Genomic DNA, 135,087 nt, shown 5'->3' with positions numbered 1-135,087 from the left:
ACGGCTGCCACGCTCACAGCCTGCCACAAAGGGCTTTTATTCCTTAACAAGAGTCTTTTTGACCTTACCGTCCACCTTCAGACAATTTTTAATTGTAAACGTCGCTCGTCGGGAGACGGATCGGGGGCAGGCAGAGGAGGCACCCCTTCTTCCTCTTCCAGGTGCGTGTCGGGGCGCTCCCTCCCTCACACCCCGCAGTTGGGGCCCCCCCAGCCCTCACCCTTCCCACAAGCGGCCCCGAGCCCCGCTGCAGGCTCCGGGCAGCGCCTCGCCCCCCCCAGCCCCGTTTCTCCACGGGGTGAGGCCGGGACACGCCCGCTGCCCCCCGCCCCCACCCCGCGGTGCCCGAGCGGCCTCGCCCCGAGCCGGGAGCGGGGCTCAGCCCCCAGAGCCCCCGGGGCGGCCCCGCTCCCCCCATATGGGCCCCGCTCCCCCCCCACCGCCGCCTCCCGGCCCCATTGTCCGCACCTCGGAGCCGATCATGTAGAACTCGCCGTCCTCCTCCAGCTGGAACTTGACGGGCTTCTGCCCGAACGTTTTGCTCAGCGCCATCATCATCATCGCGGCGGCGGCGGGGGCTGAGGGGCTGAGAGGGGCCGGCGGCGGAGCGCAGCGAGCGGGGGCAGCGCCGCGGCCTAGCGGGGCTCGGCTCCGCGCATGCTCCCGCTCGGCGGCCCCCAGCGGCGGCAGCGCCCGGAGCGGAGCGGGGCGGGCCCGGCCCTGCCCGGCCCTGCCCGGCCCCCTCACGCCCTGCCCGGCCCTGCCCGGTCCCTGCCCGCCCCGGTGCCCCGCTCCCTGCCCGCCCCCAGCCGGCCCTGCCCGCCCCTGGGCTCCCCGCCGCCCGCCCAAGGCCGTTAACGGCCGCGCTGAGGCGAAGGCGAAGGCGGGAGGTAGAAAAGAGGCGGTTTATTGGTACATAAATATATACACAGTATATATCGCAGGGTTTATACACGTCGTACAAACATTTACACCCGCGGCCCGCTGCTGCCGCCTTTGCTCTGCCTGCGTGAGCGCCAGGGCAGCGTCCAGCGCTGGGACCCGGCGCCACGCGTGGTCCGCACCCAGGTTCATGGGGAGCTCGTGTGGGCTCCCCACAGCCCCCAGAGCTGCCCGAGCTCCTCCACGGGCACTCGGTGTCCTCACGGCTCCCCGGCTCACGCTGGGGACACTGCCTCAGCATAAGGTGTCTTCCAAGGCTGGAACAGCCCAAGGGCTGCCCTACGTAAACATAGGAAATGCCATCAAGGCAGCTCTGCGTGATGGGGTCCGGGTTAATAGGAGAGTGTGATCCCTTTCCAGGCTGGCTTGATGGCTTGTGGGATGCTATTGCTGGAAGAGCCTGGCCCTGTTAAGGGTTTAGGGCTCTCGTCTGTGAAGAACACGGCGGACGCTTTTGTATTGATAGCAACTGAAGCTGGGGCTGCTGGAAGAGGAGAGGGGCAAACTTTGCCGCTTGCTGTGACGGACACCCGCTGTGTCAGACACTGGGCCTGCGAGGAAGCCAGGAATGGCAGAGGGAGCCCTCTGCGTGGCTGCAGGAGGTCGGGGTGATGGAAGGGAAATGGGGGGCCGCAAGCACCCCCCTCATCTGAAGGAGTTGGAGGAGGGTGTGCAGCTGAAGAAGTCCTGGCTGATGTGGCGTGGGTAGCCCTCCAGCACCTTCACCTGGACGGGATCGAACTTCCAGTAGTCTCGGCCTCTCAGGAAATAGGCAAAACCTGGGGTGAGAGAGGAAGGGTCAGGAGAGACAGGGTTGGCACAGCTCAGCTCTTTCCTAGCATTTTGTCTTTTTGACTCCCCAGAGGATTTTTAATACCAAAAGAAAGCCTGGAGGATGCAGGAAACGCTGCTAGATTAATTTCACCTGAATCCAGATTTGGGCTTACACTGCTCTTTCACACTGTTTCAGTGCTGACAGGAGAGTAAACAGGATGGAGTTTATTTTATATATCTAGTGGTTTAAATATACTGTACCTATGCAGCGGCCTGGCCTTACCAGAGCAGAAGGTGCCTAGGACCCCATCAGGGCCTGTGGCAGGAAGGTTGTGAAGAACTGCTGCGGAACATCCTGCTTGGAGGAAACTGCTCTGGGATGCAGGCTCTGGAAGCACTGCGGAGCCACTCCACACCAGGAGGGAGCAGAGAGGGAGTCGCTGCACCCATCATCCCCAGCACCCGCCTGTCCCAGGTATTTCTGCGGCACCGCAGCTGCGTGCAGCGTGGGGCACGTCTGGGGGACAGTGACACTGAAAGCAGCCTGCTCATTCAGCACAGCTGCCTCGGCTGAAACTCTGTGGACAGAGTTTCTGCTGTCCTCCCATCACTGCCTGTGTTGGGAGCAGTAACAGCAAAGTGGGACTCTGTTTCTTTGTCAGAAGTTTGACTTTTTTCTATCAGGTGCTTAACTGTTGATTGTTCCAATTAATAATTACAAAGCTTCTCACTTTCATGAAAAGCTTCAGTTCCCTGCCTACTGGAGGGAGCTGCCTCGCTCTCTGTGCACTACATGGCACGTGCTAGGCTGGGAGGTGTCCACAACTACTGACTGTCTCAATGTTCAAGCTGGGAGTCGGCATCAGGCCGAGCGCCCACCCCGGAGCAGGCCCTGTCCCTGCTGGCACTGACCAAACTCATCCTGAAAAGCAGCATCAATCTCCTGAGGGACCCCGCGCCAGTCAGCCATGGTCCGAGGGTAGATGTTGTCCACCTGGCGGGTGTGAGGGTTGAAACGCCAGTAGTTGCCTCCACTGAAGATGTAGATCTTGTTCTTCTCAGCCCCCCAGACCAGAGCTGCCTGCACAGGGGAAGCAGGGAGGCCCAGCTCCGTGATCGGGGTGGGACCGGAGACCCGCCTCTCGCCGTCGTAAATCCAGTACTGAGAATCTGGTGAGGAGGCAGAAAAGGGGAGAGACAGGTTCAGAAGCTCTTTGATGTCAGCTAATTTGGCAGTGAATTGCAGACGTGGAGCTGGTGCCCTGGCAGAGCTCCCAGGGAGAGCTGTCGGTGAGAGGCGCGCTGTTGCTGATAGTGCCTGCAGTGCCACGAGGGCAAGGGGTTGAATTCCCCCTTCAGTCCGACCCAGAGCTGTCAATGCTGGGATGAGGAGGGCTCTTTTAGCAGCTGCCTCGTCTATATTTGTGGATGTTATAATGAAAGATTTGGCTTTCCTTATGAGCTGCCCAGCTGCCCTGCCTGGCTTCTCAGAGGCTCATTGTCGTGGTGCTGGAGAGCCCTGTGTGCGTGCAGAAGGATGTTTCTCTCCGTCTGCTCCACTCCGATGGGACTGGCTGCAGTCCTTTTGGCAGTTGAATCAGCCCTGGCCTTTGAGTTTGCTCTGGGCATGCTGAAGGAAGAGCAGAACCCGTTGCTGGATAAAGAAACGTACAAAGCTGTGGAGTTTGACAGGGCAAAGGCAGATTCCTGCAACGCCTCTGTGGTGAAGCCTGGGGCTGCCAAGTGGGGGCAGAGAAGCAAAATGGGTCATGGCCTGACTGGGGGGGACACGTTCCTTGTGTGCCACATTTCTGTGTAGGACAGAGCGCAGGGACCAGCCCCTACCCTGCCAGCTCAGCTCTTGGGGATCGTACCTGGGCATGCACGGGCACAAGGGGGGCATGTGGTGTAAAGAAGGAAGCTACAGAAACCAGGAAGAAGTTGCCAAGCTGAAGCAGACTGGGAGCATATTTCCAGTTTAGATTAAAACGGGAGTCTCTAATTACCCTACGGTGTGTAATACTTTCCCCTTATCTCATTTTAGCTCACGGTGGGAGCCTGCCAATTTTCACACTGTAAACCCTCATCTGCAGGTGAGGTGCTGAGCAACCTGGTTATGCAGGAACACTGCCTGCAGAGCTGCTTGGTGCTTTTTGGTGCTCATCTCACGGTGTGCAGACAGGGCACGCGCACCCAGGGCAGCTGGGTAGCTACATTCTGCATCCCTGCTGTTACCTTCATGCTTGGAAAGAGCACTAGAGGAAACAGTGGAGCTGAAACAGGGGTCGTTGCAGGTCTTGAACTCCAAAGGTGGCCACGAGGAGGTCTGGCCCCACCGTGGGTGACTGGTTTTTAATCCCTGCAGTGGCTGGAGGCTGCCTGGATGTGGGCTCACTCAGTCTTGGGGGACTGCAGGAGCTCTGCACCCAGGACAGCTGCTGGGAGGTTTTAGAGTGTCTAATAGTGGTGCTTGCTCCCATTCCCACCTTTCCTCAACTGGGGCTGCTGGAAGCACAGTGGCCTCCACTTATCTTGCCGATGGCTCTGTTGCAGGGAAGACTTTTCTTTTTGTCCTCCTGTTTCCATCCCCAAGGAAGATGGAGCAAGTGTTTCTTTCCTCCTCTTCTGCCAGCAGCATTGCCAGGGCAGAAGCTCAAAACAAACATTTGTGTTTCAGAGGAGGAGAATGGGATCCTTTGGCTGTGTCTAAACTAAAAGCAACCCTTCCTTCTCCCTTTCCCCCTCAATATCTGCTAAAAAGTTTGAACTAAACAGAGAAAGGAACAGCCAGGATCACTGATTTACTGAGGATGTCTGGAAGGTTTGTGTTCCCAGGGACTTGTTGGGTCCTGAATACCCCTCAGTAAAGAAGGCGCACTTCTGAGCCGTCTGATCCCAGTCCAGCTCTTACCTTGGAAAAACCAGATATTGCCCAGGGGGTCCTCGAAGGTGGCATCCACAGAGCTCGGGATCCCCTGCCAGTGACGAGAGGCCAGAGCTGGGTAGCCGGCCTGCAGCTTTCCAGCTCGGAGCCGCCACACGTAGCGGGACGTGAAGAAGAACAGCTCGCCCCGGATGGTGGCCGCGGCGTCGAAAGCCGTGTCGCAGGCGTCGGGCTGCACAGACTGCCAAAGCACGGCCTGGTCAGCGGCTGGCACCCGCGGGAGCCCCCCTCGCCCACCCTGGGCTCATCTGATGGGACATCCCTCCTGGAGAAGGCAGTCCCAGCAGCTGGGAGCAAGCCGCGGTGTTAGAGGAGGCAGAGTTCACTCACCTCCACGTTGGTGATCTCGTTCGTTTCAAGGTCTGGCTGGGGCAGCTCTGCTGGCTGCGTCGGGGTTGGCTCGGGATCCAGCTTGGGTTTCCCGTAGAGGTACTGGATGCCTTGCTTGTCGTCCTCGCTCAGGCTCAGCGGGTAGCGGAAGATGTAGAACGGAGACATCAGAGACTTGGAGACAGCCGTGTGCTGCAAGCCCAGCACGTGGCCGAACTCGTGGGCAGCCACCTGGAGGAGGTCAGTGCCTGCAAGGGGGAGACGGGAGATGCTTTTGCCTAGCTGAGGGAGGTGGGCAAGCTGTGCCCGCAGAGGGGGTGCCTGCCCCTGAGGCTCATTCCTGCTGCTCATCAGCTCCTGGCGATGCAGAGGCATGCTGCAGGGGTCTAACATGTGGCGAGATAAATCTGCCTTGGCTACTGGGCTCACGGGTTGTTTGGGCATTTTCACATGTAGCTCTACATCTTGTTTGTATTTTTAAGGAATCAAAGGGCATAATTAAAGGGATCCACTAATTCTGGGGCACTGCGAGGGAACTCAGACACTCAGGTATTAGCCTGGGCATGTTGGTAATTTGTAACTGTCTCCGGGGGCTTCTGCACTCCTTAGCTATCAGGAAAGAAAATGTTTTCCACGTGCTTTTGGACAGGAGAATTTAGCAGAGAGAAGGAATCTGGCCCATACAAGCAGGTGGTGGGGTGGGAAGGCTGATTTTTGTCCACCCAGGCTTGCAGTGGTGCTTGTCTAAGGCTGTAACACAACAGGTTGTGTTTAGATCGTGTCCGTGTCCGCTGTGGCAGCTGGCGGTGTCAATGGGGAACCCTGCAGGATTACAGCCACACAGGCAGCAGAGGGAGCTCACTTATTGCTTGGCTGTGGCAAGAAGGTGACATTTAAAAACCAGCACATCAAAATTCCTGCAGCGCCAAGGCCTGGCCCTTCTTTGCTGGAGGTAAGGGAGGTTGTACTTTAGGAATACGACTTAACAGCAGCTACAAAAGGAGAGGGGGGGGAAAGCAGATTTCAGTCTGCAAAAACATGTCAGTTGGCTGGCAGGTGTTATTTCCAATGGATCCTTTTTGAAGCAGATAAATTGTACAGAAAGTTGTAAGAGAGGCATTGGGCTTGTGAGCAGAGGCCGTTTGTTGACAAGTCCCAGCGCATTCATTCGCAGCCAGAAATCCTCCGAGCTGCAGCCCAAGTGATGGGAAAGGCAGGGCCGTGAGTCAGCTGGTCTCCAGGCTCCAAGAGGGATTTCCCTGCTGGCCCAGGGGAGCAGGGCACTGGGGGTGCAGCTGGGAGGACGCCTGGGAAGGGCAGAGGGGAAGGTGAGCCCCTGCCCTCCTCTGCAGGTCAGCTTCGTGTTGAAGCCGTGGATTTTTGCAGCACCGACACAATTAAATCGACACATCTAGGGCAGCTGAGAAAGCGGGATCTCTGCGTCAGTGATTAATTACAAACTTTCAGACATTTCTGTTTAGCTTGGCAGGCTCCTTGCTTGATGCTTTCCAGTGTTGGCAGATCTGCTGCACCACTGTCAGATGCTCCGGGGGAGGTGAACGACAGCACGCCTGCAGGAGCTGTGCTGGGAGCATCACCGTCCCTCGCAGAAGGTCCTCGGCGTGGGCTTCTGCCTCCCGCACGGCTCCGGGCTGCCCCCAGGGCACACCTTCCCCTCCTCGTAGCTCTGCTCTCCCATCTGTATCAGGAGGCTAAGGATTTCCCCATCTCCGAGAGCTCAGGCAAGGATTAAACCATGTTTATATCGTAAAGCCCTTTTCGGTATATCAAATGGCAATTAGCTGCAACGAGCTCCTACAACATTTATTTATGGAAGGCACAGAGGGAAAAAGGCCACGGAACAGGGCTGGATTCTGATGGGAACTGGCATCTCTTCTGACAGTTCCTGGTTTGCCTCCAATGCTGTCTGTGGGAGAATGGAGGAAATTCTTCAACAACACAGGCAGCCCTGACAGAGGCTGCAAAGGGGCAGGGCCCACCCATCCCTAGGTAGCAGAAGGGCTTCTGCAGCAAGACCTGGTGCTCTGTCGTCCTTGTTTTGGGGCAGCATGGAGGGTCCTGACCCCCCCCCAGAGCCAACCTGCTGACTTGGGGCACCCATCTGAGCCCTGAACACTGACAAAATGTTTGGGAAACCCCAGGGAGGCAGGGGTTGAACTCAGGCTTTGTGATTGTTTCTTTGTCCCTGCACTAATTTTGGTGGGTCTTGTGGAAATGGATGGTCTGGGCACTGCTCCAGCAGGCCCCAGGCAGCCCTGCGGTATCGCACGGGTCCTGACGCCAGGCCCCGAGTGCCCGAGCGGGGAGCTACCAGCGTGGATCTATTATTAGCAAAAAAAAAAAAAAAAAAAAAAAAGTCTTGACTTGCTGTGGTGTTGTTCATGGTCAGAACATTCCCAGGCCACGGGGACAGAGCTGGAGCCTGGGTGGCTTCCCTTTATGGACTTGTTCAAAGAGAAATTACTCTGTGGGCAGGCAGGACTGGCTGCTATGCTGTCCTCTGGAGGACGGCGCTGTTTTTGTGTCAGCTGGTGTGTCACCCGCTGCTGGAGCCTCTGTCCTCACCGGGACCACAGCGTCCTGCTGGGCTCGGGCTTTGATGTGGCTGGAAGGTGATGAGAAAAGACCCGAACGCTACCTGCCAGCAGGCTTGTACGTGGTGGGAGGTGACAATATCCACCGCAAAAAGGGTGGCTGCCTCTCAGTTTCACAGGGGCCCTGCTCGCAGCACAATTAAATCACTTCTAGGTGTGCTGACAGGCATCCCGGAGCCCCCAGGGCTCCCCTAAAACCTGTACCCAGGGGTACCCGTGCCGTACCCAGGTTGTTCCCAATCGTCCAGGTCTCGTCGTAGTCGAAGTGGACGTCCCCCTCCCGGTGCGTCTTGGGGAAGAACGCGTGTGCCAGGATCCCGCCGGGCCCATCAAAGGGCAAGTTGTCTCCGTGCCAGTACCTGGGGGGAAAGCACAGCACAGCTCAGGCAAACGGCCGTGGAGCTCGGGTGCACGGCCGGAGGTGGGGAGCGGCTGCGAAGGGACAGCAGCTCTCACCAGCTCTCACCAGCCCTCACTGCCACCGCAGGCATCCTGCGATCTGCTGGGAGCCCTCTGGATTGCAGACCGGGTTCTGCGTCGGGGCACCGAGGAGGTAGAGCCCGGTCGCACCAAGCCCTGGGGAATTTTGAATGGGTTTCTCAGGATGTTTCTCTCCTCCCCCCTGCTCGGCTTTCAGCACCAAGCTGAGGATGGAGCCCGAAGAATTAAGGAGGTGGCTGCCAGAACCAAGATCAAGCCGAGGCAGCTGAACGGTGGGGGGATGCGGAGGAGCCGCCTGCAGAGAACCCAGCCAAACCCTCAGGTCCTCGCTCAAGCCAAGCCCACTGGTGACACATGAAGGAAACCCACGAGAGATGTGGCCACTTCAGAGAGCGGAGGGAGGCACAGGCAGATACACAGAACACGAATCACATCACTGCTTGGACAGCCTCCACCGCTGTTACTAGTTTTGTGCAAACAGGCAGCAGAGGGAAGTCTTTGCCCCCGTGCGTCGTTTGCCAAAAGCGAATTTCAGGCCAAGAGCCAAGGTTCGTTTAACCAAGGAGCTATATTTGTCTTCGGGCAGACAGTTACGTTTTCAGTCAAGGGACAGGATGGAGGACCTGAAGATGTAACATCAAAACAAACACTTGGGAAAACAGCCTGTGGGCAGAGGAACGTAAATGTACCCGGAAAATTAATGAAGGATCGGTGACGGTGCTGCGCACAGCCAGCACGGAACAGCTGCGCTCACACCAAGCAGCCCACATCTGACAGCAAACGAAAACATCCCCGCGTCTGGAGGCAGAAATGTGAGTGTTCCAGTGCCTGTGCTGGGTGCTGGCAGCTCTGCGCCCCGGCTGCAGCCTGGGGTCTCGCACAGGGTGCTGCTCCGGCTGCCCACTGTGCTCACCTCGTGAAATCGATGACGATGTCAGCCCGGCCCTCCTGCACCTCGGTGAAGGTCAGCGGTGTCACATCGCTCCAGACTTTCAGAGCTTCCTCGATGGTCCTTCTCACCTTGGCTTTTACAAGTTGCCACGGGAACCTGATAATTCTGAAGGGCAACAGACACCAGGTGAAGAGAGCATCAGCTGCTGTCCCGTGGACGCTGCTGTCACGAAGACACTAGCTGTAGGGTCAGTGGCATTCGGGCTGGCACTCCCTCCTCTCTGTCGCACCAGAGCACCTCCAATCCACAGAGGCGCTGCTCTGACACCCTCTTCCAAGCAACAAACCCCACCAGGGCCAAAACCCTTGGGCTGTGAGCCCAGAGGTGAGCTCCCTGCAGAGCTTTGCAGAGCTGTGTTTTTTCAGAGCGAAGGGCTGCAGCGTTTTCCAGGTCTGTCCTGTGTGTCCACCCCCACAGAGGTGCCTGGCAGTGGTGGGATGGGATGGCAGCTCCCCAACCTCTGCACTTTTTGCCCCTGGAACCCTGGGCTTGCTCAGAGCAGCTGCTGCCTCTTCTGCCCCCCTACAACATAACCCTGTCAGGCCTGTCGCAGGGGGAGCCTTCTCTCCCTTCCATTAACAATACTGGTGTGTGTTCATCTCAGCTGTGTTCCTTTCTTTAACACTCTCGACCAAAGAAAAAAAAAGGAAGGAGCCTTTCTGTTATCTGTAGCCTCCTCACAGCATGAGGAACAGAGTCTCCCGCACTCAATTAAACACAGCACGATGTGCACGCTGTCAACGTCCATACGGGTGTGCTCACTCCTTCACTTGTGCCCCTGTGGGCAGCTGGGCAGGAAGCACAACCCTCCCTGAAGCCTGCTCAGCAGATCTGCAATTGAGAAGGTGTGGGCTGATTTGGGCAAAACTTTACCCTGAAGTCCTGTTTACGGGAACATCAATAACAGCAGCATGAAAGGGGCTTTTTAAAATAAACTGTGAGCTGATCCCTCGGAAAGGTGGCTGGGGGCGGGGAGGGGGGGACAAAAGCACAGCAGGAGCGGGCTGGTGGCGGAGGCTGCGCTCGGCGTGAGGTGGGATTTGATGTTGGGAAGCGACCGCACGTGTGGGGGATGATGCTGGGGCTGCACAAATGTTTGGACAGGGGTGGGTGAGCAGCTGTGTTTAGAGGAACGTGTGTGAGGGGACGGGGAGGCGCTGGGTACGAGCCTGCTGGCGGCTCTTGGTGCGTGGCTGCCCTGCCTGGCTGCCTGTACCCGGGTGAGGGCAGCCCTGTGTGAGCTGCAGGCAGCAAACACCAGCTGGAGGGGCTCGGGGAGGGAGCAGCAGGCCGTCCTCAGCCCCGTTTCGCATCTTCCTTACTTGTAGGTGAGGTCGGTCTTGTCCCAGCGCCCCCCCGAGAGGACGAATCGCTTCTGCCGGTTGCGCCCGTTCTGGCCGTCGGGCAGCGCGGGCAGGTCGGGCACGCCGCAGCGGGGCGGGTTCCAGCGAGCTGCCTGCTCACCCGCCCCCATGGGGAAGCCCTTGGTGGGCACGCCGGTCCCCAGGGTGTTCAGCAGCAGCCAGGGACTCTGCTCCTTCCAGGGGTGATGTTTCCGAGCCGCATCCTAGAGGAGAAAAGCAAAGCCATGACTCGGGTCTGGGAAGAGAGGTCGCGAGGCAGTGGTGGATGTCTGCACACACCTGCACTGGTGAGTTCCACCTCTCCCTCGGCTGTTCCCCTGCTGCTAGGGCACGTCCTGCTCCCTACAAATATCCCCCGTTCATTCCCTGGTCACACCTGGGAGCAGCCTGATGCCACGGCACCCCCTAAGCACCGGCCTATTTTTGTCCAGCTTTTCCTTGGCTGCTGGCCTGCAGGAAATGCTTTTGCAAACTGTGGATGAGAACCAGACCCTCCAACAACGAACCAACTCGCTAGGGAGTCAGTTCTCCCCCTCTGCCCCACATCCCTTTAGCCTGTATTCCCCCCTGGGCCTGGCAGGGGTGATGTGAATGGGAGGAAGCCTTTAGTCCAACAGTTGTGCTCCCTGCTCTCCCCGCTGTGGTGTCCTGGTGTGGTGAGCATGGCTTGGGGACAGCACAAGCTGGAGGGGGAGCAGGACACACAGATCCGGGGTGACTCCGAGCCCGCACAGAGCAGCAGTGACTGTCCCTCCTGCTCCTGTCACCGCCTGAGGTCACCGACTCTCCCACCTCCCCTTGCCTCACTGTGCCTGTGGCACTGCTTGGGGGATAAGGTCACCTTCGCTCTCCCACACTTAATTAGAAAAGTATTTATCCCCTTGGCAGCATTAATTAGTGCTAATGAGCTGACTTCCATTGGTTTCTCACCTAACAGTAGGATTATGGGGCACAGAGCCACCTCGATACACAACCCCAGGTTAATCTCCAACCTGCTGTGAGGCCTGACGGGTCGGGGGGTGCTTGGTCCCTGCGTATCCACACCGCACCGGCCCCAGGTCCAAATGCTGATTTTTTTTTTGTGTAGTCAAATTTAAAGAGCAAACAGCACCCACATGGCTCAAGGTGCAGCAGTGACACAGCTCTGCTCAGGCAGGCTCCGTGCCACAGGGCTCGGGCAGGGTTTCGGGGTCCCCTCGTTCCCCCACAGCACGCTGCCTTCTCGCAGCCCAGCCGGGGACACGGGGGGCGGGCTGGCGGGACGCCAGCACTGCCCTGGTGCCGTGTAATCGGCGTGCTGCCGGCGCTCTGCTCCCCTACAATGAGCCCATTCATGCGGGCAGAAATGAAGTGTGAAGCCCTCGGCATTAATTCCACCACTGGGCCCCGGCCCCGTGCCTCGGAGCGATGCTCAGACGGGCGCAGGAGCCGGGGAGGTGGCAGGAGGTGCAGCTCAGGTGTCCTGCCCTTGGTACGTCTGTAACCACTCCAGCTTTGTCCTCTGCTTTGTCCTCTCCTGCAGCCAGCCTGCGGCTCAGCACCTGCCACCTTGCGCTGCCCCCATCCTGGTGTCCCTCTGCACTTTGACACACAGGGAGCTGCTCCACTAACAAGTGCAAAAAAAGCCATTTTACTTCCTGGATGGCAAAGCCTGCCCAGCCCACCAGCTGTGGCACGGGGCTCTCGGCTCCTCACGCTGCTCAGGCTCGCTCTGCTACCACGGGTGAGGAATGGCTGCATTCCCAGGGAGCAGGAGGCACAGGGCAGCTGCTCTGAGGCACGTGGGGAGCAGCAGGGGAGAGGGACCCTGGGGAAAGTCCTCACTGTGGAGCTGGGACAGGCGTGCAGGTAGGCAAGCTGGCTGAAGCTGATCCAGATGGGCTTTATCCAGATTTATCGCCCTCTCCCGAGCAGGGGCACAAAGGAGGAATTGCCTGGTTCCTGCTTGCCCCGAGGGAGCCCTGTGCAGGGGCAGAGAGGAGGTTGTTTGTGTCTCTCTGGTCAACTTAAGGCCACTGGCTCCAGCTCCAGCTCCCAGCCACCCAGAGCTGCCTGCAGCTGCGTGACCAACCCAGGGAGGGGACACCAGGCCCAGGGAGGGGACACCAGGCCGGGGAGGGGACGCTGCAGGTGCCCTGTCCGGAGGCAGGAGGTCAGACCTGCCCTGCTGCCCCCTCACCCCCAGACAAACAGAGGCAGGGCAGCGAGTCGCTCTCTGCCGTCACTGCACCGACACTAATGCGATGGCAGGAAAGGGCTGGAAAATGCCACTGCGGGCGCAGCCGGCAAGGGGAAATGTTACGGGCAGAAAGCGCTCGCCAAACAATGCTCAGGAGACGTGTCAGGCTGGAGATTTCGGCCTCCTTGTCGGGACACACCTCGCTGCAGTCACTTCCCAGGGCTTCGATAAGACATCCTCTCGCTTGGGGCTGCATCCTTCCCACCGAGCGCGGCAGCCACCCCTCTGTGGGACGGGTGGGAATTTCGGGGAGCTCCTGCTTTGTTCTCCCAGGCTGTGGCATGCCCCAGCTGAACGCCTGGGGGTTTGCTTAGGGCTGTGCTGCTGCTGAAGGGAGGACGAACCTGTTGAGGGGGGGCTGAGGAAGGTGCTGGGTAACCATCAGGGCACCCCCACTTCCCCCATCCCAACCCGGGAGGGGAAAGGATTACCGGAGACCAGAAGTAAAGGGAGGGCCCTGCAAGCCAGGGAAGGCATTCAGAGCGCAGAGCTGGATCAGAGCACTGGGACAACGCCTGCAGGGAAGACGGGAAACCAGACAGGAGGAGAGCCTGCCTCACCCTCCAGCAATCCCCCTCCTCCAGCCGGGGGAGCTGAGGGCTGCAGGGAAGGGAGCCTGCCCCCGGCCCCCCCAAAACCCTCCCAAGCACGGGCCTGCCTCTGAGCCTGCAGCTCAGGCTGTGTGCAGCCACTTGCACCCCCTTCACGGGACAGCCCAGAGCCAGGGATGGCTGCCTGAGTACAACAAAAGCACTGGGGGGCTGCCAGGCCCGAAACCAAGGGAAGAAGGCAGTGAGGACAGCAGAACAAAGCTGTGGGCAGAGAGGGCTGCGCAAAGAAAGCGCCTCTTCCTAGCAGCCTTGTGACCAAAAGGCTGAGGGGGAACAGGAGGGAAAGGACAGATCCCATGGGAGAGCAGAAACCACTGTGGAGGTGCAGACTGCCCACTCGGTTCCTTCCAGCTGTATCAGCCCTCGAGTGCTGTGACACAACAGACATCACTCGGGCTCTGCCGGGGCCAGATGAACACCAGCCAAGCTTCCCAGGAAGTGTCCCAGCCATCCCGAGGAGCCAGGAGCATCTTTAACCTCAGTGTGTTGGGCAGCACTCGCCCCCCAGAGCCTCCCAGGAGAAGCAGCTGGAGCAGCACAGCTTAAATGGGTATATAAAAAACTCCAGAGCGAGACTGCTGCCTGATACTGACAGGCTTGGGTCCATCCCCTGCTGCCTGCCCTGGATGTAAACTTGCCTTCTGTCGTGCAGCTCATCACCTCCCCGACTGGGCTCCTGCCTGCTCCTGCAGCAGGGACATGAAAGGAGCCCCCCTCCCGTCACATCGGGGGGACTGGGCAAGTTGCAGCACGAATCCCAGCAGTCTCGGATACTTCCCCTGTCGCTGGGGGCTGTTTCCCATTCTGCTGGGAGATGAGCTGATGGGTTTTCTCCCACCTCCCTGCCCCTTCTGCTGCTGCCTTTCCATTTCTCCCTGCACTCTCCTGTCACTCAGGCTGTTTGGCAAGGCCCTGGTGCCACTGTCCCTTTGGCTAGCAGGATTATCCTCCTCCCACCTCTGAGTCTGCACCTTGGAGCACTCCGTCCCGTAGCTCAGTGTGTGGGGAAGGAAAGCAGAGAGGTTTTCTCCTGTGACTCCCATGCAGGACAGTTCCAGCACCCTGCTGCTGACCTCTGTCGGGTGGCCCTGCACCCCCTGAGCAGCCTGCAGCAATGTTCTTGCCTGACCTCAGCACTGGTTTCCTCATGCCCAGAGTATTTTGGCCAGCCTGCCTCCCAGCCCAGCATGGATTTGCAGGGGTTGGATTTGAAAGCGTGGCTACAGCTGCTAATAAGTGGTAAAGCTGGACCTACGCCACTCCAGAGCGGAGAACAGGGACAGGCTATGTCCCAGAAGTGTGGTGCTGGATGCCTGCAAAGGTGTGAACGCCACAGCTGAAAGCTCACGGCAAAGAAAGTTTCTTTTGTGGTCTGGTCAGCTCCTGGTCAAGAAGCAGTGTTAATGGAGACAGTGGCAACTCACTGGAAATAACGCGTAGGCAAAGCCACCAGGCTTATTGATCCTGCCCCCAGAACGAGGCGGTCTCCCCATGCCTCTAACTGGGAATTCTTCACTTGCACGAAATACATCTGTAGCAGGACTGGCTCCTCCATGCTGGGCTGCAGCCCTGTGCTGCTGCCGAGCAGAGGGAACACAAAGGGTGAGGCCAAACCTTGGCCAAAAGGGAGGTGCTGCAGTGCCTGGCCTCATGCACGCAGCTGGAGGCTCCCCTGCGCTCGCTCCCGTTCCCCGTGGCACCACCAGGCATCACCTCCCGGGGCCTGACAGTTTGTTTCCGGATGATTTGGTGATAGTTGTTGTTGGCAACGAAAAAGGGAAAATGTTTATTTTTCCTAAGCAACGTGGAACATGAAACATTATGGACTGCAAATGTTTATGGCCACAGTCACAATGAAAAGGCCCGGGCTCCAATGTAATAAGAGAAAGCAAATGAATAAACACTGCGGGACTATTTTTATTATCAGACACTTTAATTACGTGACAGTTTGTGAGTCTAGTCCATCAATAACACCGCGACCACACTGCTGGTGTCACCCAAGCAACAGTTTGCCAGAAACAGGAGTACTTACAAGGAAACAAGCCCCAGGATGCCAGGACAGCAAAAGGTCCTGGGAGCCCTTAGGCTGATGACCTAGAAATACCCTTGGAACCAAGAAACCACTCTGGGATGCGACACACTGCAGCCAGAGGAGGAACAGGGTTGAGATTCTTTGTTCATTGTGCTTTTACATCCAGGTTAAGGTGAGCAACAAGCTACTGGTGCTCAGCCCAAGGATGGCAGCCAGGACATCTCCCACTGGTACAGCCGCCGGGCACGGTGCAGCCCTCTCCCAAGCTATGGGAGATGTTCTGCCCTCAGGGAGCGCGTCCTGCTCGAGTGTGCAGGCTGGGAAACTTCCAAACCCACAAACACTGTCTCCCTGCCAAATCTGCTGAAGATATCTGGTGGGTTTTTCCCCTCTGCTAATTTTCAGAGCCACTTGTGAGATGACGACGGCTCCGCTGCTTAAATCCCACTGTGAGGAGAGCAGCTAGAAGCAGATCCAGAAGTGCTTCCACTTGTGGCACAGGCTGAATGGCAGCACAGCATAAGAACACCCAGGAACCCTCCAGTTACCCGTCTGCCATACTTGGATTACCATGAACGAGCATCTCTGGTGTGAGAAGTCACTGCAGGACAGTTTTGCCACAGAAGACCCTTTCTAAACAGACCTACACCTGCACCCTGCCTCTGCAAACCCCCCAAGCTATGCAACCAGGCAGGATGTGCACAGGGGAGCGAGTAAAGTGCACGGGGGTCTGCTCCTCTCCCAAGTGCTCCTCTCCTCCTGCCCTTTTCCCCCTTTCCAGCCCGCCCGAATCTGCCACACCGCAGGGTGTGCGTGTGTTGCATGTGAACGCACAAACACAACAAGCCCGCTGGAGAGTAACTGCTTACATGTGTCTTGAGTCTCTCCCAGAGCAGAGGATAAACATGCCTAAAATTACCCCAACGCTCACTGTGGTATTTAAATAGCCAAACCAAACAGTGCAAATCAAACCCTTCCTGCAGGAGCTGCCTCGCCGCCTCGCTCCCCCCCGGCGCCTGCAGGGAGGGCAGCACAGGGCACCCCGGGGACCCGCGGGCTGCAGGGGGACAGTCACAGGGAACGGCTCCGAGCGAGGATGCTGGCAGCTGGGGAGGTGCCACCGCTTCTCCACCGAGAGCGAGCTTCCCAGCGAGGGGACTGGCTTGGATTTCCCAGGGGAGACGGAAGCAAGGCAGGAATTCGGCGAGCGCGCGTGCACTGCCCCAGGACTGCAGCTCTTTTGTTCTCGAGTTTTGCAGTGGACACCAGGCACCGCCTGTGTTTTGCTCTCAGCTTTCTCTTTCTCTAGGTGTTAATGTAAAAGTGAAGGAGGGCTGTGATGTTTGCTACAAAGAGCACAGCTTCTTCTGCAGTTTGCCCTGTGCAGCTGGGTCTTACAATGAATCTTAACCCTTGTTTGCCCTCTGTCCCCAAACTACCGCTGTTGTGACGTGGTGCTGGAGCACCTAACAGCCCCAGTCGTGGTGCAAGGCACTGGCAGCATGGTCCGTGCCCGCCCCTTCTACTAGCACAGCTCGAGGAAGTCACCTTCTGTCTCCTAGGAGTGAGTCTCTTCCCTGCTCAGCCCTTTGGCTCCTTTCTCATTCATCACCCGCGAGCACAAGGTGCACAGGGAGGAAGATAGCTGCAGTTAGCCACGGGGAAACATCTCCTTGTGCAGAGGGACTGCACATAGCCAGGAGAACGTGCGATGGCATGGCAGAGCTCTCTGTGAGAGGGCAGAGAAGGGGTGAGGCCAGAAACTCGTGTTCAGGCTACTGCCAACCCCACAGTGCCCCTTCAGCTGTTCCACGCTCTGTGCCCTGGCTTGGGTGCTGGGAGAGGGACAAGGTGTGTTGCTGTCACCTTACTTGTATGTGAGAGCAACCGCTGGCTGTACATCAGAGGCACCAGAATGACTTTCAGAAGCCTTGACACCAGCTAAAGAACATGTACCCAAAGAGGAATTTATCTGGTATGGAGAGGACATCTATATGAAAGGATGGGAAGACATCTGGCCATTTCAAACCCCAAAGCAACATAGCCCTATCTCCACAAGGAGCGAATGAAACACCGATTTCCAACCCGGAGCTCCACGTGGCTGGTCAAACACACCGGCACGAGATGTTCCCTAACAAAACATATTTGTAGGAGCATCACGTGGAGTTACTGCAGCCAAGACAAAAGTATGAGCACTGGGGATGGAGAGCACTGTCCCAGGGCGAGGAGGAAACAAGCTCAGGGCAGCCAGCTACCAACTGGGGGGCCCAACCAACCTCTGCAGGCAGTCGGCAGCTGCACACACATCGGAAGGACACAAGAATGAGAGTCACAGACAGAGCAGACCGAAGGTGTGAAATCCACGGCTGGTTTCCCCATCCCCTGGGATCCCCACGGGTCCTGGCTGGCAGCAGGAGCAGGACCAGAGGCTGCGCGGGTGCCTCCAGGAGCCGCAGCGTCTCAGTGTGCGCACGGCCGAGCGTGAGGCACCCCGCCAGCCCGGCACACGTCCCGCACGAACCAGCCGGCGGTGGCTGCACGCCGGCAGAGCCCTGCCCTCCCCACACAGCACCCAGCTCACTGCTTGCTGTGCTCGGTCTGGGTGAAACGAGCGTGCAGAGCGCTGCCATCGCTGCAGGGGCACCCGGCTCCCCTTCCTCAGGGGCACAGCCGGTGACACTGTTGGCAATGCCACCAGCACGCTGGGGGCCGAGGCTGAGCTGTGCCAGGTCCCAGCCCACAGGCTATTTAGCAGCCAAGTCCGAAAGCGCTCGGATGCCAGAGCTGATAACAAACCCCCAGCCTCAGCTAACCCCCGGCTGCTGCCGCCCGCTGTCACCGCGCTCCGGCACGGCGATAACCCGGCTGCCAGCACAAGGAGCCCTCCGTCTGCCCCCATCCCAGTCCCTCACAGACACAGCTCGTGGCTCGGGTGCCTGGCAGGAGCAAGAAGAAACCCCAGAGCCCCCCAAAACCCCAGAAACCCCCCCAAAAAAACAAACTCCACAGAGCCCCAGAGCCCCCCCAAGTCCCATCGCCCAGTCTCCTCACCCCCCCCTTCTCTCCCGTCCCCAGCGAGCTCTCCTCTTCCTACAACCCCTGCGGGACCCCCAACCCCCGAGGGACCCCCTAAGCCCCTAGGGACCCCCAAAGCCCCGAGGGACCCCCCCAAACTCACCGCCTTGTGCGGGCGGCGGGCGGGCGCTGCGGGGGCGCAGTGCAGGAGGGCGGCAGCGAGCAGGGCGGCGGCGGGCAGCGGCGGCCGGGCCATGCCGGGCGGCGGCCGGGCTCGGACATGGGCCGGGGCTGAGGGGCGGGCTGGGGGTGCGCTGTGTGGCGGCGATGGGGGTGTCCCGCAGCGCCTTTTATCTCCCCCCCCCCCCCCTCCCTTCACCGCCCGCCCGCCCTTTTGTTCTCCCCTCGCCGGGCCGCGGCGCTGCGGGGCTGAGGGGACGCGGCCGCCGGCCCCCGGGCGGAGCCGGGCAGGGATAAGGCCGCCCTCCTCCTCCTCCTCCTCCTCCTCCTCCTCCTCCTCCTCCTCCTCCTCCTCCTCCTTCTCCTTCTTCTCTTCTTCCAGCCCTGGGGGTTCACAAAGGGGCCGACCCCAAGGGCAGCTCCCCACGGGTTCTGCACCTAGGGGCAGGCTCCCAGCCCCCGGGGTTTCTGGTCTGAGTTTTGGGGCGGACCTGGGACTCGGGCTCGGTCCTTGTGGGTCCCTCCCCAGCCCGGGACATTCCCTGATTGTGCTGCTGCAAGCAGGGCTGGGTGGGAGGGTGGTGGAGGTGTTTTCCAGCTCCCCCGGCCCTTGGGACCTCCTAGGGACAAAGCCCAATCCTTCTACATCCCTTAGTGCCTGCTTGGGCCTCGCAGTGCCCACGGGGAAGATGTGACCTCTGGATATAATGCAAGAAACGTGTCCGCATCGCTGCTTTGCCTGTCAAGGGCTTGTCTGGAGCCAGCCGTGTGTGCCCAGCCCTCCGCTGCCCACCTGCCCAAAGGCTCTCCCTGTGCAGGGTGCTAAGGAAGGGGGCACCCCGTCCCGGAGATGCCAAAGCCCCCGTTCACACAGCCTGGAGTCGCAGGCAGGCAGCGCACAGCTCTGGTTTCTTGGTTCCTGTTTCTGTGGGAGAAGCCCTGGACTGTGTCAGCATCCCCTCAGCAGACAGAGTTGAACTGCAAATTGGTTCAAGAAATGTATGTAAATAAGGAGGCTTTGATCTCCAGCTGCCTGGGCTGGTGCGCGGGGAGTTGGTAAGGCTGCCTGACATCCCGGACCGTGTGACGGCTTTATTTGTCTGCGATCAATTGTTCGTGTTCTGCTTTATGGGAACCATATTTAGGGTGTAAATACTGAGCACGATAAGCAGATGCAGGAAGAACGAGCCTGGTGGTGGCTGGGCTTGGATGGCGCCGCAGTGATGAGCAACGGGAGAGGAGGCAGAAAAGTGAAATCCTGGCCGGCAGTCGCACGGCATCACATGGCAGGCAGGGGGGAGCTGTACCCTGACCTGGCCCCACCAGCAGCAGGGCACAGATCAAATGAAGTGCCACCACCACAAGCACTGGGACTGGCAGGAGTCATCCCGGCGTCGGAGCAGTGTGTCAGGAGCTGCCAGGAGGGAAGAAGTAGGGAGGCAGTGCTGTGCTCGCAGGGCTCGGGCTGCACGCTGCGCAGGGAGCGCTCCTGCTGGTCCAGCTGTGCACGGGAACGCCGAGTAGTTCCCACTTTCTTGCCTTGCTCTGAGCCAGACAGCTGGGGCTTAGCAAGGGAAGCTTTGTGTCTCTTTTCTTGAGTGCCTTTCATTTGAATGGCTGGTGTCTCTGGGAGCTCGGTGCCTTCAGCCCATGCCAGGGGAGTCTGTCGGTGCCCTGGGGAAGCAGGGAGAGGCGTGGGAGCAGCCTGCGAGGCAGCGACAGGCAGTTTGGCTCTTGTTAAAAAAGGGAGACTTTCGAAGGGGGTGTTCTGGGAAACACAGCCCTTCCAGAGATGGGGCCGTGCGTGAGAACGGCCGGCTCCTGCCAAGACACTGAACACAAAAGAAAGTGCATGGTGTGTTTGGGTTTCCCGACATTTCCCAGCAGAACAGGGACGTGGTTAGCAGCAGGACGACGGCCCGTTGGGTGGGTTGGGAGCTCACCTTCTGCACAGGGCCAGCCCGGGCCCTTTTGCTAACCTCCTCTGCTGGGAGCTCTCTGTTCATGCCTCGTCCCTGCCTCAGTTTGCCACTTGCTGTACCGGGGCTGCTGGCAGATGAGCACAGGCTTCCACCCCAGCCCCAGAGCACCGACAGCCTGACATCTCTGTGTAGGCGCTGCCTGCTTGCTTTCCTGCAGCCCCTGCCGGGCTGGAGCCAAATCTGGGGTTCAGCGAGCTCATGGTGGCTGCAGGTGGTCCGTGGAAGCCTTCGTGATCGGGAGGATAGATTTTGAGAAAAGTGCGGGGGTCTCCCTGCACCTCTGGAAGGTGCCAATGGGACCAGGGATGGGGAAAGAAGTCAATGGGACTGGGGATGACAGCACACAGGGAAACCTCTCCTCAGTCCTGTTGTGCTGTCACACGCACAGTGAGCTCTGTGGTCTCATGAATGCTGTGCATGGGTGGCTGGAGGATCCCCTGCCCTTTTGCTCACAGCTAGCTCCCTCTGCTCACTTTTCCCAGCTCTCTGGGGAATCCCCATTTGCCTGGGTTTGGGGGACGGTTCGCAGGGTCTTAGCTTTTGGCTGGGTGTAGTCCCAGGGCATTTAATTCCTTCAATGCTGATCACAACACGAGCCTCAAAATGCACCAAGGCACCAACCTGCGTGCAAGAGGAAGGAAAGCAAGGGCAGGTCCAACTCTCCTCCACTGTGAGTAGCAAAGAGGTGGCATAACTCTGCCGGTCAGTGGGGCCAATTCACTGCAAAACTGCTGTGAGACACTGCTGAGGCACTTCGGACTGAGAGCAGGGGGGAAGAGGTCTCTGAGCGAAGGGGAAGGGGGAGGTGAGGGAGAAACTGAATTTAAATGGATTAAGGCTGTCTGTCCAAAGTCCTTTTGTTTCCTGCCACCTCCCTGGTGTGACTTTCACAGCTGTGCTCTGTGTGGCTCAGGGCCTGGCTTCAGGCTCCCTGCAAAGCCAGCACAGAGCTTTGCACCCCCAGGGCATTTCCCAGAGCAGCTGGAGGAGGGCCCGGGAGCCAGCGCCCTAGGGCAGAGAAACCCTTTTGATTTTTCTAACGTCTTTCCTGTTCTCTCTGCAGGTGACGGCCTCATGAATTGATGTCTCCAGCATCAGTCCAGTGGGTGACAAATAGGAACGCATCCCCATCAGGCAAGTCTCTGTTCTCCCCCTCCTGCTTTCGGGGCTTCCCCTTTGCTTTGGCCCTGGCACCTCGTTCCCTGGGGCAGCCAGAGTGGGTGTTTGTGCAGGTGGTGGTAGGTGCAAGCAGGGCTGGGGGCCACGCACTGTGAGCTGCCCTTGTAAACACCAGGGCTGGGGAAGATTTCCCACCCGAACAGGCCTTGAATTACCTGGTTCTCTTCCTCAGCTGGCAGCCCAAAGCATGGGCATGGGGAAGGGGCAAGAAGAGGACTTGGGGTCCCTGGAAATTTGGCCTTTGGGCCTGGACTCACCAATGGAAAAGTGGTATCTAAAGAAATAAGTACAAATGCCTGTTGGTTGACAAAATCCTTTGCTTCAAAACCCTTTTTAGATTTTATTTATTTTTGAATGTAATGGCTTGTGCAGGCTGTCCTGAATCCAAACCATGAACCTTCAAAATTCCAAAATAAAATGTTTGATTTTTTTTTTTCTGCATTTCAGCTTCACTGGGCTGATACAGCAGCCTCGGTATGAATTTCCAGAAAGTTTTGCTCGGTCCAGAAAGTTTTGCTTAGGCCACTACTACTTATTCTGTATTTATTTGGTTTTGTCTTTTTAAAAAAACCTTGTTTGACCTTCATTCTGGGTTTGCCGTGGAGTCTGTTGAGGTTGGGACCTGCTGTGTGTCTGTCAGGGGCTTGGACCAGGAGTGGGTCCATGGGGGAGCAGCTAAAGCAGCTGCAGCCCCCTCGTTTCCCCGTTAGCTCCCCCTGTGTAGCACACCCGGCAGCTCTCCCCCTCTCCTCCCGCAGCCCTGTTGCAGCTGCGTCCAGCCCTGGGATTCAGCCCCAGCAAGCAGCTCCCTGCTCCGCCGTGGTCGGCGCGGGCACCGGCGGGCTCCAGGCTCGGGGAGAGGTAGCCCACGGTGTTTGTTGTCTCACCAGCTCCTAGCCCGTGCCAGGAGCGGAGCGCACACAAACAGCACGGGGCTCCGCTGGGAAGCGCTGCCTGCGAGATAAGCCGGGCAAGGAAAACACATCCATCTTCACGTCTCTTGGCCTGAGACGGAGTTTCAGCTGCCGGCATTTTCCTGGCGCAGGCTCAGCGCACAACACAATTCACCTCAGGAGCCAGACGCCTGGGAGCCAGCTCCCATTTCGGGCAAGAGGTGTCAGCCCCGGCTTGCACAGAGGGCGAATGCGGTGAGAAGCTGGCGGCTGAGCGCACAGGAGCAGGGTGCCGGCCCGGCCAAACCCCCGTGGCAGCAGGGGCCTGGCTGCATGCTGCACCCAGCGGTGCTCATCCCGGAGCAAAAGGACAAACCCCGGCAGCAGAGCCGTGCTGAGCAGCCCCCGGCCCAGGTGAAGGGCTCTGAGCCCACGGTGTGGGCACGGCACAAAGAACCGGCCCTAGGGAGGCACTGGGATGTAGTGTGAGCACGGAGCAGAGCTGGCTCCAGCCCGCGGCTCCTGATAAGGAGGTTGCTAGTGCCGTCTTGCAGCGCGCTCGGCCTGCCAGATTTCCACAGATGAGCCCTGGTGAAACACCCCCACCTTTGCCTCCCTCTGATCCCCTCCGAAACAGAGCCGAGATTGGAATGTCTCCTGGGTTATGATTCCCTCTAGCCTCAGGGGGACTGCGTTAATAAAATGCAGTGCGAGATGTGAAGGCGATGGGGGAGGGAGGCAGGCAGGGCTGCGGGGATGAGGCTGTTACAAACACGCCGTGGGTCTGCTGGAAATGTCCCGTCCTGTCCTCCCTCCCCTTGTCCCCGGCACTGAGCTGTGGAATTCAGGGTGTGGGCTGAGGCGCTCTGCACACTCATTTCTGCTCAGAACAAACTCCCCGTCTCCCTCCTGCTCCCCCCCTCCTCAGCAAACCCCACTGACCTAACAGGCACCGCTCCTGCCCCCTGCACTGCTCAGGCACCACCCCAGCCCGTGCTAAGCAGAAAGCACCTGTCCCTGGGATGTGCCCGCCAGCTCAGCAAGCCATCACTACCCAGGAGAGAGCTTTCCCCTCATCCCTGCAGGACCGAGCGCTCGGGACACAGCTGGACTGGCCAGGTGTTAGCCTCTGTGCAAAGAAAAGACACCATCAGCTTCTTCTAAAGAGGAAGGAAAAGGAAAGGAAGAAACTTCCAACCAAGAGCAGATGTTGGGAGCTGCTGGGCTGGACAGCATCAGTGGGGCAGGGGAGCGCGATGTGGTGCTGAGACATTTCGGAGAGCTGAGACAAAGGGCCCTGAGCCACAGGTGGCCGTGGGCTGTGCGTGCAGAGGCTGCACCATTGCTCGGGATCTTTCAGGCCGCCATACAGGCATTGTGTCCTTGCTTGGGAAGGGGAAACGGGGGCAGGCAGCTGCTAGTGTAATGTTCTAGTTCAAAGCAGTAGCTGTTCGTGAGTCGGTGCTAACAGCCTCCTAAAAGGTCACAGATGCCTCTGCCTGACACACAGCCTCCGTCCTCGCTCCTGAATTTGCTCACCTGTTGTTTTACTGCAGACTCCTCTGAGCCCCAGGTCCCCACGCAGCGCTCGGCTTGGGAAAGCAGCTGAGAGCAGCTCCCCGGAGATGTTTGCTGTGTCTGCAGCGGAGGGGAGGGAAGTGAGACCAGACAGGGAGCAGAATGGAGGGGAATGGCCTCTGGGTAGACATGTGGATGAGGAGGAAATGCCAAGCCCCAAGCCCATCAGCTAGGACAGCGCAGGTAAGACAGGGAGCCTGTGAAGGTGTGAGATCGCCCCAGGGCTGCTCAGCACGGGGATCTTCTGCGAGAGCGTGTGAGCTCGCAGCTGTGCACTCCGTGTAACAGCCTGGCAGATCCTGTCTGGAGAAAAGGCAGCAAACTGCAGCCTTACCGCTCAGATCCTTCAGCTACACACGAAACAAATGTGCCCTGACTTTTTTGTTGTATTGCTTATGGGTACTCTGGTGTGGTGAAGGAAACAAAACAGGGCTCAAGTTTGCCATCTTGTCTCAGCAGGTGAATTCACATTGCTCCCAGTGATTCCTGTCCTCATGGTCCGAGTAGATGCTGGAGGTGATTTGGAAGAGGTGATTTCTTGGCTAGGACTAATGGAGGAACTCAGGGACACGCAGGCCCTTTTTAAGTCGCAACTAACGGCATCAGCCCTTGACTGGGATCAGCACACGGCTCCTCTTTCCGCACCAGGAGACCAGGGGAATCCCTCGTGCAAGGTTTGGAGTTCACGACTCAGCAGTCTGTGCAGCAGCTGGGAGGCCACAGCCCCCTGGAAAAATGAATCCAGCTTCCCCGCTGGGTGCCTTTCTGCACAAGCAGGTTACTGGGGGGGGGTAGGGGGATGGGTAAATGCAGAAATGTACTTACACCTCTCAGGATCCATGGGCATGGCTGAGAAAAACCTCTTCTGATGGGGAAGGGCTCTCTGAAAACCCTGAGCAGAGCAATCTAGCTGGTAGCTCAGGTGTGCTCCAGCAGCCAGGCCCCGGGTTTCAAACGGGGAGCACTCGTGACATGAATGGATTCAAGTCAGGAAGAGCCTTCGCACCGACAGTGGGCTTACAGGAATGAGTTAAAATCATTTTGTTTGCTTTGTGAAATTTATTAAAAACTACATTGTTCATCTGCTGAAACTTCACAGCTGTTGAGATTGCCCTCAGGGCAAACCACATCCAAGAAATGGCATGTAGATCTTGGGAGCACAAGACTTGAAAGCTGAAACTGCGCTCTGCAGCGCTGCCTTCGCTTCCCGTGCAGTCCTGTCGAGCCATCTGTGGCTCCTCCAGTTCGACACCACAATTCTTAATTCCTCCCTGTTCTTGTCTCTGACTCTCACAGTGGAGTCAACCCTGCAGTGCAAGCACTTCATTTCAAAGCCTTGTGTTTTGGCTAAAAAGGGACAGAGGAAAGATGCAGGTGGCAAGAGATCTGTGTGGGAAGTGGGTGCTCAGAGCCCGTGGCGTTCAGTGCGAGGTGCAACCACGCGCCATGCTGCAGCAGATGTGCCATCGGGTATCACCTCCCTCTGATGTTACTGTTTAATTGTCCCTCAGAGGAGCCAGCAGAGAGGCAGCACTGCAGAAAATGAGCCCATGTGCTCATGAAAAATTTGTGAATTCCTTGTAGTGGCAGCAGCTTGCTCGATTTTGTATTGTCAGTTGCAACTTGTTTGCAAAAAACTTCACAGGATAAAAAAAGTGGGGCTTGCATATTTAGGTCTGACTTGAAAGCTCTGTACAGACTTGGGAGTCTGAAATCAACCACTCAGCACAAACCAAATTAGGGCCAGCCAGGGCTCAAAGATACAAATACAAACAGGACATGAGAAACCCACTGACTGCAATCTATTCAGTCATAAATGATTCACGGAGTAATTTTGAGTAACAAACACATTGGTAAGAACTGGAGGTTTTGTTTCTTTTTTTTGGGATGGCCCACAAACAAAAACATTGGCTAATTCATCAGACGCTTTCTTTTTTCTTTGAATAGTTTGCCCAGATCCCTGAGCAACCACCCCGTGCAATTTGCTGTTAACCTAAATAACTCGAATTCAGGTACACCCATAGCACTGCCCAGATCTGCCCATGCACGCAGTAATTAGGGCACTCCAAGCGCCAACCTGTAGCTGGGGAGGCAGGAGGCTCTGCAGGCATCTCCCGGTGGCTACCTGCTGGTGGAAGGGATGCGCCGCGCCGCCGCGTCCCTCCCTGCAGCCGCCTGGAGAAGGCTTTGTGGGAACCTGGGGGTGGCACCGTGCCCTCAGCAGCCGCCCTGCGAGACTGGGAAAGAAAGGGCGGCCGTCTGTCGCCCCGATGGAGGGGAAGGAGACGTGTGAGACCCGTGGAGGCAGAGCGTTGCATTCCTTACCTGTGAAATAACCCCGTGAAGTCCAAATGCTCGGGGAATTCCTAGATCGCTGTAGCAACATCTCAGCGGTGACAGTGTGAGGATTTAAGTGAGGCTGGCTCCGAAGGGGGAGATTGTTATCTGCTTTCAGACCAAGAGGGAAAGCAGTGGGAAAAACGAGACCCACTTTTTACAAACCTTGTCCTCCCTGATCCTGCTGCTAACAGGAGGGGGCCTGCCAGCGTGCTGAGTTACTGGGAAAGGACCATTTTTGGCTGAATCGTTCCAGAACTAGTCAGGAATTAAGTTAACTGCTGACTTTCAGATTTATGGGTCCCTTAATCCTAAATTACCTTTTAAGTGTAAGCAAGCCCTAATACCTGTTATGTGAGGAGGGATCTTCTGGAGCAGAAGAGGGAGGCAGAAACAAGTTACCTGATGACCCAAAGATCGCATTTAGCCTGAAAAATAGAGGGAATTAGCAAGTTTGGGCCCTGTTGTGGGGATGCTCAGCTGCAGACGGGCCGTGTGAAACAACCCCCAGAGGAGAGGCGCTGCCAGCACGGCTGTGCTGAGGGACTGGGTGCTGCTGGAGCGGGACCTGGGCACAGGGGCTGGGGGCACAGGGCTGCGAGTGGGGCTGTGCCTGCAGAGCCTCGTCAAGCAGACACACGGAATTACCTCATTAGCAAAGTGTCGGTGGCCAGGCTGCTCAGCACCTAGCCTTCCTCACAGCACGCAACGACTTTAATTAACCAAAGCGAGGGGTCCCAGAGGAGCAGCTTAAAGGGACGCCCTCAGCTTGAAGCCCAGGCACCCTCAGCAAGTTGTTGTGTGCGTGGTGGGACCAGGCACCCTTCATTTCCCAGGGCTGGATGTCTCGCGTTCCCTACACCCCCCAAATCCCCTCCAGCACATGCCCAGCTTCTTTTTGGGGCCGTGGACGCTGGCGCAGGGAACAGGACGCGGTGCGGTACCTCCACACTGCTGTGTGGAGCTGGGTCCCTTCGGGGGGCTTCCTCCCAGCAGGGTGCTCTCTGAGTTTGTCCTTTTCTCCCCTCCTCCCCTTTTTTTTTTCCTCAGCTCCTGTCCCCCTCTGCTGGGGCGGCCGTGCCTTGCAGGGCCGGGCTGGCTGCAGGAGCTGTGAACGCCCTTCCCCCGGGGACTGGGGCTCGGAGGGGGCACAGGGGCAGCTGCTGCCACCCCGGGGCTCGTCACGGGCACTTTGCCAGTCTGGCAAAACGTATCTCCTGTTCGTTAGTGGGGGAAAGGCAAACGCCGAGTGTAACAGGCGGCTGCTCCCCCTGAGCCCGCCGTGCCCTCAGCTGAGGCGCGGCCCCGCGCGCCCCCTGGCGGCCCCGAGCGCGCGCGGGCACGGGGCCGCCCCCCCCGTGTGGCAGGGCAGCCCCTCCTGCCCTCAGCAGGGCGAGGGCGGGTGCGGCTTCGGGAGCGGCGGGCGCGCATGCGCGCGGCGTCACGTGGCGGCGGGGCCGCCTTTTAAAGCGGCGCGCGGGGCGGGCGCGGGGCGTTGTGAGGCGATGGCGCGCGGCGGGAGGAGCGCGGCCCGGCCCGCGGCGGCACCGGCACCGGCCAGGTACGGGCGGGGGGGGCCCGGGGGGTCCCGGCGGGGCTCCGCTGCCGCCCCCCAGCCCTCCCTGACCCACTCCTCTCCCGCAGCCCGGCCCCGGCCGCCCCGGTGCCGGCGGCGCAGCCGGCGCAGCCCGGGCTGATGGCGCAGATGGCCAGCACGGCGGCCGGCGTGGCCGTGGGCTCCGCCGTGGGGCACGTCGTGGGCAGCGCCCTCACCGGAGCCTTCGGCGGCTCCTCCGAGCCCAGCAAGGCGGCCCCGGCGCAGGTAGGAGCCTGAATGTCCTTGCGGGGCTGTGCCGCTGGGCCCCGGCCGCGCCCTTGACCCCGTCCCCGCCCGCAGGAGCCCCGGCAGCAGCCCCCGTACCAGCAGCAGCCGCCCTTCGGGCCCTGCCACTACGAGGTGAAGCAGTTCCTGGAGTGCGCCACCACCCAGAGGGACCTGACCTTGTGCGAGGGCTTCAACGAGGCGCTGAAGCAGTGCAAGTACAGTAACGGTGAGTGGGGGTGAAGGGGGAGGGAGCTGCGGCTGGGAGAACGCCAGAGGGGTTAAAGGCTGTGCAAACAGGCTGCCGGGTGAGCCGTGCCCTGTAAGGCTGCATGTAGGAAGTGGTTCTGCCCGTGTGAGTGCCTCTTGTGTCACCTGGAATGCCGAAGGGAACCGGAAAGGGCAGGACAAGTGGCCCTGGCTGTGTCTGTAAAGGTGACAGGATTGTAGATAATTCCACAGAGCTTCCTTTTTGCTGCCCTGAGAAGTCTGCTGCTTTCACCACTTGCTTTCCTAGTTCCTGCTGCACCTGTTAATAGCAGATTTCAGTCCTTATGTCTTAGTCTTAAGGTGATCACCTTAAGTAGGAGAGTTTTTATTTAACTGCAGCTGCTGGAATGTGCACCTAATGCTGACCTTGTTTTCTCCCATGCAGGTGTTTCCTCTCTCCTGTGAGGAATCTGCCCACTTGTATGGAGAAGAAGAGCCTGGTGTAGAGCCCTGATGCCTGCAAGGAGTGAAAGGAAGGATGGACAGGTGATGTGCTGGAGGGAACAGGCTGACCAGATCGGAGTCTTCTAGGGGTAACTTACTTCTGGAGTAGTAGGGAAGTAAAGGAATGGTTGGATTTATGATTCTGGAGTTCAGGTAGTGCTGTATTTACTACAGAGAAATAAAGAAGCTTATTTGGAACTATCACCTGTGCTTTTTCTTTATTTAATACTTGAGCGTGAATTAAGCTACCCAAATATTACCCATATGATCCCCTTTCAGGGCCAGGCATGTCTTTGTGTATTTCTGCAAGCAGGAGGTGCAGCCCAGCAGCAAGAACTGTGCCTGCGTGGCTTGGCAAAAGCAGATCCACAACTGAGCTGAGACCGGAGTGTCAGCACTCCAGCCAGAGCAGGGGCTGGAGAGAGGTAATCTGAGATATCCGACAGTATTTTCAGTAACATTCTTCTTGCATTGATAATCTCTTCCTGAAGAGCTGTTCTGACCCAGGAGCTAGGAAAGCGTGACCTATCTGTCTGCATGACTCGGATACAGCCAGCTGATCTTCCTTAGGGAGTTATGCAATGTTCCCAAGGTCACCAGCTGAAGGTGAAGCTCAGGGCTGCTTTCTATTTCTGCCATTATGGCAGATCAGCCTCGTTATGGCTGCCTGCGGGCTCTTCTCAGGAGACCCTGCTTGGCAGCAGATCTTAGGGGCTGCTCTTGAAGGTCCTGTTCCTTTCAAATGTCAAAACCTAAATGCTTGATGGAATTTTGGTGTTCTGAGCTGTGCCTGTCCCTAGCTGGGGTGCCTTGTGCTCTCCTGAGCGGTGGCCATGTTAGAAAGGTGCCAGAGACTCATGGCCAAGCGCTGTTGTGTGCTGAGCTGCTCCAGTGTGAGCAGGGAGGAACCACTGTAAGGAAGTCTCACCTTGCTGCCTTCAGCACACACCAAATTAAACATTTGGTCTGCATGGATAGGCTATTAGGGAAGGTTATCAAGCATACTTGCAGTGAGTGTGTGCTGTCTTCTGACCCATCCTGGCAAGTTCAAGCAATTGTTCTGCAGCTGACACCCTGGCTATCCCTTGAGCGACTTTTCCTGCTGACTGCAGGGGATGTGAGCCCCTAGGAGTCCCCTGCTGGTGTGGTGGTGTTCAGGGCAGGCTTACCCAGTGGGCTGAGGCAGGAGGTGTGGTTCCTTGCTGCTCAGTGCAGGTGGTGGTGTGGGAATGTGAATGACACCTTGAAGCAGGAGGCAGCTGCTTGTGCCTGGCCAGGGTGCTGTCTGCTGCCAGTGCAGCTTTAGTTGTAGAACATCTGAAGAGAGTGGGGGTCCTGGTGGGGCTGGGGGCTCAGGCAGCACCATGGTGAGTCCTGGCGGTGGTCACTGCACTTGTGCTTGTTCCCATCAGGCCCTTTCCTCATCTGGGGGTGCTCTTCGGCTCTGAGCTCTTCTTGGGCTGAGCCCTCCTCTGCAAGGGGCCTTTCCTCCACTGCTCTCTCATCGGGGTGTTTGCTGAGAGCTTCTGCAGCCGATCTGTGGAGCAATCCCCAAGAGTTGGGTGCTTTCCTGCTGTGTCAGCTGCCTGCTGGTGCGTTAAGTGAGGAGATGCTGAGCTGGGAGGTGGGCATCAGAGTCCCCCCGGTTCATGTTGTCCCTCCCTGCCTGTCCCCAGGAGCTGACTCCTTGCCCCACACCCCTCCCAGCTGTGGGGCTGTGCCCTGTACAGCTTGGTGTGGGGAGGGCGGGCAGTGGTGCTGCTGTTGTGACAGCCAGGAGGGGCTCTGCAGAGCAGCTCAGCCTGCTGCTTGTCTCTGATTTCACCTGGGGATACCCACAGGTGACAATAATGCTGCCACAGCAGTACCAGCCCCAAAGCTGTGCTCTGAGGGGGCATGGTGATGTGGAGGAGCTCTGTCCCCTGGATGGTGTACAGGGGGAGTCAGGCCTGCACCCTCAGCTGCTCTGGAGACACCTTGGGTGCCTGACTCTTACCTGCGAGGTCAGGGTGGTGTTTCCCCAGGTTCTCCAGTAAGGATTCGTAGCAGGTAGCTTCAGTGCTTTGTTCTCCTAGCAGCAGAATGGGAAAAGTGGGTCAGTCCCTATCTTGGCTGAAAACTGGGATCAAGACTTGGAATTGGGGCAGGTGGCTCTGTTGTGAGAAGCTCCTCCTCCAGAGCTGCTACCTCAGTCTCAGGATACAGCTCTAGTGTTTTTGTGAGCTGGCTTGTCTTTCTCCTGACAGCTACTGTGTGCTGTCCAGACAACTGCTGGGCAGACCCTGTCCAAAGGCACAGCCTTGTTTGTAGGCTGTGACAAGGTGCCACTGGTGTGCGGAGCAGTTCCTGCAGTGCTGCCCACCCCTGCAGCAGACCCGTCCTGGCCCGGAGGCTGAGCTGTGGTGCCTTGCTGAGGAACTTACTGATGACCCTGACGAGGATGTAGCGCTGCCTTTCCCGTAGGTATTTACTGGCATACTCAGCTGCAGGATTCTCCACTTTGCTCAGGTTCATCAGGGCCCCTGCTTCATCCACGAGGTCGATGCAGTCTGGAGGGGAAGAGATGTGAAGATGCCACATGCCCCTTCAACCTGCACAAGCTGGTACAGGCTTAGAGGTGTTAACTTGGCAAGTTACGCTATGAAGAGAACGTGTTGGGGTCTGCAGGGGAGGAGGTTTGCCTCCCCTGCGTTTTTGGGATGGGCTGCAACTCCCACACAACCCTTCTGGTACCCAATGCTGCTTCTCTAGGGGTCTGTCCCGGGGCGGTGGCTGCTCGCGAGCGCTCGGTACCTCCTGTCCCGCACTGACACTTCCTCCTCAGGTGGGCGGTGAGGACCAGCACGCGGCTCTGCAGGTTCACCAGCTCCTGGCAGTTGGCTGCAGGCAGGGAGTGAGAGGTGGGTAAGCGAGGTCACCCTAGATCCGGGGGCCCCGCTGACATCCAAGGGGGTGCTGTCACAGGCAGCAAAGCGGGGGGCCCTGCGTGGCCTCTGAGCAGGGCTTTGAGCCTGTAGTGTTAGGGGCTGTGTCTGCTGTGCTGGGAACGCACCACACTAGTGGCTGGGATGAGCATTCTGATTTGGGGAAAGTTGTTCTGCTTGGTGAAGCATCTGTCCTTTAACTTAGGTTCCTTAAACAGGAGCAGGAAAAATCCACAAGCCCTGGCCCTGACATTCCCCTTCCATGAACTTGTCCAGGTCACGAGGGAAAGGAGCCGGGCATCTCAGCTGAGTCATTGGGGGACGTTTTGGCCATGAACTCTCACCGAGTGTGTCACGATGGAGAAATCCCCAGGGCTGACAAACGTCAGCAGCCAGAGCTGGGGAGCCAATTGAAATAGCAGAGGGAGCAAAGGTGTAGGACCAAGTGTGTCTGGCAGCTGCAGCACCGAGTGTTTGGGGTCAGGTGAAGGCTCCTAGCCAAGTGGGGGCAAGGCCAGGACAGAGTCTGCCTGTTCCCTCATTCCCTGCTGTGGATATTGCACTCCGAAGCCAAGCTCTGGAGTTAGAGCAAGGGGAACCCTTCCCACAAAGCGGGGAGCAGAGGAACTGCTGGCAACCGTCATTGCCTGGTGACGTCCTGCTTCTGTCTAGGCAAGCAAAGCCCCCTCCAGCAATTTCCTCAGAGCTGCAAGGCTGGGAACACGCAGCAAGGACAACCTGGAGGGAGTTCTACCCAGCAGGTGGTGCTGGCTGCAGCCCAGTAACCCACCCCTCGCCTGGCCTCCCTTCCTGTGGGTAACCGAGCTCTGCTGACATGGTTTTCCTCTGTGAGTCAGCATGTAGGGATTAAATATCTCCATCACGTAACTTTTTAAAGTAAATAGCTGGAGCAGAGCGTGCTGATGTGCTCTGGTAGAGCTCTGCTGCCCTGTTCCCTGGCCACGGGGTGCTGCTGTGCGTCAAGGTGCAACATCCCTCCCTCCGCATGGGGCCACTGCCTGGCACCGAGAGCTGCTTTGAAGCCGGTGCTCTCCCCACGTACCTCCGTATCTCACCGTGACGAACATCGTGCTTCCTGGCAGGGGCTGCAGGCAGCGGGGTGACAAAGTGCTGCGGTGTTGTGCGCCGAGAGGAGGGGCAGCGTTTCCAGCCAACACTGTGGTGGTTTCAGGAGCAGATTTCCCAGCAACGGGGAACGGCCCCTGCAGATTCCTGAGCCGCCTGTGGCTGGGCGCTGGGAGAGGAGGGGTAGAGCAGGGCTTGGTTAACGGCCTTTCAGGAGGCTGCTCTGAATCTGTCTCTTCACTGTGCTGCTGATTCCTGCCCCTTGTTTGCCCTGCAGCCCCGCTGAGTGCCAGACTGTTACCTATGGAGTGGTGAGAAAATGGTTGATATTATTAAAGAAGGGGGAGATTTGGGAATGTGGCCATAGGGGTTGGAAAGCCCTGTGGTTGAGATAACATTAGACTCTTAACGATGAGGCCATCAGGAATATAAAAGTTTAGAGGGAACAAAGAAGGGTGATTCAGGAGACTCCATGCAGTCTCTGGTTTCTTGTTCTCCAGCCGTTAAGGCATGGAAGTTTCTGGGTGTTTGCTGTTGTTATATTCAAAGTTGTTTGACCAATGAGAAGTTGTTTTGAAAAGAACTGCTGTGGAGAGAAGGGTATAAGAGGGGAGCCTGCCCTCAAGATAAAAAAAAAAAAAAAAGGCAATGCGATGTGATGAAGTTAATGTCATCAATAAAGAAGCAGAAAGAAGGAATGAAAAGGAACAGGCTAGCAGAACGGAGACTGTAATACACAATAAATGTTTGTTCATTGTCTTTTGTATTATAAAAACAAGGAGTTCTGTTTGAGGAACGGGAGTTGTGAAAACTCCCTGCTGAAGTAAGGAGCTGTATAATGCTTTGCTAGACACTATGAAAATTCTTTTGCTTAATGTAACAAAATAGAGAACCCCCTCCCCTTCTCTCCTTCTGCATCTCAGTAGCCTCTTTTGTTAAAAAAAATACTGCTGCAAAGTTCATGTAACCATCTCCTGATAAGTTGTTAAACTAGTGTATCAACATCCTGCCTTCCTGTCTCACGCTGGGCCAACATGACCAAATAAAGAAAGAAGTTGAACCACAACGCTGAGGAAGACTACGGCCTTCATCTTCACGACCACCAGAGGGACAGAGACGACCCCCTAGCAACAGCGCGCGCAGTCGCAGAATACACCAGGATGTGCTGCGTAATCCTGAGATCACCAAGATATAAAAAGGGACCGTGGGGGGGGATGAGGTGCGCGCCGTTGGTGGAGCCGAGACTCCCCGGCCGCCCAGCGCTGTTTTGCTTGCTGTTGCTTACTCAGTAAATTCCTTTCTATTATTAATGCAATGCTCTCTGAAAATTAATTAAGGGGGCAACTTATAACAGAGACCAGGATGGGAACAGACACTTTGACTTATGAAGATAGGTTTGGCCAAACTCAGCAAACTGCTCAGAGAAGCTTGTACAGAAAGTCACTGGAAATGGGCACACCGGGGCTGGGAAGAAGCTTGAGCTGAGAGAAGCGGAGCCAGCACACAACTGCCCCTTGCTGGTCAGCAACTGCACATCATGGCGAATCATACATCCTTAGGAACAAGGACTGTCCTGGAAACCTTACAGCTTATTCTCGTTATTAACAATCGGACAGTTAATGATCCTGAAATATGGGACCAAACTGAGGTCAAGGTGTGGGACTCTGCAACTAGAAATGACAAGGTTGCAGTGGGATCGCTCAGCACCTGGCAAGCAGTCTCTGAGGCCTTAAAGAGCCATGTGGAGCCACAATCACAAACGTGGTTTGCCAGACAGTGAGGGAGCTGCGGGCTCCTTTATTGATCCGACTGCTATGCCATGGGCCCCTCTGCTGCTACAGCTATCGCAGGCCTTTGCTGTTACGCCCCCTGCTGACCTGGATGTGCCTTTTGACCCAGGCCTATTGGCCTTGAAAAGGAGATGGATGGACATGCTTTTCTTCGATCCGGGAAGAACGGGATACAGAAGGCCTGAAGACCGAGTTGCTTGACAGCTTAAAGCAAGACATATTGTTCAAAAGGAATGGACAATGGAGACTGTTAAGTCATGGAACTTAAAGGATTGTTTGTTACCTCTTCTGATTGTACAAATGTATAGGCATACTTGGGTTTAGTATGTAAAAGTGATGTTCTGTTTTTAGAAATGTTTGATGTTTGTGTGTGCATGTTGGTGGAGCGTAGACTCCCTGCACACCCAGTGCTGTTTACTTGCCTTTTATACCTTTTTATAAGTATAAATATTACTAAATTCAGATTGAGTTGAGACTTCATTTATAACAAGATTGTGCCTGCATGGCTGTGCCTGGCATCGATGTGAGGGTGGCTGTGGGCTACTCTCTGAGGTGGTCGGATGTCACCAGCAGCACCTCCCCGATTACCCTGCCTGTTCTCATCCTGCCCTGGCCCACCAGGCAGTGGGAGCAGTGGGATGGGATGAGCTGACTGCAGCAGCTATTGCTGCCTGGCAGAGCAGGGAGGAAGCTGTAGGGCACAGCAATGAGCGCAGGGCGGTGCAGCAGGAGTCCTGCTCTGGGTTTTGCCCTGGCCTGACAGAGATAGCGATATCTTGGTCACTGACATATCAAGCGTGGGATGAAACTTGCTTATTTGGGTGAGTTTTTGTTCAATAAGCACAACCAGCAGGAGGGAATAGGCTGTACGGGGGGAGCAGGGGGCTGTGTTCACATTTGCTCTTGTGCTTTGCCCAGGCAGTTGCTGTCCTGCCCCTCTGTGCCACCAAAGCACTCTGCGTTGCTTGTGCAGCAGCTGCTTAGCACCCATATGTTGCTGTGCAGGTGTTCAGCACTGCTTACAGGGCATTGTAACATCATCCCCTGTAGCAGCATTCCCTTTTCTTGGAGAGGTGCCAAGACCCACAGGTGAAATCCTGTCCTGAGGACCTGAATGGTGGGAGCTAGTACAGATGCTGAGGCACGAGGGCTGATCTGCAGAGAGCTGTGCTGCATAGCCTGTACTCACAGCTCTGTGGACAAATCTCCTCTCTCCAAACCTCCTCGCATGGAGAAAAGGCTCTATGGCTGTGCTTGATGCAGCAGGGCATGTGTGGGCAGAGATGTGCTCACAGCACTGCTCTTCTGATTCCTCTCCTGAGAAGCTGTGAAACCACAGAGCAGAGCAGAAGTCTGGTTCCCAGCAGCCTCTCAGAACTGGGGCCAGTTGTGCTGCAGCTCTCACTGCAGGGCCTGCCTAAATGCAGCTTGTTGTCCTCTGACCCTGGTTTCCAGATCTGACACCTTTGAGGGCTAGCTGTGCTGCAGCATACAGCTCTGGGCTGTGGAGAACCCATGTTTCCCTCACAGGTGCTGTGGTGTGGTTTCACAGCTCTCTCTAGCTCTCACATCTGAGCCAAGAGATGACCACAGCAGGGGGGCTGTGTTCCAAGGCACTGGGAGAGTTTGTGTACCTCTGCTTGGTATTTCTGCTCTCACGGTGGTGATAGAGCCCAGTGTGGGTCAGGAGAGTCCCTGGAGCAAGCGGAACGGGCATGGAGAGCATGTTCCTGTGATTAAAAGTGATTCTTATGTGGAGGAAGTTGCCCCTTCACCCCAGCCTGGGTGTTCACACTCTGCCCTGCCCCAGGGGCTCATCCTCACGCCAGGGCAGCTTGGTGGGAAGGCACGGAGAGCACTTTGCCCCCTGCCCCATAGGGGCTGTGTCCTCCAGCGGGTGGGCTTCTCTCCTGCCTCCGAGCACAGCAGGGGCCAGACCTGGGGGGCTGCCTTGGGCAGCCGAGAGGCTCGGGGCGACCCTGTGCCATTGCCTTGAAGCAGACCCCAGCATGACGGGTGCCTGCAGCCTCCCCGTGTCCTGGGCTTGGTCCCAAACGGACGTGACCTGGTGGGACAAAGCCACGCTGAGGGACAGCCCATGCTGAGGGCTGTTGGCGGAGCTGTTTACACCGTTCTGCGCGTAGCATGCGGGCAGCTCCTCCCTGCGAGGTTGCAGGCCGGGTGCTGCTCACAGGCCTCCTCCTGTCTTGGCTGCTGGAGTGCGCCCGGGCTGGGCATGGCGCTCGCCCTCGCCCTCCTGCTGCTGCTGCTCCTGCCCCGGGGTAAGTGCCTGCTCTGTCCCCTTGCCCTGCTGGGAGGCACTGGGACTGAACCGCCTCAGCCCCGCCCTGGTTTGAAGTTTTTTGGGTGGGTGTGCTTGGGAAGCCTTACTCCCTCACGCTGCTTGTTGTCCCCAGTCACGCTGGGCCTCCTTAGAGACCCTTGAAATTGAGGGAAGCGATCAAACAGCTCCCGATGTCTTCTGCAAAAGTGTCTGGGTGCTGAATTGGAGCCAGAAATACTAGCTCAGAGGCATGGTGTAAGGAACCTGTGTGCATCCGTTTGTTGATCAAGATATAATGTGCTGATAGCCAAAAATAATAAGCCTGCTAGGTTTTGACAGTTGCTGGGGTGAAACCTTCGCTGCCACTTCCCCATCGCGTATTTCAGTTGATGAGATCTTTCCTTCTGCAGGGTTGCTGTTGTCTAGGCAGCCCGCCTGGCACTGGGTAGGAAGCTGTTCCTGGCAGAGCTCTGGGGTGTCTCTGAGTGGGGATGCGCCAGCTGCAGTAACTGGGTCTCCCATGGCTTTAGGGTTTACTGGGCATGCAGATGACCCCAGGCTTCCTGTGGCTCTGTCTGGAGCTAGGGACAGGTTTAGGGAGGGAGAAGTTGGTTGCGGCATCCTTGTGCCCCCCAAAGAGATGGAAGTGGTGGGGTAGCTGTTGGGCCCTCACCTGGGGCGTTTGCTCTGTGCTCAATACCTGAAGGCAGCGCAGTGGTGCAGGATGGAGCCAGTGAGCCTGCTCCTTGCCTGGGAGCAGGAGTCGGGGCTCTCCTCCAACTCTCGCTTTCAGGTGCGGGGACTCTTGGACATCCTCAGAGTCAAGTGGTTCTCGTGACCGAAGGGGAGCCTGTGGTGATGGAGTGTCCCTTCCGCAAGCACAACGACAGCGGTGATTCCTTCCATGAGTTCATCTGGAGCCATAGGAACATCTCGAGAAGGATCCTGCAGTTTAGGTTTGCGCGGCCCAATGCCTCCTGTGTGCATCGCAGCGAAGGTCACTTCAGCGGCACTGTGGATTTTGCAAGGACCGTGAGCTTTCTCAACATCTCAGAGGTGCTTATGAATGACACTGGCGCTTACCTCTGCTATGTGAAGATAGGGAGCAGCAACCCGACCGAAATGGTGACTCACCTGCTCGTTAGAGGTGAGTTCGTCTCTCCTGCTTTCCCCTTTCTTTCCCTCCAGCATTCCACCTGCGCATCCCTGAGCAAGCGTAGCCCTCTCTTGTCATCGAGTGGCTTCCCCAGGCCTTTGGGAAGTGTTGGACAGAGCTCAGGCAAGGGACCTGCCCCTGTGGTGGGAAAGGGAGAATGGTTTGCATTGCAGCACCTGGCCTTACAGAGCTCTGTTTTACGTTCCCACTGGTTTGTGCAGCGCCAACAACTTTTGTGGGAACGGTGCTTTTCCCGAGCTGGCGGTATGCAGGCATCAAAGCAGCTCTGACATGACCACCCATGTGAACCTCTCTTCTTTGTAGGTCAGCAGCCGTGGGCAGCCTCTGGGGGCCTCAGCTTCTCTGTGCCTCAAGGAGGTGAAGTCACCTTGGACTGTGACTTCCCTGCCAAGCTGCCCGGCAGCTTCACCTACCTCTTTTGGCTGCACGAGCAAGACCAGAGCCCACCCCGACTCGTGGCGTGGCACCTCACGTCCAGTTTCCAGAACAACAGCGGCAGCACTGGAAGTCGTTTCCAGAGCGTATTTGACATCGAAAATCACTGGAGCCATCTCAACATTACTGGGCTGGAAGAGAAGGACAGCGGCTGGTACCAGTGTGAGGGCGTGGGAGAGCTTTCAGGCTGGCAGAGAGGGACAAGAACCCACCTCGCTGTGCAAGGTGAGCTTGTTTTCTGGGACCTTGTGGGCAAGTGAAATCCTTCTGCTCTGCTAAGGCTTTGTATTTCACAGTCAGTCTAACCCACGTGCTAGATCTGCTCGGGGCTTGATGACAGGGTGCGTGTGACACTCCTCAGCTGGGACACATCCCAACGTGCGGGGTGCCTCTCGTTTGCCTTGCGCTGTCCTGCAGAGTGTGGGGAGTGCAGGCAGGCAGCAGCTGGAGCTGTGTCTGCAGCACGCTCCTACCTGCAACGGGCTGAGAGGGCGGGCTGCCCGGAGTGTGAGCTGCTGTTGTGCTGCAATGGTAAAGCTTTGCAGGGTCACAGAACATGAAAGTGAGATGCACGGATAAATTTAAAGTGATAACAAAAACCACAGAATGTCATCTGTGAAGAGACACGGGTTACGTGCCCCTTGCTGCAGGGGGTTATCTGGAAAAGGTACTGGTTGCCTTGATGGTTCAAGGTTCAGGAACCAATTTTCATCTCTACCTAATGATGACATGGATTTTTAATGCATTTATTTAATGTGTACAAGTACCTTTATCCAGGGTAACTCAGTAACAAATCCCAGCAGAATTGTTTGCTGTGTTTGCAGCCCGGCCAATTAATGCAGAACACAGTTAGTTGCAATTATGCAGTAATTTGGACTCACCATGACTCAACTGGGAAATACCAGATGCGAGGATGAAGCAGGCCCCTGTTCTGAAGTGTAGGACATGCCGTGTCCCTGCTGATTTGGTGCCAAAAAGATGTGATTCATATTTGAGGAGAAGCTCTTACAATTTGTGCTGGTTCTTGTGTTTCCGTTCCCTCATCCTCACACCAGGGGCAGGCACCCTGTGTTTGATCATGCCCATGATGGGCCTCCTCACTGCTGTTAGCCTTTTTTCACAGCTTTTCCTCAACGTCTTACCCACGGCCCCCAGCTGCAGAGCTCGGAGCCTTCCACGTTTTCACTGAAACCACCAACCCACTGGCATGTTTGCACGTCCCAGTGTACATGACAATATGAACTAGGAGTACAAGGCTGTGTTCTCCTTTCTAGGCTCCTCGGCTGTCCTGCTGGTTGTTTTGGGGAGTGTTGCGCTTGCCGTCATGGCTCTGTGCTCGTACTTTGTGTGTAAGTAATACTGGGAAGGAACACGGCTTCACCCAGTGTCATGGTTTAACCCGGCTGGCAGCTAAACACCACACAGCTGTTCTCTCACCCTCCCCCTTCCCTGTCTGGGATGGGGGGGAGAAATGTGAAAGTGAAGCCCGTGAGTTGAGATAAAGACAGTTTATTAAGACAGGAAAATAATAATAACAATAATGATTATAATAGTACTACTACTAATAATGTGTACAAACTAGTGATGCACAATGCAATTGCTCGCCACCCACTGACCGATGCCCAGCCGAACCCCGAGCAGTCTGGCCCCCCACCCTGGCTAGCCACCCCTATCTATTGTTCAGCATGACCCCAGATGGTATGGAATACCCCTTTGACCAGTTTGGGTCAGCTGTCCTCGGTCTGTCCCTTCCCAGCTCCTGCTGCACCCCCAGTCTGCCCTCTGGCAGGACAGTGCAAGAAGAAGCTGAGACGTCCTTAGCTTGCTATAAGCACTGCTCTGCAACAATTAAAACATCGGGGTGTCATCAGCACTCTTCTCATCCTAAGCCAAAACATAGCATTCTACCAGCTATTAGGAAGAAAATTAACTCTGTCCTAACTGAAACCAAGACACCCAGACATCACCTCAGGCCTTATCACAGCAGTGGTCTGAGCTGTATCCTGCGTTGCTGTGAGGACTCTGACTCTCCAGCAACATGGCCAGGCCCTCACCTGCCCTGTGCTGTGTCTTCTGCTGACACCTTGCTGCATCCCTTGTGGGCTCGGCCAAGCGTGGGGCACTGGGAGCAGCTGGGACTGGCGTGGGTGGCACTGCATCAGGCCGCTGCTCTCCCCTGCTGTCACGAGGAGGAGCGTGACAGGAGGGCGAAAGCTCCTCCATGGCCTGGTAGAGTACTAGGTAGAAGACTGCTGTGTCTTTCAGCAGTTGGTGTGATACGGGGTACAGCCTTTGGGCTGCAAGGAGGTGCACAGCAGCACATTATATTGAGGTAAATCCGCCAGTAAAATCCTTCTGCTAGTGACCAGTCCTGGTCTGTGAGCAGGGAGACTGTGTTAGAGCCGTGCTATTTCAGCGGGGGCTGCTCCAGCAGATCTGTGTCCCCTCTGCTCTGCTTCAGACAAGCACCACATGAAGCTGAGGAGGCAGCGCACCGTGCAGGATGCTTCGGATCCCTGCCGCAGGCCCGCAGAGGATGGCACGAGGCAGCCCGCAGGCGGGGAAGCTGTCAGTGCCAGCGCTGGCAGCACAGCAGAGTACAGCGTGAGTGGGGTGCTGGGTAGAGCCCAGCCACTGCTGGCTCCTGCAGCAGTGCAGGGGTTGGTGACGGAGCCCTGGGGCCAGGGATGGGGCTGCTGGGTGGTAACTGAGGCTGTTTTTTGTTCACAGCTCCTCACTTTCCCGGGAAGGAACACTGCTGCAGGGGACCAGGGACAACGATGACAGTCCAGGAAGGCCCAGTGGGATGCGGGGAGCTGTGCTGGGCTCCCTGTACTCATGGCACTGTGAATAGTTCCCCTCCACTGCGTATCATGCAAAGGTCCCTAGCAAAGCCTTCTCTCCCTTGATGGTTGTTTTTTGTATTCAATTAAAGCCTCTCGAGGACAGACTGTGTACATTCAGTCTCTGCTCTACCTGGCTGTTCTGGCTGCTTGTGGAGCTGGCTTTCAGCTGCTCTGTGTCCAGCCTGGCTCAGCCCAACCCTTGTACCATCCTCTGGGGCTGATGCTACCCACCAGGCACAGCCACATCCTCCTCCCATGGAGGAAAAGCCTGGCAGCTCTGCAGGGTGAAGCAAGGCCTGCATGGGGACTCCTCTAACCCAGGGCAGGAGAGAGGTGCTGATGTCTCTGTTCCTGTCGCTGTCCTATCAATAAAGTGCTCCAACACTGCACAGCCTCAGGGGAAGCACAGACAGCAAATCCCTGCCCAGCCCTGAGCAGCAGGGCCAGTGCGTTTCAGCCTCCTTGTGGGGTTGTACGACCACGGCAGCTGCGTGCCATAGCCCAGACACAAGGGGCCATGCAGTCCCACCAGGCACAACTGAAACCTTGCTGCCTCCTGTGCTGCGAGCATGCAGCCCACTCCCAGGCGATGTCATTATGGTGGCTTTGAGGAGCCTCAGCCACCACCTTTTGCTCTCATTTTGCTCTCACTGCTCCCCGGGGAGGCTGCGTCACAGTAAATTGGTCCAGGTTGCGTAGGAGGAAGTATTTGCTTTTGATAGACCAGCTGATAGAGAAGACAAAAAATAGCTGAGCCGTTGGGCACGTGAGCCCTTGTTGAGACTACTGCAGCGTGTCGAAGCAGAGCGAACATCCGTCTTGCTGGCGGGCTATAGTACTCAGTCTTTGGGACCAGAGATGCAGCATTGGGATGGTTTAACGAGGCAGGACCCTGTCCCGGACCTCGTGGCTCCATTTTCCCTCAAACACAGAGCATGCCCAAATGCTCACAAAAATCTTGGGCTTAGAGATGCTTTGGGAGCTGGGCTGCAGAGCTGTGCGTGCCATGTGGTGGCGTTACAGACAGAAGGGCCTTCACACCCACTGATTCTGGCAGCTCTTTGCTTTACCGGTCTGCAGTCCTTCCTCACCAGACACCACCTGTGCTGCAGCCACAGCCCCCTGCACTGTGTCCCTCAGTAAATGCCTTCTAGATGGTCAACTTGTTTTTGGTGGTGTCCCCACGCTGTACCCCAGTACCAAAGGCAGTGGAGCAGGCTGACGTGCAAGCTGTGCCTGGAGGCAAAGGTGTTGATGCTTGGCTCTCGCCCCACTGATTCAAGGCCCCTTGCTGAAGACCAGTTGCAGCAAATGGAGTGACACGGGCAGCTGAAGTCCCCCAGCCCCCTGTGTCATTTACATACACCTCACCAGCACCAGCAGCACAGCAGCCCAGGCTTGTGCAGTACCACAGCCTGTCTCCAAAACAGCCTCCCTTCCTTTGCTCCCCATCCTACTCCTTGCCATGGCCCTGGGCTTCGTGGTCCTGCTGCTGGTGGGGATAGCAGGGACAGGTAAGGGCAGGGTGGCTGTGCTAGCTGATGCTGGGGAAGGTGGGCAGGACTGAGGTGTGTACAGGCGATGTTCAGCTGAGCTGGGAGGTTTGATCTAAAGCTGCATGGTGCAACGAGCAGGGCTGGGCAGTGGGGACACCCGAAGAGGGCAGGAGAATGTTTTGGGGCTCGGGGCGGTGGGGCACGGCTCTCCATCAGTAACCACATTCCCGGTACGTGCAGCCTGCCAGGCTCAGCAGGTGCTGACCCAGCCGACCACCGTGTTGGTGCTGCCTGGGCAGACCGCCCGGCTGTCCTGCACCCTCAGCCCCCAGTACAACATCACCGACTTCGGCATCACCTGGTACCAGCAGCGCCCAGGGCAGGCCCTCCGGTACCTGCTCTACTACAACTCGGAGTATGACAACCACAGACCCGCCAGGATTCCCGACCGCTTCTTCGCTACCAAAGACCTTGCCCGCAACGCCTGCATCCTCTCCATCATGGACGCCCAGGAGGAAGACAACGGCAGATATTACTGCTCGCTGTCCTCCACCAACAGCTGGCTGTAGCAGCGGGGAGTGAAACTGGCTTGCCCCACGCGCCGTGATGCGATGCAGGGCTGGAGGGAAGGGGCACAGACCTCCTCTGGCACGGTGCCGCAGTCGCCTCCCTCCCTCCCTCACCTTCCTCACCTTCCTCCCCTCCCTTCCCCTCACAGCCCCGCTCTCCCTGCATCCCAGCGGCGGTGGGAGCACGGGGCCGTGCCGCGGGGTGCCTGGGCTGGTGGCCGGCAGGGGCTGCAGTTTGATCAAGGCAATAAAAATGTTCTCTCCCCCACTACCGCGCTGATGGCTTCGTGTCTGTGCGCCCTGCCCTGCGCCGCCATCGTGCCGCCCCCCGCCGCCATTTTGTGGCGCCCCCCGTGCCCCCCGCCGCCATTTTGTGGCGCCCCCCAGCGCTCCCCCGCCTCCTGAGGGGGGGGGGACAGGGGGCGCGGGGCGTCACGGGCGCCGCTGGGCGCTCCATACGAGCATAGGCACGCAGGGGGGGACGAGGCGTTTTTCCGTTAAATTCTCGCAGATTACGTAAAAAAGCTATGGGAAAACGGGGGGGATGCTTGGGGGGGGGGGGGGCACAACTCCTGAAGATCCCGCTCGCAGCAGGGACCGCACCAGCGCGCATGCGCAGCACAGCCGCACACCCCCCCCTCGGGGAGGGGGCACTAGGGGGCGTGGCATGCGTCACGTGGGGCGGAGCAGGCGCTGCCATTGGCTTGTGGGAGGGGAAAAGGAGGCACGGTACTTCCTGGTTACCGCAGTCCGCGTCGGGGTAACGGGGCGGGCGGAGCTCTACGGCGCAGCACGATGGTGAGCGGCCGCTCCGCATCGCCTCCCACCGCGGGGCTGCGGCGGTGGCTCCGGGCCCCGAGGCTCGGTTTTCCGCGGTGCTCGCTGCGCCCCCGCTGTTGCTGGGTGGTGAATTCCCTCCGCCGGGGAGCGAGAGCCTGGAGCCCGCCGTGCTGTGCGGGGGGAGTAGCGTGGGCCTGCCCTGCCGGCCCCTCGGGCACTGAGGGGCTGATCCCGGGCCTGTAAAGGCTGCTAGAATTAGCAAACGCCCCGGAGCTGCTAACTGGCTTTGTAACGTGGCTTAAAACTCTCTCTTTCCTGTGTGTGAAGCTGGTGTTAGTACTCGGGGACCTTCACATCCCGCACCGATGCAGCGGTCTGCCTGTGAAGTTCAAGAACTTGCTGGTTCCAGGAAAAATCCAGCATATCTTGTGCACGGGAAACCTCTGCACCAAGGAGAGCTATGACTACCTCAGAACTTTGGCTGGGGACATTCACGTTGTTAGGGGGGACTCTGAGGTAATGTTCTTACTGCTCTTAATTCACCTGTTCACTGTCCTGCATGCTGTGGTTGTCTCGGTGGAGCCTGGGAGGTCCTTCAGTGTTAGCAATCACTGAGAGGTGAGGTGCTGGCATAGGAAAGACTGAAAAAATGAAATACCTTTCTAGATGTTTCTCATTGCATTTGCAACAAGGGAGGACTTAGTGTGCAGTGGTAAAACAGGCACTTAATTTGTACAAAGGCCTGTACAAGTCTGCTTGTGACTGTTGTGATGCCACTGCAGCTTACTTGGGAGTCACAGGCACGGGGGACGTGTGCGTGTTTCCTTACTGCTGAGTAGCCCTGAAGGTCCTGATGCCCATGCAGTTCCTGTCGGGCATGAGATCCCAGTTCTTTGCTCTGCAGTTGCTCTTTGCTGGCGAATGGTGCAGGCATCCCCAGGTGTGTACGCAGACAGAGGGAGGCACTGGGAGCTTGGCTGCTGACGGGTGGGTTTGTGTCTTGGATTGCATGAGCCTGCACGGTGTTGGTGAGGGGTCTTTGGCTGATCTCTAACCCTTGTGTTTCTCCTTCTCAGAGTCTGAATTATCCTGAACAGAAGGTTGTAACTGTCGGGCAGTTCAGAATTGGGTTGATTCATGGACATCAGGTTATTCCCTGGGGTGATTTGGCCAGCCTGGCACTGCTACAGAGGCAGCTGGATGTGGACATCCTCATCTCAGGACACACGCACAAATTTGAAGCATTTGAACATGAAAATAAGTTCTACATCAACCCAGGATCAGCTACGGGAGCCTACAGTGCTTTAGAAATGTGAGTGAAATGAGCTTGAACTGCCTGGTGTAGCACAGCTCACGCATGTTACCCCAAATATGTGTGTTGAGCCCCCACGTTGCAGAGCAGTGCTGAGCAGCTGTGACATGCAGGTCATCTCTTCTCTTCCCAGAGAATGCAGCCTGACATTCCCCCTGTTAACGAGACTTTTAGTTCATGAATTGGGCCTGATGGCCTAGCACTGGCGTGTTTGCAGGCTCAGGAATCAGCCAGCACCAGAGGGGTGAGCTGCTGCAGCTTCTTGGAGTTGTCCTGCCTTCTGGTGCCTTCCAGGAGCTGCGTGCTGACCTCTTGTAGGAAATGAGGCCTTTTGAGGCACAGGGTCTGAGCCACGCGGCAGCTGGGACATCCAATCTTGAGGGCTGTTCTTGGGAATTGCAGCTCTGTTTGAGCTGCTGCTGCCAGTGCCTCTGAGCTGTGGTAGTACCCTGATCCCTGCAGCCCTTTGCAATCAATTGTTTTAGAACACATTCACACAAAATAGCTTAATAACAAGAATTATAAGCTAATCCAGGTGACTGACAAAGTATGTTTTCATTCCAGGAACATTATCCCTTCGTTTGTACTGATGGATATCCAGGCTTCCACGGTTGTGACCTATGTCTACCAACTAATTGAGGATGATGTGAAAGTGGAAAGGATTGAGTTCAAGAAATACTGATACATCGTTAAACCTGCTTGCTAGCTTCTTGCTGCCTCCGTCCTGCTCTTCCCAGTTTAAATGGGGACAGGCCACGGGGGGGTGCTGTTGCAGCAGCATGTTCAGCTGTAAATGGGCTGTATCAGTGACTGGGAGCTCGTAAAGCTTAGTCTTGGTTCGTGGTGGAGGCTTGAAGCAGAAGAAACTTGATGAGTTTATCAAAAACATGTGTCCAAGAAGCAGGTGCTGTGCTCCTGGCCTGGAGACATAGCAATGGTGGTGGTAGCTGGGACTGAACATATGTAAGATAAGCATAGAATAAACCTATATTTTCATGTGACATGGTCCTTCTTATTATTCCTTAACTGAGAACGGGGGCAGGAGCTGAGTCTGAGGGGCCTCTCTGGGGCCTGAAAGAGAGCTGCTCTTTGCTTCCTGAGCAATGCCATGAAACCTTTCTGCAGTGTCTGGAGCTGCCTGAGGACCGGTAACAGCTCTGATGGCCCTGCAGTCCCCTTCTGGTGCCTGTGTGAGGCCCGTAGTGGGCAGGAGGTGCTGCTGCAGTGTGGGGCTGTTGGTGTTGCCATAGATCACGGTGACAGGAGCACTGCCAGGGGTCTTTTGCTGGTACCAGCCATAGCCACCGCTACTCCCAGAGCAGGTGATCTGCACAATGTCTCCTGGATTCACCAACTTTGAGGCTGGCTGAGTAAGTGTTGCCCATATCAGGGAACCTAGAGAGGAGGGGGGGGAGGAAAACAGGGCTCAGTGAGTGCCCCACATGCACAGCCCTCACCGTGCTGCAGTGGGATGGGGATCGCCACCATCTGAGGAGCAGGGACTGCAGCCACGGCCACAGTGGAGCATCAGAGCCCAGCACAGAGGCAGCTCCAGCAGTAGCAGAAGGACTGGGCTGCCAGCATCAATGGGTGGCAGGGCTGGGGGTAGCGCAGTGCTATGCCATGGAGGGGACGGGGATGGTGAAAGTCCTGTCCCCAGGATTGCCTCCCACACAGCGAAGTAGAACAGGGAAGACACTCACAGCCATGGCCACCTGTGGAGACAGAAACCTTCCTCTTCTGTTGGGGAGAAGGGCAGAAAGCCTCCGTTTTTCCCTCTGGTCTGTACCTCTGGGATGCTTTTACCTCACTGGGCAGCTGAACTCGACCACAACCGTGCTCTTACTCCCCCTCCTCAGAAGGAAAGGGGAGGAAGAAAGTATACTGGAAGGAAAAAAGGAAAAGCTCACAGCTTGAGCTATGGAGGGTATAGTTAAAAGCAAAGGAAGAAAGGGGAAAAAAACATCGAAGGCCATGTGGAAGCACAGAAAGAGGAAAAGTTATTCTCTCACTCGCATCACCAAGTGATGCTGAGCCACATGCAGGACCATGATATGTGCAGTGGTTGTTTAGGAAGACAGATGGCTTTGTAATGAGAGCCCTCCTCTCCTTTCCCTGAGTGTGACCTCGTATGGTGTGCCATATCCTTTTGGTTGATTTGGGTCTGCTGCCTGGTGATGTCCCTTTCCCAACTCCTGTCCACCCCCGGGGAGCTGGGGGCAGTCTTGATGCTGTGCCAGCACCCCTCAGCACCAGACACAGCACCACTGTCACAGCAGTGGTGTTCTAGTGACACATGCAGGGTTCAGCACTATATGGGCCGCTGCAGGGAGAGCTAACTTGATCCCAGGCAGACCCAGCACAGCCCCCACCCATTATTCCATGCCGTCTGTATCATACTCAGGCTCTACGTGCATCAGCACATTGTTCTTCCCATCAGCACCGTTCCCTGTCCTGTAACAGACACACAGACAGGTACTTCTATCACTTGACAATCCTCTCCCAAAATGTCCATAAGAACTGCTGAAGGTTATGACTTCATCTGCCGAAGTGGTCACTCAGGAAAAGCGGAGTAGGATAACTGGAGGCCAGCAACAGCTTCTGGACTGCATCTCCCTGCATCACGGAAACACCACCAGTGCTGTCGGAGCTCCTGCAGTAATAGACAGCCTTGTCCTTAGCTTGGACCCCAGGGATGGTTAACGTGTTTGTGGAACCAGAGAATTGTGAAGGGATGCCCGAAGGTCTCCTGGTGTCGTCATAGATCACGGTGACAGGAGCACTGCCAAGGGTCTTCTGCTGGTACCAGCCATAGTAGTTGTAGCTGCTCCCAGAGCAGGTGATCTGCACGGTGTCTCCTGGATTTGCATTCTTCGAGGCCGGCTGAGTCAGCGCTGCCTGGACCAGGGAACCTGGAGAGGGAGAAGAGAGATGGGAGAAAATGGGGCTCAGCGAGTGCCCCACATGCACAGCCCTCACCATGTAGTAGCAGGACGGGGGTGGTCTCAGTGCCAAAACATCTTCTTCCCACCCAGGGACCCACAGCCCCACACACAAACAACAGACAGAGTCCCAGGGCCACTGCAAGGAGAGCTGGAAGCAGTAGCAAGAGAGGCACCAACGGGAGCAAGCAGTTTGACTGGGTACAATATAAATCCGTGCCTGTTTTAGGGACAGGAACAAGGCACACCAGCCAAGTGCTCCTGGTTAAGTGACACAGGGAGATGTGGAAGTGAGAAACAGACCAAAGCTAAATATGAAGGGCCTCTTCCAGTGCTGGTGTTCCCTTTCCAAGTCCATGGGACTGTGACAAGTCCATGTGACTACGACTACTACGACTGGTACTGTCCTCTGTGTGGCACTTGCTGAGCCCCGTTTTCTCCCCTCTCCAGGTTCCCTGGTCCAGGCAGAGCTGACTCAGCTGGCCTCAAAAACAGTGAACCTGGGAGACGCTGTGCAGATCACCTGCTCCGGCGCTAGCGCTGATGGTAGTGGCAACTATTGGTATGGCTGGTACCAGCAGAAGACCCTTGGCAGTGCCCCTGTCACTGTGATCTATAGCAACACCTACAGACCCTCGGGCATCCCTTCGCGATTCTCTGCTTCCACATCTGGCACCACGAACACATTAACCAACACTGGGGACCAAGCTGAGGACGAGGCTGTCTATTACTGTGGGAGCTACGACAGCAGCTATGGTGGTGTCGGGGTGTCAGAGAGCTATGAGGATGTGCTCCAAGGCCCTTGGCCCTGTCCCGCAGCTGCACAGTGAGGTGTGTGCATATGGACCACTCGCTGAGCCCCGTTCTCTCCCCTCTTTCCTCTTTCTCTCCAGGTTCCCTGGTCCAGGCAGCGATTACTCAGCTGGCCTCGAAGTTCGTGAACCCAGGAGACACCGTGCAGATCACCTGCTCCGGGAGTAGCGCTGACAGTGATGGCAACTATTATTATGGCTGGCACCAGCAGAAGACCCCTGGCACTGGCCCTGTCACCGTGATCTATGACAACAACAAGAGACCCTCGGGCATCCCTTCACGATTCTCTGGTTCCTTATCTGGCTCCACATCCACGTTAACCATCACTGGGGTCCAAGCCGAGGATGAGGCCGTCTATTACTGTGGTGGCTGAGACAGCAGTGCTGGTGCTGGTATAGTGACACAGAGCAATGTGTAAGTGAGGGACAGACCACAGCTAGAAATGGAGACTTTCTACTTTTGTGCCTTAGAGCTGAGCAGGGCTGTGGGGCTGAGGCAGGTTCCTGGCCCCTCTGCATGGCCATAGATGTGAGATTCCTCCCTTTTATGCCCCAGTGCCCTGGGGACATCTCTGGGACTGGGCTGGGGTCTACTCATCCAACATGGTCACGGCCCGATCACTTCTCCACGGTTTGTGGTATTCAGCATCCCTAGTTCTGGGAGGTGTCCTTGCGAGGCTGTGGGTCTCTGGCCATGGGCTCAGTGTTCAGGGCTGTCAGTGCCTTGGTGTAGTAAGAGCCTCAGGCTCAGAGGCCCCGTTCCGCTGCTTCTCAGTGAGGGCTGTGTGTATGGGGTACTCCCTGAGCTCCGTTTTCTCCCACCTCTCCTCTCCCTCTCCAGGTTCCCTGGTCCAGGCAGCACTGACTCACCCAGACTCGAAATCGGTGAACGTGGCAGGATCTGTGGAGATCACCTGCTCCGGGAGTAGCTACGGCTACTATGGCTGGTATCAGCAGAAGACCCCTGGCACTGGCCCTGTCACCGTGATCTATAACAACAACCAGAGACCCTCGGGCATCCCTTCACGATTCTCTGGTTCCTTATCTGGCTCCACATCCACATTAACCGTCACTGGGGTCCAAGCCAAGGACGAGGCCGTCTATTACTGTGGTGGCTGAGACAGCAGTGCTGGTGCTGGTATAGTGACACAGAGCAATGTGTAAGTGAGGGACAGACCACAGCTAGAAATGGAGACTTTCTACTTTTGTGCCTTAGAGCTGAGCAGGGCTGTGGGGCTGAGGCAGGTTCCTGGCCCCTCTGCATGGCCATAGCTGTGAGATTCCTCCCTTTTATGCCCCAGTGCCCTGGGGACGTCTCTGGGACCAGCCCAGGGTCTACTCATCCAACATGGTCACGGCCCGATCACTTCTCCACGGTTTGTGGTATTCAGCATCCCTAGTTCTGGGAGGTGTCCTTGCGAGGCTGTGGGTCTCTGGCCATGGGCTCAGTGTTCAGGGCTGTCGGTCCCTCAGTGTCGTAAGAGCCTGCAGACTCAGAGGTCCCGTTCTGCTGCTTCTCAGTGAGGGCTGTGTGTATGGGGTACTCCCTCAGCTCCATTTTCTCTACTCTCCCTCTCCAGGTTCCCTGGTCCAGGCAGGGCTGACTCAGCTGGCCTCGAAGTCTGTGAACCCAGGAGACAATGTGCAGATCACCTGCTCCGGGGGTGGCAGCTTCTGTGGCAGTTACTATTATGGCTGGTATCAGCAGAAGACTCCTGGCACTGGCCCTGTCACCGTGATCTATGATGATACCAAGAGACCCTCGGACATCCCTTCACGATTGTCTGGTTCCTTTTCTGGGTCCACAAACACGTTAACCATCACTGGGGTCCAAGCTGAGGATGAGGCCGTCTATTACTGTGGGAGCTACGACAGCAGCAGTGGTTATGACACGGTGATGCTGACTGGGCAGAGAGATCCTGCATGTCAAAGAGGTTGGTTTAGTCTCCCCCTTCCTCTCAGCTCGGCAGGGCCATGTCACCGGGTGTGGGGGTCTCCCTTCTTTCCTGCTGCCCTTCATAGGGCCACTCCTTGATAGGGAAGGTCTTCTCACAGACAATGACATAGGCAAAGCAGAGACGCTTAACGCCTTCTTTGCCTCTGTCTTCAATGCTGATGATGGGCTTTGGGACCCAGGGTGCCCTGAGCTGGAGGACCGGGACGGTGGGGATGACAAACTCCCAACCGACCCTGAACGTGTGCGGGATTTGCTACTCCACCTGAATCCCTACAAGTCCATGGGTCCGGATGGGATTCATCCCCGGGTGCTGAAAGAGCTGGCGGACGTCATCGCGGAACCTCTCTCAATTATTTTTCAACGATCCTGGGAATTTGGAGAGGTCCCGGTAGACTGGAAGCTGGCAAATGTTGTGCCAATTTTCAAGAAGGGTCAGAAAGAAGACCCTAGCAATTACAGGCCTGTCAGTCTCACGTCAGTGCCTGGTAAAATCATGGAGAAGTTGGTTCTTGAACTCATTGAGGTGCACCTGGGGGACAAAGCAGTCATTGGTCCCAGCCAGCATGGGTTTGTGAAGGGTAGGTCCTGCCTAACTAACCTGATTTCCTTTTATGATAAGGTCACCCGTATGGTGGACCAAGGGAAACCAGCTGATGTGATTTTTTTGGACTTCAGCAAGGCTTTTGACACGGTTTCCCATAGAATCCTACTGGACAAAATGTCCACCATACAGCTAAATAAAAACATCATACGATGGGTGAGCAATTGGCTAACGGGCAGGGCCCAAAGGGTTATGGTAAATGGGGCTGCGTCAGGCTGGCGGGCAGTCACCAGTGGGGTCCCTCAAGGCTCCATTTTAGGGCCGCTACTTTTCAATATTTTTATAAACGATCTGGATGTAGGAATAGAAGGTATTTTGAGCAAGTTTGCTGATGACACCAAACTTGGAGGAGTTGTGGACTCGAATGAGGGTGGAAAGGCCTTGCAGAGGGATCTGGATAGGTTGGAGAGCTGGGCGATCACCAACCGCAAGAGCAGGTGCCGGGTCCTGCACCTGGGATGGGGAAACCCTGGCTGCACGTACAGACTGGGCGATGAGACGCTGGAGAGCAGCCTAGAAGAGAGGGATCTGGGGGTCGTGGTAGACAGCAAATTGAATATGAGCCAGCAGTGTGCCCTGGCAGCCAGGAGGGCCAACTGTGTCCTGGGGTGCATCAAGCACGGCATCGCTAGTAGGTCAAGGGAGAAGATTGTCCCGCTCTACTCTGCGCTGGTGCGGCCTCACCTCGAGTACTGTGTGCAGCTCTGGGCACCACAGTATAAAAAGGACATGAAACTGTTGGAAAGTGTCCAGAGGAGGGCTACAAAGATGGTGAAAGGCCTGGAGGGGAAGACGTATGAAGAACGGCTGAGGTCACTGGGCCTGTTCAGCCTGGAGAAGAGGAGGCTGAGGGGAGACCTCATCACAGTCTACAACTTCCTCGTAAGGGGGTGTCGAGAGGCAGGAGACCTTTTCTCCATTAACACCAGTGACAGGACCCGCGGGAACGGGGTTAAGCTGAGGCAGGGGAAATTTAGGCTTGACATCAGGAGGGGGTTCTTCACAGAGAGGGTGGTTGCACACTGGAACAGGCTCCCCAGGGAAGTGGTCACTGCACCGAGCCTGTCTGAATTTAAGAAGAGATTGGACTGTGCACTTAGTCACACGGTCTGGACTTTTGGGTAGACCTGTGTGGTGTCAAGAGTTGGACCTGATGATCCTTAAGGGTCCCTTCCAACTCAGGATATTCTATGATTCTATGATTCTATGATCTTTTACACCATCTCGCAGGGCTTTGCTGCATTTCAGCTCGCCCAGGCTGAGTTTTGCCCAGGGCCCTGCAGCTGCACAGCTGCCTGCAGTGCACGTGGCTGGGTGCGTGCACGTTGGGCACCTGGGGAGACCCAGGCATGCCCTGGGCAGACAGGGAGAGCTCCTGCCTCAGCCCTTTGGTTGCCCAGTGGTCTGGTTCAGGCACTGGTGATGCCTGTGTGCATGGGACAAGCTGCAGAGATGTGTGGCTTCGGGGGTAGCTTGCAGTATCGCTTACTCAGCCGGCCTCGAAGTCGGTGAATCCGGGAGACACCGTGCAGATCACCTGCTGTGGAGGTAGCAGCAGCTACAGTTATGGCTGGTTCCAGCAGATGACCCCTGGCACTGGCCCAGGGCTCTGTGTTTAGGTCTGTCAGTTGAATGGTGTCATCAGAGCCTCCAGGCTCAGGGGCCCCATCACGCTGCTTTGTTCTGTGCAGGGCTGTGCGTGTGGGGCACTCACTAAGCCCTGTTTTCTCCCTTCTCTTCTCTTCCTCTCCAGGTTCCCTGGTCCAGGCAGCGATTACTCAGCTGGCCTCGAAGTCTGTGAACCTGGGAGACACTGTGCAGATCACCTGCTCTGGGAGTAGCAACAGCTATGGCTGGTACCAGCAGAAGACCCTGGCAGTGCCCCTGTCACCGTGATCTATAGCAACACCTACATAACCTCGAGCATCCCTAAGCGATCCTCTGGTTCCACATCTGGCTCCACGGCCACTTTAACCATCTCTGAGGTATAAGACGAGGAGAAGACCGTCTATTACTGTGCTAGCTGGGACAGCAGTACTAGTGCTGGTATAGTGACACAGGGCGATTGAGAAGTGAGGGACAGGCCACAGCTAGAAATGGAGGCTTTTTGTCCGTGACTCTCAGGGCTGAGCAGGGCTGTGGGGCTGCGACAGGTTCCTGGCCCCTCTACAGGACCAAAACTGTGAGTTTAAAGAATCAGTGAGCCCAGATTTATTCCCTCTCTCCTCTCTCTCTAGGTTCCCTGGTCCAGCCAGCTCTGACTCAGCTGGCCTTGACATCTGTGAACCCACGAGAAAAACAACAACAACATCAAAAAAAAAACCAAACACAACTCTGTGCCACACAGCATCTGGGAGAGTGAGAGGATTGAGGAACAGCCTTGCAGGCACCAAAGTCAGTGAAGAAGGAGGGCGAGAGGTGCTGCAGGCTCCAGAGCAGAAGTCCCCTGTGGCCTGTGGAGAGACCATGGTGCAGCAGGCCACCCCCCTGCAGCCCATGGAGAACCACGGTGGAGCAGGTTCCACGCTGCAGCCAATGGAGGAGAACACGGTGGAGCAGGTGGACCTGCCCCGGTGCAGGCTGTGGCCTGTAAAGGACCCCTTCCAGAGCAGATTTCGGGCCGGAGCTGTACCCGTGGAGAGGAGCCCATACAGGAGCAGGTGATGTGGCAGGAGCTGCTGCCCCTGGGGGACCCAGGTTGGAGCAGTTTGCTCCTGAGGGATGGACGCCGTGGTATGGACCCATATCCGGAGCAGTTCTGGAAGAGCTGCTGCCTGTGGGCAGCCCACACTGGATCAGTTCATCAAGGACTGCATCCCGTGGGAGGGACCCCACAGCACAGGGGATGAGAGTGACCGAGAAGGAGCGGCGGAGAAGCGCTATAGACTGTACCATAACCCCCGTTCCTCTGTTCGCCTGCACGGCTTGGGGGGAGGAGGTGGAAGAGGGTAGATGGCGGGAAGGTGCTTTTGGCTTCTTTCCTTTGTTTCTCACTTCTCTAGCTTGTTAGTATTATGCAGTAAATCTTACTATCTCCCTATGCTGAATCGGTATTGCCTGTCACGATCATTGTTGAGTGATCTCCTAGTCCTTATCTCAAGCCTTGAGTCCTTTGCATCATGTTTTTCTCCACTTTTCCCTTTGAGGAGGGAGAGAGAGAGAGCAGTTGTGGTGGAGCTCAGACGCCCATCCTAATAAAGCCACAACAACCGTGCAGATAACCTGCTCCAGGGGTAGCAGCAGCTATGTGTATGGCTGGTTCCAGCAGAAGACTCCTGTCACTGCCCCTGTCACTGTGATCTATAGCAACAACAACAGACCCTCGGGCATCCCTTCTCGATTCTCTGCTTCCACATCTGGCATCACGAACACATTAACCAACACTGGGGACCAAGCTGAGGACGAGGCTGTCTATTACTGTGGGAGCTACGACAGCAGCTATGGTGGTGTCGGGGTGTCAGAGAGCTATGAGGATGTGCTCCAAGGCCCTTGGCCCTGTCCCGCAGCTGCACAGTGAGGTGTGTGCATATGGACCACTCGCTGAGCCCCGTTCTCTCCCCTCTTTCCTCTTTCTCTCCAGGTTCCCTGGTCCAGGCAGCGATTACTCAGCTGGCCTCGAAGTTCGTGAACCCAGGAGACACCGTGCAGATCACCTGCTCCGGGAGTAGCGCTGGCAGTGATGGCAACTATTATTATGGCTGGCACCAGCAGAAGACCCCTGGCACTGGCCCTGTCACCGTGATCTATGACAACAACAAGAGACCCTCGGGCATCCCTTCACGATTCTCTGGTTCCTTATCTGGCTCCACATCCACGTTAACCATCACTGGGGTCCAAGCCGAGGATGAGGCCGTCTATTACTGTGGTGGCTGAGACAGCAGTGCTGGTGCTGGTATAGTGACACAGAGCAATGTGTAAGTGAGGGACAGACCACAGCTAGAAATGGAGACTTTCTACTTTTGTGCCTTAGAGCTGAGCAGGGCTGTGGGGCTGAGGCAGGTTCCTGGCTCCTCTGCATGGTCATAGCTGTGAGGTTCCTCCCTTTTATGCCCCAGTGCCCTGGGGACGTCTCTGGGACCAGCCCAGGGTCTACTCATCCAACATGGTCACGGCCCGATCACTTCTCCACGGTTTGTGGTATTCAGCATCCCTAGTTCTGGGAGGTGTCCTTGCGAGGCTGTGGGTCTCTGGCCATGGGCTCAGTGTTCAGGGCTGTCAGTGCCTCGGTGTAGTAAGAGCCTCAGGCTCAGAGGCCCCATTCCGCTGCTTCTCAGTGAGGGCTGTGTGTATGGGGTACTCCCTGAGCTCCGTTTTCTCCCACCTCTCCTCTCCCTCTCCAGGTTCCCTGGTCCAGGCAGCACTGACTCACCCAGACTCGAAATCGGTGAACGTGGCAGGATCTGTGGAGATCACCTGCTCCGGGAGTAGCTACGGCTACTATGGCTGGTATCAGCAGAAGACCCCTGGTACTGGCCCTGTCACCGTGATCTATAGCAACAACCAGAGACCCTCGGGCATCCCTTCATGATTCTCTGGTTCCAAATCTGGCTCCACATCCACGTTAACCATCACTGGGGTCCAAGCCGAGGACGAGGCCATCTATTACTGTGGGAGCTACGAAGGCAGCTATGTTGGTGTCAAGGTGACACAGGGCAATGGGGAAGTAATACAAAAACCTCCTGCCATCACAGGAACATTTGTCTCCCCACTGTACTCTCAGATGGTGGCAGAGGTCCCCAGCTCAGCCCTGCCCACCCCACCCCATAGTGAAGGGTCTGTTTCCATCACCAGGGCAGGGGATGGCCCCCAGAGGCCCTGCACTGCTCCAGCAACCCCTGGTCCTCAGGCTCCCATTTCTCAGGGGCTGTGGATTCCTGCCTGGGCCTGCAGCCTCTGTATGCCTGGGACCCGTTCACTTGCTGTGTGGTGAGGGCCGTGCGTGTGGGGCACTCACTGAGCCCCGTTTTCTCCCCTCTCTCCTCCCCCAATCCAGGTTCCCTGGTCCAGGCAGTGCTGACTCAGCTGGCCTTGAAGTCAGCAAACCTAGGAGGAACCGTGCAGATCACCTGCTCCGGGGGTGATAGCTACTATGGCTGGTACCAGCAGAAGACTCCTGGCAGTGCCCCTGTCACCGTCATCTACTGGAACAACAAGAGACCCTCGGACATCCCTTCCCAATTCTCTGGTTCCAGTCTGGCTACACGGGCACGTTAACCATCACTGGGGTCCAAGCCGAGGACGAGGCCATATATTACTGTGGGAGCTGGGACAGCAGTGCTGGTGCTGGTTGTCCTGGTTTCAGTTAGAACAGAAGTTTCAGATAGAACAGAATTAATTTTCTTCCTAGTAGCTGGTGGAATGCTGTGTTTTGGCTTAGGATGAGAAGAGTGCTGATAACACCCCGATGTTTTAATTGTTGCAGAGCAGTGCTTAAACAAAACCAAGGCAAGGACATCTCAGCCTTTCGCTCTGTCCTGCCAACAGGCAGGCTGGGGGTGCAGTAAGAGCTAGGAGGGGACAGACCCAGGACAGGTGACCCAAACTAGCCAAAGGGGTATTCCATACCATCTGACGTCATGCTAAACAATATATAGGGGTGGCTAGCCGGGGGGAGGGGACTGGACTGCTTGGTTAGGCTGGGCATCGGTCAGCGGGTGGTGAGCAATTGCATTGTGCATCACTTGTTTGTACATAGTATTATTATTATTTTCCTATTATCACCATTGTATTATTATTATTATTATTATTATTATTATTATTATTATTATTACTTTTGTTATTATTATTTTCCTGTCTTATTAAACTGTCTTTATCTCAACTCAGGGGCTTCCCATTCCATTTCTCTCCCCCGTCCCAGAGAGGGAGGGGGAGGGTGAGCGAACGGCTGCGTGGTGTTTAGCTGCCGGCCGGGTTAAACCACGACACTGGTATAATGATACAGAGTAATGAGTGCATGAGGCACAGACCACAGCTAAAAATGCAGGCTTTCTGCCTTGTCCCTAAGAACTGAGCAGGGCTTTGGTGCTGAGGCAGGTTCCTGGTCCCTCGGCATGACCACAGCTGTGAGTTTAGTAATTTGTGGAGCCCCGTTTTCTCCCCTATCTTCTCTCCCTCTCCAAGTTCCCTGGTCCAGGCAGCGCTGACTCAGGTGGCCTCAAAGTCAGTTAACCCGGGAGACACCGTGCAGATCACCTGCTCCGGGAGTAGCAGCAACTATGGCTGGTTCCAGCAGAAGACCCCAGGCAGTGCCCCTGTCACCGTGATCTACTACAACGACAGGAGACCCTTGAGCATCCCTTATCGTTTCTCTGGTTCCAAATCTGGCTCCACGGGCACATTAACCATCACTGGGGTCCAAGCTGAGGATGAGGCTGTCTATGGCTCTGGAAGGCACGACAGCAGTGCTAGTGCTGGTATAGTGACACAGACTACTCTCTCTCTCCAGGTTCAGTGGTCCAGGCAGCGCTGACTGAGACGGCCTCAAAGTCAGTGAACCCCGGAGACACCGTGCAGATCACCTGCTCCGGGGGTAGCAGCAGCTACAGTTATGGCTAGTACCAGCAGAAGACCCCTGGCACTGCCCCTGTCACCGTGATCTATGAAAATACCAAGAGACCCTCGGGCATCCCTTCACGATTCTCTGCTTCCAAATCTGGCTCCACAGCCACGTTAACCATCACTGGGGTCCAAGCCGAGGACGAGGCCGTCTATTACTGTGGGAGCTGGGACAGCAGTGCTAGTGCTGGAATAGTCACACAGAGCAATGGGAACATGAGGGACATTTCTCTCAGCTAGAAATGGAGGTTTCCTGCTCTTGTGACCCAGAGATGATCAGGGCTATGTGGCTGAGGCAGGTTCCTGGTCCCTTTGCCTGACCACAGCTGTTAGTTGGGAGCTGAGCCCCGTTTTCTCCCCTCTCTCCTCTCCCTCTCCAGGTTCCCTGGTCCAGGCAGCACTGACTCAGCCGGCCTCAAATTCAGTGAACCTGGGAGACACCGTGTAGATCACCTGCTCCGGGAGCAGCTATGGTTATGCCTGGTTCCAGCAGAAGACCCCTGGCAGTGCCCCTGTCACTGTGATCTACAACAACAACAAGAGACCCTCGGGCATCCCTTCTCGATTCTCTGCTTCCACATCTGGCTCCACAAGCACGTTAACCATCACTGGGGTCCAAGCCGAGGACGAGGCCGTCTATTACTGTGGAGCTACGACAGCAGCAGTGGTTATGACACGGTGATGCTGACTGGGCAGAGAGATCCTGCATGTCAAAGAGGTTGGTTTAGTCTCCCCCTTCCTCTCAGCTCGGCAGGCCATGTCACCGGGTGTGCGGGTCTCCCTTCTTTCCTGCTGCCCTTCATCTTTTACACCATCTCGCAGGGCTTTGCTGCATTTCAGCTCGCCCAGGCTGAGTGTTGCCCAGGGCCCTGCAGCTGCACAGCTGCCTGCAGTGCACGTGGCTGGGTGCGTGCGCGTTGGGCACCTGGGGAGACCCGGGCATGCCCTGGGCAGACAGGGAGAGCTCCTGCCTCAGCCCTTTGGTTGCCCAGTGGTCTGGTTCAGGCACTGGTGATGCCTGTGTGCATGGGACAAGCTGCAGAGATGTGTGGCTCTGGAGGTAGCTTTCATTATGGCTGGTTCCAGCAGAAGACTCCTGGCAGTGGCCCTGTCACCGTGATCTACCAGAACAACAACAGACCCTCGGTTGTCCCTTCACGATTCTCTGGTCTGCTTCTGGCTCCACAGCCACGTTAACTATCACTGGGGTCGGGTCCAAGCCGAGGACGAGGCCGTCTATTACTGTGGGAGCCACAACAGCAGTGCTAGTGCTGGTATAGTGACACAGAGCAATGTGTAAGTGAGAGACTGACCACATCTAGATACGGAGGCTTTCTTCACTTGTCCCCCAGTGTTCAGCAGCCCTGTGGGGCTGAGGCAGGTTCCTGGCCCACCTGCATGACCACAGCTGAGAGTTTCCTCCCTTTCATGCCCCAGTGCCCTGGGGAGGTGTCTGGAGCTGGGCTGGGGTCTACTCATCAAACATGGTTCAGGCCCTGTCCCTTCTCCACCGTTTGTGGTTTTCAGCATCCCTTTTTCTGGCAGGTGTCCTTGCAAGGCTGTGGGGCTCTGGCCATTGGCTCAGTGTTCAGGGCTGTCAGTGCCTTGTTGTCGAAAGAGCCTCCAGGTTTGGGTTTGTCCCACTACTGTGGGGTGAGGGCTGTGCATATGGGGCACTCGCTGAGCCCCGTTTTCTCCCCTCTCTCTTCTCCCTCTCCAGGTTCCCTGGTCCAGGCAGCTCTGACTCAGCCGGTCTCAAAGACGGTGAACCTGGGAGGAACCGTGCAGATTACCTGCTCTGGGAGTAGCAGCATCTATGGCTGGTTCCAGCAGAAAACCCCAGGCAGTGTTCCTGTCACCGTGATCTACTACAATGACAAGAGACCCTCGGGCATCCCTTCACGATTCTCTGGTTCCAAATCTGGCTCCATGGGCATGTTAACCATCACAGAATCACAGAATAGAATCACAGAACTGTAGGGGTTGGAACGGTCTTCGAAAGATCATCGGGTCCAACCCCCCTGCCAAAGCAGGTTCCTCAGAGCAGGCTGCCCAGGTATGCACCCAGACAGGCCTTGAATATCTCCAGAGAAGGAGCCTCCACAATCTCCCTAGGCAGCCTGTTCCAATTCTCCGTCACCCTCACCGTGAAGAAGTTCTTTCGCATGTATGTGTGGAATTTCCTGTTCTCTAACTTGCAGCCATCGCCCCTTGTCCTATCCCCATAAACCACTGAGAAGAGGTTGGCTACATCCTTCTGTCCCCCACCCCTCAGATATTTATATACACTGAGGAGATCCCCTCTCAGTCTTCTCTTCTCCAGGCTGAACAGACCCAGGTCTCTCAGCCTTTCTTCATAGGGAAGATGCTCCAGCTCCCATATCATCTTTGTGGCCCTCCTCTGGACTCTTTCCAGGAGATTGTGGTGGTTTTACTGTGCTGGGCAGCTAAACCCCACAACCACTCTCTCACTCCCCCTCCCTTAGATGAGGAGGGGGAGAAGTAAAGCAAAGAACAACTCACGGGTTGAGATAAGGATAATTTAATTAAAGGGAAATAATTATAATAATTAAATGAAGTCTACCATGAACTAAACAATTTAACTAAGGGGAAATAAAAGGGAAAGGGGAAAAAGGGAGGGGAAAAAGGGAAAAAATAAAAAGAAGGGAGGAAAACAAACAAACAAAATAAATGAAAACTATATGGAAGTGCAGAGGAAAGAAATTACTCTCTACTTCCCACAAATGAGTGATGATTGACCACGTCCTTGAAGCAAGGCCTCAACGCACGCAGCCGGCGTTCGAGAGGAGGACTGACGTCTTCTCAACAAGAGCCCACCCCTCCCCTCTTCTTCCTGTTTCCACCTTTTATTGCTGAGTGTGACATCACATGGTATGGAATATCCCTTTGATTGGTTTAGGTCAGCTGCCCTAGTGATGTTTCTCTCCTCACTTTTTGCCCACCCCCTAGGAGGGTTAGAGAAAGGCCCAATGCTGTGCCACTGCTGCTCAGCAGTAGACACAACACTGGTGTGATAACACTGCTGTTCCAGCTACAAGTACAGAGTACGGCACTGTATGGGCTGCTGCTGGGAAAGTTAACATTCCAGCCAGACCCAGTACAGAGATCCCTGTCTTTCTTGTACCGGGGAGCCCAGAACTGGACACAGCACTCCAGGTGAGGCCTGACCAGGGCAGAGTAGAGGGGGAGGATCACCTCCCTTCACCTGCTGGCCACGCTCCTTCTAATGCACGCCAGGATCCCATTGGCCCTCTTGGCCACAAGGGCACAGTGCTGGCTCATGGTCAACCTGTCGTCCACCAGGACCCCCAGGTCCTTCTCCTCAGAGCTCCTCTCCAGCAGGTCATCCCCCAGCCTGTACTGATACTTCGGGCTGTTCCTTCCCAGGTGCAGGACTCTACACTTGCTCTTATTAAATCTCATTTGGTTTCTTCCTGCCCATCTCTCCAGCTGGTCCAGGTCTCGCTGAATGGCAGCACAGCCTTCTGGCGTGTCGGCCACTCCTCCCAGCTTTGTGCCATCGGCGTGCTTGCTGAGGGCAGACACTATTCCCTCATCAAGGTCGTCGATGAAGATGTTGAACAAGACCGGACCCAGCACTGACCCCTAGGGAACACTGCTAGTCACAGGCCTCCAGCCAGACTCTGCTCCTCTGATCACCAGCCTCTGAGCTCAGTCAGCCAGTTCTCAACCCACCTTGCCGTCCCCTCCTCTATCCCACACTTTCTCAGCTTTGCTATCAGGATGTCATGGGAGACAGTATCGAAAGCCTTGCTAAAGTCAAGGAAGATGACATCTACCGCTCTCCCCCCATCTACCCAGCTGGTGATGCCATCATAGAGGGCAACAAGGTTGGTCAAGCACGACTTCCCCTTGGTGAATTCATGCTGACTACTCCTCATAACCTTCTTCTCTTCCAATTGCTTGGAGACGGCATCCAGAACAAGCTGCTCCAATACCTTTCCAGGGCCAGAGGTGAGACTGACTGGCCTGTAGTTTCCCGGATCCCCCTTCCTGCCCCTCTTGAAGACCGGAGTGACATTGGCTATCCTCCAGTCTTCAGGCACCTCTCCTGTTCTCCAGGACCTTTCAAAGATGATAGAGAGTGGTTCGGCAATCACATCTGCCAGCTCCCTTAGCACACGCGGATGCATCCCATTGGGACCCATGGATTTGTGTGTGTTGAACCCACTCAGACACTCCCGAACCACTCCCACGTCCACCAGGGGGGAGCCCTCCATTTCCTAGACCCTTTGTCCTGTTGCCAGGGGCGAGGAGTCCTGGGGGAGTGTCCCTGAAGCAAAGACTGAAGCAAAGAAAGCATTCAGTATCTCTGCCTTCTCAGTGTCTCCCATGACCAGGACATCCCCCTCATTCAGCAAAGGACCCACATTATCCCTAGTCTTCCTCTTGCTGTTTACATACTTGAAAAAACCTTTCTCATTATCCTTTATCTCTTTTGCAAGTCTCATCTCTAGGTGGTCTTTAGCCTTCCTCATCGCGTCCCTTCAGGCCCTGACAACACATCTGTAATCCTTCCCAGAGGACAGACCCTTTTTCCACATTTCATGGACCATCCTCTTCCTTTTGATCTTATTGATGAGCTCCTTGCTCATCCATGCGGGTTTCCTGCCCCCCTTCCCCGATTTCCTATTTCTCGGGATGCACTGATCCTGAGCATGGAAGAAGTGCTGCCTAAATGTAGCCCAGCTCTCACAAGCACCCTTGCCTTCTAGCAACCTATCCCATGAGATACTCCCAAGCAGGTCCCGGAAGAGGTTGAAGTTGGCTGTTCAGAAGTCCAGGGTAGCAATCCTGCTTTTAGCCTTACTTCCTTTGCCTAGTTCCATCTGGAACTGCAACATCTCACGGTCGCTGCATCCCAAGCTGCCCCCAACCTTCACATCCCTAGCAAGGCCATCCCTGTTTGTAAGAACAAGGTCCATGAGCACCCCACACCTCGTCGGCTCCTCCACCACCTGCATCAGAGAATTGTCCGCAAAGCATTGTAGGAACCATTTCAACTGCTCGTGCCTGGCTGAGTTGCTTACCCAGCAGATGTCTGGGTAATTGGGACCCCACCACTGGGATCCAAGCTGAGGATGAGGCTGTCTATGGCTCTGGAAGGCATGACAGCAGTGCTAGTGCTGGTATAGTGACACAGAGCAATGGGGACATGAGGTGCACAGCACAGCTAGAAATTGAGGCTTCATGCCCTTGTCCCCAACAGCTAAGCAGGGCTGTGTGGGTGAGGCAGGGTGAGTTGTGATCTGCCTGATCACAACTGTGAGCTGGGAGCTGAGCCTCATTTTCTTCCCTCTCTTCTCTCCATCTCCAGGCTCCCTGGTCCAGGCAGTCATTAATCAGCTGGCCTCAAAGTTGGCAAACCTGGGAGACACCGTGCAGATCAACTGCACCGGGGGTAGCTACGCTTATGGCTTGTATCAGCAGAAGATCACTGGCACTGTCCCTGTCACTGTGATGAATTGTGACAGTAACTGACCCTTGGGCATTCATTCGAGATTCTCTGGTTCCACATCTGGTTCCACGGCCACGTTAACCATCACCGGGGTCCAAGACGAGGATGAGGCCGGGTATTTCTGTGGGAGCAGGGATGGCAGTGCTTGCCACGGTCACTGTGAGTCCCACCAGTTAGGAATTGAGTCACTTTACTGGTGTGGCCCAGGGCCCCTCCGCTGCCTGCTGCTACTGCTTGTACATGGTGAAGGAGCTGCCAATGTGCCCAGTGGGATGGAACCCATCACGTGGCAAGTGCCCTGTTCCAGCACATCCCCTCTGTGCTGCTGGCAGGAATGGAGCCCCCGGCGCTGCTGCCCTTTCCCCTGCCCATCAGCTGCTCAAGTCCTGGGCACCTTGGGGTGGGCATTGCGGGGCCAGGGAGCTTTGCAGGAGGGGGCATTTCCCATGTGAGTGGTGGCTCCTGGACACCAGGGGCTGCCATGTGCAAATCAGAGCTGGGAGTGGGCTGCTCCTGACTGGGGGCATGAATCCAGGTGGCCTCTGGAGTGGGACTCATGAGTGCCCACCACCATCAGTTCATGGGCAGCCTTGTGGAGCCATAGGTCCTGCTGTCCGATGGGTGCCTGTGGGCAGAGTGGCCTCGTGCCACAGCTGCTGTGCAGTGAGGTCTGTGCATGTGGGGCACTCGCTGAGCCCCATTTTCTCCCCTCTCTCCTCTCCCTCTCCAGGTTCCCTGGTCCAGGCAGCGCTGACTCAGCCAGCCTCAAAGTCAGTGAACCTGGGAGACCCCGTGTAGATCACCTGCTCTGGGGGTAGCTACAACGAATATGGCTGGTACCAGCAGGAGACCCCAGGCAGTGCCCCCGTCACCGTGATCTACAACAGCAACCAGAGACCCTCAGACATCCCTTCACGATTCTCTGCTTCCAAATCTGGCTCCACGAACACGTTAACCATCACTGGGGTCCAAGCCGAGGACGAGGCCGTCTATTACTGTGGGAGCAGTGACAGCAGTGGTGTTGGTTTAGTGACACAGGGAGATGTGGAAGTGAGGGAGAGCCTGGAGATAAAGACAAAGGTTTTCTGCCCTCCTCCCTCAAGGGAGCAGCTGTGGACTCTCCTCTTCCAGTGATGTTGATCCCTTTCTTAGTACATGAAAATGGTTTTGTGTACAGGGCACTCGCTGAGCCCCATTTTCTCCCCTCTCTCCTCTCCCTCTCCAGGTTCCCTGGTCCAGGCAGCGATTACTCAGACAGACTCAAAATCGGTGAACATGGCAGGAACTATGGAGATCACCTGCTGTGGGGGCGGTAGCTTCTATGGCAGTTACTATTATGCCTGGTACCAGCAGAAGATCCCTGGCACTGGCCCTGTCACCGTGATCTATGCCAATAACAACAGACCCTCGGGCATCCCTTCTCGATTCTCTGGTTCCACATCTGGCTCCACAAACACGTTAACCATCACTGGGGTCCAAGCCGAGGACGAGGCCGTCTATTACTGTGGGAGCTTCGACAGCAGCAGTGGTTATGACACGGTGATGCTGACTGGGCAGAGAGATCCTGCATGTCAAAGAGGTTGGTTTAGTCTCCCCTTTCCTCTCAGCTCGGCAGGCCATGTCACCGGGTGTGGGGGTCTACTTTCTTTCCTTCTGCCCTTCACCTTTTACACCATCTCGCAGGGCTTCACTGTGTTTCAGCTCCCCCAGGCTGAGTGTTGCCCAGGGCCCTGCAGCTGCACAGCTGCCTGCAGTGCACGTGGCTGGGTGCGTGCGCGTTGGGCACCTGGGGAGACCCAGGTATGCCCTGGGCTGTCTGCCCAGGGAGAGCTCCTGCCTCAGCCCTTTGGTTGCCCAGTGGTCTGGTTCGGGCACTGGTGATGCCTGTGTGCATGGGACAAGCTGCAGAGATGTGTGGGTGGACTCAACGTTAGCGAACCTGGGAGACACCATGCAGATCACCTTCTCCAGGTCTAGCAGTGGCTACAATTATGGCTGGTACCAGCAGAAGACTCCTGGCAGTGCCCCTGTCACCGTCATCTATTGGAACAACAAGAGACCCTCAGGCATCCCTTCACGATTCTCTGGTTAGAAATCTGGCTACACAGGCATGTTAACCATCACTGGGGTCCAAGCCAAGAATGGAGATGTCTGTTACTGTGGGAGCGGGGACAGCAGTGCTGGTGATGGTATAATGATACAGAGTAATAAGGGCATGAGGGACAGACCACAGCTAGAAATGCAGGCTTTCTGCCTTTGTCCCTAAGAACGGAGCAGAGCATTGGTTGCTGAGGCGGGTTCCTGGTCCCTCGGCATAACCACAGATGTGAGTTTAGTAATTTGTGGAGCCCTGTTTTCTCCCCTCTCTCTTCTCCCTCTCCAAGTTCCCTGGTCCAGGCAGAGATTACTCAGCTGGCCTCAAAGTCAGTTAACCGAGGAGACCGCGTACAGATCACCCGCTTTGGGAGTAGCAGCAACTATGGCTGGTTCCAGCAGAAGACCCCAGGCAGTGCCCCTGTCACCGTGATCTACTACAACGACAGGAGACCCTTGAGCATCCCTTATTGTTTCTCTGGTTCCAAATCTGGCTCCACGGGCACATTAACCATCACTGGGGTCCAAGCTGAGGATGAGGCTGTCTATGGCTCTGGAAGGCACGACAGCAGTGCTAGTGCTGGTATAGTGACACAGACTACTCTCTCTCTCCAGGTTCAGTGGTCCAGGCAGCGCTGACTGAGACGGCCTCAAAGTCAGTGAACCCCGGAGACACCGTGCAGATCACCTGCTCCGGGGGTAGCAGCAGCTACAGTTATGGCTAGTACCAGCAGAAGACCCCTGGCACTGCCCCTGTCACTGTGATCTATGAAAATACCAAGAGACCCTCGGGCATCCCTTCACGATTCTCTGCTTCCAAATCTGGCTCCACAGCCACGTTAACCATCACTGGGGTCCAAGCCGAGGATGAGGCCGTCTATTACTGTGGGAGTGTGGACAGCAGTGCTAGTGCTGGAATAGTCACACAGAGCAATGGGGACATGAGGGACAGAGCACAGCTAGAAATGGAGCCTTCCTGCTCTTGTGACCCAGAGATGATCAGCGCTATGTGGCTGAGGCAGGTTCCTGGTCCCTTTGCCTGACCACAGCTGTTAGTTGGGAGCTGAGCCCCGTTTTCTCCCCTCTCTTCTCTCCCTCTCCAGGTTCCCTGGTCCAGGCAGCGATTACTCAGCCGGCCTCGAAGTCAGTGTCCTCGCTGTGAGCTGGTGACAGTGGGGTTGCCTCTGGCTGGACCAGTTTGTGGATGATGCATGCTACTGAGTTCACGTGAACTTGTGCAGCATCTGGTCTTGATTGCTGTGAGAATGCTGCAGTCCCTCAGCTGGCTTGGGAGTCACAGGCACGGGGGATGTGTGCGTGTTTCCTTACTGCTGAGTAGCCTTGAAGCCCCTGATGCCCACGCAGTTCCTGTCGGGCACGAGATCCCAGTTCTTTGTTCTGCATTTGCTCTTTGCTGGCGAATGGTGCAGGCATCCCCAGGTGTGTACACAGACAGAGGGAGGCACCAGGAGCTTGGCTGCTGACGGGTGGGTTTGTGTCTTGGATCGCATGAGCCTGCATGGTGTCGGTGAGGGGTCTGTGGCTGATCTCTAACCCTTGTGTTTCTCCTCCTCCGTCTCCTGCAGCTGCTGCCAGGGACTGAGAGCCCCGGGGTCCCCTCGCGGTGCTGTGCGAGTCCTGTGGCGGGCAGGAGGCGCTGCTGCAGTGCGGGGCCAGGGCCTGGCTTAATGCAGAGCCCCACGGGGAGCCCCGTGGAGGAGAAGGCAGCGCCTGCGGCCAGGCAGGGGGCAAAGCACTGCTGCCAGCCCTCAGCCCTGCTGGGAGGCTCGGCTGGGTCTCACCGAGGGCAGATGTGCAGAGAATCAGTGAGTGGTTGCGGTTGGAGAGCACCTCAGCAGCAACCAACGTCCCCATACCACCAATGTCACCCACTGAACCATGTCCCTAAGTACCACATCCAGCTCCCGCAGGGCAGGGGGAGCACTGGGTTAGGGGCTGCCAGAGACCGTGGGGCCGGGGCTGTGTGGAGGGGCCGTGCTGCGGCCGGGCGGGGGTTTAAGAGGGAGTTGGGGTCCACAGCACAGCCCCGTCGGCGTGGGGACTCGCAGCTGGTGGGATCTCGCCATGGCATGGGTCCCTCTCCTCCTCGCGGTGCTCACCCACACCTCAGGTGCCCTGGACACACTCGCTGTGCCTGGCCGGGCCCTTTGGGCAATGGGGCCCTGGCCTTGTCCTGCTGCTGTGCGCTGAGGGCTGTGCATGTGGGGCACTCACTAAGCCCTTTTTCTCCCCTCTCTCCTCTCCCTCTCCAGGTTCCCTGGTCCAGGCAGCAATTTCTCAGCCGGCCTCGAAGTCGGTGAACCTGGGAGGAACTGTGCAGATCACCTGCTCTGGGGGTAGCAGCAGCTACGGTTATGGCTGGTACCAGCAGAAGACCCCTGGCACTGCCCCTTTCACCGTGATCTATAGCAACAACCAGAGACCCTCGGGCATCCCTTCATGATTCTCTGGTTCCACATCTGGCTCCACAGCCACGTTAACCATCACTGGGGTGCAAGCCGAGGATGAGGCCGTCTATTACTGTGCTAGCTGGGACAGCAGCTATGATGGTGTCGGGGTGTCAGAGAGCAATGAGGATGTGCTCCAAGGCCCTAGGCACTGTCCCATTGCTACAAAGAGAGGTCTGTGCACGTGGGCCACTTGGTGAGCCCCATTTTCTCTCCTCTCTCCTCTCCTTTTCCAGGTTTCCTGGTCCAGGCAGTGATAACTTAGCCATCCTCAAAGTCGGCGAATGCGGAACACACCACGCAGATCACCTGCTCCGGGAGTACTGGCTGGTATGGCTGGTACCAGGAGAAGACCCCTGGTACTGCCTCTGTCACTGTGATCTATGACAGCACAAAGAGACCTTCAAGCATCCTTTCATGATTCTCTGCTTCCAAATCTGGCTCCACGAACATATTAACCGTCACTGGGGTCCAAGCCGAGGATGAGGCCGTCTATTACTGTGGGAGTGTGGACAGCAGTGCTAGTGCTGGAATAGTCACACAGAGCAATGGGGACATGAGGGACAGAGCACAGCTAGAAATGGAGCCTTCCTGCTCTTGTGACCCAGAGATGATCAGCGCTATGTGGCTGAGGCAGGTTCCTGGTCCCTTTGCCTGACCACAGCTGTTAGTTGGGAGCTGAGCCCCGTTTTCTCCCCTCTCTTCTCTCCCTCTCCAGGTTCCCTGGTCCAGGCAGCGATTACTCAGCCGGCCTCGAAGTCAGTGTCCTCGCTGTGAGCTGGTGACAGTGGGGTTGCCTCTGGCTGGACCAGTTTGTGGATGATGCATGCTACTGAGTTCACGTGAACTTGTGCAGCATCTGGTCTTGATTGCTGTGAGAATGCTGCAGTCCCTCAGCTGGCTTGGGAGTCACAGGCACGGGGGATGTGTGCGTGTTTCCTTACTGCTGAGTAGCCTTGAAGCCCCTGATGCCCACGCAGTTCCTGTCGGGCACGAGATCCCAGTTCTTTGTTCTGCATTTGCTCTTTGCTGGCGAATGGTGCAGGCATCCCCAGGTGTGTACACAGACAGAGGGAGGCACCAGGAGCTTGGCTGCTGACGGGTGGGTTTGTGTCTTGGATCGCATGAGCCTGCATGGTGTCGGTGAGGGGTCTGTGGCTGATCTCTAACCCTTGTGTTTCTCCTCCTCCGTCTCCTGCAGCTGCTGCCAGGGACTGAGAGCCCCGGGGTCCCCTCGCGGTGCTGTGCGAGTCCTGTGGCGGGCAGGAGGCGCTGCTGCAGTGCGGGGCCAGGGCCTGGCTTAATGCAGAGCCCCACGGGGAGCCCCGTGGAGGAGAAGGCAGCGCCTGCGGCCAGGCAGGGGGCAAAGCACTGCTGCCAGCCCTCAGCCCTGCTGGGAGGCTCGGCTGGGTCTCACCGAGGGCAGATGTGCAGAGAATCAGTGAGTGGTTGCGGTTGGAGAGCACCTCAGCAGCAACCAACGTCCCCATACCACCAATGTCACCCACTGAACCATGTCCCTAAGTACCACATCCAGCTCCCGCAGGGCAGGGGGAGCACTGGGTTAGGGGCTGCCAGAGACCGTGGGGCCGGGGCTGTGTGGAGGGGCCGTGCTGCGGCCGGGCGGGGGTTTAAGAGGGAGTTGGGGTCCACAGCACAGCCCCGTCGGCGTGGGGACTCGCAGCTGGTGGGATCTCGCCATGGCATGGGTCCCTCTCCTCCTCGCGGTGCTCACCCACACCTCAGGTGCCCTGGACACACTCGCTGTGCCTGGCCGGGCCCTTTGGGCAATGGGGCCCTGGCCTTGTCCTGCTGCTGTGCGCTGAGGGCTGTGCATGTGGGGCACTCACTAAGCCCTTTTTCTCCCCTCTCTCCTCTCCCTCTCCAGGTTCCCTGGTCCAGGCAGCAATTTCTCAGCCGGCCTCGAAGTCGGTGAACCTGGGAGGAACTGTGCAGATCACCTGCTCTGGGGGTAGCAGCAGCTACGGTTATGGCTGGTACCAGCAGAAGACCCCTGGCACTGCCCCTTTCACCGTGATCTATAGCAACAACCAGAGACCCTCGGGCATCCCTTCATGATTCTCTGGTTCCACATCTGGCTCCACAGCCACGTTAACCATCACTGGGGTGCAAGCCGAGGATGAGGCCGTCTATTACTGTGCTAGCTGGGACAGCAGCTATGATGGTGTCGGGGTGTCAGAGAGCAATGAGGATGTGCTCCAAGGCCCTAGGCACTGTCCCATTGCTACAAAGAGAGGTCTGTGCACGTGGGCCACTTGGTGAGCCCCATTTTCTCTCCTCTCTCCTCTCCTTTTCCAGGTTTCCTGGTCCAGGCAGTGATAACTTAGCCATCCTCAAAGTCGGCGAATGCGGAACACACCACGCAGATCACCTGCTCCGGGAGTACTGGCTGGTATGGCTGGTACCAGGAGAAGACCCCTGGTACTGCCTCTGTCACTGTGATCTATGACAGCACAAAGAGACCTTCAAGCATCCTTTCATGATTCTCTGCTTCCAAATCTGGCTCCACGAACATATTAACCGTCACTGGGGTCCAAGCCGAGGATGAGGCCGTCTATTACTGTGGGAGTGTGGACAGCAGTGCTAGTGCTGGAATAGTCACACAGAGCAATGGGGACATGAGGGACAGAGCACAGCTAGAAATGGAGCCTTCCTGCTCTTGTGACCCAGAGATGATCAGCGCTATGTGGCTGAGGCAGGTTCCTGGTCCCTTTGCCTGACCACAGCTGTTAGTTGGGAGCTGAGCCCCGTTTTCTCCCCTCTCTTCTCTCCCTCTCCAGGTTCCCTGGTCCAGGCAGCGATAACTCAGCCGGCCTCGAAGTCAGTGCCCTCGCTTTGAGCTGGTGGCTGGGGGGTTGCCTCTGGCTGGACCAGTTTGTGGATGATGCATGCTACTGAGTTCACGTGAACTTGTGCAGCATCTGGTCTTGATTGCTGTGAGAACGCTGCAGTCCCTCAGCTGGCTTGGGAGTCACAGGCACGGGGGACGTGTGCGTGTTTCCTTACTGCTGAGTAGCCCTGAAGGTCCTGATGCCCACACAGTTCCTGTCGGGCACGAGATCCCAGTTCTTTGCTCTGCAGTTGCTCTTTGCTGGCGAATGGTGCAGGCATCCCCAGGTGTGTACACAGACAGAGGGAGGCAACGAGAGCTTGGCTGCTTTGGGCAATGGGGCCCTGGCCTCGTCCTGCTGCTGTGCACTGAGGGCTGTGCGTGTGGGGCACTCGCTGAGCCCTTTTTCTCCCCTCTCTCCTCTCCCTCTCCAGGTTCCCTGGTCCAGGCAGCTCTGACTCAGCCAGCCTCGAAGTCGGTGAACCTGGGAGGAACCGTGCAGATCACCTGCTCCGGGAGTAGCTACGGTTATGGCTGGTACCAGCAGAAGACCCCTAGCTGTGCCCCTGTCACTGTGATCTATAGTGACAGCAAAAAAGTCCCTCGGGCTTCCCTTCAAGATTCTCTGCTTCCACATCTGGCTCTGTGTCCACGTTAACCATTACTGGTGTCCAAGCTGAGGACGAGGCCGTCTATTACTGTGGTAACAGGGACAGCAGCACTGATGCTGGTATAGGGACACAGAGCAATGTGGAAGTGAATGACAAACCACAGGTAAAAATGGAGGCTTTTTGCCCTTGTCCTTCAGGGCTGATTGAGCAGGTCTGAGCATTGATATTCAGCATTCGTGGTTCTGGCTCCACAGCCACGTTAACCATCACTGGGGTCCAAGCCGAGAATGAGGCCATCTATTACTGTGGGAGCTTCGACAGCAGCAGTGGTTATGACACGGTGATGCTGACTGGGCAGAGAGATCCTGCATGTCAAAGAGGTTGGTTTAGTCTCCCCCTTCCTCTCAGCTCAGCAGGGCCATGTCACCGGGTGTGGGGGTCTCCCTTCTTTCCTGTTCCCCTTCCCTTTGTCCACCATGTCCCAGGGCTTTGCTGCTTTTCAGCTCGCCCAGGCTGAGTGTTTCCCAGGGCCCTGCAGCTGCACAGGTGCTTGCAGTGCACGTGGCTGGGTGCGTGCGTGTTGGGCACGTGGGGAGACCCGGGCGTGCCCTGGGCAGACAGGGAGAGCTCCTGCCTCAGCCCTTTGGTTGCCCAGTGGTCTGGTTCAGGCACCGGTGATGCCTGTGTCCATGGGACAAGCTGCAGAGATGTGTAGCTCCAGGGGTAGCTTGCAGTATGGCTGGCCTCAGTACAGCTTTCGGTATGGCTGACTCAGCCGGCCTCAAAGTCTGCAAATCCAGGAGATACCGTGCAGATCACCTGCTCCGGGAGTAGCAGCTGGTATGGCTGGTACCAGCAGAAGACCCCTGGCACTGGCCCTGTCACCATGATCTACAACAGGAACCAAAGACCCTCGGGCATCCCTTCAAGATTCTCTGCTTCCACATCTGGCTCCACGGGCACGTTAACCATCTCTGGGGTCCAAGCCGAAGACAAGGCCGTCTATTACAGTGGTGTCTACGACGGCAGTAGTGATGTATGTGTGTGGGGGGCACTTGCTGAGCTCCCTTTTCTCCACTCTCTCCTCCCCTTCTCCAGGTTCCCTGGTCCAGGCAGTGATTATCCAGCTGTTCTCAAAGTCAGTAAATCCGGGAGACAATGTGGAGATCACCTGCTCCAAGGCTAGTGCTGCAAGTGATGGAAAATATTATTATGCCTGGTACCAGCAGAAGACCCCTGACAGTGCCCCCGTCACTGTGATCTATGAGAACACCAAGAGACCCTCAGGCATCCTGTCAAGATTCTCTGGTTCCTTATCTGGCTCCACAGCCACGTTAACCATCACTGGGGTCCAAGCTGAGGACGAGGCCGTCTATTACTGTGGGAGCAGGGACAGCAGTGGTGGTGGTTCAGTGACATAGGGATATGTGGAAGTGAGCAACAGACTGGTGCTAAAGACAAAGGTTTTTTGCCCTCTTCCCTTAAGGGGGCAGCTGTGGACTCTTCTCTTCCAGTGATGTTGATCCCTTTCCCAGTACGTGAAAATAGTTTTGTGTGCTGGGTACTCACTGAGCCCCGTTTTCTCCCCTCTCTCCTCTCCCTCTCCAGGTTCCCTGGTCCAGGCAGCGCTGACTCAGCTGGCCTCAAAGTCAGTAAACCTGGGAGGGACCGTGCAGATCAGCTGCTCCGGGGGTAGCAGCAGCTACGATTATGGCTGGAATCAGCAGAAGTCTCCTGGCAGTGCCCCTGTCACTGTGATCTACTGTGATCTAACGACAAGAGACCCTCAGGCATCCCTTCTCGATTCTCTGGTTCCACATCTGGCTCCACTAACACGTTAACCATCCCTGGGGTCCAAGATGAGGACGAGGCCATCTATTACTGTGGTAACAGGGACAGCAGCACTGATGCTGGTATAGGGACACAGAGCAATGTGGAAGTGAAGGACAGCCCACAGGTTAAAATGGAGACTTTTTGCCCTTCTCCTTCAGGGCTGAGCAGGTCTGAGCAGTGATATTCAGCGTTTTTGGTTCTGGCAGGTTTATTTGCAAGGCTGTGTGGCTCTGCTCATTGGTCAGTGTTCAGGGCTGTCAGTCCCTTGGTGTTGTAAGAGCCTCCAGGTTTGAGTCTTGTCCAACTACTGTCGGTGAGGCCTGTGCGTGTGGGGCACTCGCTGAGCCCCATTTACAAACCCTCTCTCCTCTCCTTCTCCAGGTTCCCTAGTCCAGGCAGCAGTGACTCAGCCGGCCTCAAAGTCAGTGAACCCGGGAGACACCGTGCAGATCACCTGCTCCGGGAGTAGTGATGGCTATGGTTGGTTCCAGCAGAAGACCCCTGGTACCGCCCCTGTCACTGTGATCTATAGCAACAACAAGAGACCCTCGGGCATCCCTTCACGATTCTCTGGTTTTGCATCTGGCTACACGGGCACGTTAACCATCACTGGGGTCCAAGCCGAGGATGAGGCTGTCTATTACTGTGGGAGCGGGGACAGCAGTGCTGGTGCTGGTATAGTGATACAGAGTAATGAGGGCATGAGGCACAGACCACAGCTAGAAATGCAGGCTTTCTTCCCTTGTCCCTAAGAGCTGAATAGAGCTTTGGTGCTGAGGCAGGTTCCTGGTCCCCTGGCATGACCACAGCTGTGAGTTTATTAATTTGTTGAGCCCCATTTTCTTCCCTCTCTTCTTGCCCTCTCCAGGTTCCCTGGTCCAGGCAGCAGTGACTCAGCCGGCCTCGAAGTAGGCAAACCTGGGAGGGACCGTGCAGATCACCTGCTCCGGGGGTAGCGCTGCCAGTGATGGCAAATATTATTATGCCTGGTACCAGCAGAAGACCCCTGGCACTGGCCCTGTCACCGTGATCTATCTCAATGACAAGAGACCCTCAGGCATCCCTTCATGATTCTCTGGTTCCACATCTGGCTCCACAAACATGTTAACCATCTCTGGGGTCCAAGCCGAGGATGAGGCTGTCTATTACTGTGCTAGCTGGGACAGCAGCTATGATGGTGTCGGGGTGTCAGAGAGCAATGAGGATGTACTGGAAGTCCCTTGGCCCTGTCCCACTGTTACGTATTGAGGTATGTGAATGTGGGCCACTCGCTGAGCCCCGTTTTCTGCCCCCTTTCCTCTCCCTCACCAGGTTCCCTGGTCCAGGCAGCAGTGACTCAGCCAGCCTCAAATTGGCGAACCTGGGAGACACCGTGCAGATCACCTGCTCCGGGAGTAGTGATGGCTATGGTTGGTTCCAGCAGAAGACCTCTGGCACTGGCCCTGTCACCGTGATCTACAACGACAAGAGACCCTCGGGCATCCCTTCACGATTCTCTGGTTCCTTGTCTGACTCCACAGCCACGTTAACAATCACTGGTATCCAAACTGAGGATGAAGCTGTCTATTACTGTGGGAGCAAGGACAGCAGCTATGATGGTGTCTGGGTGTCAGAGAGCAATGAGGATGTGCTCCAAGTTCTTTGGCCCTGTCCTGCTGCTGCGCAGTGATGTCTGTGCATATGGGCCACTCGCTGAGCCCCTTTTTCTCCCCTCTCTCCTCTCCAGGTTCCCTGGTCCAGGCAGTGCTGACTTAGCCAGCCTCAAATTCGGCGAAACCAGGAGACACCATGCAGATCACCTGCTCTGGGAGTAGCAGCTGGTATGGCTGGTACCAGCAGAAAAACCCTGGAAGTGCCCCTGTCACCGTGATCTATGATAGCACAAAGAGACCCTCGGGCATCCCTTCATGATTCTCTGCTTCCACGTCTGGTTCCATGAACGCATTAACAATCTCTGCAGTCCAAGCTGAGGACGATACTGTCTATTACTGTGGGAGCTTAGGCCGCAGTGTGGCCAGTATCCATCTACCCTGGGTGCTCATCGATGGGTCCTATGGGCTCATGGGTTCCCTGCTGAGCGTGGGTGTCAGTGCTCCTGCTGCTGGCACTGGGGGTTGTTGGCAGTGGTCCAGTGTCCCCTTTGGAGCCTGCTGTGCCCTCACTGTGAGCTGGTGACAGCGGGGTTGCCTCTGGCTGGACCAGTTTGTGGATGATGCATGCTACTGAGTTCACGTGAACTTGTGCAGCATCTGGTCTTGATTGCTGTGAGAATGCTGCAGTCCCTCAGCTGGCTTGGGAGTCACAGGCACGGGGGATGTGTGCGTGTTTCCTTACTGCTGAGTAGCCTTGAAGCCCCTGATGCCCACGCAGTTCCTGTCGGGCACGAGATCCCAGTTCTTTGTTCTGCATTTGCTCTTTGCTGGCGAATGGTGCAGGCATCCCCAGGTGTGTACACAGACAGAGGGAGGCACCAGGAGCTTGGCTGCTGACGGGTGGGTTTGTGTCTTGGATCGCATGAGCCTGCATGGTGTCGGTGAGGGGTCTGTGGCTGATCTCTAACCCTTGTGTTTCTCCTCCTCCGTCTCCTGCAGCTGCTGCCAGGGGCTGAGAGCCCCGGGGTCCCCTCGCGGTGCTGTGCGAGTCCTGTGGCGGGCAGGAGGCGCTGCTGCAGTGCGGGGCCAGGGCCTGGCTTAATGCAGAGCCCCACGGGGAGCCCCGTGGAGGAGAAGGCAGCGCCTGCGGCCAGGCAGGGGGCAAAGCACTGCTGCCAGCCCTCAGCCCTGCTGGGAGGCTCGGCTGGGTCTCACCGAGGGCAGATGTGCAGAGAATCAGTGAGTGGTTGCGGTTGGAGAGCACCTCAGCAGCAACCAACGTCCCCATACCACCAATGTCACCCACTGAACCATGTCCCTAAGTACCACATCCAGCTCCCGCAGGGCAGGGGGAGCACTGGGTTAGGGGCTGCCAGAGACCGTGGGGCTGGGGCTGTGTGGAGGGGCCGTGCTGCGGCTGGGCAGGGGTTTAAGAGGGAGTTGGGGTCCACAGCACAGCCCCGTCGGCGTGGGGACGTGCAGCTGGTGGGATCTCGCCATGGCCTGGGCCCCTCTCCTCCTCGCGGTGCTCACCCACACCTCAGGTGCCCTGGACACACTCGCTGCGCCCGGCCAGGCCCTTTGGGCAACGGGGCCCTGGCCTCATCCTGCTGCTGTGCGCTGAGGGCTGTGCGTGTAGGGCACTCACTAAGCCCTTTTTCTCCCCTCTCTCCTCTCCCTCTCCAGGTTCCCTGGTCCAGGCAGCACTGACTCAGTCGGAGCCGAAGTCGGTGAACCTGGGAGGAACCGTGCAGATCACCTTCTCCGGGGGTAGTAGCTACTATGGCAGTTACTATTATCTTCTGCTGGTACCAGCAGAAGACCCCTGGCACTGCCCCTGTCACCGTGATCTACCAGAACAACAAGAGACCCTCAGGCATCCCTTCTCGATTCTCTGGTTCCATATCTGGCTCCACGGCCACATTAACCATCACTGGGGTCCAGGCCGCGGATGAGGCCGTCTATTACTGTGGTGGCTACGACAGCAGCTGGAGTGCTGTAGAGTGACAGTGAGTTACAAGATGTGGGAGAATCCAAAGCCTTAAGAAGGCTTTCTCTCCTTCCTGTTGGCCGTACAGAGCTGTAGCAGTAGCCAGATTCTTATTCCCTCTCTATGTCCCCGGCTGTGAATGTGCTCCCCATTGTCCCTTGTGGTATGGGAGGTGTCTTTGTGGGTGGTGTGCCTTGTTCCTCTTCCTAAAACAGGCACAGATTTATATTGTCCCCAATCAAACTGCCTGCTCCCATTGGTGCCTTTCTTGCTGCTGCTTCCAGCTCTCCTTTCAGTGGCCCTGTGTTGCAGGAAGAATGACTGAAAACACGACAGACACTAGTATGGTCAGATGATACTGTCTCTTTTTTACCCGAATAGCGTGACTTTTATAGCAAACTTAACAGGGGCGGATAGTGTCTCATTGGTCAAAAGGACTCAGACAAACAACTGCACAAAAAAAAAACACCTGCAAGAAAACAACCCACTTGTGATTAGCAGTCACATAGATCCCGTCCTTGAAGCCAGCTGCTGGCAACAATATTTTTCTAAATTCCTCAATTGGGTGATGTGGGAACACTGTCATGGGAACTTCTCATACTTGTCCTGGTAGCTTGGTTTGTTCAGCTGCAGCAAGCCATGGGATCTTTGCTGTTTCAAAAATCCCTCAACAGCCCTGGGACTCTGTCTGTTGTTTGTGTGTGGGGCTGTGGTTCCCTGGGTGGGACCAAGATCTTTTGGCAATGGGACCATCCCCATCCTGCTGCGACATGGTGAGGGCTGTGCGTGTGGGGTACTTGCTGAGCCCCGTTTTCACAGAATCACAGAATTACAGAATTCAATGGGTTGGAAGGGAACTCGAAAGATGGTTGGGACACTGGGTCCAACCCCTCTCTCCTCTCCCTCTCCAGGTTCCCAGGTCCAGGTAGCACTGACTCAGCTGGCCTCAAAGTTGGCAAACCTGGCAGGAACCGTGCAGATCACCTGCTCTGGAGGTAGCGCTACCAGTGATGGCAAATATTGGTATGCCTGGTATCAGCAGAAAAACCCTGGCATTGGCCCTGTCACCATGATCTGTGAGAACAGCAACAGAACCTTGGGCATCCCTTTGCAATTCCCTAGTTCTTTGTCTGGCTCCACAGCCAGGTAAAACATCACTGGAATCCAAGCTGAGGATGAGGCTGTTTATTACTGTGGGAGCAGGGACAGCAGTGGTGCTGGTTTAATGATGCAGGAAGATGTGGAAGTGAGCAACAGACTGGTGCTAATGGCGAAGGTTTTCTGCCCTCCTTCCTCAAGGGGGCAGCTGCGGACTTCTCCAGTGATGTTGATGCCTTTCCCAGAACATGAAAATAGTTTTGTGTGCAGGGCACTCGCTGAGCCCCTTGTTCTCTCCTCTCCCTCTCCAGGTTCCCTGGTCCAGGCAGTGCTGACTCAATCGGACCCGAAGTCGGTGAACCCAGGAGACACCGTGCAGATCACCTGCTCCGGGAGTAGCTACGCTTATGGCTGGTACCAGCAGAAGACCCCTGGCAGTGCCCCTGTCACCGTGATCTCTGACAATACCAACAGACCCTTGGACATCCCTTCTCGATTCTCTGGATCCAAATCTGGCTCCACAGCCACGTTAACCATCACTGGGGTCTAAGCTGAGGATGAGGCCGTCTATGACTCTGGAAGCCACGACAGCAGTGCTAGTGCTGGTATAGTGACACAGAGCAATGTGGAAGTGAGGGACAGGCCACAGCTAGAAATGGAGGCTTTCTACACTTCTCCTCCAGCGCTCAGCAGGGCTGTGGGGATGAGGCTGGTTTCTGGCCCCTCTGCCTGACCACAGCTGTGAGTTTCCTCCATTTCATGCCCCAGTGCCCTGGGGAGGTGGCTGGGCTGGGCTCAATTCATCAAACATAGTCCTGGCCCAATCCCTTCTCCACCGTTTGTGGTATTCAGCATCCCCTTTTCTGGCAGGTGTCCTTGCAAGGCTGTGGAGTTCTTGCAAGGTGCTCTATGTTCAGGGCTGTCAGTGCCTCGGTGTTGTAAGAGCCTCCAGGTTTGGGTTTGTCCAGCTACTGTGGGGTGAGGGTTGTGCGTGTGGGGCACTCGCTGAGCCCCATTTTCTCCCCTCTCTCCTCTCCCTCTCCAGGTTCCCTGGTCCAGGCAGCGATTACTCAGTCGGAGCCGAAGTCGGTGAACCTGGGAGGCATCGTGCAGATCATCTGCTCCGGGGGTGGTACCTACTTTGGCAGCTACAGTTATGGCTGGTTCCAGCAGAAGACCCCTGGCAGTGCCCCAGTCACGGTGATCTACTACAACACCAACAGACCCTCGGGCATCCCTTCACAATTCTCTGGTTCCAAATCTGGCTCCACATCCACGTTAACCATCACTGGGGTCCAAGCCGAGGACGAGGCCGTCTATTACTGTGGTGGCTATGACAGCAGTGCTAGTGCTGACACAGTGACACAGAGCAATGGGGAAGTGATACAAAAACCTCCTGCCATTGCAGGAGCAGCTGGATCCCTGCTGTCCTCTCAGAGGGTGGCACAGGTCCCCATCTCATCTTTTCCCTTGGAGCCCAGTGCTGCAAGTGACAGTGCCTGCTGTCCCTGCTCTGCCCTACCACAGAAGCCCTTCCCTCAGGGATGGGATGGCCCCAGCAGACCCATCCCTTCCCCAAACTGCAGGGCCCTGGTACCCCGGTGCTCCCAGGCTGCTCCCTGGGCCCTGAAGGCTGCCTCCCTGCCCGGCTACAGCCACTGCCCTGCGGCATCACTGCAGGGACTAAGCCCGCAGAAAGCACGAAGAGACCACAATGTATGGATCACTAAAGAGCCAGGTCAAAGCTTCACCTTCAGACCATGACAGGAGATGTTTTGTGTGGATGCTGTACAAGGCTGCAGGGGCACCTCAAGGCTGGCCGTTTTCTGCTCCATCATGCCCCACAAGGACAGCCCCCTGAGCTGCTGCAGCACTGGCTGTGTTTGCCCAGTGCCAGAGCTTTGGGCTCATGCTGGGTCTGTGCAGGATCTCCAGCCTGCCCCTGGGGGACCTGGGCAGCCCCTGGCCCTGGTCCCTGCCGCAGCCACGTCCCCAGGGCCAAAAGGACTGCCCAGGACCCCGACCCTGTCCTCATCCTGCTCCCTAACCCCAGCACCGGGGCTACCTCTGGGTGTGAGGGTGAGGGCTCCTGCACATCACCGGTTCCTGAATGTCCTGTGTAGGGACATTTGCTGCATTCCTGTGAGCATGCTGGGGCAGAGGGATAAGGGATCTGTAAGGGAAGTTAGAGGGGCATGGGTGCAGTCCTGTCCACAGCCCTGTTCCCAGGACCTTGGTACACTGTGGGAGGGATGGGCAGAGCAGCACCGAGCACCTGCAGCCCTGGGGGAGATCTGCACTTTGCTAGCAGCCCCACTCCCTGCCCCACGTGCTGCTGCCCTTGCCTTCTGCATGTCAAGCTGCCCGGGACTCTGGGGTGGCAGATACCAACCAGATGAGGAGCTAGGAAGCAAGGAAGCAGGGGCTGTGCTGCGGCCCTTTCCCAGCCCCCTGGGACAGGCTTTCCCCATGGCAGAGCACAGTTGGTTGCCATCAGACCCTGTGGATGCTCCCCATGGCAGTTCTCTGGCAAGGATTAGTCCTTCCAGCCCAGCAGGGCACCCTCTCCTCAGCCGTGTGGTCCCCTTAGCCCCTCCATTCCAGCTCTCCCCGGGTGTTTGACCTCATAGCCACAGGAGCTGGGGAGGGGGCTCCATGTGCTCCACTTCTGGGCCTGGGTGCTGCCACGTGTCCCCAGCACGAGGCCAAGGACTACCCCCCTGTGCCTGCCGTGGAGGGGTTCGGGCGGGGAGGTGGGGAGCGAGGCGCGGGACGTGGCCGAGAGCGCGGGGCCGCATTTGCATGGAGGGGCCGTGCTGCGGCCGGGCAGGGGTTTAAGAGGGAGTCGGGGTCCGCGGCACAGCCCCGTCGGAGTGGGGACGCGCAGCTGGTGGGATCTCGCCATGGCCTGGGCCCCTCTCCTCCTCGCGGTGCTCGCCCACACCTCAGGTGCCCTGGACACACTCGCTGCGCCCGGCCGGGCCCTTTGGGCTGCTGCGCGCTGAGGGCTGTGCGTGTGGGGCACTCGCTGACCCCGTTTTCTCCCCTCTCTTGTCTCCCTCTCCAGGTTCCCTGGTCCAGGCAGCGATTACTCAGCCGGCCTCAAAGTCGGTGAACCCAGGAGACACCGTGCAGATCACCTGCTCCGGGGGTAGCAGCTACTATGGCTGGTACCAGCAGAAGACCCCTGGCACTGCCCCTGTCACCGTGATCTACTACAACAGCAAAAGACCCTCGGGCATCCCTTCACGATTCTCTGGTTCTGCATCTGGCTCCACAGCCACATTAACCATCACTGGGGTCCAAGCCGAGGATGAGGCCGTCTATTACTGTGGTGCCTACGACAGCAGTGGTACTGGTGACACAGTGTCACAGTGCAATGGGGAAGTGATACAAAAACCTCCTGCCATCACAGGAGCAGCTGGCTCCCTGCTGTCCCCTCAGATGGTGGCACACGTCTCTGTCTCAGCACTTGCCTTGGGGCCCAGTGCTGCAGGTGGCCGTGGCTGCTGTCCCTGCTCTGCCCTCCCACAAAGCCCCAGGGCTGTGCCCATCCCTCAGGGACAGGATGGCCCCAGCAGCCCCATCCCTGCCCCAAGTTGCAGGACCCAGCTGCTGGGAGTACCAAGAGCTATGGCTGGTAATCCTACAAGGCCCCTGGCACTGGCCCAGTCACTACGATCTATGATAGCATAAAGAAAAACTCTGGCATCCCTTCACGACTGTCTGGTTCCAAATCTGGCACCACAAACACGTTAACCGTCACTGTGGTCCAAGCTAAGGATGAGGCTGTCTATTACTGTGGTGCCTGGGACCGCTGCAGTGATGTCAGTGCGTATGGGGCACTCACTGAGCCCCGTTTTCTCCCTTCTCTTCTCTTCTCTTCCTCTCCAGGTTCCCTGGTCCAGGCAGTGCTGAGTCAGCTGGCCACGAAGACGGTGAACCTGGGAGACACCGTGCAGATCACCTGCTCCTTGGGTAGCGACTACTATGGCTGGTACCAGCAGAAGACCCCTGGCAGTGCTCCTGTTGCCGCGATCTATAGTGACACCAACAGACCCTCGGGCATCCCTTCACGAATCTCTGGTTCCATATCTGGCTCCGCAGCCACATTAACCATCACTGGGGTCGAAACCGAGGATGAGGCCGTCTATTACTGTGGTGGCTATGACAGCAGCTGGAGTGCTGTACAGTGACAGTGAGTTACAAGATGTGGGAGAATTCAAAGCCCTAGGAAGGCTTTCTATCCTTCCTCTTGGTTGTACAGAGCTGTTGCAGTAGCCAGATTCTTATTCCCTCCCTATTTTCCTGACTGTGAACGTCCTCCCCATTGTTCCTTGTTGTATGTGAGGTGTGCCTTGTTCCTGTCCCTAAAACAGGCATGGATTTATATCGTCCCCAGTCAAACTGCCTGCCGCTGTTGATGCCTCTATTGCTGCTGCCTCCAACTCTCCTTGCAGTGGCCCTGGGACTCTATCTATTGTCTGTGTGTGGGGCTGTGGTTCCCTGGGTGGGACCAAGATCTTTTGGCACTGCGACCATCCCCATCTGTGGTGGTTTTACCGTGCTGGGCAGCTAAACCCCACAACCGCTCTCTCACTCCCCCTCCTTTAGATAAGGAGGGGGAGAAGTAAAGCAAAGAACAACTCACGGGTTGAGATAAGGATAATTTAATTAAAGGGAAATAATTATAATAATTAAATAAAGACTACCATGAACTAAACAATTTAACTAAGGGGAAAATAAAAGGGAAAGGGGAAAAAGGGAGGAAAACAAACAAACAAAATAAATGAAAGCTATATGGAAGTGTAGAGGAAAGAAATTGCTCTCTACTTCCCACAAATGAGCAATGATTGACCACGTCCTTGAAGCAAGGCCTCAACGCACGCAGCCGGTGTTCGAGAGGAGGACCGACGTCTTCTCAACGAGAGCCCACCCCTCCCCTCTTCTTCCTGTTTCCACCTTTTATTGCTGAGTGTGACACCACATGGTATGGAATATCCCTTTGATTGGTTTAGGTCAGCTGCCCTAGTGATGTTTCTCTCCTCACTTTTTTGCCCACCCCCTAGGAGGGTTAGAGAAAGGCCCAACGCTGTGCCACTGCTGCTCAGCAGTAGACACAACACTGGTGTGATAACACTGCTGTTCCAGCTACAAGTACAGAGTACGGCACTGTATGGGCTGCTGCTGGGAAAGTTAACATTCCAGCCAGACCCAGTACACCATCCTGCTGCTACATGGTGAGGGCTGTGCGTGTGGGGTACTTGCTGAGCCCCGTTTTCACAGAATCACAGAATTACAGAATTCAATGGGTTGGAAGGGAACTCGAAAGATGGTTGGGACACTGGGTCCAACCCCTCTCTCCTCTCCCTCTCCAGGTTCCCAGGTCCAGGTAGCACTGACTCAGCTGGCCTCAAAGTTGGCAAACCTGGCAGGAACCATGCAGATCACCTGCTCTGGAGGTAGCGCTACCAGTGATGGCAAATATTGGTATGCCTGGTATCAGCAGAAAAACCCTGGCATTGGCCCTGTCACCATGATCTGTGAGAACAGCAACAGACCCTCGGGTATCCCTTCACGATTCTCTGGTTCCTTATCTGGCTCCACAGCCACCTTAACCGTCACTGGGGTCCAAGCTGAGGAAGAGGCCGTCTATTACTGTGGGAGCAGGGACAGCAGTGGTGCTGATTTAGTGACACAGGGATATGTGGAAGTGAGCAACAGACTGGTGCTAAAGACAAAGTTTTTCTGCCCTCTTCCCTCAAGGGGGCAGCTGTAGACTCTTCTCTTCCAGTGATGTTGATCCCCTTCTTAGTACATGAATATGGTTTTGTGTGCAGGGCACTCGCTGAGCCCCATTTTCTCCTCTCTCTCCTCTCCCTCTCCAGGTTCCCTGGTCCAGGCAGCGCTGACTCAATCGGACCCAAAGTCGGTGAACCCAGGAGACACCGTGCAGATCACCTGCTCCGGGAGTAGCTACGCTTACGGCTGGTACCAGCAGAAGACGCCTGGCAGTGCCCCTGTCACCGTGATCTATGGCAACACCAACAGACCCTCGGGTATCCCTTCTCGATTCTCTGCTTCCACATCTGGCTCCGTGTCAACGTTAACCATCACTGGGGTCCAAGCTGAGGATGAGGCTGTCTATTACTGTGGGAGCTTCGAAAGCAGCTATGTTGGTATCACAGTGTCACAGTGCAATGGGGAAGTGATATAAAACCTCCTGCCATCACAGGAGCAGCTGGGTCCCTGCTGTCCCCTCAGATGGTGGCACAGGTCTCCATCTTAGCACTAGCCTTGGGGCCCAGTGCTGCAGGTGGCTGTGCCTGTTGTCCGTGCTCTGCCCTCCCAGAGAACCCCAGGGTTTTGCCCTTCCCTCAGGAACGGGATGGCCCCAGGAGACCGATCCCTGTCCCATGCTGCAGGACCCAGCTGTTGCGAGTAGCATCAGCTATGACTGGTACTAGGACAAAACCTCTGGCACAGTCCCTGCCTCCGTGATCTATAGCAAAACAACAGTCCCTCGGGAATGCCTTCACGATTTTCTGTGGTTCCACATCTGGCACCACAAACACGTTAACCATCACTAGGGTCCAAGCCGAGGACGAGGCTGTCTATTTCTGTGGTGCCTGGGATGGCAGCGCTGGTCACGGCGAGTCCCAGCAATGGGGAAGTGAGAGGCCAAGCTGCTGTGGTACCAGGGCCCCTCGGGTGCCTGCTGCTGCAGCTTGGGCCTGGTCTAGGGCCAGGAAATGCCCCCGTGAGCTGGGTCCTGCTGTGTGGCACGTGCCCCATTCCTGCACAACCCCTCTGTGCTGCCTGCAGGAGCCAGGGCAGAGGAGCAGCAGAGTAAGGGGGAAGCGCAGGTGCTGGGGCTGGGGAAAGCCCCAGACGGCTGGGGCTGGCGCTGAGCTGGAGATCGTCTCCTCCCACCCTGCTCCACGCTGGGCCGGCTGCTGCCGCCTGCCCAGGGCCTGTCCCGTCTTGGTGTGAAGGCCTCCAAGATGGAGGCTCGGCACTGTGGTGGTTTTACTCGAGCGGACAGCCGAGCCCCACCACAACCGCTGTCTCAGCCCCCCGCCCCTTCAAAGAGGAAGAGGGAGAAAATAAAAGACAAAGAGTTTGAGGTTGAGATGAGAATTGTTTAATTAAAGAGAAAGGGAATGTGGAGTAAAAGAAACAAAAGAATCAACAAGGCCATGCGAAAGCACATGGAGAAAGGAAAAATATTACCCCCTACTTCCCCTCAACTCATAATGTTCGGCCACGTCCTGGGAAGCAGGGCCTCAAAACGCATAGCGGTTGTTCAGGAGGACAGCCCCCTCCCCACCAGAGCCCCCTGTTTATTGCTGAGTGAGACATCAGGAGCTATGGGATATCCCTTTGGTTGGGTTAGGTCAGCTGCCCTGGCGATGTCCCCTCCCTATCCCTTGCCCACCCCAAGCCTGCTGGCTCTTGGGGGCTTGGAGGGAGTCCTGATGCTGTGCCAGCACTACGCAGCAAGAGGCATCACACTGGAGTGATACCAGTGCTGTTTCCGCTACGAGTGCAGAGCACAGCACTGTGTGGGATGCTGCAGGGAAAGGTGACTCCAGCCCAGACAGACCCAACACAGGCAGCTCTCTGGGACAGGCATTGCATGCGTTTCACGGGCCTCGCAGCAAAAAGGCTTTTTGCTCCATTGGACAGAGTTCGACCAAAACGATCGGCGGGCTGGAGCACCTCTCCTGCAAGGAAAGGCTGAGGGAGCTGGGCTTGTTTAGCTTGGAGAAGAGAAAGCTCTGGGGAGGCCTTGTTGCGGCCTTTCAGCATTTGGGGGCGACTTATAGGAAACAAGGAGACAGATATTTTAGAGGGGCACGTAGTGATAGGACAAGGGGTGATGGTGTTAAACTGATAGCAGGAAGATTTAGAGTAGATACCAGGAAGGAATTGTTCACTCAGTGGCGGTGAGGCTCTGCAACAGGCTGCCCAGAGAAGCTGTGGCTGCCCCATCCCTGAAGAGCCCAAGGCCAGGCTGCACAGGCCTTTAGGACACCCGGTGTGGTGGGAGGCGGCGTGCCCATGGCAGGGGGCTGGGGAAGGTGGGTGGTAAGGTCCCTTCCTACCCAAACCATGCGGTGATTTTGTGATTCCCTGTTTGTCAGCCTGTGCCCGTTGCCTCTCGTGCCTGTTGCCTCCGGGAAGCGCCTGGCTCCATTTCCTTGGTGCCCCTGCAGGAGCGGTCCCTCAGCTAAGACACCTGCTGGCCTCTTGCTCTCGGGGCTGACAAACGCCAGATGTCCCTGTGCAAGCGGCGCTCTGAGCCCTTCGCCATCCTCGGGGCTCCTGCTAACGCAGCCGCTGGGGGCCTCCTTAACGCAAGGCACTTTGCTGACCCCGATGTGCTGGGGGTCCTGCCAGTCCCTGGGGCCACTTCTGTTGAGCCGCTGCCACCTGCTCAGCCCCTGTGTGCCTGGGCAGGCACCGGCTGTGTTGGGGAAAAGCAGCAGCGGCCACAGACATGTAAAGCTGTGTGAGGGGAAGATGGGGCAATGGGGTGCTGAGGCCGGAGGTGTCTGCACCTCACAGCGGTGCTGTGGGAGCTGTGAGCACTGCGTAGTACCCATAGTACCCGTAGTACCCGCCAGTGCCTGTGTCCCTGCTTTCCCTGTCTGCTTGGTTACATGAGTGCAGGGCAAGGGGCTGCGTGTGAGCGCTTTGCACCTGGGTGCTGCCACGTGTCCCCAGCACGAGGCCGGGGACAACCCCCCTGTGCCTGCGGTGGAGGGGCCGGGCGGGGAGGAGGGGAGCGAGGTGCGGGACGTTTCCAAGAGCGCGGGGCCGCATTTGCATGGAGGGGCTGTGCTGCGGCCGGGCGGGGGTTTAAGAGGGAGTCAGGGTCCGCAGCACAGCCCCGTCGGCGTGGGGACTCGCAGCTGGTGGGATCTCGCCATGGCCTGGGCCCCTCTCCTCCTCGCGGTGCTTGCCCACACCTCAGGTGCCCTGGACACACTCGCTGCGCCCGGCCGGGCTCTTTGGGCAATGGAGCCCTGGCCTCGTCCCGCTGCTGCGCGCTGAGGGCTGTGCATGTGGGGCACTCACTGAGCCCCATTTTCTCCCCTCTCTCTTTTCCTTCTCCAGGTTCCCTGGTCCAGGCAGCGCTGACTCAGCCGGCCTCAAAGTCGGCGAACCCAGGAGACACCGTGCATATCACTTGCTCCGGGGGTAGTGGCAGCTATGGCTGGTACCAGCAGAAGACCCCTGGCAGTGCCCCTGTCACCGTGATCTATGGCAACACCAACAGACCCTCGGGTATCCCTTCTCGATTCTCTGCTTCCACATCTGGCTCCGTGTCAACGTTAACCATCACTGGGGTCCAAGCTGAGGACGAGGCCGTCTATTACTGTGGGAACTACGAAAGCAGCTATGATGGTGTCACAGTGATACAGAGCAACGGGGAAGTGATACAAAAACCTCCTGCCATCACAGGAGCAGCTGGCTCCCTGCTGTCTCCTCAGACGGTGGCACACGTCCCCGTCTCATTGCTGCCCTTGTATCTCTGTGCTGCAAGTGGCTGTGCCTGGTCTCTGTGCCCTGCCCTCCCGCAGAACCCCAGGATTGTGCCCATCTCTCAGGGATGGGATGGACCCAGCAGCTCCATCTCTGCTCCAAGCTGCAGGGCCCAGGTACACCTGTGCTCCCAGGTTTCTCCCCGGTCCCTGAAGGCTGCCTCCCTGCACTAGGGCATCACTGCAGGGGCTCAGCCTGCAGAAAGCAGCAAGAGACCACAATGTGTGGATCGCTAGAGAGCCAGGTCAGAGCTTCACCTTCAGATCATGACAGGCATCGCTTACTCAGCCGGCCTGAAAGATGGTGAACCCGGGTGGAAACTTGGAGATCACCTGCTCCGGGGCTATCGCTGCCAGTGATGGTAAATACATGTATTATTATGGCTGGTACCAGTAGAAGACCCCTGGCACTGGCCCAGTCACCGTGATCTACCAGAACAACAAGAGACCCTCAGGCATCCCTTTGCGATTGTCTGGTTTTGCATCTGACTACACGGGCACATTAACCATCACTGGTATCCAAGCCGAGGACAAGGCTGTCTATTATTGTGGGAGCTGGGACAGCAGTGCTGGTGCTTATATAGTGACACAGAGCAATGAGGGCATGAGGGATAGACCACACCTGGAAATGGAGGCTTTCTGCCCTTGTCCCTTAGGGCTGAGCAGGGCTTAGGTGCTGAGGCAGGTTCCTGGTCCCTTTGCATGACCACAGTTGTAAGTCTATTAATTTGTTGAGCCTCGTTTTCTCCACACTCTCCTCGCCCTCTCTAGCTTCCCTGGTTCATGGAACACAGAATCAGAGAGCCTCTAACCTTGTGAGACCATGAGACACCATGCAGATCACTTGCTCTGGGAGTAGCTACAGTTATGTCTGGTACCAGCAGAAGACCCCTGGCATTGGCCCTGTCACCTTGATGTACAGAAACACCAACAGACACTTGGGCATGCCTTCACGATTCTCTGGTTCCTTGTCTGGCTCCACGGCCACGTTAACCGTCACTGGGGTCCAAGCTGAGGAAGAGGCCGTCTATTACTGTGGGAGCAGGGACAGCAGTGGTGCTGATTTAGTGACACAGGGATATGTGGAAGTGAGCAACAGACTGGTGCTAAAGACAAAGTTTTTCTGCCCTCTTCCCTCAAGGGGGCAGCTGTAGACTCTTCTCTTCCAGTGATGTTGATCCCCTTCTTAGTACATGAAGATGGTTTTGTGTGCAGGGCACTCCATGAGCCCCATTTTCTCCCCTCTCTCCTCTCCCTCTCCAGGTTCCCTGGTCCAGGCAGTGCTGACTCAATTGGACCCAAAGTTGGTGAACCTGGGAGACACCATGCAGATCACCTGCTCCGGGGGTAGCTACGCTTATGGCTGGTACCAGCAGAAAACCCCTGGCAGTGCCCCTGTCACCGTGATCTATGACAATACCAAGAAACCCTCAGACATCCCTTCTCAATTCTCTGGTTCCAAATCTGGCTCCACAGCCACGTAAACCATCACTGGGGTCTAAGCTGAGGATGAGGCCGTCTATGACTCTGGAAGCCACGACAGCAGTGCTAGTGCTGGTATAGTGACACAGAGCAATGTGGAAGTGAGGGACAGGCCACAGCTAGAAATGGAGGCTTTCTACACTTCTCCTCCAGTGCTCAGCAGGGCTGTGGGGATGAGGCTGGTTTCTGGCCCCTCTGCCTGACCACAGCTGTAAGTATCCTCCCTTTCATGCCCCAGTGCCCTAGGGAGGTTGTCTGGAGCTGGGCTGGACTCAAGTCATCAACCATGGTCCGGGCCTAATCCCTGCTCCACCGTTTGTGGTATTCAGCCTCCCCTTTTCTGGCAGGTGTCCTTGCAAGGCAGTGGGGCTCTGGCCATGGGCTATGTGTTCAGGGTTGTCAATGCCTCGGTGTTTTAAGAGCCTCCAGGTTTGGGTTTGTCCAGCTACTATGGGGTGAGGGTTGTGCGTGTGGGGCACTCGCTGAGCCCCATTTTCTCTCCTCTCTCCTCTCCCTCTCCAGGTTTCCTGGTCCAAGCAGCGCTGACTCAGTCGGAGCCGAAGTCGGTGAACCCGGGAGACACCGTGCAGATCACCTGCTCCGGGGGTAGTGGCGGCTATGCCTGGTTCCAGCAGAAGACCCCTGCCATTGACCCTGTCACCGTGATTTACTACAACACCAACAGACCCTCGGATATCCCTTCTCGATTCTCTGGTTCCAAATCTGGCTCCACAGCCACGTTAACTATCACAGGGGTCCAAGCCGAGGATGAGGCCGTCTATTACTGTGGGAGCTACGAAAGCAGCTATGTTGGTATTACACTGTCACAGCGCAATGGGGAAGTGATACAAAAACCTCCTGCCATCACAGGAGCAGCTGGCTCCCTGCTGTCCCCTCAGATGGTGGCGCACGTCCCCATCTCATTACTGCCCTTGCAGCTCTGTGCTGCAAGTGGCTGTGCCTGCTGTCCCTGGTCTGCCCTCCCACAGAACCCCAGGGTTGTGCTCATCCCTCAGGGATGGGATGGCACCAGCAGCACCTTCCCTGCCCCAAACTGCTGAGCCCTGGTACCCCTGTGCTCCCAGGCTGCTCCCCGGGCCCTGAAGGGCATCACTGCAGGGGCTCAGCCTGCAGAAAGCACCAAGAGACCACAATTTTTGGATCGCTAAAGAGCCAGGTCAAAGCTTCATCTTCAGAACATGACAGGAGATGTTTTGTGTGGCCACTCTATGAGGCTGCAGGGGCAGCTCAGGGCTGGCAATGGGGAAGTGATAAAAAACCTTCTGCCATCACATGAGCAGCTGGCTCCCTGCTGTCCTCTTGGAGGGTCGCACAAGTCCCCATCACAGCACTTCCCTTGGGGCCCAAACCTGAAGGTGGCCGTGCCTCATCTACCCTCCAAAAGAGCCCTAAGGCTCTGCCCATCTCTCAGGGAAGGGATGGCCCCAGGAGACCGATCCCTGCCCCATGCTGCAGGACCCAGCTGTTGCGAGTAGCATCAGCTATGGCTGGTACTAGCACAAGACCTCTGGCACAGTCCCTGCCTCCGTGATCTATAGCAAAACAACAGTCCCTCGGGAATGCCTTCACAATTCTCTGGTTCCACATCTGGCACCACAAACACGTTAACCATCACTAGGGTCCAAGCCGAGGACGAGGCTGTCTATTTCTGTGGTGCCTGGGATGGCAGCGCTGGTCACGGCGAGTCCCAGCAATGGGGAAGTGAGAGGCCAAGCTGCTGTGGTACCAGGGCCCCTCGGGTGCCTGCTGCTGCAGCTTGGGCCTGGTCTAGGGCCAGGAAATGCCCCCGTGAGCTGGGTCCTGCTGTGTGGCACGTGCCCCGTTCCTGCACAACCCCTCTGTGCTGCCTGCAGGAGCCAGGGCAGAGGAGCAGCAGAGTAAGGGGGAAGCGCAGGTGCTGGGGCTGGGGAAAGCCCCAGACGGCTGGGGCTGGCGCTGAGCTGGAGATCGTCTCCTCCCACCCTGCTCCACGCTGGGCCGGCTGCTGCCGCCTGCCCAGGGCCTGTCCCGTCTTGGTGTGAAGGCCTCCAAGATGGAGGCTCGGCACTGTGGTGGTTTTACTCGAGCGGACAGCCGAGACCCACCACAACCGCTGTCTCAGCCCCCCGCCCCTTCAAAGAGGAAGGGGGAGAAACTACAACACAATGAGCTCAAGGTTTGAGATGAGAGTGATTTCATAGAATCATAGAATATCCCGAGTTGGAAGGGACCCGTGAGGGTCATCAAGTCCAACTCTTGGCACTGCACGGGTCTACCCAAAAGTTTAGACCATGTCATTAAGTGCACAGCCCAAATGCTTTTGAAATTCAGACAGGCTTGGTGCAGTGACTACGTCCCTGGGGAGCCTGCTGCAGTGTGCAACCACCCTCTCGGTGAAGATCCTCTTCCTGATGTCCAGCCTAAACGTCCCCTGCCTCAGCTTAACACTGTTACAGCAGGTCCTATCACTGGTGTTTACAGAGAATAGGTCACCTGCCTCTCCACTCCTGCTCAAGAGGAAGTTGTAGACTGCGATGAGGTCCCCCCTCAGCCACCTCTTCTCCAGGCTGAACAGGCCCAGCTCCCTCAGCCGCTCCTCATGCGTCTTCCCCTCTAGGCCCTTCACCATCTTCGTCGCCCTCCTCTGGACGCCTTCCAACAGTTTAATGTCCTTCGTGTACTGTGGTGCGCAGAACTGCACGCAGTACCAGAGGTGAGGCCGCACTAGCGTAGAGTGGAGCAGGAGAATCACCTCCCTTGACCGACTGCAGATGTTGTGCTTGATGTATCCCAGGATAGGGTTCTCCCTCCAGGCTGCCAGGAACGGGCACGTAGTGATAGGACAAGGGGTGATGGTGCTAAACTGATACCAGGCAGATTTAGAGTAGATACCAGGAAGGAATTGCTTACTCGGTGGCGGTGAGGCTCTGCAACAGGCTGCCCAGAGAAGCTGTGGCTGCCCGATCCCTGAAGAGCCCAAGGCCAGGCTGCACAGGCCTTTAGGACACCTGGTGTGATGGGATGCGGCGTGCCCATGGCAGGAGGCTGGAGTAGGTGGGCGGTAAGGTCCCTTCCTACCCAAACCATGCGGTGATTCTGTGATACCCCGTTTGTCAGCCTGTTCCCGTTGCCTCTTGTGCCAGTGCCTGTTGCCTCCGGGAAGCGCCTGTCTCCATTTCCTTGGTGCCCCTGCAGGAGCGGTCCCTCTCACCATGGGTTTAAGAGGGAGTCGGGGTCCGCGGCACAGCCCCGTCGGCGTGGGGACGCGCAGCTGGTGGGATCTCGACATTGCCTGGGCCCCTCTCCTCCTCACAGTGCTCGCCCACACCTCAGATGCCCTGGACACACTCACTGCGCCCGGCCGGGCCCTTTGGGCTGCTGCGCGCTGAGGGCTGTGCGTGTGGGGCACTCGCTGACCCCGTTTTCTCCCCTCTCTCGTCTCCCTCTCCAGGTTCCGTGGTCCAGGCAGCAACTACTCAGCCGGCCTCGAAGACAGTGAACCCAGGAGACAACGTGGAGATCACCTGCTCCGGGGGTAATGCTGATAGTAATGGCAAATATTGGTATGGCTGGTACCAGCAGAAGACCCCTGGCACTGGCCCTGTCACCGTCATCTATGGCAATGACAAGAGACCCTCAGGCATCCCTTCACGATTCTCTGCGTCCACATCTGGCTCCACAAACATGTTAACCATCACTGGGGTCCAAGCTGAGGATGAGGCTGTCTATTACTGTGGTGGCTACGGTGGTGGTCTTAAATTGGCACAGTGACACAGCGCAATGGGGAAGTGATACAAAAACCTCCTGCCATCACTGGAGCAGCTGGCTCCCTTCTGTCCCCTCAGATGGCACAGGTCCGTGACTCAGCAGTACCCTTGGGGCTCACTGGTGCAAGTGGCTGTGCCTGGTCTCTCTGCCCTGCACTCCCGCAGAGCCCCAGGACTCTGCCCATCCCTCAGGGATATGGGATGCCTGCAGGAGCTCCATCACAGCCCCAAGCCGCAGGGCACAGGTAACCCTGTGCCCCCAGGCTGCTCCCGGGGCCCTGATGGCTGCCTCCCTTCCCAGCTACAGCCACTGCCCTGGGGCATCCCTGCAGGTACTCAGCACACAGAAAGCACGAAGAGACCACAATGTGTGGATCACTAAAGAGCCAGGTCAAAGCTTCACCTTCAGACCATGACAGGAGATGTTTTGTGTGGATGCTGTACGAGGCTGCAGGGGCAGCTCAAGGCTGGCCGTTTTCTGCTCCATCATGCCCCACAAGGACAGACCCCTGAGCTGCTGCAGCACTGGCTGTGTTTGCCCAGTGCCAGAGCTTTGGGCTCATGCTGGGTCTGTGCAGGATCTCCAGCCTGCTCCTGGGGGACCTGGGCAGCCCCTGGCCCTGGTCCCTGCCCCAGCCACGTCCCCAGGGCCAAAAGAACTGCCCAGGCCCCTGCTCCTGTTCTCATCCTGCTCCCTAACCCCAGCACCGGGGCTACCTCTGGGTGTGAGGGTGAGGGCTCCTGCACATCACCAGTTCCTGAATGTCCTGTGTAGGGACATTTGCTGCATTCCTGTGAGCATGCTGGAGCAGAGGGATAAGGGATCTGTAAGGGAAGTTAGAGGGGCATGGGTGCAGTCCTGTCCACAGCCCTGTTCCCAGGACCTTGGTACACTGTGGGAGGGATGGGCAGAGCAGCACCGAGCACCCTGCAGCCCTGGGGGAGATCTGCACTTTGCTAACAGCCCCACTCCCTGCCCCACATGCTGCTGCCCTTGCCTTCTGCATGTCAAGCTGCCCAGGGCACTGGGGTGGCAGATACCAACCAGATGAGGAGCTAGGAAGCAAGGAAGCAGGGGCTGTGCTGCGGCCCTTTCCCAGCCCCCTGGCACAGGCTTTCCCCATGGCAGAGCACAGTTGGTTGCCATCAGACCCTGTGGCTGCTCCCCATGGCAGTTCTCTGGAAGCATTAGTCCTTCCAGCCCAGCACGGGCCCCTCCATTCCAGCTCTCCCCAGCTGTTTGGCCTTGTAGCCACAGGAGCTGGGGCGGGGGCTCCGTGTGCACCACTTCTGGGCCTGGGTGCTGCCACGTGTCCCCGGCACGAGGCCGGGGACAACCCCCCTGTGCCTGCGGTGGAGGGGCCAGGCGGGGAGGTGGGGATCGAGGCGCGGGACGTGGCCGAGAGCGCAGGGCCGCATTTGCATGGAGGGGCCGTGCTGCAGCCGGGTGGGGGTTTAAGAGGGAGTCGGGGTCCGCGGCACAGCCCCGTCGGCGTGGGGACGTGCAGCTGGTGGGATCTCGCCATGGCCTGGGCCCCTCTCCTCCTCGCGGTGCTCGCCCACACCTCAGGTGCCCTGGACACACTCGCTGCGCCCAGCCAGGCCCTTTGGGCAACGGGGCCCTGGCCTCGTTCCCCTGCTGTGTGCGGAGGGCTGTGTGTGTGGGGAACTAGCTGAGCCCCATTTTCTCTCCTCTCTCCTCTCCCTCTCCAGGTTCCCTGGTCCAGGCAGCGCTGACTCAGTTGGAGCCGAAGTCGGTGAACCTGGGAGGCACCGTGCAGATCACCTGCTCCGGGGGTGGTACCTACTATGGCAGTTGGTATTATGGCTGGTTCCAGCAGAAGACCCCTGGCAGTGCCCCTGTCACCGTGATTTGCTACAACACCAACAGACCCTCAGGCATCCCTTCTCGATTCTCTGGTTCCACATCTGGCTCCGTGTCCACTTTAACCATCACTGGGGTCCAAGCTGAGGATGAGGCCGTCTATTACTGTGGGAGCTTCGAAAGCAGCTATGTTGGTATCACAGTGTCACAGCACAATGGGGAAGTGATACATAAACCTCCTGCCATCACAGGAGCAGCTGGCTCCCTGCTGTCCCCTCAGACGGTGGCGCACGTCCCCATCTCATTACTGCCCTTGCTGCTCTGTGCTGCAAGTGGCTGTGCCTGCTGTCCCTGGTCTGCCCTCCCACAGAACCCCAGGGTTGTGCTCATCCCTCAGGGATGGGATGGCCCCAGCAGCACCTTCCCTGCCCCAAACTGCAGGGCTCTGGTACCCCTGTGCTCCCAGGCTGCTCCCTGGTCCCTGAAGGCTGCCTCCCTGCCCTAGGGCATCACTGCAGGGGCTCAGCCTGCAGAAAGCAGCAAGAGACCACAACGTGTGGATCGCTAGAGAGCCAGGTCAGAGCTTCACCTTCAGAACATGACAGGAGTTATTTTGTGTGGCCACTGTATGAGGCTGCAGGGGCAGCTCAGGGCTGGCAATCGGGAAGTGATACAACAACCTTCTGCCACTGCAGGAGCAGCTGGCTCCCTGCTGTCCCCTCCGATTGTAGCGCAGGTCCCTGACTCAGCACTTGCCTTGGGGCCCAGTGCTGCAGGTGGCCGTGCCTGCTGTCCCTGCTCTACCCTCCAAAAGAGTCGCAAGGCTGTGCCTATCCCTCAGGGACGGGATGGCCCCAGCAGACCCATCCCTGACCCATAGTACAGGACGCAGCTGATGGGATTATCAACCACTATGGCTGGTACTAGTGAAAAACCCGTGGCACTGGCCCTGTGTCCATGATGTGTAGCAATGACAAGAAACCCTCAGGCATCACTTCACGATTCTCTGGTTCCACATCTGAAACCACGAACACGTTAACCATCAATAGGGTCCAAGCCAAGGATGACCCCGTCTATCTTGTTCCCAGGACCTTGGTACACTGTGGGAGGGATGGGCAGAGCAGCACCGATGAGGCCGTCCACAGTCTGTGGATCACTTTAGTGATCCACACATTGTGGTCTCTTGGTGCTTTCTGCAGTCTGAGTCCCTGCAGAGATGCCCCAGGGCAGTGGCTGTACCCGGGCAGGGAGGCAGCCGTCAGGGCCCAGGGAGCAGCCTGGGAGCACCGGGGTACAAGGGCCCTGCAGTTTGGGGCAGGGAAGGGGCTGCTAGGGCCATCCCTTCCTTGAGGGAAGGCGCTGAACCTTGGGGTTCTGCGGGAGGGCAGATCAGATAGACCAGTTACAGCCACTTGCAGCGTCTGCGGCACAGCCCCGTCGGCGTGGGGACGCGCAGCTGGTGGGGTCTTGCCAAGAAGGCCCCTGGCAGTGCCCCTGTCACCGTGATCTATAGCAATGACAAGAGACCCTCGGGCATCCCTTCACGATTCTCTGGTTCGAAATCTGGCTCCACAGCCACGTTAACCATCACTGGCGTCCAAGCCGAGGACGAGGCCGTCTATTACTGTGGGAACTACGACAGCAGTGCTAGTGCTGGCACAGTGACACAGCGCAATGGGGAAGTGATGCAAAAACCTCCTGCCATCACAGGAGCAGCTGGCTCCCTGCTGTCCCCTCAGATGGTGGCACAGGTCTCCATCTTAGCACACGCCTTGGGCCCAGTGCTGCAGGTGGCTGTGCCTGTTGTCCGTGTTCTGCCCTCCTGCAAAGCCCCAGGGTTTTGCCCTTCCCACAGGGACAGGATGGCCCCAGGAGACCGATCCCTGCCCCATGCTGCAGGACCCAGCTGTTGCGAGTAGCATTAGCTATGGCTGGTACCAGCAGAAGACCTCTGGCACATTCCCTGTCTCCGTGATCTATAGCAATACAACAGTCCCTCGGGAATGCCTTCACGATTCTCTGGTTCTACGTCTGGCACCACAAACACGTTAACCATCACTGGGGTCCAAGCCGAGGACGAGGCCGTCTATTTCTGTGGTGCCTGGGATGGCTGCGCTGGTCACGGCGAGTCCCAGCAATGGGGAAGTGAGAGGCCAAGCTGCTGCGGTACCAGGGCCCCTCGGGTGCCTGCTGCTGCAGCTTGGTCCTAGTGTAGGGCCAGGAAATGCCCCCGTGAGCTGGGTCCTGCTGTGTGGCACGTGCCCCGTTCCTGCACAACCCCTCTGTGCTGCCTGCAGGAGCCAGGGCAGAGGAGCAGCAGAGTAAGGGGGAAGCGCAGGTGCTGGGGCTGGGGAAAGCCCCAGACGGCTGGGGCTGGCTCTGAGCTGGAGATCGTCTCCTCCCACCCTGCTCCACGCTGGGCTGGCTGCTGCCGCCTGCCCAGGGCCTGTCCCGTCTTGGTGTGAAGGCCTCCAAGATGGAGGCTCGGCACTGTGGTGGTTTTACTCGAGCGGGCAGCCGAGCCCCACCACAACCGCTGTCTCAGCCCCCCGCCCCTTCAAAGAGGAAGAGGGAGGAAATACAAGACAAAGAGTTTGAGGTTGAAATGAGAATTATATTTAATTTAATTTAAGAGAGTTTAATTAAAAAGAAAGCGAATGTGGAGTAAAAGAAACAAAAGAATCAACAAGGCCATGCGAAAGCACATGGAGAAAGGAAAAATATTATCCCCTACTTCCCCTCAACTCATAATTTTCGGCCACGTCCTGGGAAGCAGGGCCTCAAAATGCGTAGCGGTTGTTCAGGAGGACAGCCCCCTCCCCACCAGAGCCCCCTGTTTATTGCTGAGTGAGACATCAGGAGCTATGGGATATCCCTTTGGTTGGGTTAGGTCAGCTGCCCTGGCGATGTCCCCTCCCTATCCCTTGCCCACCCCAAGCCTGCTGGCTCTTGGGGGCTTGGAGGAAGTCCTGATGCTGTGCCAGCACTATGCAGCAAGAGGCATCACACTGGAGTGATACCAGTGCTGTTTCTGCTACGAGTGCAGAGCACAGCACTGTGTGGGCTGCTGCAGGGAAAGGTGACTCCAGCTCAGACAGACCCAACACAGGCAGCTCTTCAGGACAGGTGTTGCATGCATTTCACGGGCCTCGCAGCAAAAAGGCTTTTTGCTCCATTGGACAGAGTTCGACCAAAACGATCAGCGGGCTGGAGCACCTCTCCTGCAAGGAAAGGCTGAGGGAGCTGGGCTTGTTTAGCTTGGAGAAGAGAAAGCTCTGGGGAGGCCTTGTTGCGGCCTTTCAGCATTTGGGGGCGACTTATAGGAAACAAGGAGACAGATATTTTAGAGGGGCACGTAGTGATAGGACAAGGGGTGATGGTGTTAAACTGATAGCAGGAAGATTTAGAGTAGATACCAGGAAGGAATTGTTCACTCAATGGTGGTGAGGCTCTGCAACAGGCTGCCCAGAGAAGCTGTGGCTGCCCCATCCCTGAAGAGCCCAAGGCCAGGCTGGACGGGCCTTTGGGACACCCGGTGTGGTGGGAGGCGGCGTGCCCATGGCAGGAGGCTGGGGGAGGTGGGCGGTAAGGTCCCTTCCCACCCAAACAACGCGGTGATTCTGTGATACCCCATTTGTCAGCCTGTGCCCGTTGCCTCTCGTGCCTGTTGCCTCTGGGAAGCGCCTGTCTCCATTTCCTTGGTGCCCCTGCAGGAGCGGTCCCTCAACTAAGACACCTGCTGGCCTCTTGCTCTTGGGGCTGACAAACGCCAGCTGTCCCCGTACGAGCGGCACTATGAGCCCTACGCCATCCTCGGGGCTCCTGCTAACGCAGCCGCGGCCACTGGCGGCCTCCTTAACCCAAGGCACTTTGCTGGCCCCGGTGTGCTGGGGGTCCTGCCAGTCCCTGGGGCCTCTTCTGTTGAGCCGCTGCCACCTGCTCTGCCCCTGTGTGCCTGGGTAGGCACCGGCTGTGTTGGGGAAAAGCAGCAGCAGCCACGGACATGTAAAGCTGTGTGAGGGGAAGATGGGGCAATGGGGTGCTGAGACCGGAGGTGTCTGCACCTCACAGCGGTGCTGTGGGAGCTGTGAGCGCTGCGTAGTACCCATAGTACCCGTAGTACCCGCCAGCGCCTGTGTCCCTGCTCTCCCTGTCTGCTTGGTTACATGAGTGCAGGGCCCCGTCTGAGGCAAGGGGCTGTGTGCGAGCGCTTTGTGCCTGGGTGCTGCCACGTGTCCTCGGCACGAGGCCAGGGACAACCCCCCTGTGCCTGCCGTGGAGGGGCCGGGCAGGGAGGTGGGGAGCGAGGCGCAGGACGTGGCCGAGAGCGCAGGGCCGCATTTGCATGGAGGGGCCGTGCTGCGGATGGGTAGGGGTTTAAGAGGGAGTCGGGGTCCGCGGCACAGCCCCGTCGGCGTGGGGACTCGCAGCTGGTGGGATCTCGCCATGGCCTGGGCCCCTCTCCTCCTCGCGGTGCTCGCCCACACCTCAGGTACCCTGGACACACTCGCTGCGCCCGGCCGGGCCCTTTGGGCTGCTGCGCGCTGAGGGCTGTGCGTGTGGGGCACTCGCTGACCCCGTTTTCTCCCCTCTCTTGTCTCCCTCTCCAGGTTCCCTGGTCCAGGCAGCGCTGACTCAGCCGGCCTCGAAGTCGGTGAACCCAGGAGACACCGTGCAGATTACCTGCTCCGGGAGTAGCAACTACTACGGCTGGTACCAGCAGAAGACCCCTGGCAGTGCTCCTGTCACCGTGATCTATGGTGACAGCAACAGACCCTCGGGCATCCCTTCTCGATTCTCTGGTTCGAAATCTGGCTCCACAGCCACATTAACCATCACTGGGGTCCAAGCCGAGGACGAGGCCGTCTATTACTGTGGGAGCTACGACAGCAGTGCTAGTGCTGACACAGTGACATAGCGCAATGGGGAAGTGATACAAAAACCTCCTGCCATCACAGGAGCAGCTGGCTCCCTGCTGTCCCCTTAGATGGTGGCACAGGTCTCCGTCTCAGCACTTGCCTTGGGGCCCAGTGCTGCCGGTGGCAGTGCCTGCTGTCCCTGCTCTGCCCTCCCGCAAAGCCCCAGGGCTGTGCCCATCCCTCAGGGACAGGATGGCCCCAGCAGCCCCGTCCCTGCCCCACGCTGCAGGACCCAGCTGCTGGGAGTAGCAAGAGCTATGGCTGGTAATCGTACAAGACCCCTGGCACTGACCCTGTCACCGTGATCTATGATAGCATAAAGAAAAACTCTGGCATCCCTTCACGACTGTCTGGTTCCAAATCTGGCACCACAAACACGTTAACTGTCACTGTGGTCCAAGCTAAGGATGAGGCTGTCTATTACTGTGGTGCCTGGGATGGCTGCAGTGATGTCAGTGCATATGGGGCACTCACAGAGCCCCGTTTTCTCCCCTCTCTTCTCTTCCTCTCCAGGTTCCCTGGTCCAGGCAGTGCTGAGTCAGCCGGCCACAAAGACGGCGAACCTGGGAGACACCGTGCAGATCACGTGCTCCGGGGGTAGCGACTACTATGGCTGGTACCAGCGGAAGACCCCTGGCAGTGGTCCTGTCGCCACAATCTATAGTGACACCAACAGATCCTTGGGCATCCATTCACGATTCTCTGGTTCCAAATCTGGCTACACGGCCACATTAACCATCAGTGAGGCATAAGATGAGGAGAAGGCCGTCTATTACTGTGCTAGCTGGGACAGCGGTATTAGTGCTGGTATAGTGACACAGGGTAATTTGGAAGTGAGGGACAGGCCACAGCTAGAAATGGAGGCTTTTTGCCCTTGACCCTCAGGGCTGAGCAGGGCTTTGGCGCTGTGACATGTTCCTGGCCCCTCTGCATTACCAGAACTGTGAGTTTCGTGAATCACTGAGCCCCATTTTTTCCCCTCTCTCCTCTCTGTCTCTAGGTTCCCTGGTCCAGGCAGCGCTGACTCAGCCGGATTCAAAATCAGTGAACCAAGGAGAAAAAAACAAAACAACAATTATGTTGCACACAGTATCTGGGAGAGTGTGTGGAGTGATGAACAGCCTTGCAGGCACCAAGGTCAGTGAAGAAGGAGGGCGAGAGGTGCTACAGGCTCCAGAGCAGACGTCCCCTGTGGCCTGTGGAGAGACCATGGTGCAGCAGGCCGCCCCCCTGCAGCCCATGGAGTACCACAGTGGAGCAGGTTCCACGCTGCAGCCCGTGGAGGAGAACACGGTGGAGCAGGTGGACCTGCCCCGGTGCAGGCTGTGGCCTGTGAAGGACCCCTACCAGAGCAGATTCCGGGCCGGAGCTGTACCCGTGGAGAGGAGCCCACACAGGAGCAGGTGATGTGGCAGGAGCTGCTGCCCCTGGGGGACCCAGGTTGGAGCAGTTTGCTCCTGAGGGATGGACCCCGTGGTACGGACCCATAGCTGGAGCAGTTCTGGAAGAGCTGCTGCCTGTGGGCAGCCCACACTGGATCAGTTCATCAAGGACTGCATCCCGTGGGAGGGACCCCACAGCACAGGGGATGAGAGTGACCGAGAAGGAGTGGTGGAGAAGCGCTATAGACTGACCATAACCCCCGTTCCTCTGTTCCACTGCGCTGCTTGGGGGTGGAGGTGGAAGAGAGCGGATGGAGGGAAGATCACAGAATCACAGAATCACAGAATCATAGAATCACAGAATCACAGAACTGTAGGGGTTGGAAGGGTCCTCGAAAGATCATTGGGTCCAACCCCCCTGCCAAAGCATGTTCCTCAGAGCAGGCTGCCCAGGTAGGTGTCCAGACAGGCCTTGAATATCTCCAGAGAAGGAGCCTCCACAGTCTCCCTAGGCAGTCTGTTCCAATGCTCCATCACCCTCACCGTGAAGAAGTTCTTTTGCATGTCAGTGCGGAACTTCCTGTGCTCTAACTTGCAGCCATTGCCCCTTGTTCTATCCCCATAAACCACTGAGAAGAGGTTGGCTACATCCTTCTGTCCCCCACCCCTCAGATATTTATATACATTGAGGAGATCCCCTCTCAGTCTTCTCTTCTCCAGGCTGAACAGACCCAGGTCTCTCAGCCTTTCTTCATAGGGAAGATGCTCCAGCTCCCATATCATCTTTGTGGCCCTCCGCTGGACTCTTTCCAGGAGATCCCTGTCTTTCTTGTACCGGGGAGCCCAGAACTGGACACAGTACTCCAGGTGAGGCCTGACCAGGGCAGAGTAGAGGGGGAGGATCACCTCCCTTCACCTGCTGGCCACGCTCCTTCTAATGCACGCCAGGATCCCATTGGCCCTCTTGGCCACAAGGGCACAGTGCTGGCTCATGGTCAGCCTGTCGTCCACCAGGACCCCCAGGTCCTTCTCCTCAGAGCTCCTCTCCAGCAGGTCATCCCCCAGCCTGTACTGATACTTCGGGCTGTTCCTTCCCAGGTGCAGGACTCTACACTTGCTCTTATTAAATCTCATTTGGTTTCTTCCTGCCCATCTCTCCAGCCGGTCCAGGTCTCGCTGAATGGCAGCACAGCCTTCTGGCGTGTCGGCCACTCATCCCAGCTTTGTGTAATCGGCATACTTGCTGAGGGCAGTGCGTGTGGGGCACTCACTGAGCCCTTTTTCTCCCCTCTCTCCTTTCCCTCTCCAGGTTCCCTGGTCCAGGCAGCGCTGACTCAGTCGGACCCAAAGTCGGTGAACCCAGGCGACACCGTGCAGATCACCTGCTCCGGGAGTAGCAACTACTATGGCTGGTTCCAGCAGAAGACCCCTGGCAGTGCCCCTGTCACCGTGATCTATGACAACACCAAGAGACCCTCGGGCATCCCCTCACGATTCTCTGCTTCCACATCTGGCTCCGTGTCCACGTTAACCATCACTGGGGTCCAAGCCAAGGACGAGGCCATCTATTACTGTGCGAGCAGCTACAGTAGTGATGGATTTAAATTGAAACAGTGACATAGTGCAATGGGGAAGTGATACAAAAACCTTCTGCCATTGCAGGAGAAGCTGGCTCCCTGCTGTCCCGTCAGATGGTGGCGCAAGTCCCTGACTCAGCACTTCCCTTAGGGCCCAGTGCTGCCGGTGGCCGTGCCTGCTGTCCCTGCTCTGCCCTACAAAAGAGTCCTAAGGCTGTGCCTATCCCTCAGGGACGGGATGGCTGCAGCAGCCCCATCCCTGACCCACGTTGCAGGACCCAGCTGCTGGGAGGAGCAACAGCTACAGGTGGTACCAGCAGAAGACACAGGCACTGGCCCTGTCACCATGATCTACCACAACAACAAGAGACCCCTGGAAGCCCTTCATGGTTCTCTGCTTCCACATCTGGCACCACAAACACGTTAACCATCACTGGGGTCCAAGCCGAGGACAAGGCCGTCTATTTCTGTGGTGCCTGGGATGGCAGCGCTGGTCACGGCGAGTCCCAGCAATGGGGAAGTGAGAGGCCAAGCTGCTGTGGTACCAGGGCCCCTCGGGTGCCTGCTGCTGCAGCTTGGGCCTGGTGTAGGGCCAGAAAATGCCCCCGTGAGCTGGGTCCTGCTGTGTGGCATGTGCCCCGTTCCTGCACAACCCCTCTGTGCTGCCTGCAGGAGCCAGGGCAGAGGAGCAGCAGAGTAAGGGGGAAGCGCAGGTGCTGGGGCTGGGGAAAGCCCCAGACAGCTGGGGCTGGCGCTGAGCTGGAGATCGTCTCCTCCCACCCTGCTCCACGCTGGGCCGGCTGCTGCCGCCTGCCCAGGGCCTGTCCTGTTTTGGTGTGAAGGCCTCCAAGATGGAGGCTCGGCACTGTGGTGGTTTTACTCGAGCGGACAGCCGAGCCCCACCACAACCGCTGTCTCAGCCCCCCGCCCCTTCAAAGAGGAAGAGGGAGAAAATACAAGACAAAGAGCTCAAGGTTTGAGATACAGATAATTTCATAGAATCATAGAATATCCCGAGTTGGAAGGGACCCTTGAGGATCATCAAGTCCAACTCCTGACACCGCACAGGTCTACCCAAAAGTTTAGACCATGTCATTAAGTGCACAGCCCAAACGCTTTTGAAATTCAGTCAGGCTTGGTGCAGTGACTACGTCCCTGGGGAGCCTGCTGTAGTGTGCAACCACCCTCTCGGTGAAGAACCTCTTCCTGATGTCCAGCCTAAACGTCCCCTCCCTCAGCTTAACACTGTTACAGCAGGTACTATCACTGGTGTTTACAGAGAATAGGTCACCTGCCTCTCCACTCCTGCTCAAGAGGAAGTTGTAGACTGCAATGAGGTCCCCCCTCAGCCTCCTCTTCTCCAGGCTGAACAGGCCCAGCACCCTCAGCCGCTCCTCATAGGTCTTCCCCTCTAGGCCCTTCACCATCTTCGTCGCCCTCCTCTGGACGCTGTCCAACAGTTTAATGTCCTTTGTGTACTGTGGTGCCCAGAACTGCACACAGTACCCGAGATGAGGCCGTACCAGCGTAGAGTGGAGCAGGAGAATCACCTCCCTTGACCGACTGGCGATGTTGTGCTTGATGTATCCCAGGATAGGGTTCTCCCTCCTGGCTACCAGGAAGAGGCACATATTGATAGGACAAGGGGTGATGGTGTTAAACTGATACAAGGCAGATTTAGAGTAGATACCAGGAAGGAATTGTTCACTCAATGGCGGTGAGGCTCTGCAACAGGCTGCCCAGAGAAGCTGTGGCTGCCCCATCCCTGAAGAGCTCAAGGCCAGACTGGACGGGCCTTTGGGACACCCGGTGTGGTGGGAGGTGGCGTGCCCATGGCAGGGGGCTGGGAAAGGTGGGTGGTAAGGTCCCTTCCCACCCAAACCATGCGGTGATTCTGTGATTCCTAGTTTGTCAGCCTGTGCCCATTGCCTCTAATGCCTGTTGCCTCCGGGAAGCGCCTGTCTCCATTTCCTTGGTGCCCCGGAAGGAGCGGTCGCCTCAGCTAAGACACCTGCTGGCCTCTTGCTCTCGGGGCTGACAAAAGCCAGCTGTCCCCATGAGAGCGGTGGTCTGAGCCCTACGCCATCCTCGGGGCTCCTGCTAACGCAGCCGCGGCCACTGGCGGCCTCCTTAACCCAAGGCACTTTGCTGGCCCCGCTGTGCTGGGGGTCCTGCCAGTCCCTGGGGCCTCTTCTGTTGAGCTGCTGCCACCTGCTCAGCCCGTGTGCCTGGGCAGGCACCGGCTGTGTTGGGGAAAAGCAGCAGCGGCCACGGACATGTAAAGCTGTGTGAGGGGAAGATGGGGCAATGGGGTGCTGAGGCCGGAGGTGTCTGCACCTCACAGCGGTGCTGTGGGAGCTGTGAGCGCTGCGTAGTACCCATAGTACCTGTAGTACCCGCCAGCCCCTGTGTCCCTGCTCTCCCTGTCTGCTTGGTTACATGAGTGCAAGGCCCCGTCTGAGGCAAGGGGCTGTGTGCGAGTGCTTTGCGCCTGGGTGCTGCCACGTGTCCCCAGCACGAGGCCGGGGACAACACCCCTGTGCCTGTGGTAGAGGGGCCGGGCGGGGAGGTGGTGAGCGAGGTGCGGGACGTGGCCGAGAGCGCGGGGCCGCATTTGCATGGAGGGGCTGTGCTCCGGCCGGGCGGGGGTTTAAGAGGGTGTCGGGGTCCGCGGCACAGCCCTGTCGGTGTGGGGACGCGCAGCTGGTGGGATCTCGCCATGGCTGGGCCCCTCTCCTCGCGGTGCTCGCCCACACCTCAGGTGCCCTGGACACACTCGCTGCGCCCGGCCGGGCCCTTTGGGCTGCTGCGCGCTGAGGGCTGTGCGAGTGGGGCACTCGCTGATCCCTTTTACTCCCCTCTCTCCTCTCCCTCTCCAGGTTCCCTGGTCCAGGCAGCAACTACTCAGCCGGCTTATAAGACAGCGAACCCAGGAGACAACGTGGAGATCACCTGCTCCGGGGGTAGCGCTGATAGTAATGGCAAATATTGGTATGGCTGGTTCCAGCAGAAGACCCCTGGCACTGGCCCTGTCACCGTCATCTATAGCAACGACAAGAGACCCTCAGGCATCCCTTCAAGATTCTCTGCGTCCACATCTGGCTCCACAAACATGTTAACCATCACAGGGGTCCAAGCCGACGACGAGGCCGTCTATTACTGTGGTAGCTGGGACAGCAGTGCTAGTGCTGGCACAGTGACACAGAGCAATGAGAAATGATACAAAAACCTTCTGCCATTGCATGAGCAGCTGGCTCCCTGCTGTCCTCTTGGAGGGTCGCACAAGTCCCCATCACAGCACTTCCCTTGGGGCCCAAACCTGAAGGTGGCAGTGCCTGCTGTCCCTGATCTACCCTCCAAAAGAGCCCTAAGGCTCTGCCCATCCCTCAGTGACGGGATGGCCCCAGCAGACCCATCCCTGCCCCATGCTGCAGGACCCAGCTGTTGGGAGTAGCCTCAGCTACGGCTGGTACCAGCAGAAGACCTCTGGCACAGTCCCTATCTCCGTGATCTATAGTAATACAACAGTCCCTCGGGAATGCCTACATGATTCTCTGGTTCCATATCTGGCACCACAAACACGTTAACTATCACTGGGGTCCAAGCCGAGGACGAGGCCGTCTATTTCTGTGGTGACTGGGATGGCAGTACTAAATTGTCACAGTGACATAGAGCAATGGGGAAGTGATACAAAAACCTCCTACCATCACAGGAGCAGTTGTCTCCCTGCTGTCCCCTCAGATGGTGGCACAGGTCTCCATCTTAGCACATGCCTTGGGGCCCAGTGCTGCCGGTGGTCGTGCCTGCTGTCCCTGCTCTGCCCTCCAAAAGAGTCCCAAGGCTGTGCCTATCCCTCAGGGACGGGATGGCCCCAGCAGCCCCATCCCTGACCCATGTTGCAGGACCCAGCTTCTGGGAGGAGCAACAGCTACAGGTGGTACCAGCAGAAGACACAGGCACTGGCCCTGTCACCATGATCTACCACAACAACAAGAGACCCCTGGAAGCCCTTCATGGTTCTCTGTTTCCACATCTGGCACCACAAACACGTTAACCATCACTGGGGTCCAAGCCGAGGACGAGGCTGTCTATTTCTGTGGTGCCTGGGATGGCAGCGCTGGTCACGGCGAGTCCCAGCAATGGGGAAGTGAGAGGCCAAGCTGCTGTGGTACCAGGGCCCCTCGGGTGCCTGCTGCTGCAGCTTGGGCCTGGTGTAGGGCCAGGAAATGCCCCCGTGAGCTGGGTCCTGCTGTGTGGCACGTGCCCCGTTCCTGCACAACCCCTCTGTGCTGCCTGCAGGAGCCAGGGCAGAGGAGCAGCAGAGTAAGGGGGAAGCGCAGGTGCTGGGGCTGGGGAAAGCCCCAGACGGCTGGGGCTGGCACTGAGCTGGAGATCGTCTCCTCCCACCCTGCTCCACGCTGGGCCGGCTGCTGCCGCCTGCCCAGGGCCTGTCCTGTCTTGGTGTGAAGGCCTCCAAGATGGAGGCTCGGCACTGTGGTGGTTTTACTCGAGCGGACAGCCGAGCCCCACCACAACCGCTGTCTCAGCCCCCCGCCGCTTCAAAGAGGAAGGGGGAGAAGTTACAACACAATGAGCTTGAGGTTGAGATGAGAATTGTTTAATTACAGAGAAAGGGAATGGCAAATAAATGAAAGAAATGAATCAACACGGCCACACAAAAGCACAGAGAGAAAGGAAAAATATTATCCCCTACTTCCCCTCAATGAGAGATGTTCATCCACATCCTGGAAAGCAGGGTCTCAAAATGCGTAGCGGTTGTTCAGGACGACAGTCCCCTCCCCACCAGAGCCCCCTGTTTATTGCTGAGTGAGACATCAGGAGCTATGGGATATCCCTTTGGTTGGGTTAGGTCAGCTGCCCTGGCGATGTCCCCTCCCTATCCCTTGCCCACCCCAAGCCTGCTGGCTCTTGGGGGCTTGGAGGGAGTCCTGATGCTGTGCCAGCACTATGAAGCAAGAGGCATCACACTGGAGTGATACCAGTGCTGTTTCTGCTACGAGTGCAGAGCACAGCACTGTGTGGGCTGCTACAGAGAAAGGTGACTCCAGCCCAGACAGACCCAACACAGGCAGCTCTTCAGGACAGGCATTGCAAGCGTTTCACGGGCCTCGCAGCAAAAAGGCTTTTTACTCCATTGGACAGAGTTCGACCAAAACGATCAGCGGGCTGGAGCACCTCTCCTGCAAGGAAAGGCTGAGGGAGCTGGGCTTGTTTAGCTTGGAGAAGAGAAAGCTCTGGGGAGGCCTTGTTGCGGCCTTTCAGCATTTGGGGGCGACTTATAGGAAATATGCAGGTAGACATTTTAGAGGGGCATGTAGTGATAGGACGAGGTGTTAAACTCATAGCAGGCAGATTTAGGGTAAATACCAGGAAAGAATTGTTCACTCAATGGCGGTGAAGCTCTGCAACTGGCTGCCCAGAGAAGCTGTGGCTGCCCCATCCCTGAAGAGCCCAAGGCCAGGCTGGACAGGCCTTTGGGACACCCGGTGTGGTGCGAGGCGGCGTGCCCATGGCAGGGGGCTGGGGAAGGTGGGCGGTAAGGTCCCTTCCTACCCAAACCATGCGGTGATTCTGTGATACCCCGTTTGTCAGCCTGTGCCCGTTGCCTCTCGTGCCTGTTGCCTCTGGGAAGCGCCTGTCTCCATTTCCTTGGTGCCCCTCCAGGAGCGGTCCCTCAGCTAAGACACCTGCTGGCCTCTTGCTCTCGGGGCTGACAAACGCCAGCCATCCCTGTGCGAGCGGCACTCTGAGCCCTTTGCCATCCTCGGGGCTCCTGCTAACGCAGCCGCGGCCACTGGCGGCCTCCTTAACCCAAGGCACTTTGCTGGCCCCGCTGTGCTGGGGGTCCTGCCAGTCCCTGGGGCCTCTTCTGTTGAGCCGCTGCCACCTGCTCTGCCCCTGTGTGCCTGGGCAGGCACCGGCTGTGTTAGGGAAAAGCAGCAGCGGCCACGGACATGTAAAGCTGTGTGAGGGGAAGATGGGGCAATGCGGTGCTGAGACCCCAGGTGTCTGCACCTCACAGCGGTGCTGTGGGAGCTGTGAGCGCTGCGTAGTACCCATAGTACCCATAGTACCCGACAGCGCCTGTGTCCATGCTCTCCCTGGCTGCTTGGTTACATGAGTGCAGGGCCCCGTCTGAGGCAAGGGGCTGCGTGCGAGCGCTTTGCGCCTGGGTGCTGCCACGTGTCCCCAGCACGAGGCCGGGGACAACACCCCTGTGCCTGCGGTGGAGGGGCCGGGCGGGGAGGTGGCGAGTGAGGTGCGGGACGTGGCCGAGAGCGCGGGGCCGCATTTGCATGGAGGGGCTGTGCTCCGGCCGGGCGGGGGTTTAAGAGGGAGTCAGGGTCCATGGCACAGCCCTGTCGGCGTGGGGACTCGCAGCTGGTGGGATCTCGCCATGGCCTGGGCCCCTCTCCTCCTCGCGGTGCTCGCCCACACCTCAGGTGCCCTGGACACACTCGCTGCGCCCGGCCGGGCCCTTTGGGCTGCTGCGCGCTGAGGGCTGTGCGAGTGGGGCACTCGCTGAGCCCATTTTCTCCCCTCTCTCCTCTCCCTCTCCAGGTTCCCTGGTCCAGGCAGGAACTACTCAGCCGGCTTATAAGACAGCGAACCCAGGAGACAACGTGGAGATCACCTGCTCCGGGGGTAGCGCTGATAGTAATGGCAAATATTGGTATGGCTGGTTCCAGCAGAAGACCCCTGGCACTGGCCCTGTCACCGTCATCTATAGCAACGACAAGAGACCCTCAGGCATCCCTTCAAGATTCTCTGCGTCCACATCTGGCTCCACAAACACGTTAACCATCACAGGGGTCCAAGCCGACGACGAGGCCGTCTATTACTGTGGTGGCAACAATGCTGGTTTTAAATAGACACAGTGACACAGAGCAATGGGGAAATGATACAAAAACCTCCTGCCATCACAGGAGCAGCTGGCTCACTGCTCTCCCCTCAGATGGCACAGGTCCGTGACTCAGCAATGCCCTTGGGGCCCCCTGCTGCACGTGGCTGAGGATGGTCTCTCTGCTCTGCCGTCCCGCTGAACCCCAGGGCTATACCCATCCTTAAGGAATGGGATGGCCACAGAATCCCTGTCCCTGCCCCAAACTCTCTTTAGGTACCTCTGTGCTCCCAGGCTGCTCCCCGGGCCCTGATGGCTGCCTCCCTGCCCGGCTACAGCCACTGCCCTGGGGCATCACTGCAGGGACTCAACCTTCTGAAAGCACCAAGAGACCACAATGTGTGGATCACTAAAGAGCCAGGTCAAAGCTTCACCTTCAGACCATGACAGGGGAAGTTTTGTGTGGATGCTGTACGAGGCTGCAGGGGCAGCTCAAGGCTGGCCGTTTTCTGCTCCATCATGCCCCACAAGGACAGACCCCTGAGCTGCTGCAGCACTGGCTGTGTTTGCCCAGTGCCAGAGCTTTGGGCTCATGCTGGGTCTGTGCAGGATCTCCAGCCTGCCCCTGGGGGACCTGGGCAGCCCCTGGCCCTGGTCCCTGCCCCAGCCACATCCTCAGGGCCAAAAGGACTGCCCAGGACCCTGCTCCTGTCATCATCCTGCTCCCTAACCCCAGCACCGGGGCTACCTCTGGGTGTGAGGCTAAGGGCTCCTGCACATCACCGGTTCCTGAATGTCCTGTGTAGGGACATTTGCTGCATTCCTGTGAGCATGCTGGGGCAGAGGGATAAGGGATCTGTGGGGGAAGTTAGAGGGGCATGGGTGCAGTCCTGTCCCCAGCCCTGTTCCCAGGACCTTGGTACACTGTGGGAGGGATGGGCAGAGCAGCACCGAGCACCTGCAGCCCTGGGGGAGATCTGCACTTTGCTAACAGCCCCACTCCCTGCCCCACATGCTGCTGCCCTTGCCTTCTGCATGTCAAGCTGCCCGGGACTCTGGGGTGGCAGATACCAACCAGATGAGGAGCTAGGAAGCAAGGAAGCAGGGGCTGTGCTGCGGCCCTTTCCCAGCCCCCTGGGACAGGCTTTCCCCATGGCAGAGCCCAGTTTGGTGCCATCAGACCCTGTGGATGCTCCCCATGGCAGTTCTCTGGCAAGGATTAGTCCTTCCAGCCCAGCACGGGCACTGTCTCCTCGGCCGTGTGGTCCCCTTAGCCCCTCCATTCCAGCTCTCCCCGGCTGTTTGACCTCGTAGCCACAGGAGCTGGGGCGGGGGCTCCGTGTGCACCACTTCTGGGCCTGGGTGCTGCCACGTGTCCCCAGCACAAGGCTGGGGACAATCCCCCTGTGCCTGCGGTGGAGGTGGGAAGCGAGGCGCGGGACGTGGCCAAGAGCGCGGGGCCGCATTTGTATGGAGGGGCTGTGCTGCGGCCGGGCGGGGGTATAAGAGGGAGTCGGGGTCCACAGCCCCCGACAGCCCCCTCCCCCGTTTATTGCTGAGTGAGACATCAGGAGCTATGGGATATCCCTTTGGTTGGGTTAGGTCAGCTGCCCTGGCGATGTCCCCTCCCCATGCCTTGCCCACCCCAAGCCTGCTGGCTCTTGGGGGCTTGGAGGGAGTCCTGATGCTGTGCCAGCACTATGCAGCAAAAGGCACCACACTGGAGTGATACCAGTGCTGTTTCTGCTACGAGTGCAGAGCACAGCACTGTGTGGGCTGCTGCAGGGAAAGGCGACTCCAGCCCAGACAGACCCAACACAGGCGGCTCTCTGGGACAGGCATTGCATGCATTTCACGGGCCTCGCAGCAAAAAGGCTTTTTGCTCCATTGGACAGAGTTCGACCAAAACGATCGGCGGGCTGGAGCACCTCTCCTGCAAGGAAAGGCTGAGGGAGCTGGGCTTGTTTAGCTTGGTGAAGAGAAAGCTCTGGGGAGGCCTTGTTGCAGCCTTTCAGCATTTGGGGGCGACTTATAGGAAACAAGGAGACAGATATTTTAGAGGGGCACGTAGTGATAGGACAAGGGGTGATGGTGCTAAACTGATACAAGGCAGATTTAGAGTAGATATCAGGAAGGAATTGTTCACTCAATGGCGGTGAGGCTCTGCAACAGGCTGCCCAGAGAAGCTGTGGCTGCCCCATCCCTGAAGAGCCCAAGGCCAGGCTGGACGGGCCTTTGGGACACCCGGTGTGGTGGGAGGCGGCGTGCCCATGGCAGGAGGCTGGGGGAGGTGGGCGGTAAGGTCCCTTCCCACCCAAACCATGCGGTGATTCTGTGATTCCTAGTTTGTCAGCCTGTGCCCGTTGCCTCTCGTGCCTGTTGCCTCTGGGAAGCGCCTGGCTCCATTTCCTTGGTGCCCCTGCAGGAGCGGTCCCTCAGCTAAGACACCTGCTGGCCTCTTGCTCTCGGGGCTGACAAAAGCCAGCCGTCGCCGTGCGAGCGGCGCTCTGAGCCCTTCGCCATCCTCGGGGCTCCTGCTAACGCAGCCGCGGCCGCTGGGGGCCTCCTTAACCCAAGGCACTTTGCTGGCCCCGGTGTGCTGGGGGTCCTGCCAGTCCCTGGGGCATCTTCTGTTGAGCCGCTGCCACCTGCTCTGCCCCTGTGTGCCTGGGCAGGCACAAGCTGTGTTGGGGAAAAGCAGCAGCGGCCACAGGCATGTAAAGCTGTGTGAGGGGAAGATGGGGCAATGCGGTGCTGAGACCAGAGGTGTCTGCACCTCACAGCGGTGCTGTGGGAGCTGTGAGCGCTGCGTAGTACCCATAGTACCCGTAGTACCCGCCAGCCCCTGTGTCCCTGCTTTCCCTTGCTACTTGGTTACATGAATGCAGGGCCCTGTCTGAGGCAAGGGTCTGCGTGCGAGTGCTTTGCGCCTGGGTGCTGCCACGTGTCCCCAGCACGAGGCCAGGGACAACACCCCTGTGCCTGCGGTAGAGGGGTCGGGCGGAGAGGTGGCGAGCGAGGTGCGGGACGTGGCCGAGAGCGCGGGGCCGCATTTGCATGGAGGGGCCGTGCTGCGGCCAGGCAGGGGTTTAAGAGGGAGTCGGGGTCCGCGGCACAGCCCCGTCGGCGTGGGGACGCGCAGCTGGTGGGATCTCGCCATGGCTGGGCCCCTCTCCTCCTCGCGGTGCTCGCCCACACCTCAGGTGCCCTGGACACACTCGCTGCGCCCGGCCGGGCCCTTTGGGCTGCTGCGCGCTGAGGGCTGTGCGAGTGGGGCACTCGCTGATCCCATTTTCTCCCCTCTCTCCTCTCCCTCTCCAGGTTCCCTGGTCCAGGCAGCAACTACTCAGCCGGCTTATAAGACGGTGAACCCAGGAGACAACGTGGAGATCACCTGCTCCGGGGGTAGCGCTGATAGTAATGGCAAATATTGGTATGGCTGGTTCCAGCAGAAGACCCCTGGCACTGGCCCTGTCACAGTCATCTATAGCAACGACAAGAGACCCTCAGGCATCCCTTCAAGATTCTCTGCGTCCACATCTGGCTCCACAAACACGTTAACCATCACAGGGGTCCAAGCCGAGGACGAGGCCATCTATTACTGTGGGGGCTACTACAGTAGTGATGGTTTTAAATTGACACTGTGACACAAAGCAATGGGGAAGTGATACAAAAACCTTCTGCCATTGCAGGAGCAGCTAGCTCCCTGCTCTCCCATCAGATGGTGGCGCAGGTCCCTGACTCAGCTACAGCCTCCCAGACCAGATAGAGCCGCTGCCCTGGGGCATCACTGCAGGGACTCAGCCTGCAGAACGCACCAGGAGACCACAATGTGTGGATCGCTAAATTTTGGTATGGCTGGTACCAGCAGAAGACCCCTGGCACTGGCCCTGTCACTGTCATCTATAGCAACGACAAGAGACCCTCGGGCATCCCTTCTCAATTCTCGGCTTCCACATCTGGCTCCACAAACACGTTAACCATCGCTGGGGTCCAAGCCAAGGACGAGGCCGTCTATTTCTGTGGTGCCTGGGATGGCAGTACTAAATTGTCACAGTGACATAGACCAATGGGGAAGTGATATAAAAACCTCCTACCATCACAGGAGCAGTTGTCTCCCTGCTGTCCCCTCAGATGGTGGCACATGTCTCCATCTTAGCACATGCCTTGGGGCCCAGTGCTGCCGGTGGCCGTGCCTGCTGTCCCTGCTCTGCCCTCCAAAAGAGTCCCAAGGCTGTGCCTATCCCTCAGGGACGGGATGGCCCCAGCAGCCCCATCCCTGACCCATGTTGCAGGACCCAGCTGCTGGGAGGAGCAACAGCTACAGGTGGTACCAGCAGAAGACACAGGCACTGGCCCTGTCACCGTGATCTACCACAACAACAAGAGACCCCTGGAAGCCCTTCATGGTTCTCTGTTTCCACATCTGGCACCACAAACACATTAACCATCACTGGGGTCCAAGCCGAGGACGAGGCCGTCTATTTCTGTGGTGCCTGGGATGGCTGCGCTGGTCACGGTGAGTCCCAGCAATGGGGAAGTGAGAGGCCAAGCTGCTGTGGTACCAGGGCCCCTCGGGTGCCTGCTGCTGCAGCTTGGGCCTGGTGTAGGGCCAGGAAATGCCCCCGTGAGCTGGGTCCTGCTGTGTGGCACGTGCCCCGTTCCTGCACAACCCCTCTGTGCTGCCTGCAGGAGCCAGGGCAGAGGAGCAGCAGAGTAAGGGGGAAGCGCAGGTGCTGGGGCTGGGGAAAGCCCCAGACAGCTGGGGCTGGCGCTGAGCTGGAGATCGTCTCCTCCCACCCTGCTCCACGCTGGGCCGGCTGCTGCCGCCTGCCCAGGGCCTGTCCCGTCTTGGTGTGAAGGCCTCCAAGATGGAGGCTCGGCACTGTGGTGGTTTTACTCGAGCGGGCAGCCGAGCCCCACCACAACCGCTGTCTCAGCCCCCCGCCCCTTCAAAGAGGAAGGGGGAGAAATTACAACACAAAGAGCTCGAGGTTTGAGATGAGAGTGATTTCATAGAATCACAGAATATCCCGAGTTGGAAGGGACCCGTGAGGATCATCAAGTCCAACTCCTGACACCGCACAGGTCTACCCAAAAGTTTAGACCATGTCATTAAGTGCACAGCCCAAACACTTTTGGAATTCAGACAGGCTTGGTGCAGTGACTACGTCCCTGGGGAGCCTGCTGCAGTGTGCAACCACCCTCTCAGTGAAGAACCTCTTCCTGATGTCCAGCCTAAACGTCCCCTCCCTCAGCTTAACACTGTTACAGCAGGTACTATCACTGGTGTTTACAGAGAATAGGTCACCTGCCTCTCCACTCCTGCTCAAGAGGAAGTTGTAGACTGCAATGAGGTCCCCCCTCAGCCTCCTCTTCTCCAGGCTGAACAGGCCCAGCACCCTCAGCCGCTCCTCATAGGTCTTCCCCTCTAGGCCCTTCACCATCTTCGTCGCCCTCCTCTGGACGCTGTCCAACAGTTTAATGTCCTTTGTGTACTGTGGTGCCCAGAACAGCACACAGTACCATAGGTGAGGCCGCACTAGCGTAGAGTGGAGCAGGAGAATCACCTCCCTTGACCGACTGGAGATGTTGTGCTTGATGTATCCCAGGATAGGATTCTCCCTCCTGGCTGCCAGGAAGAGGCACATAATGATAGGACAAGGGGTGATGGTGTTGAACTGATAGCAGGCAGATTTAGGGTAGGTATCAGGAAGGAATTGTTCACTCAATGGCGGTGAGGCTCTGCAACAGGCTGCCCAGAGAAGCTGTGGCTGCCCCATCCCTGAAGAGCCCAAGGCCAGGCTGGACAGGCCTTTGGGACACCCGGTGTGGTGGGACGTGGCGTGCCCATGGCAGGGGGCTGGGAAAGGTGGGCGGTAAGGTCCCTTCCCACCAAAACAACGCGGTGATTCTGTGATACCCCATTTGTCAGCCTGTGCCCGTTGCCTCTCGTGCCTGTTGCCTCCGGGAAGCGCCTGGCTCCATTTCCTTGGTGCCCCTGCAGGAGCGGTCCCTCAGCTAAGACACCTGCTGGCCTCTTGCTCTCGGGGCTGACAAACGCCAGCGGTCGCCGTGCAAGCGGCACTCTGAGCCCTTCGCCATCCTTGGGGCTCCTGCTAACGCAGCCGTGGCCGCTGGGGGCCTCTTTAACCCAAGGCATTTTGCTGGCCCCGCTGTGCTGGGGGTCCTGCCAGTCCCTGGGGCCTCTTCTGTTGAGCCACTGCCACCTGCTCAGCCCCTGTGTGCCTGGGCAGGCACCGGCTGTGTTGGGGAAAAGCAGCAGCGGCCACGGACATGTAAAGCTGTGTGAGGGGAAGATGGGGCAATGGGGTGCTGAGGCCGGAGGTGTCTGCACCTCACAGCGGTGCTGTGGGAGCTGTGAGCGCTGCGTAGTGCACGTAGTACCTGCCAGCCCCTGTGTCCCTGCTCTGCGTGGCTGCTTGGTTACATGAGTGCAGGGCCACTTTTGAGGCAAGGGGCTGCGTGTGAGATCTTTGTGCCTGGGTGCTGCCACGTGTCCCCAGCACGAGGCCGGGGACAACCCCTCTGTGTCTGCGGTGGAGGGGCCGGGCGGGGAGGAGGGGAGCAAGGCGCGGGACGTGGCCGAGAGCGCGGGGCCGCATTTGCATGGAGGGGCCGTGCTGCGGCCGGGCAGGGGTTTAAGAGGGAGTCGGGGTCCGTGGCACAGCCCCGTCGGCGTGGGGACGCGCAGCTGGTGGGATCTCGCCATGGCCTGGGCCCCTCTGCTCCTCGCGGTGCTCGCCCACACCTCAGGTACCCTGGACACACTCGCTGCGCCCGGCCGGGCCCTTTGGGCTGCTGCGTGCTGAGGGCTGTGCGTGTGGGGCACTCGCTGACCCCGTTTTCTCCCCTCTCTCCTCTCCCTCTCCAGGTTCCCTGGTCCAGGCAGCGCTGACTCAGTCAGAGCCGAAGTCGGTGAACCCAGGCGACACTGTGCAGATCACCTGCTCCGGGGGTAGCGCTCACAGTGATGGCAAATATTGGTATGGTTGGTTCCAGCAGAAGACCCCTGGCAGTGCCCCTGTCACCGTGATCTATAGCAACGACAAGAGACCCTCGGGCATCCCCTCACGATTCTCTGCGTCCACATCTGGCTCCACAAACACATTAACTATCACTGGGGTCCAAGCCGACGACGAGGCTGTCTATTACTGTGGTAGCTGGGACAGCAGTGCTAGTGCTGACACAGTGACACAGAGCAATGGGGAAGTGATACAAAAACCTCCTGCCATCACAAGAGAAGCTGGCACCGCAGTGTCCCCACAGATGATGGCAGATGTCCCTGTCTCATTGCTGCTCTTGCAGCTCTGTGGTGCAAGTGGCTGTAACTGTTCTCTCTGATCTGCCCTCCCACAGAACCCCAGGGTTCTGCAATTCCCTGAGGGATGGGATGGCCCTAGCAGCCCCATCCCTGCCCCAAACTGCAGGGCCCTGGAACCCTGGTGCTCCCAGGCTGGTCCCTGGGCCCTGATGGCTGCCTCCCTGCCCGGCTACAGCCACTGCCCTGGGGCATCACTGCAGGGACTCAGCCTGCAGAAAGCACCAAGAGACAACAATGTGTGGATCACTAAAGAGCCAGGTCAAAGCTTGGCCTTCAGACCAGGACAGAGGATGTTTTGTGTAGCTGCTGTATGAGGCTGCAGGGGCAGCTCAAGGCTGGCCGTTTTCTGCTCCATCATGCCCCACAAGGACAGACCCCTGAGCTGCTGCAGCACTGGCTGTGTTTGCCCAGTGCCACAGGTTTGAGCTCATGCTGGGTCTGCGCAGGATCTCCAGCCTGCCCCTGGGGGACTGGGGCAGCCCCTGGCCCTGGTCCCTGCCCCAGCCACGTCCCCAGGGCCAAAAGGACTGCCCAGGACCCTCATATTGTTCTCATCCTGCTCCCTAACCCCAGCACCGGGGCTACCTCTGGGTGTGAGGCTAAGGGCTCCTGCACATCACCGGTTCCTGAATGTCCTGTGTAGGGACATTTGCTGCATTCCTGTGAGCATGCTGGGGCAGAGGGATAAGGGATCTGTGGGGGAAGTCAGAGGGGCACAGGTGCAGTCCTGTTCACAGCCCTGTTCCCAGGACCTTGGTACACTGTGGGAGGGATGGGCAGAGCAGCACCGAGCACCCTGCAGCCCTGGTGGAGATCTGCACTTTGCTAACAGCCCCACTCCCTGCCCCACGTGCTGCTGCCCTTGCCTTCTGCATGTCAAGCTGCTCGGTTCTCTGGGGTTGCAGATACCAACCAGATGAGGAGCTAGGAAGCAAGGAAGCAGGGGCTGTGCTGCGGCCCTTTCCCAGCCCCCTGGGACAGGCTTTCCCCATAGCAGAGCCCAGTTGGTTGCCATCAGACCCTGTGGATGCTCCCCATGGCAGTTCTCTGGCAAGGATTAGTCCTTCCAGCCCAGCACGGGCACTGTCTCCTCGGCCGTGTGGTCCCCTTAGCCCCTCCATTCCAGCTCTCCCCGGCTGTTTGACCTCGTAGCCACAGGAGCTGGGGCGGGGGCTCCGTGTGCACCACTTCTGGGCCTGGGTGCTGCCACGTGTCCCCAGCACAAGGCTGGGGACAATCCCCCTGTGCCTGCGGTGGAGGTGGGAAGCGAGGCGCGGGACGTGGCCAAGAGCGCGGGGCCGCATTTGTATGGAGGGGCTGTGCTGCGGCCGGGCGGGGGTATAAGAGGGAGTCGGGGTCCACAGCCCCCGACAGCCCCCTCCCCCGTTTATTGCTGAGTGAGACATCAGGAGCTATGGGATATCCCTTTGGTTGGGTTAGGTCAGCTGCCCTGGCGATGTCCCCTCCCCATGCCTTGCCCACCCCAAGCCTGCTGGCTCTTGGGGGCTTGGAGGGAGTCCTGATGCTGTGCCAGCACTATGCAGCAAAAGGCACCACACTGGAGTGATACCAGTGCTGTTTCTGCTACGAGTGCAGAGCACAGCACTGTGTGGGCTGCTGCAAGGAAAGGCGACTCCAGCCCAGACAGACCCAACACAGGCGGCTCTCTGGGACAGGCATTGCATGCATTTCACGGGCCTCGCAGCAAAAAGGCTTTTTGCTCCATTGGACAGAGTTCGACCAAAACGATCAGCGGGCTGGAGCACCTCTCCTGCAAGGAAAGGCTGAGGGAGCTGGGCTTGTTTAGCTTGGAGAAGAGAAAGCTCTGGGGAGGCCTTGTAGCAGCCTTTCAGCATGTGGGGGCGACTTATAGGAAACAAGGAGACAGATATTTTAGAGGAGCACGAAGTGATAGGACAAGGAGTGATGGTGTTAAAATGATAGCAGGAAGATTTAGAGTAGATATCAGGAAGGAATTGTTCACTCAATGGTGGTGAGGCTCTGCAACAGGCTGCCCCGAGAAGCTGTGGCTGCCCCATCCCTGAAGAGCCCAAGGCCAGGCTGGACGGGCCTTTGGGACACCCGGTGTGGTGTGAGGCGGCGTGCCCATGGCAGGAGGCTGGGGAAGGTGGGCGGTAAGGTCCCTTCCCACCCAAACAACGCGGTGATTCTGTGATTCCTAGTTTGTCAGCCTGTGCCCGTTGCCTCTCGTGCCTGTTGCCTCCGGGAAGCGCCTGTCTCCATTTCCTTGGTGCCCCTGCAGGAGCGGTCCCTCAGCTAAGACACCTGCTGGCCTCTTGCTCTCAGTGCTGACAAACGCCAGCCGTCCCCGTACGAGCGGCACTATGAGCCCTACGCCATCCTCGGGGCTCCTGCTAATGCAGCCGCGGCCGCTGGGGGCCTCCTTTAACCCAAGGCACTTTGCTGGCCCCGGTGTGCTGGGGGTCCTGCCAGTCCCTGGGGCCTCTTCTGTTGAGCCGCTGCCACCTGCTCTGGCCCTGTGTGGCTGGGCAGGCACCGGCTGTGTTGGGGAAAAGCAGCAGCGGCCACGGACATGTAAAGCTGTGTGAGGGGAAGATGGGGCAATGGGGTGCTGAGGCCGGAGGTGTCTGCACCTCACAGCGGTGCTGTGGGAGCTGTGAGCGCTGCGTAGTACCCGTAGTACCCATAGTACCCGCCAGCGCCTGTGTCCCTGCTCTGCGTGGCTGCTTGGTTACATGAGTGCAGGGCCCCGTCTGAGGCAAGGGGCTGCGTGCGAGTGCTTTGCGCCTGGGTGCTGCCACGTGTCCCCAGCACGAGGCCAGGGACAACCCCCCTGTGCCTGCCGTGGAGGGGCCGGGCGGGGAGGTGGGGAGCGAGGCACGGGATGTGGCCGAGAGCGCGGGGCCGCATTTGCATGGAGGGGCTGTGCTGCGGCCGCGCGGGGGTTTAAGAGGGAGTCGGGGTCCGCAGCACAGCCCTGTCGGCGTGGGGACGCGCAGCTGGTGGGATCTCGCCATGGCCTGGGCCTTTCTCCTCCTCGCGGTGCTCGCCCACACCTCAGGTACCCTGGACATACTCGCTGTGCCCGGCCGGGCCCTTTGGGCAACGGGGCCCTGGCCTCGTCCCGCTGCTGCACGCTGAGGGCTGTGTGTGTGGGGCACTCGCTGAGCCCCGTTTTCTCCCCTCTCTCCTCTCCCTCTCCAGGTTCCCTGGTCCAGGCAGCGATTACTCAGTCAGACCCTAAGTCGGTGAATCCGGGAGACACCGTGCAGATCACCTGCTCCGGGGGTGGCAGCTACTACGGCTGGTACCAGCAGAAGACCCCTGGCACTGGCCCTGTCACTGTGATCTATGATAATACCAAGAGACCCTCGGGCATCCCTTCACGATTCTCTGGTTCCACATCTGGCTCCACAGCCACGTTAACCATCAATGGGGTCCAAGCTGAGGATGAGGCTGTCTATTACTGTGCTGGCTACGACAGCAGTGCTAGCGCTTACACAGTGATACAGAGCACTGGGGAAGTGATACAAAAACCTCCTGCCATCACCGGAACAGCTGACTCTGTGCTGCCCCCTCAGATGGTGGCTCAGGTCCCTGACTCAGCACTTCCCTTGTGGCCCAATGCTGCAGGTGCCGTGCCTGCTGTCCCTGCTGCCCTCCCACAGAACCCCAGGACACTGCCCATACCTCAGGGATGGGATAACCCCAGCAGATCTGTCCCTGCCCCATGTTGATGGGCCCAGTTGCTGGGAGGAGCAACAGCTATGGTTGGTACCAGCAGAAGACCGCTGGCACTGGCCTTGTCACCGTGATCTATAGTGAAAGTAAAAGACCCTCAGGCATCCCATTGTGGTTCTCTGGTTCCACATCTGGCACCACAAACACATTAACCATCACTGGGGTCCAAGCTGAGGACGAGGCCGTCTATTTCTGTGGTGCCTGGGATGGCAGCGCTGGGCACGGGGAGTCCCAGCAATGGGGAAGTGAGAGGCCAAGCTGCTGTGGTACCAGGGCCCCTTGGGTGCCTGCTGCTGCAGCTTGGGCCTGGTGTAGGGCCAGGAAATGCCCCCGTGAGCTGGGTCCTGCTGTGTGGCACGTGCCCCGTTCCTGCACAACCCCTCTGTGCTTGCCTGCAGGAGCCAGGGCAGAGGAGCAGCAGAGTAAGGGGGAAGCGCAGGTGCTGGGGCTGGGGAAAGCCCCAGACAGCTGGGGCTGGCTCTGAGCTGGAGATCGTCTCCTCCCACCCTGCTCCACGCTGGGCCGGCTGCTGCCGCCTGCCCAGGGCCTGTCCCGTCTTGGTGTGAAGGCCTCCAAGATGGAGGTTTGGCAATGTAGTGGTTTTACTCGAGCGGGCAGCCGAGCCCCACCACAACCGCTGTCTCAGCACCCCGCCGCTTCAAAGAGGAAGGGGGAGAAGTTACAACACAAAGAGCTCGAGGTCTGAGATGAGAGTGATTTCACAGAATCATAGAATATCCCGAGTTGGAAGGGACCCGTGAGGATCATCAAGTCCAACTCCTGGCACCGCACAGGTCTACCCAAAAGTTTAGACCATGTCATTAAGTGCACAGCCCAAACGCTTTTGAAATTCAGACAGGCTTGGTGCAGTGACTACGTCCCTGGGGAGCCTGCTGCAGTGTGCAACCACCCTCTCGGTGAAGAACCTCTTCCTGATGTCCAGCCTAAACGTCCCCTGCCTCAGCTTAACTCCGTTACAGTAGGTCCTATCACTGGTGTTTACAGAGAATAGGTCACCTGCCTCTCCACTCCTGCTCAAGAGGAAGTTGTAGACTGCGATGAGGTCCCCCCTCAGCCTCCTCTTCTCCAGGCTGAACAGGCCCAGCACCCTCAGCCGCTCCTCATAGGTCTTCCCCTCTAGGCCCTTCACCATCTTCGTCGCCCTCCTCTGGACGCTGTCCAACAGTTTAATGTCCTTTGTGTACTGTGGTGCCCAGAACTGCACGCAGTACCAGAGGTGAGGCCGCACCAGCACAGAGTAGAGCAGGAGAATCACCTCCCCCGACTGACTTGAGATGCTGTGCTTGATGCATCCCAGGATAGGGTTGGCCTTCCTGGCTGCCAGGAAGAGGCACATAGTGATAGAACAAGGGGTGATGGTGTGCCCATGGCAGGGGGCTGGGGCCAGGCGGGCTTTAAGGTCCCTTCCCATCCAAACCATGCAATATTTCTGTGATTCCCCGTTCATCGGACCGTGCCCGTTGCCTCTCGTGCCAGTACCTGTTGCCTCCAGGAAGCGCCTGGCTCCATTTCCTTGGTGCCCCTCCAGGAGCGGTCCCTCAGCTAAGACACCTGCTGGCCTCTTGCTCCTGGGGCTGACAAACGCCAGCCGTCCCCGTACGAGCGGCGCTCTGAGACTTCGCCATCCTCGGGGCTCCTGGTAACGCAGCCGCGGCCACTGGCGGCCTCCTTAACCCAAGGCACTTTGCTGGCCCCGGTGTGCTGGGGGTCCTGCCAGTCCCTGGGGCCTCTTCTGTTGAGCCGCTGCCACCTGCTCTGCCCCTGTGTGGCTGGGCAGGCACCGGCTGTGTTGGGGAAAAGCAGCAGCGGCCACGGACATGTAAAGCTGTGTGAGGGGAAGATGGGGCAATGGGGTGCTGAGGCCGGAGGTGTCTGCACCTCACAGCGGTGCTGTGGGAGCTGTGAGCGCTGCGTAGTACCCATAGTACCCGTAGTACCTGCCAGCCCCTGTGTCCATGCTCTCCCTGGCTGCTTGGTTACTTGAGTGCAGGGCAAGGGGCTGCGTGCGAGCGCTTTGCGCCTGGGTGCTGTCACGTGTCCCCAGCATGAGGCCGGGGACAACCCCCTTGTGCCTACGGTGGAGGGGCTGGGCGGAGAGGTGGGGAGCGAGGTGCGGGACGTGGCCAAGAGCGCGGGGCCGCATTTGCATGGAGGGGCCGTGCTGCGGCCGCGCGGGGGTTTAAGAGGGAGTCGGGGTCCGCGACACAGCCCCGTCGGCGTGGGGACGCACAGCTGGTGGGATCTCGCCATGGCCTGGGCCCCTCTCCTCCTCGCGGTGCTCGCCCACACTTCAGGTGCTCTGGACACACTCGCTGCACCCGGCTGGGCCCTTTGGGCTGCTGCGCGCTGAGGGCTGTGCGAGTGGGGCACTCGCTGAGCCCATTTTCTCCCCTCTCTCCTCTCCCTCTCCAGGTTCCCTGGTCCAGGCAGCGATTACTCAGCCGGCCTCAAAGTCGGCGAACCCAGGCGACACCGTACAGATCACCTGCTCCGGGAGTGGTAGCTACTATGGCTGGTTCCAGCAGAAGACCCCTGGCACTGGCCCTGTCACTGTGATCTATGACAATACCAAGAGACCCTCGGGCATCCCTTCAAGATTCTCTGCTTCCACATCTGGCTCCGTGTCCACATTAACCATCACTGGGGTCCAAGCCGAGGACGAGGCCGTCTATTACTGTGCGGGCAGCTACAGTAGTGATGGTTTTAAATTGACACAGTGACACAGTGCAATGGGGAAGTGATACAAAAACCTTCTGCCATTGCAGGAGCAGCTAGCTCCCTGCTGTCCCGTCAGATGGTGGCGCAGGTCCCTGACTCAGCTACAGCCTCGCAGCCCAGATACAGCCGCTGCCCTGGGGCATCACTGCAGGGACTCAGCCTGCAGAAAGCACCAGGAGACCAGAATGTGTGGATCGCTAAATATTGGTATGACTGGTACCAGCAGAAGAACCCTGGCACTGGTCCTGTCACTGTCATCTATAGCAACGACAAGAGACCCTCAGGCATCCCTTCTGAATTCTCGGCTTTCACATCTGGCTCCACGAACACGTTAACCATCACTGGGGTCCAAGCCGAAGACGAGGCCGTCTATTTCTGTGGTGCCTGGGACGACAGTACTAAATTGTCACAGTGACATAGGGCAATGGGGAAGTGATACAAAAACCTCCTGTCATCACAGGAGCAGTTGTCTCCCTGCTGTCCCCTCAGATGGTGGCTCATGTCTCCATCTTAGCACATGCCTTGGGGCCCAGTGCTGCCGGTGGCCGTGCCTGCTGTCCCTGCTCTGCCCTCCAAAAGAGTCCCAAGGCTGTGCCTATCCCTCAGGGACGGGATGGCCCCAGCAGCCCCATCCCCGACCCATGTTGCAGGACCCAGCTTCTGGGAGGAGCAACAGCTACAGGTGGTACCAGCAGAAGACACAGGCACTGGCCCTGTCACCGTGATCTACCACAACAACAAGAGACCCCTGGAAGCCCTTCATGGTTCTTTTGTTCCACATCTGGCACCACGATGTCGTGGTTTAACCCAGCCGGCAGCTAAACACCACGCAGCCGTTCGCTCACCCTTCCCCCTCCCTCTCTGGGACGAGGGAGAGAAATTGAAAGTGAAGCCCGTGAGTTGAGATAAAGACAGTTTAATAAGACAGGAAAATAATAATAACAAAATAATAATAACAATAATAATAATAATGATACAATGGTGATAATAGGAAAGTAATAATAATATGTACAAAAAAGTGATGCACAATGCAATTGCTCACCACCCGCTGACCGATGCCCAGCCTAACCAAGCAGTCCAGTCCCCTCCCTCCGGCTAGCCACCCCTATATATTGTTTAGCATGACGTCAGATGGTATGGAATACCCCTTTGGCAGGTTTGGGTCACCTGTCCTGGGTCTGTCCCCTCCCAGCTCTTACTGCACCCCCAGCCTGCCTGTTGGCAGGACAGAGCGAAAGGCTGAGATGTCCTTGCCTTGGTTTTGTTTAAGCACTGCTCTGCAACAATTAAAACATCAGGGTGTTATCAGCACTCTTCTCATCCTAAGCCAAAACACAGCATTCCACCAGCTACTAGGAAGAAAATTAATTCTGTTCTAACTGAAACCAGGACACACGAACACGTTAACCACCACTGGGGTCCAAGACGAGGATGAGGCTGTCTATTTCTGTGGTGCCTGGGATGGCAGCGCTGGTCACGGCAAGTCCCAGCAATGGGGAAGTGAGAGGCCAAGCTGCTGTGGTACCAGGGCCCCTCGGGTGCCTGCTGCTGCAGCTTGGGCCTGGTGTAGGGCCAGGAAATGCCCCCGTGAGCTGGGTCCTGCTGTGTGGCACGTGCCCCGTTCCTGCACAACCCCTCTGTGCTGCCTGCAGGAGCCAGGGCAGAGGAGCAGCAGAGTAAGGGGGAAGCGCAGGTGCTGGGGCTGGGGAAAGCCCCAGACGGCTGGGGCTGGCGCTGAGCTGGAGATCGTCTCCTCCCACCCTGCTCCACGCTGGGCCGGCTGCTGCCGCCTGCCCAGGGCCTGTCCCGTCTTGGTGTGAAGGCCTCCAAGATGGAGGTTTGGCAATGTAGTGGTTTTACTCGAGCGGGCAGCCGAGCCCCACCACAACCGCTGTCTCAGCACCCCGCAGCTTCAAAGAGGAAGGGGGAGAAATTACAACACAAAGAGCTCGAGGTTTGAGATGAGAGTGATTTCACAGAATCATAGAATATCCCGAGTTGGAAGGGACCCGTGAGGATCAAGTCCAACTCCTGGCACCGCACAGGTCTACCCAAAAGTTTAGACCATGTCATTAAGTGCACAGCCCAAACGCTTTTGAAATTCAGACAGGCTTGGTGCAGTGACTACGTCCCTGGGGAGCCTGCTGCAGTGTGCAACCACCCGCTCGGTGAAGAACCTCTTCCTGATGTCCAGCCTAAACGTCCCCTGCCTCAGCTTAACTCCGTTACAGTAGGTCCTATCACTGGTGTTTACAGAGAATAGGTCACCTGCCTCTCCACTCCTGCTCAAGAGGAAGTTGTAGACTGCGATGAGGTCCCCCCTCAGCCTCCTCTTCTCCAGGCTGAACAGGCCCAGCACCCTCAGCCGCTCCTCATAGGTCTTCCCCTCTATGCCCTTCACCATCTTCGTCGCCCTCCTCTGGACGCTGTCCAACAGTTTAATGTCCTTTGTGTACTGTGGTGCCCAGAACTGCACACAGTACCATAGGTGAGGCCGCACTAGCGTAGAGTGGAGCAGGAGAATCACCTCCCCCGACTGACTGGAGATGCTGTGCTTGATGCATCCCAGGATAGGGTTGGCCTTCCTGGCTGCCAGGAAGAGGCACATAGTGATAGAACAAGGGGTGATGCTATTAAACTGATAGCAGGCAGATTTAGGGTAGATATCAGGAAAGAATTGTTCACTCAATGGCGGTGAGGCTCTGCAACAGGCTGCCCAGAGAAGCTGTGGCTGCCCCATCCCTGAAGAGCCCAAGGCCAGGCTGGACAGGCCTTTGGGACACCCGGTGTGGTGGGAGGCAGCGTGCCCATGGCAGGGGGCTGGGGAAGGTGGGCGGTAAGGTCCCTTCCCACCCAAACCATGCGGTGATTCTGTGATTTGTAGTTTGTCAGCCTGTTCCCGTTGCCTCTCGTGCCTGTTGCCTCCGGGAAGCGCCTGTCTCCATTTCCTTGGTGCCCCTGCAGGAGCGGTCCCTCAGCTAAGACACCTGCTGGCCTCTTGCTCTTGGGGCTGACAAACGCCAGCCGTCCCCGTACGAGCGGCACTATGAGCCCTACGCCATCCTCGGGGCTCCTGCTAATGCAGCCGCGGCCGCTGGGGGCCTCCTTAGCCCAAGGCACTTTGCTGGCCCCGGTGTGCTGGGGGTCCTGCCAGTCCCTGGGGCCTCTTCTGTTGAGCCGCTGCCACCTGCTCTGCCCCTGTGTGGCTGGGCAGGCACCGGCTGTGTTGGGGAAAAGCAGCAGCGGCCACGGACATGTAAAGCTGTGTGAGGGGAAGATGGGGCAATGGGGTGCTGAGGCCGGAGGTGTCTGCACCTCACAGCGGTGCTGTGGGAGCTGTGAGCGCTGCGTAGTACCCGTAGTACCCATAGTACCCGCCAGCGCCTGTGTCCCAGCTCTGCGTGGCTGCTTGGTTACATGAGTGCAGGGCCCCGTCTGAGGCAAGGGGCTGCGTGCGAGCGCTTTGCGCCTGGGTGCTGTCACGTGTCCCCAGCACGAGGCCGGGGACAACCCCTCTGTGCCTACGGTGGAGGGGCTGGGCGGAGAGGTGGGGAGCGAGGTGCGGGACGTGGCCGAGAGCGCGGGGCCGCATTTGCATGGAGGGGCTGTGCTGCGGCCGCGCGGGGGTTTAAGAGGGAGTCGGGGTCCGCGACACAGCCCCGTCGGCGTGGGGACGCGCAGCTGGTGGGATCTCGCCATGGCCTGGGCCCCTCTCCTCCTCGCGGTGCTCGCCCACACTTCAGGTGCTCTGGACACACTCGCTGTGCCCGGCCGGGCCCTTTGGGCTGCTGCGCGCTGAGGGCTGTGCGAGTGGGGCACTCGCTGAGCCCATTTTCTCCCCTCTCTCCTCTCCCTCTCCAGGTTCCCTGGTCCAGGCAGCGATTACTCAGCCGGCCTCAAAGTCGGCGAACCCAGGCGACACCGTACAGATCACCTGCTCTGGGGGTGGTAGCTACTACGGCTGGTTCCAGCAGAAGACCCCTGGCACTGGCCCTGTCACTGTGATCTATGACAATACCAAGAGACCCTCGGGCATCCCTTCACGATTCTCTGCTTCCACATCTGGCTCCGTGTCCACGTTAACCATCACTGAGGTCCAAGCCGAGTACGAGGCCGTCTATTTCTGTGGTGACTACAGTAGTGATTTTAAATTGACACAGTGACACAGTGCAATGGGGAAGTGATACAAAAACCTTCTGCCATTGCAGGAGCAGCTGGCTCCCTGCTGTCCCCTCAGATGGCAGAGGTCTGTGACTCAGCACTGCCCTTGGGGCCCATTGCTGCAAGTGACTGTGCCTGGTCTCTCTGCTCTGCCCTCCCACAGATCCCCACCGCTGTGACCATCCCTCAGGGACGGGATTGCTCCAGCAGCCCCGTTCCTGCCCCAAACTGCTCCCTGGTACCCCTGTGCTCCCAGGCTGCTCCCCGGGCCCTGATGTCTTCCTCTCTGCCCGGCTACAGCCACCAACCACAGCCTTTCCTGCATGCAGCAATGCCTGCACCCTTTTGTCTGTCTGTGCACCTGCTGAGGTCCTTTGCCAGGTCCATGATGAAGGACCACCTCCCCTGGGATGGCACATCAGGACAGTGCCTGCTGTCCCCCACGCAGCCCACTGAGAAGGAGAGACGGACTTTCAAGATGCATTTTGTTGTCCTTCATTGCTGTCCAGTAAAATGGAACTGAAATCCCATTGACCCCTCAGAAATGCTTAGAAACTACTCATCCAATACAGGTGGTTTCGGCTTCAACTAAATGTTTTGCAGGTAGTTTTGATGACTTTTGTCATTTGCACCAGTGCTTAAGCTTTCGCAGAGGCAAAAGAAACCTCTGAAACAGAAAGTATTTCCAACCACAAAGTCCTCGATGTATCATTTGTTTTCTAGTGACTCAGGAGATTCACCAGATATGTCTCTTTCTATAACCACTTGCAGAAACCACAGCATTTGAATATTTTTGAGTTCATTTTTAAGTCAGTGCCTTCATTCCAGCCGCTCTGGCTGGGCATCCACATCCCCTGCACATTTTCTTTTCCTCTATGGAATGATGCCGGCAGCTGGGACAGGGCAGTGGTGCTCCAGTGGGGTAAAGCTGGGCCCAGTGACCTCCCACCCCACCACAGTAATAGATGGGGTGGGAGGGATGGTGTACAGCCACCAAAGGCAGGCTGGCCAGGACTGGGGGGGCTGCCCTAAAAGTGGCCAACAAGCAATCGGTATTTGGGAGGTGTCTGAGCGGGGATCTGATGCGTGACTTCAGCCAAGACCTTGGCCAATGGTGGCACAGCTGCTGGATATCCCCTGGGAGAGATGGGGAGGATGCACAAATACCGTACCCACTCCATGACATGCAGCAGGCAGCTGGGCTTGGCCGCACACAGGGCTGGGCTCCCGCTTGGGCTGCATCTGCGCAGCCGTGCACTGCTGCGGGTGCTTCCTTGGTGGTGGGACCCAGCTGATCGCCCTCCATAAGTCGCTCTGTCTTCACTGACAGTCATTCCCAGCAAAGGGTGAGTGCCCAGGTTCTTCCTGGCCTTTTTTCATTTGTTTTCAGTTGGTTTTGTTTTTGTCCTCCAACTTGTCTATTTGGTTGTGGTAGCATATCCTCAGTCTGTCGAGCCACACTGAAACGTGCTCATGTACCTTTCCCTGATGGGCAGGAAGGTTGCACAGGCTGACTGCTCTGTGCTGCTTGCACAACTCTTTTGGTCCTTTGAAATCTGCAGAGTCCCTGCTGGTCACAACCTGGGCTGCATTATTTGGGTCTTGTTCAACTTGTCTGAGTGCAGGAGCTCCTTGGTAAAGATATATTATAAAGATCTGTTTGCTGGGTGGTGTGGTTACTTAGAGTTATGAAACAGAGCTCTTTCTCCTAAAGAAAGCTCCAGGTGTGCATTATGATTTGATGAGGGAATGTACAGGGGGCTGAAATGGAAGGCTTTGGGTCTGAGCAGACTGGCTGGTCTGGCTGGCCAAGGACAGGAGTGCCTTGGCTAGTGGGGTGCTGGTGACTGGGAGTCCTGCAGACAAGCACATCACATTTCCTCTGGACCTCCTACCTCCAGGGAAGCTCTTTTAGTTTGGCAAATGATCTGTCCACAAAGACTTTGAGTTATTGGCTGAAGGTGATAGGGGCAGCACTGGAAATTTCCTGCAAGGTCCAAAACCCTGCTGGTACAGCCTTGACCATGCTGTGAAGGCTTTCCTCCTAACTCCACGGGGGCAGAACAGCCCCGGCCCTGGAGCATCACGTTCCCTGGCATGGCACCTCCCTGCCTGCCCTGTCCCATCCCTCCTGGGCAAGTCTCTGCTGTCCCTGTGCCCTTCCTTCTCCTTGTGCCCAAATCCCTCCTCTCTGCCCTGCCTTGGGCATCATCCAAATAAACACTGGGCCAGTGCTGCCCTTGCAAACATGTCTTCAAGTCCTTCCTCCTTGGTCAAATATGATCACGCCACCACCATGAGCCATGGCCCTGATCAGCTCAGAGCTGAACTTCTCACTGCCATGTCCTGAGCTCGCTGGGTTGGTGAATGTTTCCTTTTCTTAGGCGAGGAGATTCCTCCACACTGCAGCGCTTTGTCTGGGGTCTGTCCCTGTGCTCAGGGGGCCAGGAGCCCTCCCTGGAGGAATGCTCTGGCAGCAGGGATGCTCTGGCAGAGCCAGGGAGTGGAGCAGGAGCCCTCTTGGGTGCTGGGGCTTGCTCCATGGGGGCTGGTTCCATCTTCTGCAGCAAACACAGGAGCACTGAGCATGGCTGCTGCAGGGCCCTGCTGCAGTGGGGGCAAGAGAACAGCCCCAGAGGGGACACGGGGGCACATCTCCTGTCCTGGCCCCAAGCAGCACCAGCGGCTGGGCTCCAGCACCACCACGGGGGCAGCGTGACAACAGCTGGGGACATGAGGAACCTTCATTCCATCACTGCCATCCCATCGTGTCCACCCTGTCACCTCCATCCCATTGTGTCCATTGAGGAACCTCCATCCCACCACTTTCCATCCTGCTGCATCCATCAGGACATCTCCATCCCACCACCTCCATCCTAACATCTCCATGGGACCCAAGACTGCCCCTGCCATGGCGTGGGAGGTTTTTGCATGGCCCTGTATCACTGTGAGGTGTATTTGGGGCCGGGACCATGTTGACCGTCCTGGGTAAGTCGCTGACCTCGCCTCGGTCTTTCATGGCCTGCCATGAAATTGTGACATTTTGTCGATTTTGGGTGATTTGGGGGTTTTTCTCGGACTTGGCGGTGGGCTGGGGTCTGTCGCCGGTGCAGGGACGGGCTCTCAGCGCGTTGTCGCGGGCTGTGTCTTGTCCCGGCGGACTCTGGTGTGCACCACAGAGGACTTGGGGTTATTTTGACAATTGAAAGATTTTAAAATTCGGCCAGAAAATGTGCCTGAGTTCTGTCTCTGCCAGAGACAGAACTTTTCAAAAAATCAGAAAATTTCAGAAAATCAGACTTAGGTTGATAAGAAAGTCAATTTTTGTCTTTGTCAAGAAATTAGTTGATAGTCTTTATTGTTAGACCTTTCCTCTTGTCCTAAGGACTTAGTCCTCAGGACTTAGTCCTCAGGACTAAGTCCTTAGGACTTAGTCCTGAGGACTAAGTACTTAGACTAAGAGGACTTAGACTAAGTCCTGAAGTTCTTCGTCCCCGGTCCCTTCTTGCCGGGGACCCTGAAGTGGCCCCGGTGCTGTTGGGGAGTCCGGGTGACACTGAAATGACTTGTCCTTGGAAGCTGAAATTCAATTTTTCAGAGGTATTGAGCATGCTGTTCAGGTAAGTGCTGTCAAAAAAATTGTTATTTTGCTAAAAAGCAGACAGGAATAACTTTATTGCTTCTGTGTTTGTAATTTTTAGAAGAAATTAGCCAAAAAAAAAAATCTGACACAAATCACTCAGCATAAGTCCAAGAAAAGTGTAGTTTACCAGTTTCATCAGCAGAAAAAATTTTAATTGGGGGTTTCTCGTGTAGATAAAGATACAGATTTAGATTTGTGGCTATCGTACATTTCGTGAGATAGCCATCTCAGAAAGTACAAATATCCTTTACCAGCCTTTCCCATGGTGATTTTTAATTGTACTTATTTCTGAAATGAGTCTGAACATTCCTTAAAGCAGAGCTGGCCAGAAAATTGGCTGCTTCGTCTTTAAAATTTTAATTAAAATTAAAAAAATAGCCACACAACAGGAAAGAAATGGCATTATGGCAACTAACCAGAGTTCTAAAACTGAATCAGATTCAACAAAATATATATGGTTGAAATTGTGTTTGTGTGTATATATATATGTATAAACATACATATATGTATAAACACATATATGTATATATATATGTGTGTGTATATATATGTATATACATATACATGTGTATACATATATATGTATATATACATATATATGTGAATATATATACACACATATATATAAAAGATAATGCTTATATACATAAATATATATAATATACATTTATCATAATCATGTACATAATATATAATACATGTATATGTATATATGATGTATATTGCATAATTTATATATATTATATTAATATATAGTTATATATTTATATATTAATATATCTATATATGTAATATATGTGTGTATCTATGGATAATATATCTTTAATGTGTTTTATCTGAACACAGATCTATAATATATGTGTATATATATATATATACACATAGAGTGTCTATATGTAACACGAGGGTTTACGGATGTGTGTGTGTTTTATACATACAGCCTTATACACACGCACACATACATAGGTGGATGTGTGTGCCCTATCTCTGCCTCCACTGGGGCTGTCAGTGACGCGCTGTGGGTCAGGGTTGATGCCAGCTGGGGTGGAGACGCGCGGCGGGGCTGCTGTGGTGGGGTCTCACGGCCTTCTCCCCCTCTCTTGCAGGCCAGCCCAAGGCGTCTCCCACTGTCCACGTCTTCCCGCCATCCGAGGAGGAGATCAGCTCACACAACAAGGCCACCCTGGTGTGCCTGATGAGCGACTTCTACCCCAGCCCGGTGACGGTGACCTGGAAAGTCAACGGTTCCGACCGGAACAGTGGCGTGGAGACCTCTGCGTCCCAGAGGCAGAGCAACAACCAGTACATGGCCAGCAGCTACCTGACGCTGAGTGCTTCAGACTGGAAGAGCGCCAACTCCGTCGTCTGCCAGGTCACGCACGACGGCAAATCCATCGAGAAGACCCTGAACAAATCCGAGTGCTCGTAACCCCGACGGGGCACAGCCATGAAGACAGTGGCTCCTCACTCTTCCCATCCCTCTTGGCCACTGCTGGTGACAGCAGCCCCCCCTCCTCACCCGGATGTCCCTCTTCATGCCCCCGCCACCCCCCCATGCCTGTCCCCTGCTCCTGTCCCCCTCCGCCGGGTGTCACACGAATAAACACCAACACTGAACTAGCGCTGGCTCTGCATCCGTGTCTCTGTGTCCTTGTGCGCGCCAACTGCCCCGCGCGGAGCGGGGTCAGCCCTGGTGTGGGGAAGGGTTGGGGGGGAAGGCACACACTGGTAGTGCTGGGAGTGCTTGGGGTTCCTGGCTGAGCACTGGGAACACTGATGCACCCCCCTGGCACCTCCTACACCAAAGGCAGGGCACTCTGAGGCAGTTTGGGGCAGTCTAAGCACTGTGCTGGCACTGAGAGCTTGGCCATGGCCTTGTCCCTCACTCACTGGCGTCTGGGTGCCGGGTCCCTCACAGGGACTTGCTGCCCTTGCTGCGTGTGCTGGGGACATGGCCAGTGCTGGCTCCGTCCCTGTGTGCTCAGTCATCCCGGTGTCCTGTGGGTGGAGATGCCGGAGTGGCCGCTCACACGTTACGCTGTCCCCGTGCCTCATGCCTGCAGCAGCCTGGTCCCCACACCATGTGCCCCTGTGTGTGTCCCATCCCCATCACGGCCTCAGGGAGGTTTTTCTGTGGCCCCCACAGGGCAGCTCTGGGCAGAGACCCTAGCAGCCAGCAAGCAGAAAGATCTGTGTGGCTGTCAGCCCTGTGTGCTCCCACTGAGTCTGTCTTGTTTGCCTCAATGTCTCCATCCATCCGGCCCACCCCAGCACATCTGCCCTTCCACCCCATTTACACCAACATCTCCACCCACCCAGTCCATGCAAACACCTCCATCTATCACGTCCACCACAACACCTCCACACATTCATCTGTTCGTCCCGCTATCCCATCTACACCAACACCTCCATCCACTCACCCACCCACACCAACACCTCCATCTGTCCCACCACCCTGTCCTCTGCCCACCCCACGTCTCCATCCAGCTGTTGGTGGGTGCAGGAGCAGGGGCCGGCCACACTCTCAGGACAGAGATTTTTGTATGGCCTTAAACCGATGCTGGAGGAGGGACACAGACACCTGCACTTGGTGCAGCACTGAAGCCAAGTCTGGCTGTTTTCTTCACTGTGGAGTTGTGACATTTCAGTGATGTGGGGGACTTTTCTCCACTTTGGGAAGGGGCTGGGAGACATTGATGTGCACTCAATGGCACTGAGGACAGTGTTTGATGGATGGGATCGGTCTCAATTTCATTTTCTTCCTCCAGCAATTGAGTTTTGTCAGTGGAAGGTGAAATCCTGCTTTGTGCCCCGTGCCTCTTTGTTGGGATTTCCCCAGGGACCAGCAGTTCTCCCCCAGCATGTGCCGGACTTGTGGCCTGCAGTCGCCGTGTCCCTGAGCTGAGAGCTGGGACCTGCCAAGGGGGTGCAGAGCTCCTACGCGAGGATTTCTCAGGAGATTAAGCCAAAACTACAGTACAAATACCCTGCCAAATACAAACTCTTACAGATCCGGGGGGGCAAAGCTTCTGCCCACTGCCCTGCTCCTTGCCTGGCCAAACCTCCAAGGGGTCAGCGCCTGCTGGAGCAGCAACCCCAGACGTGCCAGGAAAGGAAGGGCCTCAGACAGCCCCTCCGTGGCACCGGGGCTCTCTTGGGCAGCAGCTCCCTGCCACGCAGGTCCCCGCCAGCCCCATGTCCCTGCCCAAATCGCAGCCCTCTGCCCATGGTTACAAAGCCAAGCCCCGAGGCAAACTGCTGCAGGCTGCCCTGCTGCAGTGGCACAAGTGCCAAGATGGGCTCAGGGAGGGTGGCTTTTCTTTTCCTTCCCCTCTCGGGAAGCTGGAGGCTCAGTGCTCCTGACAGATCTGGCAAATGGTGCCCTGAGGCTCTGGCTGGAAAATACTGTGCAGGGGTTCCCAGCTGTGAGCTGGGCTCTGGCTTCGGAATTCAGACTTTGGAGGGGGGAACTCACTAATTATTGATTAAAAGATTTTGCTAAACCATTTCCGTAAGCAGCAGCCCACTGAGGAAAGCGTGCTGAATTATACATCACAGCACCGT

At 57.3% G+C, this 135,087-nt stretch overlaps 9 protein-coding genes, 1 long non-coding RNA gene, 1 pseudogene and 1 gene segment (V, D, J or C); 8 read left to right on the top strand and 4 right to left on the bottom strand.

Moving 5' to 3' along the window:
- SMARCB1 (SWI/SNF related BAF chromatin remodeling complex subunit B1) overlaps positions 1-674 on the bottom strand; it is a 14,662-nt gene extending 13,988 nt beyond the window's left edge. The window contains exon 1 of one of the 3 annotated variants that reach the window (XM_084491685.1): positions 469-674. In XM_084491685.1, coding sequence (XP_084347811.1) covers positions 469-561 — 93 coding nt within the window. In that variant the 5' untranslated portion in view covers positions 562-674. The remainder of the gene's footprint in view (positions 1-468) is intronic. The other 2 variants (XM_084491687.1, XM_084491686.1) reach the window with 2 other exon arrangements.
- A 217-nt stretch (positions 675-891) lies between these two features.
- Positions 892-18,611, bottom strand: MMP11 (matrix metallopeptidase 11). The gene is made up of 8 exons (XM_084491684.1): positions 18,423-18,611; positions 10,321-10,565; positions 8,960-9,103; positions 7,831-7,964; positions 4,991-5,238; positions 4,628-4,841; positions 2,629-2,886; positions 892-1,721 (listed from the first exon to the last, which is right to left on the bottom strand). Exons 1-8 carry the CDS (start codon positions 18,513-18,515, stop codon positions 1,588-1,590), a joined length of 1,470 nt encoding a protein of 489 aa, XP_084347810.1. The 5' UTR covers positions 18,516-18,611; the 3' UTR covers positions 892-1,587.
- A 2,627-nt stretch (positions 18,612-21,238) lies between these two features.
- LOC311446310 lies at positions 21,239-25,162 on the top strand. The gene is made up of 3 exons (XR_014698837.1): positions 21,239-21,559; positions 24,050-24,254; positions 24,528-25,162. It is a non-coding gene; the product is annotated as an uncharacterized lncRNA (long non-coding RNA).
- A 2,667-nt stretch (positions 25,163-27,829) lies between these two features.
- On the top strand, positions 27,830-29,148 carry CHCHD10 (coiled-coil-helix-coiled-coil-helix domain containing 10). Its single transcript, XM_084538875.1, has 4 exons — positions 27,830-27,969; positions 28,053-28,230; positions 28,306-28,459; positions 28,886-29,148. Exons 1-4 carry the CDS (start codon positions 27,914-27,916, stop codon positions 28,903-28,905), a joined length of 408 nt encoding a protein of 135 aa, XP_084395001.1. The 5' UTR covers positions 27,830-27,913; the 3' UTR covers positions 28,906-29,148.
- On the bottom strand, positions 29,137-33,031 carry LOC311446095 (uncharacterized protein C22orf15). Of its 2 annotated transcripts, XM_084538874.1 has the most exons (5): positions 32,932-33,031; positions 31,738-31,824; positions 31,368-31,493; positions 30,941-31,015; positions 29,137-30,481 (listed from the first exon to the last, which is right to left on the bottom strand). In XM_084538874.1, the coding sequence occupies exons 1-5, from the start codon at positions 32,954-32,956 to the stop codon at positions 30,366-30,368; spliced, it is 429 nt and encodes a 142-aa protein (XP_084395000.1). In that variant the 5' UTR covers positions 32,957-33,031; the 3' UTR covers positions 29,137-30,365. The 2 variants fall into 2 exon arrangements, with proteins under 2 accessions (XP_084395000.1, XP_084394999.1); XM_084538873.1 differs by lacking the exon at positions 29,137-30,481 and having other exon boundaries at positions 30,912-31,493.
- LOC311446093 (uncharacterized protein) lies at positions 29,254-41,588 on the top strand. 6 transcript variants are annotated; one of them, XM_084538869.1, is made up of 6 exons: positions 29,254-29,369; positions 37,822-38,175; positions 38,509-38,865; positions 39,915-39,989; positions 41,102-41,244; positions 41,371-41,588. In XM_084538869.1, the coding sequence occupies exons 2-6, from the start codon at positions 37,887-37,889 to the stop codon at positions 41,422-41,424; spliced, it is 918 nt and encodes a 305-aa protein (XP_084394995.1). In that variant the 5' UTR covers positions 29,254-29,369; positions 37,822-37,886; the 3' UTR covers positions 41,425-41,588. The 6 variants fall into 6 exon arrangements, with proteins under 6 accessions (XP_084394995.1, XP_084394993.1, XP_084394992.1 ...); XM_084538867.1 differs by lacking the exon at positions 29,254-29,369 and adding an exon at positions 31,688-33,265; XM_084538865.1 differs by lacking the exon at positions 29,254-29,369 and adding an exon at positions 36,379-37,026.
- Positions 41,589-41,676: 88 nt separating this feature from the next.
- On the top strand, positions 41,677-43,819 carry VPREB3 (V-set pre-B cell surrogate light chain 3). The gene is made up of 2 exons (XM_084538876.1): positions 41,677-43,000; positions 43,223-43,819. Exons 1-2 carry the CDS (start codon positions 42,952-42,954, stop codon positions 43,549-43,551), a joined length of 378 nt encoding a protein of 125 aa, XP_084395002.1. The 5' UTR covers positions 41,677-42,951; the 3' UTR covers positions 43,552-43,819.
- Positions 43,820-44,288: 469 nt separating this feature from the next.
- Positions 44,289-46,644, top strand: LOC311420619 (vacuolar protein sorting-associated protein 29-like). The gene is made up of 4 exons (XM_084491683.1): positions 44,289-44,349; positions 44,659-44,847; positions 45,408-45,643; positions 46,208-46,644. Exons 1-4 carry the CDS (start codon positions 44,347-44,349, stop codon positions 46,323-46,325), a joined length of 546 nt encoding a protein of 181 aa, XP_084347809.1. The 5' UTR covers positions 44,289-44,346; the 3' UTR covers positions 46,326-46,644.
- Positions 46,645-48,181: 1,537 nt separating this feature from the next.
- LOC311446266 (Ig lambda chain V-1 region-like) lies at positions 48,182-48,943 on the bottom strand. The segment is given in 2 exons: positions 48,889-48,943; positions 48,182-48,555 (listed from the first exon to the last, which is right to left on the bottom strand).
- An 8,101-nt stretch (positions 48,944-57,044) lies between these two features.
- LOC311446265 (uncharacterized protein) lies at positions 57,045-60,751 on the top strand (the record flags this gene model as incomplete). The annotated part of the gene is made up of 4 exons (XM_084539233.1): positions 57,045-57,160; positions 58,076-58,345; positions 58,891-59,228; positions 60,231-60,751. The coding sequence occupies 4 exons, from the start codon at positions 57,045-57,047 to the stop codon at positions 60,488-60,490; spliced, it is 984 nt and encodes a 327-aa protein (XP_084395359.1). The 3' UTR covers positions 60,491-60,751.
- A 5,400-nt stretch (positions 60,752-66,151) lies between these two features.
- On the top strand, positions 66,152-67,266 carry LOC311446264 (Ig lambda chain V-1 region pseudogene; annotated as a pseudogene). The gene is made up of 3 exons: positions 66,152-66,159; positions 66,395-66,687; positions 67,208-67,266. The product of its transcript is annotated as an Ig lambda chain V-1 region pseudogene (transcript).
- A 9,655-nt stretch (positions 67,267-76,921) lies between these two features.
- Positions 76,922-133,157, top strand: IGLL1 (immunoglobulin lambda like polypeptide 1). 50 transcript variants are annotated; one of them, XM_084539285.1, is made up of 4 exons: positions 76,922-77,003; positions 87,671-87,961; positions 130,833-130,868; positions 132,630-133,157. In XM_084539285.1, exons 1-4 carry the CDS (start codon positions 76,958-76,960, stop codon positions 132,950-132,952), a joined length of 696 nt encoding a protein of 231 aa, XP_084395411.1. In that variant the 5' UTR covers positions 76,922-76,957; the 3' UTR covers positions 132,953-133,157. The 50 variants fall into 50 exon arrangements, with proteins under 50 accessions (XP_084395411.1, XP_084395429.1, XP_084395421.1 ...); XM_084539303.1 differs by lacking the exons at positions 76,922-77,003; positions 87,671-87,961 and adding exons at positions 81,414-81,496; positions 99,783-100,064; XM_084539295.1 differs by lacking the exons at positions 76,922-77,003; positions 87,671-87,961 and adding exons at positions 81,414-81,496; positions 99,783-100,070.
- The last annotated feature ends 1,930 nt before the right edge of the window (positions 133,158-135,087 follow it).

Source organism: Aythya ferina (genome assembly GCF_964211825.1).
Source record: "Aythya ferina genome assembly, chromosome: 17".
Lineage (NCBI taxonomy): Eukaryota > Metazoa > Chordata > Aves > Anseriformes > Anatidae > Aythya > Aythya ferina.
The sequence above is the reverse complement of the archived record's forward strand: the minus strand, read 5'-3'. Positions and strand labels throughout refer to the sequence as shown.

Coding starts and splice junctions, on each gene's coding strand:
- MMP11 (XM_084491684.1), bottom strand. CDS start 18,515: ATGGCCCGGCCGCCGCTGCCCGCCGCCGCCCTGCTCGCTGCCGCCCTC. Junction 10,566..18,422: donor CCCGCCGCCCGCACAAGGCG/GTGAGTTTGGGG, acceptor TTTCTCCTCTAG/GATGCGGCTCGGAAACATCA. Junction 1,722..2,628: donor TGCTTTTCAGGATGAGTTTG/GTCAGTGCCAGC, acceptor CTCTCACCCCAG/GTTTTGCCTATTTCCTGAGA.
- CHCHD10 (XM_084538875.1), top strand. CDS start 27,914: ATGGCGCGCGGCGGGAGGAGCGCGGCCCGGCCCGCGGCGGCACCGGCA. Junction 27,970..28,052: donor GCGGCACCGGCACCGGCCAG/GTACGGGCGGGG, acceptor CCTCTCCCGCAG/CCCGGCCCCGGCCGCCCCGG. Junction 28,231..28,305: donor GCAAGGCGGCCCCGGCGCAG/GTAGGAGCCTGA, acceptor CCCCGCCCGCAG/GAGCCCCGGCAGCAGCCCCC.
- LOC311446095 (XM_084538873.1), bottom strand. CDS start 32,956: ATGTTCGTCACGGTGAGATACGGAG. Junction 31,825..32,931: donor CGTCACGGTGAGATACGGAG/GTACGTGGGGAG, acceptor CCCTGCCTGCAG/CCAACTGCCAGGAGCTGGTG. Junction 31,494..31,737: donor GTGTCAGTGCGGGACAGGAG/GTACCGAGCGCT, acceptor CTTCCCCTCCAG/ACTGCATCGACCTCGTGGAT.
- LOC311446093 (XM_084538865.1), top strand. CDS start 36,843: ATGCTGAGGGCTGTTGGCGGAGCTGTTTACACCGTTCTGCGCGTAGCA. Junction 38,176..38,508: donor GACTCACCTGCTCGTTAGAG/GTGAGTTCGTCT, acceptor TCTTCTTTGTAG/GTCAGCAGCCGTGGGCAGCC. Junction 38,866..39,914: donor AACCCACCTCGCTGTGCAAG/GTGAGCTTGTTT, acceptor TCTCCTTTCTAG/GCTCCTCGGCTGTCCTGCTG.
- VPREB3 (XM_084538876.1), top strand. CDS start 42,952: ATGGCCCTGGGCTTCGTGGTCCTGCTGCTGGTGGGGATAGCAGGGACA. Junction 43,001..43,222: donor GGTGGGGATAGCAGGGACAG/GTAAGGGCAGGG, acceptor CGGTACGTGCAG/CCTGCCAGGCTCAGCAGGTG.
- LOC311420619 (XM_084491683.1), top strand. Junction 44,848..45,407: donor TTGTTAGGGGGGACTCTGAG/GTAATGTTCTTA, acceptor TCTCCTTCTCAG/AGTCTGAATTATCCTGAACA. Junction 45,644..46,207: donor GCCTACAGTGCTTTAGAAAT/GTGAGTGAAATG, acceptor TTTTCATTCCAG/GAACATTATCCCTTCGTTTG.
- IGLL1 (XM_084539283.1), top strand. CDS start 109,469: ATGGCCTGGGCCCCTCTCCTCCTCGCGGTGCTCGCCCACACCTCAG. Junction 109,515..116,807: donor GGTGCTCGCCCACACCTCAG/GTGCCCTGGACA, acceptor CTCCCTCTCCAG/GTTCCCTGGTCCAGGCAGCG. Junction 130,869..132,629: donor GACCATGTTGACCGTCCTGG/GTAAGTCGCTGA, acceptor CCTCTCTTGCAG/GCCAGCCCAAGGCGTCTCCC.